Source organism: Macrosteles quadrilineatus, unplaced genomic scaffold (genome assembly GCF_028750875.1).
Source record: "Macrosteles quadrilineatus isolate MER2022 unplaced genomic scaffold, UCM_ALF_1.0 Scaffold_16__1_contigs__length_3527350, whole genome shotgun sequence".
NCBI lineage: Eukaryota > Metazoa > Arthropoda > Insecta > Hemiptera > Cicadellidae > Macrosteles > Macrosteles quadrilineatus.
In genome coordinates this window covers 150,058-294,236 of record NW_026542609.1, presented here as the reverse complement: position 1 = coordinate 294,236, position 144,179 = coordinate 150,058, and the positions used below count along the sequence as shown (strand labels likewise).

Sequence of the window (144,179 nt, the reverse complement as noted above, 5' to 3'; positions counted from 1 at the left end):
GAGTTCAGTTTAAATTGTGTAGCCCATTGTATGCGATACGGATATGTTTCTGCATGTCAATATCAATGTACGAGAGAGAGAAAGAGTATATTGCAAAATTCCCACGAAACAATAAAACAACCAAATTTAAAAATAAAAACATTCTGGTTCCAAGTGCATTGCTTTTTTCGTAATATAGTTTCTTTGTTTAGCATCGTTCATTTCTCTCTCCTTTTTTTTACTTGTTTAATTTACCTTGTCCTTTTTTGTGCATTTAATAAACCCCTTTAAATTTGATTCAAAATTCTGTGTACTGTACTAAAACGTGAGAACATTTGGACATTCATAAAAAATATCTTCTTGACGGGACAACATTCTACCAGATCTTCCAAGGCTTGTAGATCGTCATTTCGGTAATAGTGCTAAAATTAAACCAAAAGTCCATCATTATTCTTTTTTAATCAAAATTAAATTATTCATCCCTTATAAATCAGTCCCCTTTTTAGCGAATTTCCCATATAGGAAATAAGCTATTACCGTAGTACTCATGGTAAGACCTGGACCCGGGACCGATTTTTTTTTCGTTTTGAGGTCCCTAGAGGCCAAAAACACCATCCGTTCAAATTCATATATATATATATATAAATCTATATATATATAAATATAAATTTGAACAAATGGTGTTTTTGGCCTCTGGGGACATCAAAATGAAAAAGTAAATCGGTCCCGGGTCTAAGTCTTACCGTGCCACCTACGGTAATAGCTACTTCCCTAGAGGGAAATTCGCTAATACAGGCTATAAATACAAGCTATAAATACGTCAAGCAATAACAGGCAATACAAGGCTATAATGAGAGTTATAAATAACAGGCTATAATACGAGCTATAAATACGGAAAGCAATAACAGGCAATAAAATACATGCAAAAAATAACAGACAATAAAAATACAGAAGCAATAGAACAACAGGCAATAAAATACAGAGGCAATAGAATAACAGGCAATAAAAAAACGCTCAATAGAATTCAGACAATAACATGCAATAAATAAATACGGACAATAATACAGGCAGTGGATGCAGTTAACGATGGTGTCTTTTCAGATTTATGTAGATTTTTTGGGGTCATAACTGAGATGTTCCAAAGGTCGACGTGAGGGGACAGGAGGTTCCCAATCCTATGGAGACGGGGGATCACACTGTTGTGCTCATAATTGTTGGCATAGGCTTGAAAAGCGAAGAGGTTCCTTGAGCGAGTTCCTCCCGGAACTCGAAAGTTGATCCGACCAAGTAGCTCAAGGCATACAACATCACCATTTAGAAGATTTACGAGAAAAGAAACATCAGCTAATTCTCTTCTCAAATGTAGAGATTGTAGTCCCAATTGAATTTCGATGTCGCTGATGGGAATTGTTGCGTAGTTATAACCCATCTTGAGTCCAACAACTCGAAGAAACCTTCTTTGGATTTGTCCAAGTGCATATGGAGCCCACACAATGCTGCAATATTCAAGTACTGAGCGAACAAGGCAGATGAAGAGATACCTCAGCGCTGTGATGCTGAGACCATGTCTAGAGGTTCGAATAATAAAGCCCAGTGCCCTTGATGCCTTGCCACAAACCAACTCCATATGGTCAAGAAATGTAAGGTTTGATGAGAACACCACCCCGAGGTCACGAACTGAGGTCCTCCTAGGAATATCACTGCCATTGATGGTATAGTTGAAGATAATAGGCCTCTTGCTACGGCTAAAGGTGATTGCAATACATTTCTTGATGTTGAGACTCATATCGTTTGAAACACACCAGTCGCATATCCTCCTGAAGCAGTTCTGGAGTGTTGTACAGTCTTCAATGGAAGAAATGGCCGTAAAAAACTTAATATCATCAGCAAATAACAGTTTATCTACATCAATGAGTTCTATGATGTCATTAAGATATAATGAGAACAGAAATGGACCCATGTGTGAGCCTTGAGGGACGCCAGATGTTGCAGTGAAGGGCATAGACATTGATTGTTGAAACTTAACAATAAGTTCCCGGTTATTCAAGTATGAGCGGAACCATTTCAAGAGTTGTCCAGTGACTCCATAACCAGCCATTTTGGAAAGTAGTATCTGGTGGTTAACACGATCAAAAGCCTTCTGGAAATCCAAGTAAATGCTGTCAACCTGAAGTCCCATCGACACATTGGAAACCAGGAAATTCTGGTAGATTACTAGGTTGGACGAGGTTGACCTGCCAGTCGAGAACCCATGCTGGTGAGTTGAGAGGAGGTTGTCAAAAAGGGCTTTATTTGGTCTAAAACGAGACTCTCAAATACCTTCCCCAAGGTGGGTTGAATGACAATCGGCCTGAAGTCACTTACATCGGAAGAGTTTTGGACTTTAAGAATGGGGACGACAAAGCTGGTTTTTAATGTATCCGGAAAGATTCCTTCTTGAAGTAAAAGATTGAAGATGTGCGTCAATTGAGGAGCCAGTAGCATATTACAGTACTTCAGTACAGATGGAGGTATTAGGTCAGGCCCCGTTCCCTTGTAAGGATCGAGAGATGCCAGCTTCTTTTGAACATCATTACAACTTAGTCTGCAGGAGTTCAAATTCAGTTGAGTTTTGGAATCGTAAACTGGAGGAGTCACTGCTGGCTGCTGGTAAACTGATGAAAAGTAAATTCCAAAAAGGTTGGAAATATCTTCAGGACGTTCGGCCTTCTCATCGTGGTAGTTGAAACAATCAAAGCTGCTAATATTTGATTTAAGGCTGTTTACAAAGCCAAAAAAGACCTTATGTTAAGTGGAATAGAGTTATTAACTCGATCAATGTATTGTGCATAGCAATCTCTGCTTAAGGTCTTACAAAGGCGACGAACACGGGAAAACTCTTCGTAGTCATGCAGTGATTGAGAGGCTTTAAATTTGGAATGCATGGCCTTCTTCATGATTGTGAGCTGTTTCAATTGGCTATCGAACCAGCAAGGAAATTTTGATGGACAAAGTATCTTCATAGGTGTATGCCTTAGGATGATTTCACGGATAGTGGAGACAAATGAGTCAAAGAAGCTGTTTATATCAATAATATTGTAGTAAGTGGTTCCAAGCTCTCTACTGAGTTCAATGTAGACAGCCTCGACATCACACCGCCTGAAGTCCGGGACGAAACCAGAAACATTGTGAGTACTATCCATGCATTTGTTGACTACAAAAGTAAAAGGAGGGTGAGCCTCTTCAACAGGAAGTAAAATGTCTTGCGCAGCCTCAACAGTTGAGTTGGACGACGAGGTGAACACCAAATCAAGCAGCACGCCCCTGGAGTTCAGGATGGTATTAGTTTGTTTCAGCTGATAAGATGTCATAAGATCTATGAGTTATTGCTGGGATCTGCTAGGATTAACAATTGAACCCTCCGGGGACCATTTGGCATCCGGAAGGTTCAAGTCGCCCATAAGGTGTAGAGAAGAGAGATCGTTGGAGACAGATAGCATGACTTCCTCAACTGCCTCGCAAAATCCCAGGTAAAAGATCTTTTAACGATTCGTATCGAAATATAATAGAAATAGCCCAAGAAATTCAAGGATGTTTATTCGAACCACAATGATTGGCTCGAAGTGATCTACTCAACAACCGATAGTTATGAATGAACCGAAGCTATGCATGTGCAACAAGGTGAAAGAAATATTTGAGGTTATGAAGACACAGAACGTTAATTTTACTTTTGTTTTGATTTAAACCTTAAGCTTTTTGGCAGTATGACGGAAAATATCACTTGGATCAAAAGTGTCTTTTATACTGACTGATTTACCAGCCTCAGCTTCGCCTCAGCAGTTAAACTGGAGCTCGTATTAAATAGCTTATTTCGAAAATGGAAAATACGCTAAAAGATCCACTTTTGATATTAGTGATAAAATGTACTACCTATTATATTATTATGAAAGAAAAAATACTGAAAAACAAGACAACCTAAAATAACTTAACATCATCTCTACTAAAAGTAGTAAGAACAGCGGTTCATAATAAGTCATACTAAAAATTGCATAAACTAGTTTTGGACCCAAATTGGTTGGTGTGTCGCCGTCCTAAAATCATCCCTCCCTGCCAATAAATATCAAATATAGAATAAGTTTAAGTGTTATCTAAGCTAAAGGATGCTGTGTACGGAATATTATACCCATGAGGCTGTCCGAGCAGATATTCTGAGTGCATTTAAAGTGTTTTTGATCAGGGTTGAGAGCTTCCTCAATAATGCATAAACGTCTTCGAGTCTTCTACCACAATATTTGAGTCAATATATTACAGAAAAGGTGATGTCTCAATATAACTTGACATCTTGTGATAAATATTGGTACCATGGGATTATTTTATTGTCTTTAATAAAAAGGGCTAATATTAAGGTACTTAATAGTTTTCCATTTTCTGGTTGTAATTAATTACCAATAGTTATTTAAGATGTCAAGTTCAAGTTGACCAAGTTGGCAGCCGGCACTTTCGTTGGCCAATGGGATATTAGTAGGGATGCCATAATAAGTTATTGTCATTCAATTATCGGATCAATTGATGATTGGAGTGTCTATAGTCCTCGCTACCCTAACTTGAGGCAGCCCAAGGCTGCACGCCGTATATCTAGTGCAGCCTTGGGCTGCCTCAAGTTATTTACCGTCTTTTAAATGTATTTACCATCTTGTGAGTTAAGTCTTGTAAGTATTAATACGTTTCAAGAGTGTCATTAAACGAATTTTAGTTACTTTCTTTTTAAGTTCTCATCAAACCAATTCACATAAATAATTATTTAATACAAACGGTTACAAAATGTCTTCTTTTTTAATGGCTCAACTAGATAGTGCCCAAACTGAAACCTAGTGAAAGATGTTTTCCTAGAATGATTATATACACAATGATACCTCAACTTGAATTAATTAAAAGTCACCATAATAGTATTTCATAGGTATTTGAGTTCAAAATAGATGTACTCTTTAGCAATTTAGAATATTACGAGATTTCCAAGCTGAAACAAATCTTTCCATGAATAATTAATATAGAAAAAGAGAGAAGTATTTGATTTAAAAAAAAAATTATTTAAATGCGTAATCGTTTCTGTGACTTAATGTATCCGTTTGGGTTTTCATTAATCACAGCAGCTGACTGTTTTCTACAAACAACTCAACATTGAGTAGGTAATGTGGAATTTCTTGGTGGATCTTTAATTCCTAAATAATTTTAAATTTATGTCTTTGTCTCGTACTCAGTATTCTTCTATGAATTTTCAGTTGATCAATTATTGAGGTGGGGATGCCTAGGTGTACTTTCTAACCCGAACATGAGTGAAGGATGCGTGTAGAATGTTGTGAGATGATCTGTGTAGCTCTGTTACTGACTTAAGATTGAGTGGTTTCATCAGTCCGGATCATTTATTCAAAGTCCAATGATCAGGAATAGCTGGGTCCAGTTATGAACCATCAAAAAGCTACTGAACTTTCACTGGACTGAACCAGTGACCTTGTAATTGTTTGGCGAGCACTAAAACCACTCAACTACTCAAATTTCTTTTTATGAAATCTTTTTTTCATACAGAGTGTTAAGTAGTTAGTGTCAAAGACGTTTGGAAATTGCTACAAACTGCGGTAAAAAATACGCAATTTGAAGTAAAATTAAGGGTTATTTATTCAAACAGGCAATGTTAGGGCCACATGGTCCTTTCTTACTCATAGCCTGTACGTAAATGTGATACAAACAAAACAAACGGCATTTTTCAATAAGGTCTTCAGTAACACTTTTCAACTTCAGACCCCAGTGAACATATGGTATATGTTGTTTGTCTCACAACACATTCTATAAATGTATAGTTAGTTTGGGGAACCATTACTTCTATAATAGTTCAAGATTCTGGATTTGTTCATTTCAGATGACTTGACCTAACTATAACTTATATCAACACTGCATTAAAAAAATGACAGAAAACAAAGGACACAGATGCAATTACTTCTTTGAAGAACAATATTGGAAAAGCAATTTTCAAGGACCTCGGACGAATGGAAATTCACCCTTCGTATAACACGTGTAGGGCCGAGCACCCTCGCTACCTGGTAAATTAAAAATACGTGCTTTAGCGTTCGGAGTTTGTTGTTTTATCAAATAAACACAATATATATATAGTGGAAATCACAGGTAAATGTTTAAGATTAAACATGATTAAAAATAAAAACTAGTTTTCAATGGTAAACTTCACAGACAGCATTTATGCGTTAAACATAATAGTCGTAAATTTTAACATGATTTTTATGATATATCAAGAAATGCTTAGTGAAATATGTGGGCTTAATCTATTCCACAGTGAGCGTAAAAAACTAACTTGAGTATTGAAAATACTAACAGTAAAACCCTTATCTATATATATATATAAAATCCAATGTATGTTTGTTAGTATTTGTGTTTGTTTGTATGTATGTTTGTTTGTTTGTCCTTTATGGACTCCGAAACCGCTTGACAGATTGTAATGAAACTTTCAGGCATTATTAAGCATTATTCAAGGATGGTTTGTGTGAAGTTTGGTGCAGATCCGTCAAAAGGGCTCTGCCCCAGTGGCTCTGAAGTTTCCCATGTTAACCTTTTGAGTACTCATAATTAAATGTAATTTAAGAATCTTAACAGCTGGTTCAATTAATCAATTTGATTCTGTGATGTTCAATAGCATTAAAAAGTTAATAGGTTTACCAACAGGGTGCAGCACTATTATTTTTTTTTATTTATGACAACAGCTAATTTGCAACCAAAAGGTGAGTGAGCGTAGCGAACGAACTTCAACCTGGAGGCGAGTTAGCGTAGCGAACGAGCTCCAAACTAAAGGTGAGTGAGCGTAGCAAACTAACTTCAACCAGGACGTGATTGAGCCATGCGAATGAGCTCATCTTGAAAATGAACGAGCTTTTGACATAAAACCACATTAAGACAGGACGACGTCTGACGGGCCAGCTAGTACTTAATACAAGTAACATCCTCTGTAACATCCTTTTTCATCTGTTCTACTTAACTGATTTTTACGATTGTGATGTCATTTGCAAGCTTATCCCAGCGCACCTGCGAATGGTAATGAAAAATGTAATTTCCTTAAGGACTTCCTCCCCTTGCTTTTGAAATTATTTCTAGAGTTTATTTTCAAAGATCCCGTGTTGCTGACAAACGTTCTGACGGGATAAATATGAGTTGTAATCTAACAGCTGATCCTTTAGTTGGGTGCAACACAGATTGTATCCTATTGCAGATAATAATACATGAATGCAATACTAGACACCGTAGTCCGGCAGTAGTGTCTTTTAACGTTAAGCCAGAACTTTTTGTTTTGAGAACAGGTGTCGCTATGTATTCTTTCGGTCACCACTTGCTTACGCTCCTTTTTCATTTCTCAGTAATGAGTCACCCACTTTCTTAGTAGTAGACATACTGTAAAACTATGAATAATATTGTATACAAACCTATATAGAGTTTCTGAACAAGATCAAATTCATATGGTACGGTCTAAATATATTTTTAATTGGATTGAAAGTTGGTATATTTGAACTCAATCACTTGTAGGTCCGGACAATGTTGAATCCTCCTCGTAAATAATACATGAATATCTCCAACTCTGTCCCTCGCTGAATTACAAATGCGTTCTAGGAGATTGATTACATCTCAAATGTTTTCACAGATCCGCACACTCCAGCGCCTTTTCATCGACTTGGTTTGAAATATTAAATAAAAACGTTTACAACCGTGCTAAAACAATCAAGAGATCCGATTTCAGATCCCAAAACGCCGTCAAAAAATTGGTTTTTATTTATCATTATAAAAAATGTCCTCATCAATCCCTGAAATACCATCCACCCTCCATTACCAAAAATGACTTCGCACAATGATTTTGACTGGACCAATTAAAATTGTTGCCGTATTAGCTCACTTTATTAGACTGACTGCAATTTTAAAGGATAAAATATACCCTAACTTGTTTTATAAATTAGAACAAAAATTATGCTTGAATAAGGCAGCTGGTACTTTAGTTAAGCCCTATCGTCCATAAAATCTTGACCTGATATGAAGATTATTTATTATTATTTTTTATTTATGTGTCTTTCAGGACAAAAGTTTAGCTTGATTTGATTAGTTGCAAAACTATGATTAAAACGGAAATTTGGTTACTTACTGTAATGTAATAACTAGTGTAGAGATCCAGAAACTATGTAGATCTGTTTGTTGCGCTCCCTTGGTTGTTGTAACTTTGAAGTTTGTATGACCGTCTTGGGAAGTAACTGAAGGTATCTTTAGTGGGGTAGGTTTAACTTACCTTAATCAATCAAGTACTTTTTATATTTATAGGGATCAATTTTACACAATAAAAATAAGAGGTAATAATGTATTTTAAGTACTTATGACATAAATTAGGCATTGGTACCTTGGACACTAAAATGACGAGTGTTACCCCCCCCCCCAAATTATTTCATGAATACTGCAAAATGTCACCTAATTTTAGATAAAATGTTTCCTTTACTTGCGGTACAATTGCTTATATGAGCTTTCAACGTATTTTTTTCTATTTAACAAAGTATTTAAAAGTTGAATGAAAGTGTTTCCACTTTAAAACTTATAAGGATCCGTATAGAGACACCATATTGGACTAAGACGTATACAATTCAAAGGATAACTTATTTTATGGCTTTGTATCTTACTAGGTTTGCGTTATATTTTCATATATCGCTGGAGAAAGAAATTAATTCAAAAAAACAAATCATAAAAGAATTCAGTAATTTGAATAACAGCGTTGTTATAAATGACCTGTAAAACCACGCCATTAATAATTTTCACTGCGGAATTCTAATTCCAATATTTCAACATTATTGCACCAACTCATTAAAGGCAAATCGTTTATCCTCATCCTGATTCGTTACTAATTGCATTCAGGAGTTTCATAAAACAATTTTATCTATATTATTTAACCATCAAAGTTAAACTAAGCGATATTTTTTTCAAGAAGGGCATAACTTAAAGGTTTTTTCCTCTTTAAAATCAATGACTGTATGATATTAATTTGCTGTCACTAAAGTTTGGCAGTTACTATTTTAATGGTATATGATTATATAAAAGCTGTCATGCAAATTGGTTAATATGAAGTGTGGTAGTTTTATTTCATTTTACCATAATGTTTTGCTATTAAGTTCACTAAACATACTGATTTGTTCAATAAAGGTTTGCCAAAATACATTTACTACTGAAAGGGATCTTTAGAATATACAATTTTTAACAACCCCTAAAACTAATCCCATGCTCTTGTTTATATGAAACTACAATATCAAAACCCTGGTAATATAATAAAATGCTGTTGAAAATATAATTGTTTATGTTTTATTTGGCAAAAATTTGTTTCGTATTGTGCGAAAAAATAAACTTTTGCATTCAAAACTTAAACTACTAATGAATCGTATTAAAAGCAATAAAAAGTTTACACTTTCAAGAGTAAGTAAAATCATTTAAACCACGCAAAACAAAGAATTTAAAGACTTTTTTATAACAATCTTTAATAGGTTTTCATGGAACAAAATAAAAAATTACGTTTAGCTTAATTAATTAGTTACCAAAGTTTTATTAATGTTTTACCTAAGCCACTAAGATAAAAAGAAAATACGACTTTTAATGGGAAAAATCCACGACTTACGCTTAGTAGGCTTACATTATATACTGTTAATAAACTATTTCATTATAATACTACTTAAGAAAGCTGTAGCGTAGATTTTAAAATTGAACATTTACTAATAAGAAGATTCGTATTCAGGAAGGGAACGGTTCTTTCGATGTTTAAAGAGAACAAAGTCATGCCTACTTTGTTTCAGTGATAATGTTTGAACTTTTCTCAGACAATTTGAATTTCCAATTGGAATTCAAATTCCCGTAAGATAAAACTTGTTTATACAATTTTTTTTTTCTAAGCTATTAGTTCAAAGCTAATATACAATTCGTTTTTTTAATGTTAGCAAGCAAAATGTCGGATATATTGTGGTTATTTTTCATGTTTTATTTTGATCCATTAAGCCGATTGCCGAATTTTTTTACTTATTTCTGTTCTTACTTACGCGTACACCGTACCTCTACTTTATCGATAGAAACAACAAATAGGTTACATTTTCCCCTAAACAAAGCAAACCTTTAAAACAGAAAAAACTTCATATACAGAGTTTAGTTTTAAATTTATTTCCATACATTTATTTATTTGTACATTTATATATCATATAGCCTGCTTATTCTATTTTTATTTCTACAAGTTCTATGATTCTTCTATCAATAGATCGCTTTACTGCTTATAAAAAAAGCATACCATTCAATCGACGAACCCGTTTTGTTTTAATGTTCATGAAATCAATAAGTGACGAGCAGTTCTAAATGCTACACGAAGAACACCAAATTATCCCTAATACAATGACGTTTTTTTTATAAAAGTCGTAAAATAAGAGCTCATACACACGAGAGGATTGTCAATACGCAGTGGAAAGAAGATATTTTATGGGAGAGGGTATCCAAAATAAATGGAGTTGTCGAAGTGTATAGGGCAAGTCAATTTCTTATCTTCTTCTGCAGCTCGCTTTCCACGACTTCACCTCAATATCCAGACGTGTAAGTCTACCTTAACATTCTAAAAGCGTATGTTAAGTTTTACAAAGAGTATAAAAGCAAATGGGGCTTACCTTGGTTATACCTAATCGCTCATCATAAAAATAACATGTTTCTCTCGGTTTTTTAAGGCATAAAATGTTATGCAATTTCTTTCAAATACTGATATTACTTTCTTATACGTACGACGTACGATGATTAAGCAACTTTTGCTAAAACAAAGCAATACAGTACAATGTGCGAGATATAAAATAAATACTTGTAATATAGAATTGAGTTGTTTGTTTTGTTGATAGTTATTAATTCATTGAATTGAATACACTTAATTATTTTCTAAATTATAACATTTTAACGCTTTCTAAAAAACTAATTTTCAAGGGGATATCTAAATTTAACGAATTTAATTCTGATTTGAAATAGTATTTTGACTACCTGAAACAAGTAAATATGAATTTTTGAAAATTAGTAAAAAATAGTTCTCTGTAGCTTTGGTATGGTTACACATTTCATCAATAAATACAGGAAATTAAGTCTTATCATATGCTCCAAAGAAACTGAATCATAACATATGATTTTTGGAAATCCATAAACGAATTTTAGGTCATTCGTCCAGAACTCTCATTTAATAGATACGTCAAGTTATCTCGTCTGGCTTATATGACGTCATAAACCAAAGACGTGATGTTTGGCCCATACCTTAGCATCAACATGGCTGAAGTCTGTGTTCGTGTTAGTATTAAAAATATGAATTCTATCCACCATGACTTCCCCTATCTTAAGACTCAATTATAAAAATGTAATACAATTTATTGCTTTTTATTACAAAATACATAAGATATTCATAGAATTAATTGATTACAAAAACACTACTAACAGCCAGTTATTGGTTTTACCTACTCCTTTAAAACAAATCGTCGAACGTTAGTTGTTTTGAAAAGAGATTTAGTAATAGACTTTAGCAAAAAGGATGATTGGATGAAAGTGTACAGTTAAAAAAGTGAAATTTAACCTAGTAAGTTATTGTCATTGACAACTGAATACTGAAGTATACATCCTATCTATAAGGACCAGCTGTCACCAAGTTTTATTGAATAAGGACAGAGTTGTGTGAGTCAGCCACAGAATGCACTATTGTCTGAAATTCGATTTTGTATCTTTTATTTTGTTCTTGACGTAGTTGGTGAGTCATAACAGTTGCTTTTGCTAACAAGAGTTGCTCCACCTTTCCGACTTGGTAAACAGGTTTTTGTATTCAAAATATATTAAGTAATTTTAGATCAGTGCAATCTGTCTGTGGCTCACGCAAACTACATGAACTACGATTTTGATCAAAACAACTGCCAACAACTTTAATATGAGGATGGGACGTCCAGTATTGTAGTATCAATACTCGAAAGTACTACCTACACAGGTATTTGATCATTGAATGTCTAAAACTCCAACTCAAATGTCAAAGGTCTTGAAAAGTTTATTTTCATGCAGTAATCGTTATAAAAGATTCAGCAAAACATTTTGTCGAACAAATAGCTTTTAATCTGTAATGTTTAAAATATTACTTTGTTTGTTGTGCGAAACACTTTTCTCGCACTGGAAAAAAATATTAAAAGTGCAGTCGCAACGTTTGCCGAGGATAGCTCAGCCTACAATGGCTGGGTAAAGTTCCAGGGTCTGCGATAAGGTCAGGGAAACCACTAGGCCAAAAGCCGAGTCTAACCGGTATAGGACTGGCTCATAAACGGGCACTGTGAGCAAGTCGAAAACAAGTCAACAAAACAAACGTGCAATAATCACTACCAGGCCTACGCCGATACTCCTCGTTGCTAACTACGCAACTCGGGCTTCATCCTAACTATCCAATAGTTAAGCCCAGAGTGCCTAAAACAATATGAGTTACACCAATGAAAACCTCAACACGAGTTATCACCAGGCAGGATCCACTCCGCCACTATAATCCAATACACAACTCTAATGCCCAAGCTAACAATCAACCAGTTCACTCGTCAGTAGTAATAGGCCTACTATATAATTTTTTTTTTCTTAGAACGCTAGGCACGAGCCTGGGATTGTTTTTCACATTACTTCAGGCTAGACCTAGGGGTTGCGGCACTATCACTTCGATAAAATCCATTGGTGACTTGGCGGGGATCGAACCCGGGATCTGTCCCGCTCTTTAGCCACTACGCCAGCTCGCTCCCCACTATATAACAATACAGGTATACTATAGGCAGAGTGACTAAACCTCTAGTAGCTGGTCTCTAAAGACCAAACCAAAAAAAACAAAACTAAATGCCAATCATCCCACTATTAAATTATTGAGCTACTTGGTAGAGGTGAAATAAAATAAATACAAATTCTTTCCAAGCACTAGATAAATATATCTGATAGCCGGTACTACGATATCCAAGCTACCAAGATAACGTGTTGGATCAACAACCAAGGTGTTCAGGTTAAAATGATTAACCAATAAAAACCCTACTGCTACTACTACTACTGCTAATATCAATGTTATATTAGTAAGCCGGGCTTCTGTTAATAGGCTAATAGAATATCTACCAATATCTACAAGCCTGGTGGCCGCATGTTTCTAACTACGCACGCCAAAGCCTGTAGCCTAGGTTTGTCAGGCCTCAGAGTTATTAGTAAAATAGTCAACTCTTGGACAACGCAAAATAATATTTAACAAATCCAATATATATATATATATATATTATTTGCGCATTAGCGCCTGCCCAGAACTGTCAGGAATATACTATAGTATTATTCCTGACACCTGTAAACCCTAGCCACCGTCAGGCTTTGACCAGCACGGTTACAACTCAACCAATAAAATCAGCGATGAATATTATCCAAATATTAAATCAACTTTTAAACCAAAATGTAAGGAACGTCATCACTCACCACAAGCGGGTATGTACCCAACTTAACACCAACACTCGGCACGATCACACCACCAACGTACTCCGACACCACTGTCACTGTCACTCCTCTCGCACTCGACGGCGGCTCTACCAGACACACTCACTCTTCCAAATCCACGACTCGAATGTCGTCCTAGGCTATCCTGTAGTTCCCGGATACCCAAGCTTATCCAAACTGATAAGCCGGGTCAAAGGGAGCTAGCTAGCTTCGCCGCCGCCGCGCCGCTTGCTTACCTCAACAATCGTGCGGCCAAATAACGAATATATAGCCCCCTAGGAAAATAAATCGTTACAGTTGTTTGAGAATTTATTGTGAACACCTTTCATCACTGATTAGTGAAAATAAAATTGAAGAGAGTTAGGAAACGTTCGCAATCAAATTTTGAGAATTTATTGTGTACACCTTTCATTACTGATTAGTGAAAATAAAATTAAAGAGAGTTAGGAAACGTTCGCATTCAAATTTTGAGAATTTATTGTGTACACCTTTCATTACTGATTAAAATTGAAAAGAGTTAGGAAACGTTCGCAATCAAATTTTGAGAATTTATTGTGTACACCTTTCATTACTGATTAGTGAAAATAAAATTGAAGAGAGTTAGGAAACGTTCGCAATCAAATTTTGAGAATTTATTGTGTACACCTTTCAAATAAAATTGAAGAGAGTTAGGAAATGTTCGCAATCAAATTTTGAGAATTTTATTGTGTACACCTTTCATTACTGATAAGTGAAAATAAAATTGAAGAGAGTTAGGAAACGTTCGCAATCAAATTTTGAGAATTTATCGTGTACACCTTTCATTACTGACTGGTGAAAATAAAATTGAAGAGAGTTAGGAAACGTTCGCAATCAAATTTTAAGTGATGCAATCATCTCCAACAATTCAAAATAAAGAAATCTGTATTTAAACGAATGAGAGTATTAATTCTTCCACCAAATTGATTTATTTATTATACAGTAGGTATGCTACAGATTAGTTAATTAATTTATATATTCATTTCTCTCGTTTTGCTTAAAACATACAGTGATATAGAGCATGTCAGAAAACATTATAACAACACTGAAAATGAATGTTAAAGAAACTGTTGTTATATTGAAGGATTGAGGAAATGCAACCATACATATTACGTATTATTTGTAAATTATTTGTTCTTTAAACTTCTCTTACCACTAAAAAAAAATAGAAATATAACTAACTTCGTAGACAAAGGTTCGTGTACTCTACAAAGGACCCAACGGATAAATTTACCCAAACCGTAAAAGTTTTTACAACCTGCTGAAACGAGTCCGGAAAACCGTTCTATATCTGTATTTTTTTAAGAATACAAAAAATATATACATGTTTTGACAAATACAGTTAATATGCACGTATGATACATTTTGACCAGAATACTGGCTACTGATCTCATTGAAGATTTTCAATAGTTTCCATTTGAAAATTGAAAAACTAATTTTTCGCTGTCCTACATAGCTAAATTTTTTACTGTCTTTAGTGAAGTCCCTGTCATTATTTAATATACAAGCTTATCATATATCGTTATAGTAATCTTTATCTATTACATATTGTAGGTTTTAGGCCACTTGTCCAAGGGTTTTATAAGTATTTATTGGTTTTTTTAGCGATCAAAGTAAATGTGGTAATAAATTCTAAATAACTAACCATCTAGGTACAATACGTGGTACTATTAGACATGTTGCCTTATCTAGCTAACTTGAAACACATTTGGATTGAAGGTATTGTGTAGATAACGAGTGCTCGAGTGCATCTTTGTGGAAAAAATAATTCCACATTGTATGAAAAGAGAAAAATCCTCTTAATATTATAGATTAGCTTTAATGTTGTTAAAACTGTATTGTGGTAATTAGGTTAGCTAATATAGCTTACATAATTTTCAGTGTTCCTTATATAGTTTGTGTGACTTAAATTGACCAATGAAGTAGTTATTTGTGTTGTTGATCGTTTTATTCCTACATGTAAATACTATTCCCGAAAACAATAGTATTTATATATTTGGTACTTTCTTTTTTACCTATGTGACAAATAAGAAAATGGGAAACACATTATGACATTTCATAACATTGATAAAGTAAAACTAGTGGCTTTTAGGGGCAATAGCCCCTATATAAATTATATATATTCTGTCTCATGGGTTGAACCTTGAACCATTGGGTTGATCTCCATTGGGTCAACTTGAATTATCGTTTAACATTTTTGTATATTATAATATGTATAATAATTATTACATTACCTTCATAATGCATTTTGTTGTCTGCTCTGTTTAAAATAAAAGTTCCAAAAGACTGTTAATGCGGTATTATAAAAACTTTCTAATTATAAATACAACCAAGGAACATTTTCAATTATAATCTTCATGACAATTAATTAAATATATATAAATCTCTTTGAATATAGACAAATTCACTTAGATTAAACACATAGAGATCCAGATTGTAATATGCTAATTACAATGACAGAAAAATATTGTATTTTATTTATAACAAAATCTCTCTGAAAACAACATCTGTTGTATGGTATCCATTTTGATCGATTCCTTCGTCTTTATTTGATTCTAGTACTATTTTAACATCATCTGGCCGCTTTACCTGGCTAAAAGCAACATAAAGTTAAAAGCAACATAAAGTTGACCATGGGTAAACACTGTTTTTTTCTTCTTCAAATAAATGCCAACTTTTGTTAAAATTTGGCCTTGTCCTTTGCTTTAATAATAAGTAATATTGAAAGCCAATCGCAATGGGAATTGAATACTTGTAAACTTAAACGGCATATCAGGATCTATAGATATTAGTTTAATTTTTGGCATGAAAAATAAGTTCCCTTTGCCTACTCCAGCTAACTTTACACTATGTTCAGACATACCTAACACAACCAATCGTACTCCATTAACTAATCCAGACCCTTAAAATTGGGAAAATGTCTTATAATAGCATGCATATTACAGTACATATTACATATCATATGCTTTAAATAAAGTTAAACCACATGTTTTAAAGTAAACAAAGCAGACATGACCTAGATTCCCGTGTTATTCAAATGTGAATTATTTTATTCCGTAACAACCTTTTGGCGCATAATTAAGATAAATGAATATTTTTCCCCAAAATTTCATGCCGAGACCTTTAAAATGAGACCTCTCCCAGCTTTCTACGTCCTCCTGTTCGCTCACAATTTCATTGTAAAATTTTGGGCTTACGGAATTAGATATATAGATTATTACAATACAGATTTTTTGTAAACATGTTTTTTTTTTTGCGAATTTCCCTATAGGGAAGTAGCTATTACCGTAGGTCTCATGGTAAGACTTAGGCCCGGGACCGATTTACTTTTTCATTTTAATGTCCCCAGAGGCCAAAAACACCATTTTTTCAAATTTTTATATATGTATATTATATATATATATATATAATATGTATATATATATGCATATATATATAGATTTATATATATATATATGTGTGTCCGTGAACACGATAACTTAAGTAATTTTTATCCGATTTTGATGAAATTTGGTTTGAAGGTGTAAGGCGGGATAAACTTGAATGAGTTCGCGATCCAGCATGATCGGACCATGGGAACAGGGTTTTATGGGGGGTTTTATGGGGTAAAAATTGGTTTTTCTCACTTCTTACCCTCAAAACACAAAATTTCCCAATTTTTCTCTAAACCTTATTAAAAAGCTTAAAAAAACAAACAATTCAGTATATCAAAGTGTTTTTGTTCGGTTATTGGTTACGGAGAAAACTAAAAAAATGGTAAATTTAAAATTCCCATGTTATTCTTATGGAGAATATTGTAAAATGTTGTAGTTTGCTTAATACTTTATTAGTTTCCTTGTAGCAGCAAACCTAGGTACTCGTTAAACCTAATGTTATTTAAATAGATCAATTGAAAATCAATTCGGCCAAATGGAAATTCGCTTAGACGGCAGGTTTGCTGCGGCGGGGGTATTTTGTTTTTTTTTTTGTATAAGATGGTGTACTTTATATCCACACAAATAAATTACTTAGTTGTTACAATTTTATATTTTGAATATCATGAACAAGAGCGCTCAAAAACCTTGTTCATGATAGATAAAAATCAAACTAAAACTCAACTTGGTAAATACATTTCGTATCGTTTGTCAATTTTTATTCATTATTCTAAGAGGAAACAAAATGTCACAGTTTTTGTTTTATTTATACCAAACCTTCAAATCACTGGCGCTAATGCCCAAACATTGAAAACCGATTAGGCAAATATAATCAGATTTTATGTGAAATCTGATATTGACAGCAAGCAAAAAGATTTGATGGTGCCAGGATTGTTTTGTATTTCGCTGATGACAGAAACTGATTTAAATTTTCAAAAGAAATAATGTGTGAAATAAAAAAGAATTATTTTTGCATGAATTTCATATACTATCTTAAATGTCAATGTAACTAAATGATCATACTTGAAGATTACACTATAAATAAATATATTTTTACGTAAATTTGTACAGTAATTCCTCTTGTTTTGCAAGAGATGTGTCGTGTGTGTATCAATATGCGCATATTTAGGGTAGGCATATAGCTCCCATGTGCTGCAGTGTATCTATTGAATATATGACACAGGCTGGCTTTGTTTTGTATTCATTTTCTGCCGAATATTCTGGATGGAATCATAAATAAGTCTTTGGTGGAAGTATATTATTCTAAGAATAAATTTCATTGTCAGCAAGTTGAATTTATGTTCCTTTTCTTTACCTAATGTTAGGTATTTAATTTATTATTTATTTTTATTTATTTTAATTTATTTATTTAGCTAGGTATTTATGTACACTTAGGATATTCCTAAGTGAAAACCATCAATTAATATTTGGTCTATTATTTGTTTATTATTTTAAACTTTTTTTTATCTTTATAATTAACAAAATTATATAATATTCATCAAAGGCTACATTAATCAAGTGAAGATAAGGAAATTTTATCTGTTTTCACAATAAATACGTTATTGTCGTAAAATGATTTCGTCATTGTTGATTTATTATTAAGATATATTGTTAAATACAGTAAATAAATTAAATTAAGTTTGTCCCAGAGTATTAAATCTTTGATTTTCATTTAGATAACATCCAGTTCTTAATTGAATAGGGGCTATAAGGTACAAAAGTTTGAACTAAAGGTCTTGATTCTCAAAATAACATCTTTCCTTTGTCCTTTAATCTGTTCAATGTTATTGTGCTTTGTACTCCTTTGTTGTGTCTACCCTGCATTTGCTTCTACTTTATTAAACAGTTTAAGCCTAATGAGATTTTTGAAGGTAATAGCTTATTCCCTATATGGGATATTCGCTAAGTCTGGGGCATAAGGAAAAATTTAGCGGGAGAACAGGAAGTTCTGGGGTAAAAGACCTGTTATTGTAAAATAAAACAAAGATAACGTAATATTCACATTCACCCATAAAATATTAAAAAAATGTATAGATGTGTATGAATGTATAGATTTGTATTTTGCAGAATAGTTTGTAAAAGCTACAATCTATATGTTTTTTTTTATCTATTCAAAACTTCGAAGATGTCCAAGAGGGTATATTTTTATATAAGTTAGTTTAACTGTGTTTTTCTAGTTTTATTTCGTGTATTAAAAGTAAACAATTTATTTTTTGGTTAACTAATATTTTTTTTATCATTCTGACTCTCAACTTTCCAGCTGTATCCCAAACGTTAAATATATGAGTCTATTTAATTACAATAGTAAATTTTTATCAGAAATAAAATATACATCAAAAATTTATCATATAAATTTATATTCCACCTGTTTGCCTGGAAATATCCACAAGTCTGAGTAGTATTTGTTACAAAATTTTAATTGCATATTATACATTTTACAAAACTCACACCATATATTTATAAACCTTACAAATTATAAGAAATATTAACATCCTTTTCAGTTCATATTGTAAGAATATTTTATACAAATTGAAAAATTGTATTTTCTTATAAAACATTCTTGGTGATAAATGGAATAAATGTTTAACTTTGTACCTTTAAAAGTCTAGACCAAAGCAATATTCTTGTTATTAAGAAGGTAAGGTCCAAACAAATTAAATTTCAATTCGGTAAAGTTAAGCCGACGACTACGATGTACAATTAAACATGTTCTATCCTCAGTATCATAGGCATGTATTGATTGAAAACATTACTCCCTAAAACAAAAAGGGAAATCAAAATTTATGGCAGAAGATGTCAAAGACCAGGAAATGTGTTGCCCCAACGTGGCGTGGGTCCATAAAAACGTGTTTATATCACATAAGTGAGTGTATTTAAATTGCAAACGGATTTAAATTGTAAAGCATATTTTTATCTGAGAACATAATATCATGTTAATTATTAATGTATAGCTTTCTTTTCCAGCGATCCTTTTAGGTAGGCACAATTTGAGTCTCTAAATTTGTAACAACCGAACATCTATATTACAGTTTTTTGTTTTTTTTTGTGTGCAGCAAATCGACCCTTTTTTTAGTCATGTTGGGTATAAATTTGAAGCTCTTATCCTCTAGATGTGCCTTTTGCGGGTTTAGATGATATCTCGTGAAAACCCTTCGTCCTATAGGCAATTTAAAATATCATAGTTTGAACTGAATTCTGTTCTAAATAATGGTGTAAATACCTGCATTTATGTGATCAATGTGTTGCTAAATTGCAACCAGATTCGACTCACAAAGGAGTCATCGTCGGGCCAGTACAGATGTCTTCTTGCTTCTTTCGAAGGTCGTCAATATAATAAATTCTGTTGTCAATCATCTGAACTTTTTCAATTTTACATTTGTTTACATCAAAACAGATGGCCATGATACGATTTTGTTCACATCCATACGAAAATTGGGTTATTTATAGTAGTTGGCGTTGTTTCAGGGAATTAAAGCTTTTATTAATACAACTGCAGTGTCTAATAGTCAACGATTCAAGTAAAATATTGTAATGTTATTTGTATTAAATGTAATGAAGAAAATTACATACGTTAGATATCGTGTTGTGAGAGGGTTTTGTGTTTTCTTAGTGTGTTTTATTGATCTTTTATTTTATTCACGTAAAATAATTTAACGTTATTTGTGTAAAGTCTAAAGAAGAAAATGACTTACGTTAGATTTTGTGTTTTCATTGTATGTTTAATTAGTATTTGTAATTTTTATAAGATGCCTCGAAGAGATCGCGCACGCAATGAAAATAATAGGTCTCGCATTGCAAATAATAGGGATATGATGTGACATAATAGTTTTCAACCTTATCAACTATATATCAAATATATAATGCATTTTGAAGTCATAAAGTGACACCGGTTTCTAGTTGATAATTAATGACAGAATGGACCTAAAAGGTAAGCTTGAACTGAAAATAAAAAAACTAAAAAAAACTTAAATCAAATCTTAAAGTGTGTTTCTAACTAATGCATAACCAACTCAAAATAATTGTTGATTACACAACAATCATTTTTATTTAAAGGAAGGTTATATGATCATAATATTTATCAATAAATCATTCAGTAAATTTGTTGATCGTACTTACACAGATTTACTACCCTACATTTTCTTATACAGTATACGTATGGTGACTATGTTGATATGCTTTATGCAACGTTATGTTGAGATAGAATTACTTGTATAGAGGGGTTTTATTCTTATTTTTGTTATTCAAGCCCTGCTTCTGGTTTAAGTGGAAATATGAGCTAGTTTGATATTTTAGGTGTAAGGTTTAAAAGTATAGTAATATTTATAACGAGAAATACTAGGCAATCTGAAATGGATATTACACTTGTACTGTTAATTACTAAACATAAGTTTTAATGTATTGTATAAACTTCAGGGGTTAATAGACTTATAAAATAGAGGCTTAGTCTTACCTAGGTATTATTAATTAATGCATTAGTAATATAGTATAATTATGATTAATAAAAAATATGTATTATAAATTATAATAAATACATTAATAATTAACAATTAATAAAACCAGCAAGTGAGTAATGACATGGAAAGGTAACTGAAAAAATATGTAGGCCTACTTTAATTAAGAAATCTTTATAAATAATTATCTAAAAAAAATCGGACGTGCCAATTTCAGAAAAGGTTTGAACATTTACCAATAGAGAGACTTGAGACAAATGTTCTCGGTCAGTAAAAAAATGTGTTTCCGGACAGACTTGGATTTACTTGAATAATACATAACGCTTTGCCCCTCTGTTGTCTACGATATTCCGAACCTAATTCATGTGTTTTACTTTGTCTCAGATTTCACCCCTGAATTATCCCCCCCCCCTATTATTTCAGATAGGGAATTCATCTAATTTTATTAATTGGATTCCTGGCATAGTATTGAAAATGTTATTTTGGTAAATGTAGAGTTCTGCTACATATTACGACCTGCGAAATTATAAAAATCCAAATACTAATCAATTTATGATTCACATATTTGACATTGACTAAGAAATGCATTGTAAAAGTGCAATACCTCCATAAATTTCTTGTATCTTTCTTTTTTCTTGTTTGATGCAAACCTTAATGTCCATAGTAGAACCTACGAATACTAGAACAGACCCAGTACATAAACCTAAACCAATGGTGTTACTGGCCCAAAATGAATATTACTGTATTTAACATCTGTTAAATGGTACTTTTAAACTACATTTTAATGCTACAGTATTGGTATAGGATTTGAGCCAGCAACATCATTTGTTTATGTTTATTCTCCTGTGGTAGCCTCTTATGAATGATAATTTTACCGTAATAATATATTCAATGTAATATACTAACAGAAATAGAAGTATTTATTTCCTTATGCAGCCTTTATATAATGTGCATTTAATGAGTTTTTTCACAATACCTAAATGTGAGGTACAACACGTTAGAATGAGTTTTTGCTACATTTGCATAACGTGATTGAGGTTTACTACCTTTGAGGCATTTTACAGTCCGGAAGAAATAATTTCGTAAGGTTGTGGTAGTCTCTTTACTGTCTTTAGTCAATGACAAATAAGTACTTTGCTTCAGTTTCAATTTGAAATTTCCTTACACTCTACTTGATATTTACTATAATTAACATTACATTAATTAGGTTTAAAAAAAACTTTTGCGTGAACAAACCTTAGAGTCTCCCAAAAGTTTTAACAAAAGTTAGACACATTAGTAGTTGTATGAACTAAGCTAATCGTGTGAGGAGTGCAAAACATTGTTAACACTACAAATCCTGACGTCACAACGTTGGTAATTAACGAGTAAACTCTACTCTCACGAACCATTTTTACTCTAATTGTTAAATATAAGGGCCTAAACCTTTATACAAGTAGTATTAAAATGAAATGACAGTTTTAAATTCCTCAATGTCGCAAATGAATTTATAGAACAACTTATAACATTCCCAAAGATAAATTAGCAGATTAGAAGATAGACTAGTGTACATGTTGCTCGAAATCGAGCAATTGCAAAGAAGTACAGGAGTTATCTATAAACAAATGATTTGTTTAAAAACTAATAAGAGTCATAATTTCCGATTATTTTAAAAGAGTCGACTAAAAGATTATTAACTAATTGAGATACTCACAATTTACATAACAGTCCCATTCCAGTTTAAATGGTTAATTTTTAACTATCAAACTGCCCATGGACGGGAAATGGTAAGCTTACAATTTAAGTCAACGTAAAAAGGCTGTCAGCTTTTATAATGTACCGTACCTAAGTTATTTAGCCAATTTGTAGACAATAAGGTGTAGGCTCCTTTAAACTCTACAGAACAGAGTTAGGCAAAAACTGGCAGAACTCTGAAATGAACATCCAAAACTATACCCATTTTTAATACATTAGATAATTTGCACATTGACTGTTTACAATTAACACATGTTCTTCTTCTCACTTTTAATGTTTGGTTCGCAACGGCAAAAATCTGTGTCATAATCATTGAAATAGATTTATAATAAATAATCCATCATAAAGTTTAAGATTAAATAAACCTACTACATAGTTGTTTTATTTTTTTTTTTTTATCAGCAGTCTGAAATTTTGAAATAGGCATTTGACCGGTGGGGCACACGGAAGATTTCTCAGGTGCCGTTTGACGTCCCTAACCGCTACGTCTGAAGAAACAGACAATTTTATAATTTTTCTATTATTAAATTAAACTGTCATAACCAAACCAAACTAACCAAACGTGCTGATAATGAAAAAATCGAATAAAGGTTTACTAATCTAAAAAATAGTTTTGTTCATAAAATAAAATTATAAATGCCTAAAATTCAACTTTATAATTTTTTAATTTAATTTGATTTAATTTTTAATTATAAAATTAAACCTTCATAACCTAACCAAACCAACCAAACTTGCTGATATGAAAAAAAAATTGACAAAAAGTTAATGTTACCAGCGGGATTCGAAACCGGCTTATTCGGATTATCGGCCCGACACGCTAGCCACTACACCACGGAGGCCGGTGGCTCAATTCCGTATCGTTGCGGTAATAGTGTTCCCTCGACTGACGTCAACAGTTAGTGACGTCAAACGGCACCTGAGGAATCTTCCGTGTGCCGTTTCGGGCATCTGACAGTTCTGGTTGTTTACATTTAAATGTCAAGGCAAATGTAAACATTGTGAATTTTCTTATGCTTCCATGGAGACCGATTTTTAATATTTAATTTCTGACAACAGCTGAAGTTTCAAAACAATGTTTGTTTCCCATGTTAATCTTATGGAGAAATACAAAACTTTAAAGGGCCCCAGGGCCTCACTCGCTAATTATTTCCCTAAAAAGAAAGTTTCCTGCACAACTTCACGTTACGCTCTTTCCAATGACACCAAAAACATGTCAATCGGTTCAGTAGTTTTAGAGGAGTAATTGTCACAAAAATCCTGCTTGCGTATTAAATAAGTAAAAATATATAGATTAGATAAATTACCTGGTAAATTAGGGACGGATCAAAATTACATTAAATGAAATAGTTACGTTTGGAGCTAAACTTTTACAATGTAAATCCGAACTTTAAGAAGTTACTTTATCATTAGAAGATCTAACAAACATATTGTACAAAATCCGATAGAAGAATTGTAAAAATTCAGTAAAAAGGTGATTCGTTTAAATATTAGACTAAGTACAAGTCTTAATTAGAAGATGATAAACATTATTTCACAAGGTTTTGTTTGAGCACTATAACGAAAATCTATTCTAAACATGACGTACTTAAAATTAAAATTTCTACGATACTGAGAACAATTATAAAATCCTGCTTTATAAAAAACGTTATATGCAAATATTTAAGCACTTAAGTGTTCCAAAAAATATATGTCTAAAGTGTTTTATTATGAATTTATATTCTAACAAAACATTCCTCGACTGGTACATTCAGGTTCTTTTATGTGGTCGTAAACGTAGAACATAAACCAACAGAGAGGAGATCGAAAACCTTAATGTTCTCTTTGTGGTTAAAGCCAACATTTCATTATAGAACTAAGTGAATTCATCATGAAGGTAGTATACGATGTACTATCAACCATATTCCCTGTTCATAAATAAATGTTTTCTAGGTGATAAACTATTTGAAGTTTATTAAATATCAAAATGCGTATAATAAATGCTGCACACCTATTATACAGGCATGATACCTCAATGGGCTTACATACATTGTACGTATGACCACTACTTCTATATTTTACAAATTGTTTGTCACTTGAATTTAATTTTTTGAAATACCTTAATATATTTGGAATTATTCATGCACTTGTTGCGAAACACGGTCTGTTAAAAAGTCTATAAAAATAGTAATACTATATTCATGTTAGCATTATAAAATTTTAACTAAAATTAAAGATGCTTTACTTCGGTAGTCACCTTTCGTTAGTGTATTATCAAAATTTACTATTACAATTGTTTGACCAAAAGTAAACACAATTTTCAGAAGATAAACTCAGCTTTGTTAAAGGACATCGGTGAAAATCCCTCAAATCTTTTTCCAGACCATAAATCGAACCTGGCACCACTCAAGCATAGTTTGTACGATGCAAGAAAAACAATTAGGTTTAGCCAACTAGTTGTCAAAAAAATTAAATATTCTCTTCATGAAAACACTAATGCTCATCTTTGTGCTTGATTTTATTTTAACGAGCCAAAAGATGTTTCATAAATTACTCTTTAAAAGGTACTTACACCCCTGCGTTAAGAAGTGACGACCATTTGACAAGATTAAAAGAAATTCGAATTAGTTTTTTTTATTGTTCACCACATTTTTGCTACTTAAGATTTTTGCCTTCATCAGTGTAGACACCTTTGGAAAAAACATTTCAATGAATAACGGTTTTCTGTAGACTACTTATTTATTGTATTGTTAGTTTAAATATCCGGTTAGAAAGTAACTTATTATTTTTTTGACTTCTACCAAACCCCGAAATATACGAAATTGTTAACTTATCAACTGATTAAGTTATTGAATACTAAAAAAGTGTGATTTAACCATATAAGTAAATTCGAAAAAGCTTTAGCGTTCGATGATAAAACTGTTTTTACCAAAACAACCTAACATAAAAACATATCCAAAACGGTATAGTATCATTTTGATCGTATTTTAATCACAAACTAGCTAAATGTGTTATCTAATTGAAAATTAACAAGCTGGCAGCAGACTGCCAAATTGCTCTTAGTTAAGCCTCCTCAGCGTGATCGTACCCTGGCTGGAACTGGAAACAAATTATAAACTTTAGGGTGGATAGTTCGACGAACTTTATTAGGGCTGTATGCCCCTTCGGTTTCATTTTACATTATGTAACCAAACATCTACCAACTACATGTTTTTTTAGATATTGTTTTCATAATAAAATATGATGTCATCTTTAAAATAGTACTGCTTTTGTTTTAAAAATTTAAGTAACATTTTGTGATGCTGGATTATTTAATTCTTTATAAATATCTTTCAAGCTCAACAGTATTGTTGAAGGCAATTTGATAAAAGTACTTTTTTAAACATGAATTATATTTTATATGCTTTTAAAATGAGTTTTTAGACCAAACTAATACATTTCTGTCAACTTAAAAAAATTTAAAAGTGGGTTTATTCAAAAATAACAAAAACTGATTAAATACTTCGACATTATTGACATTTTACATAAAGCAACGATGTTTAAATAATATTTATAATTAAATTTCAAACCTAACGTTTTCACTTTTACTTAATCTTTTCATGAAAAATAAAATTTTGGTTGAATATTTCTTGCTTACTACAGTTATTGGGCAATAAAATCGAAGAAACAAAAATAAATTACATAAATACATACCAACGTATTTAAGCAACCAAAAAACTATAAATCATCAACGCTTTCAAATTTCTATCGAAACTGAAACAAACTAGTTCTAAAACTCTACAAACACAAATATAATACCAAATAAATGACAGCCTAATATACGAGTACAATTTTACTAAAGCACACTAAATTACAAAATATTCATCTTTACAAAACTTTCAAGAAGCACTACAGGCTTGGTGAGAAAGTTACCCTCCGTTCCCTCCAAAAGTGTTTACGCGGCAACACACGCGTTCACCCTCTATCAGCTGACAGCGAGCACGTCTCACAGGTGACACGTGACCTGATAAGTATGACACGCAGCGGCCATCTTGGAATACTGATTACACCAAACCTAGAAGAGGGCTTTATCACACTCATTGCTGCCACTGCATGCGTTAATTAGTTTTTGGCTTTTTGACCAAATTTCGTCAGATTTGTCTAAAGTTTTTCGACTGACGAGTTAAGTATTTTATGTGGTTACTATTCTATTTGTAATTGATGTTTGGCCTTCTATAGATTCGTCATCTTTTTAATATGTTTTATTACTCGGTTTGGATAAATTAAGTAGCCTTGTCCAACTTGCTCTGTAAAATAGCATAAAAGTGTTATGCCGTGCTGATAACATTTTAAAATTCGCTGTTGAAGAATTTTTCAAAAGAGAAAATGTTTCTTAAGAAATCAACCATCTTGGAATTAATGTGATTTTGATAATTACCAGTAAACCTTCATCCAAAGAGTCTCTATTTCACTTCAATTAAATATAAGTACTATGTCTCAGCACGGATTTCTCCCAAATTTACATATCTCAAATACCAGTAGGGACATATAAATACAGTGATAGATTCGTATGTATTGTATTAACGACAAGTAAATTTATCATGACAAAACATGAAAAAAAAAACACTAATTGAACACATCCAGCGCAGCTGTAGGCCTCATGTTTACGCCTAATTACCTGCCTGTCGATGTGACTTTTTCATTCCAACCCTAATTAACACATGTGTAAAACGCCATGATTATTAAATTAAAATTTCCAAAAATCCAATACTATACGCTATTTATTTTTGAATTGATTACAAACTAACTAACTTCAAACATAGCAGTTGGTGTTTTGAACTATAATCCCTCCTTATACAGGTTTTAAAAAGTTCAATAATTATAAAGTACACTATAACACGTAACTTGAAGTTCAACCATTTAAAAAATATGAAGCAAATACCTTAAAACTGTACAAATACTTAAGTACATTTGTTATTATTGAAATATACATTTCTAACTCAGGGTATTATATATTTTAAAATGTTATTTTGAGGAAATATGCTACAAAACAGGACCTCTACTACATTATAGTAATGACTTTAAAATAATTTGCCTGAAAATAATCATTTAATTTATATTATTATATTATTATTATTTTCCATGTTTTGTGACATTTTTACACACGACGACATAATACATATTATTTTTCAAGTTACATTAGTATTTCACTTTTTTACTCGTTCTTTTCATCCACGTTATTTGTAACGGTAACCGCAATTACCTAACACTACGTGATCCATTTTGCTGGTTATACTTAGTGGAAGGGCCACATATAAAAATATAACTATTATTACGGAAACAATGTTTTTCAGGAGTAAAAAGTACCTGCATTTTTGTATTTTATACTTGTGCTGTAATGGCAAACAATTAATTCCAGCTCATATTACGACTTGATCAATATCACACAAATACCAATCACAGTGCTTGTACAATGTCACATAAGTAGGGAGACAATGCACGTTGATGAGGTTTACTGCTGAAGCGATGACGTAGCATACTGACTAACTTCCACCCGAGTGAATTGAGGGCTAGAAGTAACGGCAATTGTGTTAAATATTCCCGACAAATTTCCAATCGTTCCTAAAAATTTTAGACGTCTAAGTCTCATGAAGTATACTAAAATTTTTAGAGGTTTAGGATTTAATGTGATTGGATCCGGTTAAGGTTACCACTTTGCAGAGATTACAAGTGGGGAGGTTCCACTGCTATAAGAATTCAACAAAAACAATACATACAGCCATGGAATAACTGTATATTTGACGTTTCATTTTTATAATTGTTATTTAAATAGTAATGCCGTTGTTCCGAGATTGATTCAAAGACTAAAACAAGAAACTAAAAAAGAATGAGACATTAACTCGTTCTAATATACAATAACAACATATTACGGTAATTATAACCAGCACATTCGATTTTACCTAATAATACTTAGATATAGTACGCTAACCTAGCCTAGTCCGCTTAAATCAAGCAGAACCCGTTGTCAAGGACTTATTGCATGGAAATAACAGACAATCCCTTTCTGGTGTCACAAAAACAACAATTCCATAGTACTTTAGGCAAGCTAGTTATTTTACAAGTCTTTCCAAGACATAGCACAAACCGAGAGCCTCATTAATTTTTCCTCCCCATTTGTTTCCCTCTGCCTATTCTTGTTATATTAAGAGATGGGTTGATCATAAATAACATAAAATTTTATAACCATTGTTATAAATAATACAACAGTTAGGTATAATAGAGTAGAGACCTACATTATAAAATAAAAAAAATGTATTAAAAGACAAGTAAATCGTTTTAAGCGCAGTAGTAATATTTGTCAAATTGTGATAATTCATACTGCACCAAAATCCACCCCTTATTGTAACTGACCATCGAGTTTTTTTGGAAGAAATTAAATTAAACTGAGCAATTGATTTCCTTTTCTTAAAAAAATAATAGAAAGAGGGGTGACTCTGTTTTTTAACAATTATTTTTACATGGATTACAAACGATTTCTAAGGTCATAAGGTTATCATCTAGATCAACAGATTCTGTGATAGTCATCTTCTCTATTTCTAAAAAAAAACTGTTAAACAGATTTGCATGCCAGGTGGTGCATGGAATAATCAATCACATCGCAGATTATTTATGTTTGCACTTAATTTGTGTCAACATTGTAATTTACACCAATTAAATTGTTTTTCTTTTTTTAGTTTCTAACACAATACTTAAGAAAAGTTCCTTATTAGTTTACTGAACACGGAAGCATTAAGATGTTACTTGAAGAAATATAAAATTTGCAAATAAATCTTACTCAGATGGTAAAAGTAACATAATGTATAAAATAAGGAACGAGAATATTCAATCATAGCTGGAGTTTGGTGGATAACGTATTTAGTGTTATTGATATCATTTCGGTGAAAATAGTATGGAATATGTTCTCAACCGCTGTAAATTTGATTGAACAAAATGGTTTTATCGTCCAAAATGTTGTTTTACTGACATCGTACATTGATATAATGAAGTAACTATGAAAGCTACATTAAGCGAAAAACAAACTTGTTATATTAAAGTTTACCAATACCAATAAATAACTTTTAGCGATATACGGTACAGATATATATCTTTTGATGTCGATGGGAGGCAAACCACCACTAACAGAATCATTCTCTAACTTATCGCTGTTCTTCACGCTTAGCTCACATTAAACCTACACCTACACTTTCCCCGCCAAGTTTAAACGTCATAATTAATTTCAACGCCGTAAATCACGCCACCATCCGGTCGAGGATAAATTCTCGCTTATTTGTGCGGGAGCCGCAAATCATAATGGTATCTGCAGCAGAGCTGCGACCGCTCAGCCGTCGTGCATTGTAATTATTCAAGGGAGGCCTGAGGGTGGCTAGTGGGAGGTGGGAGGTGGGAGGTGGTGGGAAACAGTGAAAGGTGGGGGAAGCAGTACCAGTTGAGGGTGAATTTTCTCCGCGTAAAGTCGCGTGAGTCGATACAATGCCGCTGTGGTTCCAACTCACTTGATTTCCGTGGTGCAGTGTAGTGAATAGTGTTGGATAGTTTATGTGGTGAATTTTGGATATCGTAGCATAAGGAGTCTAATACAACCACCTGGTAAGAGTAAAGTGATATATTTGTTGTACCGGTATCTTGTAGAATTTGCTGCGGTCAAGCTGACTGAGTAAATAGTTAGAGATTTTGGTCAAGAGTTGTATTGACAGTTTATAGTTAACTTACGCAGAACAGAATAATTCCTGTGCCAGCCCGTTGTTGACACAGCTGCAATGGCGTGCATTTACAATACGGGTTGAATCGTTCATTTCATTGTAAGCAGTCCCATATTTGATAATGGGTAAAACATTAGGAAGAATGTTCGTGTATGTGTATTTACCTCCTCATTGCACTGTGTTAAAATACTAAACACTTAGTTGTGGTATGAAATCCCGCGTTCAATTTTCTGTTAGCTACATGATTTACCGGTTTCATCGGTTAACCTTAAATTAGCACCTTGCGATATTAATTACAGTTCCAAATGTATAAGTAAAAAAACATAATAATAATATTTGGCTACTTGTACATTAAGGGTGTATATAAAGACTGGTGGCCTACAATTATTTCCAATTTGTTATAAAACCAACAAGGGAATACTACGATATTATATTACATAAGTGTATGTTTCATGCTCCTAATGATCCGATTACCGTGATGCATATTATAAGTAGTTTATAATCGTATTTTACACAAACTTGTAAGACAGTACCGTTAATTTATCTGTTCCGCAAAATTAACGTATTACGTATTTCATGATAAACATTTTTTTAGGTTATTAAAAAATGTTAAACATACTTTAGTTGAATACAGATCACAAAAGTATCTGTTGAAGTGATTATTCTATTTTTATATTTAAATCAACACCAGCTGTAATATTTCTCACAGGTTTAAACAAATAATACTATAACATAGAGTGTCAGTCATAAGATTCGTAATATCTTATCAGATAAGTGAATAAATAATACGAGAATGTTTAATGCTGCACTTGTTTTCCATATAATTGATTAGAAAAAGACTAAAACCGAGAAAAAAAATACTTTAATACATCGTTTTCTTTATTAACTATTTAAATTTGCTACCCAAAAAAAAATCACGAGGAAACCATTGTATGAGATATTTTAATGTAGTCTGCCAAGTTTAAATAGATACCCAGCAGCCACAACTATTTATAAACAACCAGTTTTACAATACATTTCTTTTCAAACATTTTGACCAAAATTTAGTAGGCCCTATTACTTTTATATATAGATTTAAAAATACTAAAAGCAAAGACATCGGGTCGATGAGAGCTTGGCCACGTGGAGTTGAATGGTCTCGTATTGATCTAACTTCCACCCCCAACGCCCTACCGCATGACTCATACAACTGAGGGAAGTCATACAAAGATAAACTCATCAAACAACACTGACTGTAGGCTAAACCCTCTTTGGCATCATCTGATATAAACAACTAACATCGACCATCAGCGTCCTACCTCATGACTCATACAGCTGAGGGAAGTCATACAAAGATAAACTCATCAAACAACACTGACTGTAGGCTAAACACTCTTCGGCATCATCTGATATAAACAACAAACATCGACCATCAGCGTCCTACCGCATGACTCATACAACTGAGGGAAGTCATACAAAGATAAACTCATCAAACAACACTGACTGTAGGCTAAACACTCTTTGGCATCATCTGATATAAACAACAAACATCGACCATCAGCGTCCTACCGCATGACTCATACAACTGAGGGAAGTCATACAAAGATAAACTCATTAAACAACACTGACTGTAGGATACAACACTCTTTGGCATCATCTGATATAAACAACAAACATCGACCATCAGCGTCCTACCGCATGACTCATACAACTGAGGGAAGTGATACAAAGATAAACTCATCAAACAACACTGACTGTAGGCTAAACACTCTTTGGCATCATCTGATATAAACAACAAACATCGACCATCAGCGTCCTACCGCATGACTCATACAACTGAGGGAAGTCATACAAAGATAAACTCATCAAACATCACTGACTGTAGGCTAAACACTCTTTGACATCATCTGATATAAACAACAAACATCGAAAATCAGCGTCCTACCGCATGACTCATACAACTGAGGGAAGTCATACAAAGATAAACTCATCAAACAACACTGACTGTAGGATACAACACTCTTTGGCATCATCTGATATAAACAACAAACATCGACCATCAGCGTCCTACCTCATGACTCATACAGCTGAGGGAAGTCATACAAAGATAAACTCATCAAACAACACTGACTGTAGGCTAAACACTCTTCGGCATCATCTGATATAAACAACAAACATCGACCATCAGCGTCCTACCGCATGACTCATACAACTGAGGGAAGTCATACAAAGGTAAACTCATCAAACATCACTGACTGTAGGCTAAACACTCTTTGACATCATCTGATATAAACAACAAACATCGAAAATCAGCGTCCTACCGCATGACTCATACAACTGAGGGAAGTCATACAAAGATAAACTCATCAAACAACACTGACTGTAGGATACAACACTCTTTGGCATCATCTGATATAAACAACAAACATCGACCATCAGCGTCCTACCGCATGACTCATACAACTGAGGGAAGTCATACAAAGATAAACTCATCAAACAACACTGACTGTAGGCTAAACACTCTTTGGCATCATCTGATATAAACAACAAACATCGACCATCAGCGCCCTACCGCATGACTCATACAACTGAGGGAAGTCATACAAAGATAAACTGATCAAACAACACTGACTGTAGGCTAAACACTCTTTGGCATCATCTGATATAAACAACAAACATCGACCATCAGCGCCCTACCGCATGACTCATACAACTGAGGGAAGTGATACAAAGATAAACTCATCAAACAACACTGACTGTAGGCTGAACACTCTTTGGCATCATCTGATATAAACAACAAACATCGACCATCAGCGCCCTACCGCATGACTCATACAACTGAGGGAAGTGATACAAAGATAAACTCATCAAACAACACTGACTGTAGGCTGAACACTCTTTGGCATCATCTGATATAAACAACAAACATCGACCATCAGCGTCCTACCGCATTTAAAACACTTGAAGTAATATTAGATAATTAGTATTAGAATAAATTATTTCAAGATGGTGTTGTAATGAGTCTTGTATTGAGAACAATGTTTTGATAATTACAATAGTAAAAACATCAGGAATAATAAATGTATAAAATAACATATGAGCTGAGGGAAGTCATACAAAGATAAACTCATCAACCATCACTGACTGTGTCAAGCAAAACTTGTATTTTTCTTTCAATTTGAACATTAAAAACAGTAAAAAAGTTCCCTGTTTTCTAGTATTCAAACTACTAAAACAAACATAAGCATATCTAAACCTCAACAGTGTAGCATATGGTTGAAAAGCTTATAAAATGCCACATTTTTTAACATATTTGGACACCTTCTTGTATACAGGGTGTAAAAAAATGCAATGGACCAATGTTTTTAAATATTTATCGAAAGCCATATTTTTTTATCTATTTACAATGGAGTTCTATTCTATTGATCCTCCATCGTTTTCTATTATTCATATTCAAAGTTTAATTTAGAACGTGAAAATGACATTATCTACTCAAATCCATTTACAGGTAATTGAGAAATTGCTGTATTAAGTTTAAAAACGTGGTTATTTTAGGAAAAAATTAAAATAATTCTTTGGGAAGCCAATTTTTAGACTTGGGGCCTCTTATATGCATCATCACACTTCAATTACTTTTTACTTACACCAAAACAATTTTGTCACACTGAGTACCAATCACCTTTTATTTCATAATTTAATAGAATAAACAATGTGTAACATTGTATGTATGAACTATATTTGTCAACTACTGGTAGTTTTCAGCTTCGTTACTCAAACAACTGGCTTGCGGCATATTTAGATTACATCTCTGGCTGTAGAAAACCATTCTTTTCAGTAAAAGATTGTTTAGTTTCAAATACATTTCTTTAAGATTTAAATTGTCATTAAAAACATTAATTTTTTCAGTCTAGTGATAAATATAGCATTTTAGTACATTTTTAGCTCATACGCTATTGTATAGTTGTAGTTAGGTCTATAGTACGTAATTATATATAATTAATGTTCTTTAGAACTCTTAAATGCCTTTAAATTATATCCTCCTTGGATTTGTTTGTTCAACAAATACCGTATAATAATTATAATTTTAATTTTAAATATACTCTGGGTTTCGTACTTTTTGTGAATAAAAGTAGTAATTACTTTTACTTTGCTTGATTGTTATGAAGAATTGTACCAATTTTTGCAATGTTATAACAAACTTCTAAAGCTGTCGACTGGGATAAAATATTGACGGAACTGCTTTCTGATGGCAGGATGGTTACACTTTTATCCGTATTGACTGCGAAGTATCATCCTGTAGGCCATGATAATATTATATCAAAAGGAATGTAGAGTCTTTAAAGTGCATGCACTTACAAATAAAATGTTATCCATGAAAATAAAATACATAAATCGCTTTTATTACTCACTCAAAACTTAATACATGTTAAAAAAATTATAGTTAAACAAATTTTCCTTTTATCTTCAAAAGAGCTCCGCTTTACACGGACAAAGTTTGCTAGTCAGCCATCAACTAATCAAACATTTCATGCATAGGTAGATCCTTTGATACTTTGGCATCGATAAACTAAAAAGGACCCCCTTTAGTCACGCTAGAATCGTGTCGGTTCCCTTCAGATATTGATTCAGGGCATGGGAAGTAATTTATAATGTGTAGTAGTTCTCTTTAGTTTATGTGTTTTCCATTAATTAAACAAGCCTGAAGAGGAATTAGAGACAATTTATCACTGATGTAGGTTTTAAATGTATGACGGATATATAAGACAACTGTTTAGTAATTTATTACTATTGCCCTTATTATTTCAGAATATATGTGACAAAAATCGGCGATTGTTATTTTATTGTACTGGAACAAAACACACTAACTGTAATGTGGTGAATCCTGTATTATGCATGCTAACGTAAGTAAAAAAATATGAAACATTTAGATTTTAATCTAATATAAGTTTGAAGCTTCCTTAATTATGCACGTAGGTTCATAATTATATCCTCCCGTGGTCATTAAAACTTTGAGCTTCTATTTAAAACTTGTCATATCGTGTTTTGAGGGATCTCATCATTCAAACACAAGTTTATAAATTTACTTTTCTCACTCCGGCTATAAGTCTAAAAAGATTGTTATTATCTACAGTGTGTTAAATCTTAACTCAAGCTTTAAAAACTAATGTGTCCGTAACTTGTGGTTGTTTTAGGCATAAAAGTACACTACACACGTTTAGAAAGTCGTGTTCACTTAATTCAAAAGTAAGTTTTATATACTTGGTGATTCCATATATTTCAGTATCATGTGCTACGTTTCGTTCCTGTGATGTTCCAGTCCAGTTAGCTGAAACCCTACTGGACTGAGGATTTTTTGACGAACCATATAAGTCTCTGAATACGGTACATGGGATTGTTCTGGTTTGTTTTCCTTTGTCAATGACTCCAGTTCGGTGTTTATTTGAAACACATTATAAGAGTTGGACGTTTATAAGAGCAGTTACTCTTGAATTACCATGATTATCAATCAATTATGTTTATAATTACCATGTAATTATCATATACGACTTGTCATAGAGTTCATATAAATAATATAAATCATCGAGAAGATTGTACATCTCTTAGTTTTAAAAATAACTGCTTCAACAAAAATAAGGGCACAAATAAAACAAACTATATTTTGTATATATTAATTTGATATTCCGAGTTTAGATAATCATAGTGAATATAGCAGGACATTTTTCCAGGGTCCTCAGAATCAAATCCAGTTAATCACATATATCTTTTTAGTTTTATCAAGTAAAATTTACTTTTGGCGACCAAGTAGCTCACAAAAAGTAAAAATGTAGGATCATCCGTTTTTCTAAAAAAAAGAATAACTCCCAGGTAAAGCTCTCTTTTAAAGCAGGTCATCCTTCAATCAAATCTGGAAGATACATATTTACAGTTAATGCTTACAATTCAACAGATTTAACGCTAAACTCTTTTAATTAAAAGTAACATCAATTCCACATATCTCAAGCCTGTTAACAGTGATCCTATTGTATCCTATTGTTTCACCAAATACTATTCCCGAGTGGTACAACATTATCTCCTTTGTGATGACCGAGCGAATGAGATTGCCAGATCCAAACTACCCAAAGGCAGTGTTTGAGTTAGCCTTAGTGTATCTCAGTGAAGCCTGTGTTAGGTTGTAATCAACTACAAGTTGTTATAGTTAACAACAAAAATTAAAGCAGTAAATTAATAAAAACCAGTGATATTCGCAACAACAAATGTGACACTTAACCAGCAACAAAAATACGGTAGGTAAGAAGAATTTAAGACATTAATACATTCTGTGTCTGGCTTACACAACTGTTCTTTTTAGCGAATTCCCCTGCAGGGAAGTAGCTATTAAAATTGGAAATAGAAAACTAAAAAAAAGTAAATATAAAGTTCCCGTGTTATTCTTATAAGGAATATTCTAAAATGTTTCAGCTTGCTTGTTTATGGGAATATTTTGATAAAACTAACAAATTTATCGATTTGATACTAAGCTATAATTATTTTACTTAAAAACACACTTTATTAGTTTCCCTGTAGTGGCAAGCCTAGGTACTCGTTAAACCTAATGTTATTTAAATAGATTAATTGAAACTCGTTTCATTCAAATGGAAATTCGCTTATTTGTAGTCGAATATTGGTGAAGCTGGTACATAGGGACATCTACTTCATTATCAAACGGTCAAATGTCTTACAACAAATTCTATTTAATTTTTTTTCAATCATACTCGTGGCAGTGTAGGGTAAAAATGCATTTATTTTATCTTGCAGGATTTATGTAAACCAATCGATACTGTAATTATCCTAGGAGTAGTACGACTATCTTGGCCTTAGAAAGCCATTAAAAAGATTACTAAGCTTAGTACCGAAACAGGAGGGGAGCGAGCTGGCGTAGTGGTTAGAGCGCGGGACTTCAGTCCCTAAGGTCCCGGGTTCGATACCCGCCAAGTCACCAATGGATTTTATCCAAGTGATAATGCCGCAACCCCTAGGTATAGCCTGAAGTAATGTGAAAAACAATCCCAGGCTCGTGCCTAGCGTCCTAGGACAAAAAAAAAAAAAACAAAAAAAGTACCGAAACAGGATTTACAAGGATATCCTCCCAAGAAAATGTTGAACATAAAAAAATAAAGCAATCAGATGAAAAGTCTAGTAACGCATAGGTGACATACAGACAGTAAACGTTATTTCCTGTCATAAAATTTAGTAAACTTCTAAATTTTTTTTAAAAAATCATTCTACAAAAATGATTCCCCAGATATAAAATTTCCCCTTAACATTTGTTTTACCTTATGTTGTGCCTAATTTAAATATTATTTTATAGAATATTATTGTACAATATTATTTTAATATTATTTAATAATATTAAATTTAATCCCAAGAAAAATATAATGTATTCTAAAAGAAAAAGCTCACACAATTTACGTTATAAAGTCTTAAGTAGCAAAACATCTACATATCCCATACTTTCCCGAGTTATATTTAGATTTTCTTTGTAAAATCGTTAATTATGCCATGAGCAAACAAGATCAAAATTAAAATATATTCTCTTTCAACCTCAGTTGTGCAACCCGCATCTTTGATGTTGAAATTTACATTTAAAGCAGTTGACAAGTCCACCCCATTTCTGCTGCCAAGCGAAGGAGCAAATGTATTCATGTACGTAATAAGGCAGTGTCTTGGATGGGGGTATAATAGGCTCCTAATTAGGGCCAATCTCAAGGGAGCACCTGACGCAATGCCTCTTGAAATATGGCCTAAGTGGTTAAGCTTAGACATTATATGCTACGGTAATGAGCTAGTTAGAAAAACCAGACATAAATCACCTTTATACTTTAATAGAGTATAGTTGGGTATTTACTTTAAGTATTACTGATACAAATCACTGTGTTGTTTAACTATCGGTTAAGTCAATAAGGACCTTAATAGTTGAGAGGTACCTTTAAAAAGGTGATATAGGTCATTAAAAACTGAAACACGAGAAATATGTTTTTATAACAAAGTTTTTTTCTAAATTTCTTATGATTACTGTATTACTTTTAGACACAACTGACTACGTAAACGATTTAAACGTGTTTTCGCTACACCACTTTGAAATAATCTTTTTCCGTAATGTGTTTATTACCTAAAAAAATCAGCATTATATTGTTTACTACGCAAAAAGAATGTTTCCTATGCAAAAGAAATGTTTATTATTTTTAGGGGATTTTGCCGATGTAAACAATCAAAGCCATCTATTTGCTACAACCAAAAATATAACAACAACAATATAACAAAATGGCAGCCGTGTGAGTAACTAAGGACTCCCGGACAATATAAATATGATATTTAGGTATGTTTCTTACCCACGAACAATGCTCTAAAAAATTGGTAGAGAGTTCCGGGACACTCTTTATAGTGATATGAAAATAAAAGCTTAAAAAACCTTAATAAGTAAGAGTATCTTGAATATTTGGGAGAGTTACTTATTACTCCATACACTTTTTCGTTGGTTAATAGTAGTAAGAGGGAAAATGTAATCATAGATTCTCATTATTTTGTTTTCAGAATTTTTATTAAAAAAGATTTTCTGTGGCCAGATGTTCTTTGTGCTCCTGATTGTGTCTTACAAAAGATTGTGGTTTACAAAAACATTGTTCATTACAAGGCAATTACCTGGGGAAGACGGCCTCAACAATGATATTGGATTTTCATTTTCTTTTTCGTTTGGTAGCTTAAAACTACAAGAAAAAATCTTTAAAATATTTCACCTACGGCCGTTCTTTAAAGTAACTGTTTAAGTTCAGTTCTTAGAATTAAAAAGATTCACCTAACACTATCGTTTACTTACTTAACATCATTGTTGTTTTACTTCAAAACACGGGTAACAGACCAATGAGGTTCAAGGATTGAGTGAGAAGAAGTAAAATTGTATGCTTTAAACATCAACTAATCAGCTGTTCAGACAAATTTAATTGTTGTGATACAAGTAGTGTTGGTACAATGATTCGTGCTCTGTCGGTGGTAATGAGAGATTGTAAACGAAAACATAACCATTAGTTATGAGTAGTGATTGATAGTAAAAAAATTTCGTAGGTAAAACAGTGTACGAAACTCATGTATATATTCTTAACGACACCCATAGATTTTTTAAGGCACTCGCCAAGCCTTAAATTTGTACTCGTGTGGTTAACGCCATCTTTAAGGGATCTTTGCATAAACTACGATTATGTACATCATTAGATTCTTAGGTCCTCTAGTAAAACATTTAGCACTGGATATTTTGAAAATAGGTAAATAAAAATACTGTATGTTAGAGATTAGTGTTAGAGCTTAAATTTTAACCGATTTCATAAATAAAAAAAAATTCAGGTCAAAAAATCCAATTAAAAATTACCTTTGCAATGATAAAACTGTTATTTTAAATGTGGAAGTTAAACATAATATTGTTTAGTTTTTTTTCATACATGGATAATGGTTTTAAAAATAAGACCAACACTGAAAGCTCCCTAAAATATTCCATTAATACTGTCTTTTCTCTTCTTCAACTTAATTAGTCCCAACAAAGCACCCTCCCAATTTAATCATTGAAATTATTCACTGGTTTCGTTTACATTGGCAAGATGAATTACTGTGGTTTGCCAGTGACGTTTGCCTCTGAATTTGTCTTTCAACTTGAGATGTATGATAACAATTTTTATATTTAAAAATATTTTATTATTCTTGTGAACTTTACAATGGTTTAGTTGCAAAAAACTCATAGCTCTTGATTGGTTTCTAAAATCATTGTTGTCGGAATAAAAGGTTAAGTTATATTTTATTTGTTTGTTAATACTAGGCAATATATGAAATACCTTCACTGCAGCAAACCTGCAGACTGTGTGAATTTCTATTTACCCTGCTTGATTTATACTATAATATTCTCTAAAATTTTTCAGGTTTATCACCTATTTAAATAACATTAATTTTAGTGAGTACTCAGGTTTGCTGCTACGGGGAAGATATCGAGGTGTGTTTATTTAGTGAAATGTTGGTAGCTTTGTATGAAATAAACAAAATTGTTGAATATGGGAAATTCGCTAAAATATAAATATTTAGATTTGTATGAGTTAATTAAAAACATACACAGCTAATAGTGTTTATTAAAATGAATGCAATAAAGATGAATTTAAAAACGGTTCGCCTTGAAAACACAATATTGGCACTACTGTAATTCATTATTCCCATCGTGTAATTTTGGCATTTACGCTACATTATTCCTACCCTAGGGCTATTTTTGACCGTTTATGCCTGGTATAATATAAACTAAACAGCGCGTGATACTAATATCATCGATTGACACAGGTAAATACATAAATTCTTATAAATGTGAATGGCGTCCTAAACTAACATAGATTATCGCTTTCTTAATTCATTAAACGATATAATACAATAGGACATTTGGAATAATACCAAATTCCCTGAAACAAAATCAGTGTTGCAACTACAAAGAGTTGTATTTTGTTTAATTAAAGAAATTATTTTGTAGCTAAAAATATAAATTAATGTCTGTACACTTATCAGTAATATTTTTATAGGCATATAGGTATCAGAAAGATTTTTTTACACCCTAATAATACATTTCTGGTTGCTTCTTTGAATTCTCACTCAAACTGGCTTACAACATAATTTGCACTTGGAAACCCAGTCTAAAGTATACTTTTCATAACAAGTAATTGGTTATGTTTCCTACAGTGGAAAACAAACAACTCTTGTTTTGATATAATTTCAAAAGCCAACACGAAATAATTAAGCAACCTACAATGTTTTGTTACCTAGAGATCTATAAACAAGCAATGCACATAAATTATTGTGTGTACCTTTCCTAGAGAAACACTAGAGACGTACTTTATTCAGTATTTTTACAATCTAGGTAACAGTAACCCTTGTAGTACAGTAAATAGGTTTTAAGCTGATTTTAATGCAAACTAAAAATAATTAAAATAAAATAAGAGTTGGGTAAAAACGTACATGAAAATTATTAATTTAATAAATTGTTCAGTTATACAATGGAAATCTTGGGTTTATTCGTGCAACATTCAATTCATCAAGCTGTTTCCTACCTTGATAGAAACAACAAAAATCTAAACATGTCCAATTGCTCACAAAACAAATATTCAAATTTGTTTTTCCATTCTTTCGTTTTATTTCACCCCGACAAAGGGGTAGCTTTGTTGGTCTGATGCAATCACGCTGATTGCTCTCTGGTTATGTTTACATTGGAGGGGTGAGGTTCGGTTACATCTTCTCCCCCAAGCTGTATCGTCTGTTCCTCCTACTCGGATATATTTATCTCGGAAAACTGGAAATTTGGAAATTCTATATATAGTTTTTGGACCTAGATTAATTTACATGAGTTAGCTGAAATTGCCAAGTAATCTTTTGTTACGTTGGTTAATTCTTTAAACATATCGATGATCAATTTAGTTTTGAGACACCCCTAGGATGTTTCATATCAATTAAGGTGGTAAATACCTACGTACAATATAAACAAAATAATTATAAATCTACTTTATATCATATAAATTAATCACGCGTAAATGATACAAAATATTTTTGAAATCAAAATATTAACAATAATGCCTAAACTCTGACTTCCTTACTGGCTAACCTAGGCCCAATCTTTGTGAACAGATTGAAATATCAAATAAATTTAAATCAAGAAATGTTGACTCAAAAATATATTATACCCTTAATAAATGGGTTTCATTGATAAATGTCTCTAAAATTCAAATAGTTTATGTTAAACATTAACTATTCAGTCACATGTTATATAAGTTTTTTTGTAGATTTAATAATACTCTTTCATAAGGAGTGATTCATTTTGTTTAGAGTATTAACTTTTAACCTACTGTTAACATAATTATCTTAACATACTATCCAAAGATAAAACGTATATTCCCTTGCTTGTCTTTGAATTTCCGTTTTTTCTAATGCGATGCCTTCTTTATTCATTCTATCTTTCTTTTATTATGAACATTTATCAATAACAATTGTTAAATTACTTAAGAAAATCGAAACGTTAATGTTAATCTGATGCCAAAATATTTTAAGTCAACGAAATTAATAGACCTACAAGTTTAATTATAAAAAAAACCTTCAAAAAGTAAATAATGAACTTACTCATTTCCAAGAGGGATGCGTTAGGTTGATACAATGGGATGTTATTTTAAACCTGAAGGCTTTTGTCCTCCATTAAGCAATTGTAGATCGTGAAAGAGATATTTCCCCTCCATTCTCTCTTCTCCAAACCTCTCCCCTCTTCACAATCACCAGCTAAAGTAATTGTTGCGAGAAGCACCAGGCATCGATCCCACATTGGGTAAACAACTTCGGCGATGATCGGGTTTAATTATCTTTAATTTAATCAGTTTCGATGACGTTTTACATTATCGGTCTGAAAATTATACATTATATGCCAAAACTATAGGAAAATAAAGTGCATTACGTTTTGTGTTGGTAATAGGCCTAGATATAAGAAAATTGTAGTTCTTATCACTAGGAGCGAAAATGGCTCTTTTTATTATGCAATCGTGTTTAACTTTGAGCTAATGTTACCTTTACGTCAATGGCATCTGTTTATCATAGATCATTTATACATACAAGTTAACTATTGAATTAATTAGAATCGGTGAATGAATTGCGAGTTGAAAAGATATAGAAAACCCAGGAAACAGAGAGCCACGCCTCAGCATAAAGTCAATCCTCGATTGTGTGCGGGATATTTCATAGCTATGTGCAATAGTTTTGTTTATGTAAAGTCTATCACAATACTTGCAGCAACATACAAAATGCTAGCCTTTTTGTATGGGATTTCATTTACAAGTGTAAGAAATGTTTGCTATTTATACAATTAGGCCTACAGGTATGTTGGATCGAACTTCTTAAACTATAGGACAAAGACTACTAACATTTCATGTATAAATGAATAAACTCGTAGGGCTATGTGGTTATAAATACCTGTGGTGATTAAAAATATTTTTATTTTAAAAACAATTGTTAGGTACTTGTAATATTGTAATTAGTTATTACTATCAAGTGTGGTATGGGTTTAAAAATGTTCCCTTACATAATTTTTCGAAGAGCTCTACTTATAAGCTACAGTCTGAAAAATACAAATCTTAAAGCCTTTTACACATAATTTCATGCCTACAATTCATTATAAAGAGGTTCATAGGTATATTCTTTTCAATATATTATAGTACATATATTGGTCTAAAAAACAACGAGAAATTTTAAATAGTCAACAATTATGTTTATTAGGATTAATATTCCAGTGATTAATTAATTAAATTGTATGTGAATGATATACTACAGCACGAAAGAGTAAAGTAGATGCCTCATTTATGTGAATTATGAAACCGAAGGAGAAGCAATTTAGAGGGATGAATTAATGAGAACGGTTTATGCGGTAGGGAGAAAAACAAAACGATTTTCAGAAGAGATGGAGTTGAAAGGGAAAAGAAGGGAAGGAGAGGAGAAGTGGTGAAAGGGGGGCAAACAATCAGATGATAATGTTCTAATTTCCAGCCTCCCAAACAGTCTCTGATTTAGAGTGAAATATCACTCTCAGCTCTCTACAAAACGATCTTACTTCTCGTTGATTGTGAGGATAATTATTAATGGATGCAACGGTTAAAACTGCAAAACTAATTAATCTTAGGTAATAATTTGCTTACGCCAATGTTCATTCAGCTCACAGTTAAAAGCGTCACTCGCCTAACAGCAACAATGTAAATACACATTACTTTAATACATTATATAACCACTATTATAACCTATGTATTGAAAAACTTGGAAGTAGCAAGGCTCTCCGGTTTCTTCGAGTTTTTATTTCACCACTGTACCAAAGGATCTTTAATTAGTATTTAAGAATTGTTCGTACAAACTTCAATGTAAACAACATTTTTTTCATACGCTTCTTCACTAAGAAAGGTATCTAGAATTCATTTGAATAAACTGAAACTGAAATATTTTAACATTGGTGGTTGATCATATCTACTTGTTCAACTTAAGATGGTTGAAAACTAAAGTTATGCTCTAATGTGTGGCAAATTAAAGATAGTCTACTTTGCTACAGGAAAATTACGTTAGTAATCAACAAGTTAGTTAGACACAGAATTGCAATGGTATTAATTACAATGTATTTTAACAACTTATATAAATCTTATATTACATTCTATACAAATAACGACTATAAATAGCATAACCTTCTATTCTCTATACAGTTGCTTCTAAGTTCAACGATTTATGCATTACTGAAAGGTCAATGGAAAGGTCAGCAGTTTGCTCTTCATATCCCATTAGTTGATCAATGAACATCTCGTAGCTAACCTCTATATAAAGGTTATCTCACGATCAACGATGTATTGTTCATCTATTCAAGCGTTATTTACATGACAGAAGCGATTAATAATTTTCACTGGTTTGTATGTTTGTGTAAAAATAGAATTTTTATATTTATACCATTTCTACATGTTTAGATGAAATTATTATTGTAGCGTGTTAGTCTTGAATTCATATCTAAACAAGCTAAAAACCTCCAATAATTTTGTTCCAACATGTAGAAATTATATAACGATAAAATTTGAGTCGTTGCACAAATATACAAACCAATGAAAATTATCAATCACTTCAGTCATTTAATCTACGCTTAAATAGATATACAATACATTTGTGATATATCAACGGGCTATTATTTATATTTGTATTACTATACTTAAATGAGTATGATTATATGATTTCTTTATGATTTTGATTTCCTTATTCCGAGATTATTTTATAATGTTCACTGTGTGCTATACATAGGTAGTTTTAAAAGGAGTGTACAAGTACTATTGGTCAAAAAGCTTGCAGTTTGAGTGTTATTGTGCTATATACCGTTGAAATAATCGTTTATGATGTGCAGTATAAAATTAACACTTACAAAATTACATCAAAATACAAAGTTAAGTTAGTACAATCCCAGTGCATTAAACTTTATAAAAAAAAATTAAGGGATTACAAAAATAAATAAAAGCATAAAATAAATGCAGAACATAATAGATATATTTTACAGCTTATAATAATTAACGTTATGTTTTCTCATACAATTTAAAGTTGATGTACAAGACAATGAAAATGTTTGAAATGTGTTGGATGGTGAACATTGTGGAGATATATTTATCCAACACACTCAAGATTTGTCATTTTTACTTTTCTAAATAAGTCAAATAAAACTAAAGATTTTACAAACCAGACAATTTTTCCCCAGAATCAATATAGATTTATCCAACACCCTTAAGATATATCATATTTACTTTCATAAATAAGTCAAATAAGACTAAAGATTTTACAACCCAGAAAATGTTTCCCCAGAATCAATATATGTTGAAGCTTAGTAATGCAAATGTCAAACTCATTTCACAAAAGCCAAACGTTCCCCTGTTGAGTCGATAAAGGTCTGCCAAAGAGTAATGAGGCGTCGTATTGAAGAAGCGAAGCGTCCACCAGTCGAACCTGACCAGCCTTTGATGTTAAAGTCAACATTTGCATTAGAGAAGAGGTTCAAAGGTTTGATTAACACTCTTCCCTACATTTCACAAAACGCAGTCATTCAGAACGACCGTTGAGAGTTTATTCATCCATATTGGCAAACAGTATTTATTGGTTTTGGAATAGTGTATATTTCAGTAAATTTACTTTTCGTTTTTAAAGTTTATCTTCCATATTATGCTTAATTATATGTTGTAGAGATCACATCTTAAACTTAAAATTAAAGTTTTGTCCCACAAAAGGACTGAAAAAGAATAATTGAAGAGGATGTTGTTATCGATGATTCGATAATCAATACTTAAGTACTGTATTTGGTGATTGATTAGGTAGTAGATAATTGATCCATACTCATTATATTCTATTCTGTGTATTGAGGTACGCCCCTGGCATTCTTTCGTCAATGGGAACGTCGAGCTGTTGTAATAAAGCATAATTTCAATGACAAATGGAATCTTAGTTTTGACTTAGCTTAGAATCGAACCAGAAATCTCTAGATTTGAAAGTGAACACTATAACCTTTGGGCTACCCAGTTATTAAGGGTTTACATGCTCGAAAGATCTGTAGGATTAATATAATTTAGTACCCGCTCCTTAGAAAGAGCCAAGTATATAATATGTAATAACGTAACGTGTAATGCTATGTTTATGTAATAGCTGAGTACAGAGCTATGTACACAGAGAGTGTTGTGTATATACAGTGTGGGTTTGTGTAAACACAACTCCCACCAGTGTTCATAGACAGCGTTCACGGAGGTGTTTGTGTAATACAATTTACATGTTGTAACGTATTTGAGAGCTCCATTTGTCAGTACATTGAGTGATGTATAAAAACTAAGATCGATTCTACAACCTTTACAACGGAAATAAAGTTATAGAGAGTAAAATGTTGCATGTTTATGGTTAAATTGAAAGTGTTTGTGTACATAAAGGAAGTTGTAAAATATATTTTAGTACATGATATAATGCCACTTAATACTATAAATACTGCTTTAGCTATATTTAGCAAAGTAGACTAAATTTGTTCAATAGTATCAAAGTGTAAAAGGTGTAATTTGACTATTTTACAGTAATATTTGTGGACGCACATTTTCATTATGCCCTATGTCTTGACTTTGAATTTGTTTGAATACGTTTTGTTTTACGTTGTAAGACATTAAAAAAGGTATAACAATTAATGAAGCAATTAGATAATGTATGCACATAGTACATCTTATTATTAAATCGAGATAAAAAGTATATTTTTTAGTAAAATTCATCCACAAAACTGTATAATCTTTAAAAGGTTAAAGTAACAATATTATTGTTAAGTTTACGCATCAACTGAGATAAAATAACAAACAAACTCGTTGGTAAGAAGCAGAACAATTACGTAATTGCTTGGAATCATCCCCGGGCTTGGGATGATCCTTCTTTTCCATCACTAAAGGTTGCCAGAACACTGGCTTAAACTTTGAACTTAAAAACATTTACCAAAATTTAATCCATGTACTTAACTAATATCTGTGACTTTTTGAAGTTTCAGGGAACCACCATGTACACAAATTAACAATATATCCCTCATATATATGTATATATTGGCGGAGTTAATAAAATATGAACCTTTTTCAAATAGAATCTTTGCTGTTTTAGAATGTTATTTAAGAAGACATTAGTTTGATCCCTCATATCACTAATCAGTGTCACAAAATTTGTTTACCACTGTATAGTTAGGTAGTGACAAAGGTCTTTGGTTTATTCGATCAAAACTTAGCACTATATAAGCCATGCAAAACCTAGTATGCAAAAAATTGGATAAGGAGCTTTGTATGTGTCAAAATGTCTTTTTGCATGCGTAAAATATTTTATTTTATTTTATTATTAATCCTAGCAATTAAAAATAATATATTACCTATTCGTTTTATATTGGTACATGTAGACCGGTCGGTCTCGATTTCACATCCACCTCGTCAAAAACAATATGAATCATTCATCACAAAAACATATAAACCCTAAATTAATGTGTCTTAGTACAGACTAGGAATTTCAATCTAATGAAGGTAAATGGGAGGCTCACAGACTTCGAGTAATCTTAAATTATGACGTGAGAGATATTGTTTAACATCAAACAATGAGATTGAGAGAATCAATTTACATCTTTCCTTTCAGACGGTATCGGGAGATTATTTGCCTCAAACAGTTCGAATACCTCTACAATCAAATTATCTCTCCCCAACCAATGTTTAAATAATCTTGGCCATTTGTAATCAAATAATTCAAGGTTTTAGTTTTTCTTTCATATTTGTAAAGCTGATTAATATTTTAATTCAAACACTGAGAACATCAAAACACATGATTTACTTTGAAGGCATTTTGTAAAACTGCGACTTCATCAAACAAAAATGTCTTGTTGGTCTCTATAGTTTAATATTTGTTCGACTGTTTATAAAGTTATATAAATATAAGTTTATAAATATTTTTTTGAAGAATTATTCTACACATAAGCCTATCGTAGATTTTCCCAAGGTTTTTGTTTATAGAACAAATACATTCTAGCAAATATTTTGTGAAATACAAATCTTTTGACAAAATCTTTACTGTAGCTACTCTTATGACTATCAAAAATATCTTTAAATGACGGTTATTTCCAATTACGCAGTTTTACTGTAGAATCACTGCAATTCACGCAATTGCCACAGTTATTTTTTCCGTAACTCATTGATTGTGAAAACTTGAAAACACAATTTACATAAAGACTCTTATAATCATTTTTATTTACTATGAATTGTGGTTCAGAGAGAGGCACATATAATATGAAAATATGTTCCAATCATCATTTTTTTAATCCAAAACCTTAGAAAAAACCCGTTAAAGACCATTTAGAACATGTAAGGTTTACTGATTATTTAAAAATAATCCTCCCCTCATAAACAAATTACATTTCTTGCTATCGATTATTCAGAATTGTGGAGTTAAAAGTACAATACTTACATCATATCGCTTCGTATGGATTTGCGAGTAGTAGCCTAAGTTCTCTATGTGTCAGTTCACTTCCCTGAGAGAGGCCTATCTGTTTGATTTATACATAGTCCACTTCAAAATACAGCAATAACGAATAACCAAAAACCACAACTAAGTTACATTAGTTTTACACAAATGTAAAACTATATAATTGTAAACTTCAAGAAATGTATAACTGCAAAACGTTGAATGTTCTTCTATGAGTTCTGATTTTACATGATGTTATTTCTGTAAAATGATATAAAAATCGCTAAGGTCAGTGGACATGTTGGGCGGTAGCGTGGTAGTGAAGCGGGGAGTTGCTATGGAAGCGTTTGCCAAGTTATTGATAAGCTTCTGTGTGGTTTCGAGTGACTTTGTACATTTGTGTATAACACCAAACCCACGGTTTGCCTCTTTATACAACATTCAGTGTGTTAGGATACATGTAGCATTGCTTTTGTTGATGGGTCATTGTGGTGTGGTTGGTTCAAACAACAGAATCTTTCGTTTTATTTAAGCACTCTACTGCTTCACATGGAAATCGATGTTTGTCAGTGATCTGAAAGACTTCATTTGCCTACAAGTTTACGGAATCGCAATAAAGGTTTTAGAATGTGTTTTATACAAACGTTTATGCTCATTTCTGGAATGAACAAAAATAATTTATTAATAAAAATAAATACGTCTGCCTAAAAAAAGGTTGCCAGAGAAAAATGTACACTTAAAATATTAAATGATTATAACAGCTATAAGACTGATTAAATTTTATGTTTACCATGTAAATGATTTCTCTTTATAGTCAATGAACCCCTTAGTGCTTCATGCACACTAATTTTTGAAAAAGATCTGTCCAGTGTCCAAATCATATTATTTCTAAAATTTCACGAAACATTTTAATAATAAATTAGTCGTAGGTTTTGCTTATATGGTCTCCTTCATCCAAACCCTCACCCCATTAACTACATGTCTTCTCAATGTTTAAATACAAGCTGTGTACAATGCACTTGGTAGATCAGGTAAATACAAAATACAATCCTGAACCGGTGCTGTGACTATTTTGTAGTTGTTTAAATGACTACTTGATATGTATTTAATAAAAGTATAGCTTTCATGGATCGCTGGAAGTAGTTAACAAAGTGATCCAGTTTACAACACTGTAAACCTTTTCTGACATTTTATCACCCTTTAAAACCAAAAGATTATTTGAAAATGTTCAAAGTACACAAATATGAATTATCAATACAAACTGAGCATGTAGATTCCTACTGAGTTCAACAAAATTAAAAACAACCTTCAACAAATACATTTGAGGTTCGAAGACAAAATAATCACTACACATTTTTGTGAGACCCTGAATGAGTAGATGGGGCTACCGTGTCAGGTGCAAGGTAAGATGATACGGAACCACCTCGCATAGCACCTGTCTCACGGCCACCTTTGCCACCTGACGGTTAGGCGAAGCTCGGTGTCATGTGCAAGGATTGGTAATTTGATACCAATAATGCGATTCAATTTAAACCCTGATGCCTAAAACACGTTCGCTCCGACGTGGCCAACGGTGGCGCACGAATTAAATTTCAGTCCAAAGTAAATTTGTGTACAAATTACCATAGACTTACTATAAACTACCAAAATGAAAATGTGTTGATAGGAATAATTAGATATAGTTAATTATTCATCAAATTTACACTACCTGTACCATTTCGGTAACAAAATTAGGTGATAATTATGCTAATTAACCCGTGTACCACCCGTGGTACACAACTACCTGTTATCATTTCATTATGTTGAAAACTAGTACAATCCATGAACTTGAAAACATAATTTCAGTAGAAAAGTGACTTTTTAGTTCAATTGTTTATATTTAAAACTTGTTGAATTTTTTGTTGCAATGGAAAAAAACAAATTTTTTATAACACGGTGTTTTATTATTAATGTATCTGAATTTGTTTCGTGTACCACGTGTGGACTCATTTTATGTGGCTTCTACAAACACGAATACATAGTAAAAATACTCACAAAGACTCCAAATTGCCGTTTTGTTGCTTGTAATAGTGTCCACCGGTGGTACATGTCAGAGTTTTCAAAAACTTAATAAATTGGTAAACAAATTATCGGAACAAACGTGTTCTCAAATCACCTATAGTATCATCATAAAAGTAAGTTAAAAATAACATTGCTTCCTAACAGTAATGTACTGAATACGACAGTAATATTTTTTTTTTGTCCTAGGACGCTAGGCACGAGCCTGGGATTGTTTTTCACATTACTTCAGGCTAGACCTAGGGGTTCCGGCATTATCACTTAGATAAAATCCATTGGTGACATGGCGGGGATCGAACCCGGGACCTCAGGGAGTCCCGCGCTCTAACCACTACGCCAGCTCGCTCCCCAATAAACATAATAACATTAAATCATTAAATCATAATAATATTTTAATGCAATATTGCAATAATACGACCATATTAAGACTGTTGATATGAAACTTCGTGCAAAAGTTATATTTTTATGCATGTAGTTGGTTGTTAAATAAGTGTTTTATGAAATACCCTTAGGACACCTAAAAGGATTTTTAATAAATCTTTTTGTTGGTTTGAAATTATTCTAATATTTACCACAAATAAATCTGTCGTGGCTATAAACATTCAATTGCGAATTATATCAAAGGTTTTAGTTATTGGAATATATGGATGGTTTTTAATAACAACGCGTTTTAATAATGAACTAATTGTTACGTTCCAATAACAGGTTGTTTCAGGAAATAACGAGCTCGTTTTATAAAATAATATCGTTCTTTCTAAAAATATGAAAATCAATTTTGATAACGAAGGGTCAGTAAACAAACAAGATGAATGGAGTTTGCCGAATTTATTTCAAGTAAAATTGCAAGAAATAGGTGTTCAATTTAGTTCTGTATTTTCATTATTTAAGACAAAAAAAATCACAACTCGATTACGTAAATCTTCACTGATTGTGTGTTTCTAGAATCAAAGTCAAGAGGTACAACAATTGCAATAAGCTCTTTGTGCGGCATCGGGTAAATGTAGTGTTACATTTTCATGAACTTATCTCCTGAAAGAATTCTCTAAAACACACAGTTTGGAAGGATGTAGGAAAGATTATTACAATTTGTGAATTTAGCATAATCTTTTGCTTCTTTGGTTTTAAATTTTATCTTATTAGGTACGGTTTTTAGACACATTTTTTATGTTTTTATTACGTACCATAGGTTACGTTCTTTAGGCATTATGCACCTTAGATAGTGAAATATGATGTAAACAATTGTTAAATTTTATAAGGCAATTTTAATCTTTTGAACTTTTGGTCAACGCAAAATTTTCTCAATAAAATTGTACTAGAGTCTAAAGTTGAATGGGATGTAAACTTTTGTTTTGCTATATAAAAAATGTATTTTTCTTTTACATTTTTCAAATTCAAATCCATGATGTCACAAATTACTATAAACTATTTCATTAGCTCTACAGGATGATATATATTTCTGCTCTTAGAAAACCGATAAATTTGAAATATTAAAATAAAGTTTTCTGGTTACAAACACACGTGACCTTGAGTTGGCGTGGTTAATATTGATCATGCAAATATCTCTTTTATAGATATTTAATCTTTGCACTACAATAAACACGTTTCCGTTCATTTGAAACATGTTTACAAATAAACTCAAATGCAAATATAGTAATGCATTGTTGGTTGTCTATAAATCTTTAATCGAATTATTTGCCTTTCTCACTTTTAGTTAACATTTACAGAACAAAAAGACCAGACATATTAATCTATTACCCATCACAAATCTTTCTAAACAAAAATTAAATTGAATTGTAATTGAATTGCCTAACCAATATGCATCAAATACAAAACAATTACACAACTTTACATTCTAAAGTTTTAATCTATGTATTTAGTTAGTAATGTAAGCTTTACGTGCAAACAATATGTTCTTCTTTGACAGTAAAACTTGAATAATCTTTTATCCTCGTCGCGTTGAATAGAATTAAAGTAATTTTATTATGTAGGAAAACTCTTGAGTTTTATTCCGTCCAACAATAATATTTCCAATAACCTCACGTCTTTGTTTGTGCAGCTTGAGGCAATCAGCTTGGGGAAACAAAAACACAAGTTATGTTTCCCTAAAGTAAATAGCTTTGGGTTTGTCCCGGCCGTCCTGGTCCCGGCCACCGAGGAATTCTGTTTTTATTCCGTCAGATGTTTTTAAATTGTAGATTCCTGCTTCGTGAATTTGTTTTCGAAAGGAATTACATTAGTGAAGATGAAACAATGAAGGACTTGACTTGTATTTTGTTTTATTTTTGGCGGTGACAACTAGGAATACTTATATTTTGAAATGTTTGCGTTTTTGTAAGGAATTATTCAAACTATTGACTATAATGACGGTATTTGATCGAAAGCTCAACGTCAAAATGCATTAGTGTTTGGAATTTATCTCAATTAAATAGGTCAGTAAGAGATTTCAGTTGTATACTTCCTCGAAACAATTAGGCTAATCTCGATGATGTTATTCTAAAGTTGTTTCTTAACACTTCTTCACAGTTAAACGGATATCACATCTAATGTTACATCTATATTTCTCTACGCCTAAGAGATACATCTATACAAAAGTCATAATGAGAACTTAAGACTAAATAAGATAATTAATTAACATCCACTTATTGATTGGGGTTGAAAAAGTGGTATACTGTACGACTATTTATCATATTTAACCGACAAGTAAGTAAACAGGGATGTAAGTTGGTCTAGTTTTTAGTTCGGGGCTTTAGTCACACAGGTCCTAAGGTTCAAATCCCGCCAATTGCCTATAATGTACATAAGTGATAGTGCAGAAACCCTCTAGACGCCTATCCTAAAGTAATGTATAAGAGATTCTAAGATAGATCCTAGGTCCTAGGATGTGGAGGTGGGTTTAAAAAAGTTAAGTAAACAATATTTGTTATGTTTGGCATATGGTTTAATATTCAATCCTTAAACTTGTATTATTTTATGTTTCAGGTCCTGTAGAGTAGCGCCATGTTGCTGTGGAGATCTACCCTCGTAGTCACGGCGTGTGTCTTATCAATATCACAGGCTAAGGTGAGGGAAATTACAACAATTAATTGTAGTGATAAACCAAGATAGTACCATCAATTGACAGAATAACAAGTAATGAAGACGGATAAATAATTACGATACAAATGAATAAGTTAAATTATACAAACTAGTTCATTTGAAATCTTACAATATTATATAATTATGTTTATATGTGTTTTAAATGTTTCCTGGGTCAACCAATCCCAAGATGATAAAATATTATTTTAATCATTGAACATAGAGTTTAAACATGTATGAACATTTAATATAGTTATTATTTATATAAATAGCATGTTATATTTACGTCAATTACACATATTTTTTTAAATTGAAATGAATGATTATTGAAATATATAATTTTTTACTTATTTGGGAGAGGGCAGCTACAATTTTGTAATTGAAATATTTCCTAATATCTAATAACAGTAGAAATCCGAGATATGTATCATGTTCTTGCACCTTGTATGTATGTGCTACACTAATAACGTAGGTAGAGTAATTTACCATCATGACAGTAAAGATTTTTTCAAAGTCACATTTTGCTTATTAACAAAACGCCTACACCATGCGAGTCTTAATCTAATTCTTCTTCCTCGCTAAACTAATTTACTATATAAAATGTTTTTCATGGACTTTCTGAAATCTTATTAACATTATATTTTTGGAAAACAAGAGAAAAGGTCGGCACGAAACGAGTCTTAGGGGGAAAGTATCAACTTAAAGGGGTAATAAAGGCACAAGAGTTCACTTTCTTGTGACTGCTCAAATAAAGAAAGTAAAAGTGTGTTTTTACAACTCCAAGGCTTTTACAAATGTAACTTGAAAGAAAACAACTACATACTAAATGTTTTGGGGAAATTGTCCTGTATGTTAATGTAAACACTTATATTATGGTTATAGATAAATTCGAGTTTGTTTGCTACTGCAAAACAATGTAAGTGTTTCCATTCTGATTAAGTAAAAAAAAAATATTGTGAAACATATGATAAATGAATATAAAAAACGAAATAAAATATTTCAATGCAATTTGTAAACATTATTAATTGTATGATACAAGTAATTTAATATGTGAATGGTACGTTTATTTACGGTAATAATACGATGATAAAAATACTAAATTATCATATAAAATTACACTATACCAGAATATTGATTACAAAGATGGATATGTTCAACATTTGTTTGCAAATTTTTTAAGTGGTTTTGCAACAGAATGACCTAGGCCTCATCCTACGACAGAATCAAAAGCGGACTGAAAATGAACTTTCCTTTGTTACTAAACTTACCCTCAGGGCTATATGGGTTGCTTCTCTGTCCACAAAAGAACAAACTTGGCATTGTGGTAAAATACAACATGGCTGAATTCGCAACACTGCTTAAAACCTACAGTAAAAAATATAGGCTTTATTTAACTGCTGTAAGCTTAATGCTAATATATACATTTATAAATTTATTCAAACGCAGCTGGCAAATTATTTTAAGTCAATGGTATTAGGTTTCAACCCGTCTGTGTGGTTTGTTTTATGTAAAATTACTACAAGAAAATATAACTTTAAAATTAGGTTACAGTAGCCATTGGTGTATTAAGAGGGCAAAGTACGTCATTACAGCTCAAGAACTGTGCTGTAGATTGCCGCACGAAGCTTTGGCTGAGTGTCGCCGTACATTTTGAGAGCGGCAATGACTATTTGTGCTCGTAATACACGTAAGATTTTTCTTACCACCGTAACTAACTCCACATAGCACACAGATTAACTTTTTGAATGTATGTATATAACGTGTCATTTAGGTTATGTTTGCATTTATATGTTTTATTTGCTTACCTGTTTTAACGTACCTGGTCCGTGGCCGTGATTGGTGTAGAAACGACAACAGTGAAATCAGCTGACCAAGCAAATGAGGATTGCCCATTCTAGATCTAGAGCTAACAAGAACTAACCCTTAAATAAGCCATTTTGCATCCTGTTTACAGGTATGGCAATGTGATAATTTTGTAATGGATCGTTTGACACCTTTCCAAATGATCCTGCACTTTACTAAGTCTATACATTGATACATTCAGTGTGGTAGTAGGAAAAGCATATTTATACCTCATAATGCTACAAACAAAATCATATTCTTGTCTTCTATTGTGGGAATCTATATATTGTACATGGTGGACCAAATAAGGTACTCATCATTTCCAGACAATGAATTATTATTTATTAGCTGTACAAACCACAACAATATTCAAAAATAGTTGAAAACATGCAAAGACAAATGGAATATGTAATAAACAATGGTGGAAAACATGTAGACCACTTAGTTTTAAGAAAGAGTAAGTTTGTACAGCTTATAAATAATACAGTATTTAATTGGTGAGAAATGATGAGTACCTTTTATTTGGGCCACCCTGTAAATTCTACAGTTATGAATATAGAAGAGTTGGTATTTTTTCAACCAGTTTAATTGGGTTGGCACTGCTGTAAACTCTTCCCAAAAACATTTCATTAATTTCAAAAAAAATTTCACAATATAGTGTTGTCTTAGGTTGTTGAATCCGTTTTGGCTGGAATGCACCATTAAATTATATAAACTAAATTAGCAAAATAATTTATTCTAGAATGTAAAACCAACCACAATGTGAGAGAGGTATTGTTCTATCTTTATCTTGAACACGTAGAGATGCGAGGGGGATAACAGTGTTGTTCCAGTATTGATTGCTGCTGTGTCAGTCAAGGTGACACTATCAACACCTAATACCTACTCAATTTATCACGGATTCCAATCGGTAATCTATGCATAGTATTTCCTTAGCAGTATAAGATTAAAACCCTAATTGAAAACAATGTGATGGTGTTTGAATAACACTAGCTCAAATAAAGGTACTTTCTCTCTTGGTTTCAAACTTTATAAGGACCGTTATGTTTGATGATTACAAATTATGATTACAAATAAATAATAATATATCATCATTATATTATATTATATATTTTACTTCTGTAAAGTTTATTTGAGTAAAAACTAAAAAGATCACACTTGTGTTTTCAATGATGGATGTGAATCAATAAAAAATAACCAGTTTGTCTTGGCTACTGGCAATTTAAATGTGCATGCAAATCTATTTCATGACAATAAAAATTACCACTTTTCACAATATTTACAGCTGCTTTCCACGTAGACATATATTCTTTACCCTTTTCCTTGGTATTTGTCCTTCTTAGTTTTCCTTTACATATACATTTGTCTAGATGGCTAATTTATACTTTTATAAAATATTTACATAAATGCTAATGTTTACTAAATATATTACTTTGATGATCGAATTCAAACAGGCACACCAGATATCAACAGTCAAAGTTATAGATTGAGAGACTGAACTAAGACTGTAGGTTTGGTATTACTCTTAATCACAAGAATTGCTCGAAGAAAGTTTCAGATGCAAACTCCGAGAAGCTCCAGTGACATCAAAATAAGCTTATTAATTTATTAATTAAATAAAATTGAACAATGCCATAATAACTTTCTTCAAGAGTTTATTATATGCTTTATCCTGTAAACTGTATTATTTATATGAAAGCCCTTTTCGATAACTATTCGACATAGCTAAAGACCTAAGTGGGTTTTATATTTTCGTTTTTGAGTTAGCCATATTACCATTATAAAAGTATTTCTCGAGTTGATCCTTGGCGAACAGATTCAGCTAAAAGCATTACCTGGTTTCTCTTGAGGTAAATTGACTCTCCTCGGTATCCTCTCTCTTGTATTTAACCGTCTAGACTTGGCCAGACTATAACATAGCTTAACACATAGGCCTCTCTAAGACAACAATTGCAGTTTTCAAATAATGGCCACAGTGGCTCACTTATATAATATAACTAGGTTGTTAACTAAATTAGTGAATTAGGTTTTTTAACTATTGTGTTTAAACCGTAATTTTTTTTGAAGATAAAACTTAGTAAAATACGAGTTTTACATTTATCCATCCTTAGCTCTGAAAACACTTTTATTGACTTTTATTTTCTAATAGTTTATCTGAAAGTACTAAAATATGTCGAATAAAACTTAATATATTTAAGTTATATATTTAAGTTACTACAAAAAAATTAGTAATGTATTTACACACTTATACTGTTTACTCACAATACCGTAAATACATATAAAAATTTATTATTTTTGTATTACACATCTTGCTGCCTTGCGAGTAAACAGTATAAGTGTAAATACATTATTACAAGTGTTATTTGACGTATTTTTGTACTTTCAGGTAATTAAAAAACACGTACGATGCTAATCAAGAAATTGAATAGTTTGTCACTCAAGTTTAATTAAATTACAGTATTGAAAAAAAAAATTTATTAAAAAAAATATCTACCCAGTGATACCTAAAGTACAACCCTCAATTCATCCCCGGCCCCCTGTTTTAACCCCCGATTTACCGGTTATTCACCCCCTACTGTCACATGCGGATGATTGTGTTGGGTGGAAATTGTGTTTTCATCATAGAGGATTGCGGTCTGAACTATTAATCTCTGTAAACCAGACACAGCTGTGGATAATTCAACAACACCCCATCCCATAGTGCTTACATTGATTAACGTTTTACGTTTTTACGTCTAATAGTTAAGTAAGTAACCTTAACCTGCTACTGACTATTTTGCCCGTCTTACTTTTATATTCAACTTAAAAAATGATTTGGTATTTTGGTATTATATTGACCAAACCTCATAAATTGGGTTAGATTTGACACCTACGCTAAGTTAGGTTAGGATAAGATAACCGAAATATAACCTAACCTAGGTGTAGTAACCTAACCCAATTTAGGCGTGGTTGGTATAATACCAAAGCACCAAATATTTTCAAGATTGACTGTAAAAGAATGTTGTATGATAAATTATCAACATAGTTGTATTAGAAATGAGTTTTGTAGAGTGAAAACTTGACAAACGTAAAATAGAAAATTTCGGATAATTTTCGTTCCAATTGTGCACTACAACTCTAATGGTATTAAGGAAAAGACTCTATATGTGAACTATACTTTCGGTACACCTGATTTTGAATTTTGCCAACACAAACTTAAATTATAGTAAAACATTACGATACAAGTATCAGAATATAGTATAACCTGCTTTACTATGTTTTAAATATTACTTAGATTAAGAAAGAAACCCTTTAAAGTATGTGAAAAAAAACTTTACTGATCTCACGAATTGTGGTATTTTCCCAGTTAACGACAAGGAAATAATAAGAAATAAATTAGAAGTTTAGAATAAATATTGATGCTAAGGTTATAATATGTTTAATACCAATCTGAATATATATATTTATAATATGTAAATCAGTTTTAAATGTTATTAAAATAAAATCAAGTTCATTCTGATTATGTACAGTTTCCAAACCAACATTGTTACAAACAATGTAACATAGCAATCTACCACATTGGAAGTTTATTATAACTTGTACGATCCAATACAACGAAATCGGTGTCAAGTATTATATTGCTTCTAAAATACCCCTCAGTATCAGTTCAGTTGTTGCAACTGATACAAACACTCGGAGGGGCTTTGAAACATAAACACCGATCTGTCAAATTGTTCTGATAGCTTTCAATATATAGACTCAGTGAAGTGCAGGAACATTTCAAAAGTTGTCAAACACTCCATTACAGTGTACTCTTTTGAGTGGAAACATAATACCGAAACAGAATATTTGACATTACGAAAATTAAAAAAAATAACGTATAAATCATTTTTATTTTTATCGAAAGAAATTTTTAAACACAAGTCATTCGAATATAAACTTATAAGTTTATACCTGTATTCCATACAATTACATACCGTTTTTGTATGTAGGGTATTGACATTATCTACCTTCCAACTGTTGATTAATACGTAAATGATCAAAAACAAATCTTTATTCGAATACAATTGTAAGACCGATGACAAAACCCCTCCATACCATTACTCTACATAACTTCAATACTCATAAAGAAAAGAATTAAACAGATTAGAAAGAAAATCACGATTCAGTTACAAATTGATTAGGAAATGCAATAAATATAAGTTTTGATTTGTAAGTATTTTGTGCTGCTTTTAATAACTCTTTTTAACAGTTAACATAATCATTAATAAGCTACGGAAGATGTCGTAAACGGACCGACTAAATATTTCACTTATCCTACAAATGTTAAAAGATACTGTTCAATTCTATATTTGAAATAAAGCCTCTCTATACCCATATTTGTAAAATATTTTATTTCGTAGGCTGTGATAATAGAACTATTTCTTAAGATGTTACAACTCTTCAATAAAACAGTGTCTACTAAAAGCTCCTCAGACCTCTAAAGGTAAATTGACCATCCCTTGATATTCTCTGCCTCCCACATTTAGAGCCTGGGGCTCTATCTTGATTGGACACGACTATACTTTACCTTGAACTCGGTAAAGATGAAACTTATTTTATCAAAATTCTTTCTATAAACTTTAATATTTGTTTTTTCTTCATTCACTTATATTTTTACATAAAAAAATGTCTACAGACAGTCATGTTAAACTAAATAAACTTTTAAAATCTACAATAGATAATTTTTACAGGCTAAGCTGTTATAACTTAAACCTTAATACTTTAATACTTTTCTTTGAAATTGCAACCATACAAAGTAGGTATTTTAAGCCAAGTATGAATGGAGATGAGTGTAGGATGAGTGGCCCGATCTTGTAGTCTTGTTAGTGACTTGTTCCTTAGAAACAGCTGTTAACTAATAGTCCATACAGCTAATGGCAACTAAGGGAACTACAGTTTATAGTGGAACCTGAACCACATTTATGCCTTGGTATATACGAATTGGTCTATTTATCGGGACAGCACTGCGGATAGTCGTAGTACTCACTCGTGCGGACGTTAATCCACACCAGGGAATATTGCATCCACGGTGCATTCCTATAAATATCCACAATTCGTAACCTCCTAGTAGCTGGATTACAGGACGACGCCACCCGTCCCAGTTATGGTACAAGTATTAAAGACTTAACCTTTAATCCAATCAGTTAAACACACCCATGGCAGCATTTGTTATAGGGGTAGCGCGAAGCGTGAAAAGGGTAAACTGTAATGGATTACCCTGAAACTTTTACCCTTCCCTCCAATTTCACAGAGTCAATATGGCGAAAGCTCCAATGGCGGGATGTTTTGACTGATCGGTGTTTATGTTTCGAAGCACACCTGATATCAAATGTCAGTCGTACCAACTTGCTCTATGGGAAGTGTTGATTGTTGTGGGTGTTATACAACTTGACAGTTTGCTAATGGTTTTGCCGTATAGATTCCTGTGTTTTGCGCTCCTATATAATTAGTATATATTTAGAGTTTTTTCTTTGTATTCATTAAGCACAAATATAATTTAGTTTCCCACGTTTAGTTGTTTAAGTGAAAACTAATGAAAAGATCATGATATTAGTGTGCTTCAGTGATTTGTACAATACACTTTAAAACATTTAAGCTTCTTATAAGAACAAAATTACTTAACCAATGAAAACCAATAAAATTTGTAGGTAAACAGTGGATAAATCGAACAGTTGAACAGTGTAAATCAAATCAATTTTCACCTCAATATGATGTTTTTAGCTGTTTAATTGGTGGCTGAAAGTTACGTTTTGTTGGCCATGTCAGCTGTCATCGTCATTTGGGGACCGAGCAGGTTTTAACATCCTTCAAAGCAAAATCAACTGTTCCCTTATTTACTTTTACTGTATACTAGTTGTTACCCGGAATGGGCACACGGGAGGGACTAAGGCTAAGGTGTAGTGACGTCATTTCTCTAGTGGCTAATGTCTTCTCTTGAGGCAACACGATTACCGTAACGAAACGATGTGATTTCAGCGGCGTTCATGGCATAGTTGGTAGCGTTTCGGATTGATGATCAAGAGGTCCCGGGTTCGAATCCCGCTGGCAAGACAATTTTTTGTCAACAAATTTTCCATATCAGCAAGTTTGGTTGGATAGGTTAGGTTATAACAGTTTAATTTTATAATACTAAATTTTAAAATTAATTTTATAATTAATTAAAAATTAAAAGTACTGTAATCATTAATTAGATTTGTATCTTATATAGTTTTTGTTATTATCAGCAAGTATGGTTGGTTAGGTTATGTTATGACAGTTTAATTTTAAAAATTAAAAATTAATTTAATAATTTTAAAACAATATTTTATAGTTAAAAAGTTAATTTTATAACTAAAATTTAAAAAAAAATTTAAATTTTTTCAACTTAGCAGTTCTAGTGGCGAAGGCTGACACTACAAGATATGTTAGTCTCAGTCCCTCCCGTGTGCCCCACCGGTTGTTACCCACGGGCTTAACCCCGTTTGACTTCATAAGTATTACTAAAACTGTTGATTGGTTAGGTTAAGCTGAAATAAACAAAACAGAATACAGTAATACAAACAAATAACGACCTTATATAATCTCACCTTTAATAAGGTAATAAATTTAAAGAATAACAATTGAAATGAATACAGCTGAGGTATTTTTAACATTAGGTATATGGAAAGTTCCCTTTGGAAAGCAAATACGACCTTATAGGGTAATTTAAGAAATAATGGATAGTTTTGTGCAAGGTTTCTCGTCATGACGAACATTTTAAGTATACGGTTTATGGAGGTATGACTTGTAGTTTTCTCAAAAGTTCACGGGTACTTTTGGCTTTATATTCAAAAGTTCATGGGTACTTTTGGCTTTATATATAGATTAAATACACAATCAGTATCCATAGCATTGCAATAGACTTGTGTTATTGCACCGCTGCCTAGCAACTGTATGTATTATTAGTTTTGCTGACTTCTCAATTTATTTCTCCCCTTAACCTTTAAGTTGTAGTTGTGTTGACTGATACAGTAGTGTGCATTATTATTGTGGTGACTAGTGGTAATAGGGTATAGTGTGGTGAAAAAATGCGTTCGTACCACGGACCAAAATGGTTGTTTTAAAAGCTATCTCGAGCCGGCAACACCTCATTTTCGGCCCTAGGCACGAAACTATTATGTTTCGAAATTCGTTCTAATGGAAAACCAATTATTTTTAAAACTTGGTGACTTTTCTTTCTCATCCTAGTTTTTCTATTAATTGCTAAATACCTTAATCAGCAAATTGTCCCTATATTATTTTATAAGTTTATAACATATATTCAGCAACCAAATCCAAATTATTCCAAATTAAGGTTTAAGGTTCAAGGTTAAGGTTTGATTATTATTACAATTAAATCTTTATTATATGTTCTAGTTATATCTATTTTCCGAAAAACTTGTTTTTTTTACTCTTTCCTACTAATATATTTATATATATATATTTATATATATATATTTACATTATGAATATCGTGTAGATATCCTTATAAATATGGACACTTGTAACGCAAGTGAGCTGAGTGCCAAAAGGTCAGCTCGATAATCTGCATGAGATAACAATCTAGATACCACATTAACGTAAATGTAGAATGACACGTGAGCGTGCACATTGTGGTGCCAGAATTAGAAAACAGTCGTTATATTTTGTATTCATTGAGGGTGTTTGCTTGAGAAATGTTATTCAAAATAGAAATGTATATTACTACTTTACATAACCCTTTGTTGTGGCATGTTTTATAAGGTGTATAAATATTATAATAGAAAACTTGAAAAGCTTAAATGATCCCAATTTCTTACCTTGCCTCCATCATTCCGTTGTGATCTTAGTTTTAAAAATACAATTAACTAACATTGAAATCAAGAATGTTTAGAGGAATATCTAAGTAAACTTACAACATTTAGTTATTAAATAAAAGATATACGTATTAAAATTAAATATCCACAGTACTTTTTTTTCATATTTTCTATTTAAAACTTCGTTATTGCAAGTTCAAGTTCAATTAGAAATGTTTATTATAACTTTTAATTAACTAGCAAGCAGATATCAAGTTTCAAAACGGTTTAGTTATTGATAGTTCAATAGTTTGAAGATACTTTAGGTGTTGCGAGGTTTTGCTGATGACTTTACTATTACACTTTTACCCTTAATTAGTCCTGCTGCGTTTTCATTAAGTTAGCTAAGTTTTTTCCTTCGTGACAATTTGTTACATACTATTAATTAGTAATATTTGATCATTTTCTGGTAAAAGTTAATTAATTTGTTTAATAGTCATACAGAATGTTAATACATTTGTAATTGCTATCAAATGCTATTATTTTACCATAAATATCCACGTAGAATTTTAATGCCCCGTTTTGAATCTTACATTGTATAGTAAGAATCATAGTTTAGGTAGACATATTTTAGATTTTATTTTGACGTTTGAACTGCTGGGTTATGTTTTGTATTTTAAGTGCATGTCCTCAACCTACGAAATCCATCTTAAGAAGTGATACGGTAATACGCTTTAAGGTAGTCTTCGACTTTAAGCGGTACTTGGTGTACAATGGGGCTCTTAAAGCTCATTGTAACGGCATGTCTGAGACGTTTTTTAAACTTCTTTCATTCAAGTTTGTTGAACCAACTGATAAGTATGTTGCGCACATTGCGTGTCGAGAAATTGTAGTTCAATCTTTATTGTTAGCTGAAAATATAACAGACATTAAAACCGGTGTATGTTTTACGATTTGTTCCTGCTTGTTGTTTGACATTCACGCCGTGGTTCCAAAATCAGTACTATATTTTTAAGTTTAATGCCTAAAACCCCATCAAAAAATAAAAAATGCACTCAAATAATTAGAAAAATTTTATTTTATTAGCCGTCTGTGTGGCACATTGTAATAGTCGTGATTATTACTTAAGGAGTTTTTCATTTGATGACTATCTTGGTCCATTCAATTCATGTTAAAAGCTTGGTCAGTCCTCTAAGATAAATTGACCATCCCTTGCTATTCTCTCTAGAGCGGCTTATACACTTAACGGCCCAAGTCTCTATCTTGATAGGATATGACTTTACATTAGTTTGGACTCGATGGAGCACAAAATCTAAGCTTTTCTCTCGGATTTGGTCCTGAGTGTTTTTTTTATTATTTTTTTTTTTACAGTATGGACATTTTAAGAGTGATAAAGTATCATAAAATAAGAAGTAATTTAACTCTATGTATGGTGTTAGTAAGTTGTATTGCTTTAGCTTAGGATCAGTTATATTGTAAAAAGTTCACGTTAGGATATCTATAAAATGAAGGAAAGTGCTATTTGGTGTATTGAAACAACTTTATTGTTCTTATACGATCAAAAAGCTGGTGGAGGATAGAAAACACGTTTTAATAACAATGAATACATATATAAGTTTAAGTTTTAAGTAAATAAGTAGATAAATCAACCAGTTATTACTTGTTGATCAAGTAGTGAAATAACTCTATTAAGATGAAACATAAAACAATTAAAGTAAGATAGAAAATCAAGAAAATAAACTAAAAAAATTACATTAATTAACATACCAATTATATTTTACACTATAGAGAAAATAAATGTTGTAATGGATTTACACCTAACATAAACGGAACTAACTCGGTTCAGTTGGGAAGTTCAAAACACACTTACGAATCATCTGTTTATGATAGTTAACTAGTTTTCAGTTTGTTCAGCTCGTTGGAAAGTTTCAGAAATAACTTTGTTGTGTCAATATCATTCAAGTTGTCGTAGGTTGGATTGAAGTTTAGTTTAGTTATCTGCAGGTTGCAGTGTTACAAGTTTAAATCAATCCACAAAAACATTTTGTTGACAGAATTTAAATGCAATAGTCACCGGATATGATACGGTGTTTGTATGGGTTTTTTATCATTTCATCACAGAGTTGCTGAAACTGTATTTATTTATGTAAAATGAATGTACCAATAATACTGAAAAGAAAAATACTGACATTAATTTTTATGTCACAGATTTTCAAATTATTTTAAAAACTTGTTAGGTTCAGTATAATTCAGCTAAGTTTTGAGTCGTTATAACCTTATCACTGCAACTGACTTTTCAGTGTAAAACTTGCAATCTTTAGACAGTTAGTTTTTCGATAAACTGAATCACAATATAGACCAGTTTTATTTGTAAATAAAAAAAAGATTAAAACAATAAAATGAAAGTTTTATCGCATTTTTGCTCATTACAAATTTTCCACAAATTTTGTGTATCAACAGCAGAATTCTCATTGGACTTTAGAGATATGATAAGTTTTACTGTTAGTTTGTGCTGTAGCTGTCAGGTCAAGTTTGGTCGTTTGACAGCTCTTGACAGGCTCTAGTCACCAGGGATGTCCTTTCAGTGTACGTTACTTTAACTCCTAACTTATGTGAAATAAATGGGTTTGGAGATTAGAAAAATTAAAGAGGATAAGAGCACAAATAAACAACGTTGTTTTGGGGTAACAATCTATTAAAAGGGGTTTTGCTGTATGTATTACCATGAATGGTATTTTAAATAAATGAAAGTATTTTTTTCTAAATGTTTTGTGTATTTATATATAATAAAGACAGTTTTTTTATTTACTGTGTTAGGCAGATGTGTGGATATTTTCTCTTAATCTTGTAATTGGCTATACAAGAAATCATAAACTCTTCGTAACCCTTGTAGTCATTTTGTAATAGGTTGACACCTCTGGTTTCTACTTATTATCCTCCACCAAAGGGCCTTGAAAATAATACGTCACTTAATGGGGTTTTAAATTTTGTATGCTTCCCGAAAAAAAAACACACATTTCCACTTTGAGGTCCTGGTAAAACATAGATCCCATCCTCATATTTGCCTAAATCTCCAAATTATGGTACTAATCAATTGGTTTTGTTGAAAGAAATACTGATGTTAAAAAAATAGGAGCCAGTTGGCAGTATGATTTCGAGAAATATATGTATGTCACGGAACAGTATTCCTTATATTTTATTACACAGCAATGTGAGTGTACATAACTTAAAATAATTAAAAACACAATTTAGTACTTTAGAGCTTAAAATTTGGCAAAACCTTACATAATATGGTTATATTTATTTAATAAAATCATAATTAAATGTATAGATAAGTATCACATTTCCTCGTGCATCGTTAACATTTCAACCCCTCCTAACCCCAGATCGATAAAATACACCTACAGCCATTCCAAATCTACTTACCAATTATTCCTCAACGGTTTCAATAGGAGGGAGGTGATTTAACCCTGTAATCCCATTGAGATCATTATTCAAACAGTTGGCTGTGACACATTAATTACTTTTCAGCGGATTAAACAGTATTCAGTCTCGATAGAGTTGTGGCGGAGATTAAAGATGCCCTCGGGGGCGATGATCGATAAAACTCTTTCATTTATGACCATTTAGGGCTTCCCAGCTTTGGCTCTGATGAATGGCTTCACAATGGCCTTTGGTGATTACAGTCGTATTCCGGTGAAATAGGACGTGCTATGTTCACCGCCGAGCTGTAGATTTAACTGTGTAATGGTTTTGATGAGCAAGTGTTTGGTTTATAACATATTTTAAATACCAAAAATAACTTTTTAAAATTTACATTGACAAAATATATATCAGGAAAAACTACAACTAACGTTACTAGGTACAGATTTTTTAGAATATAATTTGACAAGGTAATATTTCTCAGCAAATCGTAATATTTGGTTTCGTCAATGATTGATTCATTACAATTAATTAATATAATTACAATAATTAGTTAAAAGAATTAAACAATGTGTATACATATTTTTTACTGAAAAACTTTTTCGCAAGAAAAGCAAATGGCATTTTTATTTTTTGAAATAGGTGTGTGGCTTACCTAAATTCATATAAAGCTGAAGAGAGAGGTACTAGCGAGGAATGTTTTCCATAAAATGCTACTGGTTGGAAAAGCAATAGTATTTAAGGTGATTGTTACGTTATCTCGACTTCGTCTCGAACTTAAAAACTATCTCGAACCGGCAAAACCTAATTTTCGGCCCTAGGTACGAACGCTATTTTTCACCACACTATACCCTATTACCACTATTCACCACAATTATAATGCACACTGATAGTCAACACAACTACAACTTTAAGGTTATTATGTGTGAAGAAGTAATTTGAGGAATCAGCAAAAATAAAAATAAATAGTTGCTAGGCAACGGTGACAATAACACAATTCTATTGCAATACTATGGATTTTGATTGTGGTAAGCGGACAGCTGATTTTGCGGCCCCGGCCTGTAAAAACCTGCTCGGTCACCAAATTACGATGACAGCTGGCATGGCCAACAAAACGTAACTTTCGGCCACCAATTAACGTATGTAATACAGCCAAAAACATCATACTGGGGTGAAAAATGCATTTTCACCACACTATGATGTTTTTGGCTGTATTACATACATTGGTGGCTGAAAGTTACGTTTTGCTGGCCATGCCAGCTGTCAACGTAATTTGGGGACCGAGCAGGTTTTTACAGGCCGGGGCCGCAAAATCAGCTGTCCGCTTACTTACTTAAAACATGAATGCATTTTAAATACACAATCAAAATCCGTAGCATTGCAATAGAATTGTGTTATTGTCACGTTGCCTAGCAACTATTTATTTTTATTTTTGCTGATTCCTCAAATTATTTCTTTACATAACCTTAAAGTTGTAGTTGTGTTGAATATCAGTGTGCATTATTATAGTGGTGAATAGTGGTAATAGGGTATAGTGTGGTGAAAAATAGCGTTCGTACCACGGACCGAAATGGTTTTGCAGCTCTCGATCGATTTAAGTTCTCGACTTCGTCTCGAACTTAAAAACTATCTCTAGCCGGCAAAACCTAATTTTCGGCCCTTGGTACGAAATATACTATTATGTTTTAAGTAAGTAAGCGGACAGCTGATTTTGCGGCCCCGGCCTGTAAAAACCTGCTCGGTCCCCAAATCACGATGACAGCTGGCATGGCCAGCAAAACGTAACTTTCAGCCACCAATTAACGTATGTAATACAGCCAAAAACATCATAGTGAGGTGAAAACAGATATATCTTCTGTGATTTAAATGAAGTAAAACAATTTCTCTGCCAGCGTTATATTTACATTTTTATTAATTATTCTAAATAGAAATTGTTCAAAGAAACAATAAAAATATATGTATCACATATGGAGTCATATTTTGGAAGGAAAACAACCTAAAACCAGATATTGCCAAGTGTCTTTTGAACAGTTTAAAAGTAATCCCACAAAGTAATGGACTCTCTAAACTTAAGACATGTGTAAGGGGAATGAAATCAAATAAAAAATGATTTGAGTTGTCTAGTAAACAATTTATCTTAACTGTTCATAATTTTTAGTTTAGTATGCAATTATACATGTCTAATTTTAAGAGACAGGTTTTCTGTTTATAATTAATTTCTTACATTACTTCGATATTTTACAGAGGTCGAGGCATCGAAAAGAAGCCTCTCCACCACCACTGCCAATAGTGACAACGGTAGTGCCAGAAGACTATGTAGACAGCGTAGACTCTCTCACAGAACAAAGTAAGTCACGATTCAATGAGTAATGGAAGCTGTAGAATAGTACGGTAATAAATATGTTGATTACAAGTACTGCGAGACACTATTTAAATGACACAACAAGCTCATACGTGTTTTATTTGTGTTTTCTTTACTTTGTTGCTGATGGCCTGAAATGCATTGTTGTAGTTGTCTGAGATTTAGTGTTATTGAACATTTCTTGTGAATAATATTCAACATGGTGTGTTTACAAGCTAAATTATTGTACGTTTAAGTTTGTTTTTACAGATCCGGTTTCTTAAATTTGGTAAGTCCGAAAATAGTGGTTTTACTTGAATATACCACATAAAAGCTATATTTCGAAAATTTCTTTGCATGATACCAATACAACAATACATTCTTTTTGAGCTTCTTAAAACACCAAGTTGGTTCTTATTCGCAGAAGTTCTCCCCCGTAAATGTAATAGCTATGCAACTTTGAATAACGGCTGATCAGCAAATAAATAAATAAATAAAACAGGTATACCAACATGTGAGTTTTTTTGTCGTTACTAAGTGTCTCACAGCAGTTCTAATATGTTTTGTGTAAAAAAAAAACACTCTATACCCTTTAATAAATAACATCTAGAAATATATCGCAAAGAAGATATTTATGGAGATAAATATCTTATATAAAAAATATTAAATTCACAGCAGGATAATGTAACGCCCAGGTATTCAGGAATGGAGCTAAACTGGGCTATTGTAGGAACAGCTGGGTTTAAGAGCTGCTTAATATGCTACTACGTCCCTTACTGTATTCCGTTCTCAATAAAGAAGCTTGAATGTTTATTTTACTAGCATGTTTTAGGATTGGTGTGAATTTCTCTCTACCTGTAGAAAATATTATTCTCATAAACTTACAGAAGTACGTGTATATTATTAATAAATGTTTGCACCTTTTAGGAATGGATGTACTGATCAAACATTTAATATCTAATTCGATAACGGATTAACTTATATTTATAATTTCAAACGTATAGAAACTGTTAATTATTTCCTGTAAAGGTATATCATGGAAGGTTTAAGATTAAAGAAATAGTTGAATAAACCAGATGAAGGTTTTTAGAAGGACTTTAATAAAAAATATATATAAAAATAATATATAAAATATTAGATAAAATGAAAAAAGGCATTGTGTAATGTCCTGTGACCTGTCATGTTTTATAAAAAAAAACATTAAGTAATAATATGTAATATTAAAATAAAATATTCAATAACTTACCTGATTTTGAATTGAAATGCAATTCATTAATCTTACCAAATATATGAACGAACGAAAGGGTTTGAAGACTTTAAATAAATTATGATGAATATGAAAAGGTACTAAATTAATGGGTTCACCAATGAAATAGACCTTATACGGCTTAATTAAAACTAATAATTGTCACGGCTTACGGTTATAAATAAACTTTAATTTAATTTAACAATGTTGTAATGGTTTTCACATTGTTCTACAAAGAGCCAATTTGTCCTGATCAGTATTTACAGCTAAACGAATGAGATATTGCAGTATATTTTTACAGTTTCAATTACATAGGTCAGGTTTAATGCCACAACATTCTCTTTCAAATCACCAAAAGAAATATGTATGTGATTGAATGGTCTTTTTTCAGTGTTTTTGAATTAATTAACAAAATCTTCTTAAAACAATTTATAAATTTAGATCAGTTACGTTTCATGACCAATATTTTGAAACTTTTATTCCTCCATCACAGAATTATATATGTTGAAATATTAATAGTTTTATAAATTAGTAATGTTATGCCAGGCCCTTTCTTTTTTTAAGGAGACCCTTAAAAGGTTCAGGGTTAACTATAATTAGGCCTTTATTGTATCTTTTTCTATTTGTATAAAAGAATAGAGGTCAGAAGCACATAAAAAAACTGTGTTTAAATCTGAATGTGTTCCCTGTGAACCATATACATGTACCTATTGTTTCAGACCCATGTCTAGTCCAGTATTGTGGCAAGGGCAGAGAGTGTCATGTAGTGAACGGTGTGGCACAGTGTGTGTGTCAAATGAGATGTAGTAAGCACCAGAAGGCTGTGTGTGGGTCTGATGGTAGACTATATCACAAGCACTGTGAACTAACAGATATTGTATTGTTTCGGACCCATGCCTAGTCCAGTATTGTGGCAAGGGCAGAGAGTGTCATGTAGTGAATGGTGTGGCACAGTGTGTGTGTCAAAGGAGATGTAGTAAGCACTAGAAGGCAGTGTGTGGGTCTGATGGTAGACTCTATCGCAAGCACTGTGGAACTAACAGATATTGTATTGTTTCAGACCCATGTCTAGTCCAGTATTGTGGCAAGGGCAGAGAGTGTCATGTAGTGAACGGTGTGGCACAGTGTGTGTGTCAAATGAGATGTAGTAAGCACCAGAAGGCTGTGTGTGGGTCTGATGGTAGACTATATCACAAGCACTGTGAACTAACAGATATTGTATTGTTTCGGACCCATGTCTAGTCCAGTATTGTGGCAAGGGCAGAGAGTGTCATGTAGTGAATGGTGTGGCACAGTGTGTGTGTCAAAGGAGATGTAGTAAGCACTAGAAGGCAGTGTGTGGGTCTGATGGTAGACTCTATCGCAAGCACTGTGGAACTAACAGATATTGTATTGTTTCAGACCCATGTCTAGTCCAGTATTGTGGCAAGGGCAGAGAGTGTCATGTAGTGAATGGTGTGGCACAGTGTGTGTGTCAAAGGAGATGTAGTAAGCACCAGAAGGCAGTGTGTGGGTTTGATGATAGACTCTATGGCAAGCACTGTGGAACTAACAGATATTGTATTGTTTCAGACCCATGTCTAGTCCAGTATTGTGGCAAGGGCAGAGAGTGTCATGTAGTGAACGGTGTGGCACAGTGTGTGTGTCAAAGGAGATGTAGTAAGCACCAGAAGGCAGTGTGTGGGTCTGATGATAGACTCTATGGCAAGCACTGTGGAACTAACAGATATTGTATTGTTTCAGACCCATGTCTAGTCCAGTATTGTGGCAAGGGCAGAGAGTGTCATGTAGTGAACGGTGTGGCACAGTGTGTGTGTCAAAGGAGATGTAGTAAGCACCAGAAGGCAGTGTGTGGGTCTGATGATAGACTCTATGGCAAGCACTGTGGAACTAACAGATATTGTATTGTTTCAGACCCATGTCTAGTCCAGTATTGTGGCAAGGGCAGAGAGTGCCATGTAGTGAACGGTGTGGCACAGTGTGTGTGTCAAAGGAGATGTAGTAAGCACCAGAAGGCAGTGTGTGGGTCTGATGGTAGACTCTACGACAACCACTGTGAACTACATAGAACGTCGTGTCTTACTAACTCCAATATCGTAGTGGACCACTCGTTCTCATGCATATCCCCAGGTGGGTGTAAAAGTGTAATAGTCTTTGAAAAATTACTGCTTGACTTTTTTCTTGAAGTTTCCCGTTTTTGTTGAAGATTTTATGTAGTATTTAGAACTTTGACATCATATCGTAGCCCATGTTTTGTCAGTGACTTACCCTTTCTTGAAAATTTTTTGGATAAGATATTTTGTGCAATTAATAATTTTTTCAGTACTAAATATTGTAACCAATGTTGGTGGAACACCACAGCAATCCCCGTAAAGGTTCACACTCCTATGTTGTATATACATTCACAGAACTTAAAACATTAAAAATATCTTGGTGAAATTTTACCACTAAAACCATGGTAAACGTAATGACAGGCTTATTTAAGCCGTAGTAAGTCAAAACTAAACACAGAACCCACAACTAAGCCCCATAGGTTTTTGGGTACGTGATCGTGTACGTAAGAGAGATTACTTTTTAGTGCTCCCAATTTGAATGACTGATCAACATTTTATAATCTTTCTTAGTCTATCGATGGAATTTCTTCTTCAAATCTTAATGTTTGTACAAATTTGTCAAGTTTGCCATTGAATATCAACCGGCTTTTTCTTACTTGCAGATGGGACTCCAATCAAGAAGGCTGAGAACATATCTCTAGTAGAGCTAGAAACAGTTTCATCTACCACATCTCCTGTAACAATTCCTGCTACCAACAGCAGCTTCCCTGATCTTCCCGATGGTAATCCTGAGGACAACGAGGCAGACGCAGACTTGTACTACGACAAAGAAGAGTGCTCTCTGCAGGAGTATGAAATACTTAAGGTAGTTTATATGGTTGTTGTACGTTTAAGGTTTATGCTATATGTATATGCAATGTGGAGGGATGGATAACAATAGAAAGAAATGCAAGTTATTACAACACGGTTGCCTTTCAAACATAGTAGGAGTGACAATTGTATAAAGTAGGGGGTAGAAAACTTACTTGTAATGACACAAAGATTAGCCTAAGGAGAAAACGAAGCCTTTGAAAAGGTCAAAAGGAAAAAGGTCATCAAAGTAAAGTTTATATGAGCTGTTTAGGCTCCATCTCAAAAGAAGTCAAATGGATTATGTAATTTCAATTAACATACTCTACTACCGTCACATTACAATTTGAATTAGTTTAAAGTTAAAATATGCGTTTTGAAACTCACACCTTTGGGTAGTTCACTGTAAGCTAACTTGACTCTGATCGTTTAATTGGGTGTATATAAGTTTAATGATGGTAAAAAGAGTATAAAGTTAACTTAGTTATCCTGTACATTAGCATTTTTTATATATCTATAAAAACTATTCTATTTTCACTTCATTTACTTAAAAAAGTCGATGTAACATTGTGTTTGATTATTTTTACTCCTATCGAAAGAGAAATTGTAGCAAATTTTATATATTTTTATTAACAAACAAACAATTTATTTTTCACTTCATTTACACAAAGATTCGATATAACCTTTTGTTTGATTATTTTTACTCATACCTCTAATGTATTCATATTTATATAACTTTAATAAAACATTTAGGAAACTGGAGCATCTTTTGAAAACATTCTATATGTATGGTTGTGGTTACCAATGTATTCTAAGACCGAACACACAATGAACGATTTTATATAATTTATGTAAATACATAATTCTTGCAGGACAATCTTCTTCTGTTCAACCACGCCAAGATGATGGGATCTGACCCGCGAGCCTCTGGCAAGGAGTATTTGGTTTCCAAGATGTTCCGAATGTACGACGAAAACAACAACGGTCTACTAGATACTGATGAACTGGACCTAGTGAGTTAACGATTATTGCATATAGATTGTAGAACACAGTTTTTAGCTTTAACCCTGTGATTGCTATTAATATTCTATCATTTCACGTCAGTTTAGCACATTCTATCACAGTTAGGATGGATTGACGATGTTTTTGTATAAAAAATTACACCAAATCCCGGAAATCCAAAAAAATATCTTAAATTAACAATAGAAATATAACATCAGCTTGAATATAAACCATACGAGTGAGGGAAGGGTAAAGTATTGTGTAGGTTTAAGCTGATAAGGGTAGTTTAGTAAAAGTAATAAATTAAATCATTGTCACCTGTGATTTCTTTCTTTCTGATTAAAAAGCTGCTGTATTTTTCAAAAATATAATAATCTTATGAGTAGTGGGCAATCAAAGTAACTAGCTGCCCAAATAATCAGAACTAACAAATAAGATATAAAGCAAATTTAGTTAATGGAGAAACGGTGTAGAAACCAACCTACTTTAATACTGCGATGATTTAGTCACTTGTATGAAAACATCCGTAGTTGTTTGACATTATCTTTTAATCTCGCATAGTTTCACATCCAATAGTCAATGGTTTCACCTTTGACTAATAATACAACAACAACTCCAATAGTCAATGGTTTCACTTTGATTATCATAATTTAAGATTTTAAAACCCCTTGTTGAACTCTTGCACAATATATTCGTCCCCAATTTGCAAATAATGTTACACTTTAAAAGCATCCTCATTCCATTTCCATTGGAGAATACACTTGTATCGTTCTAAGACACTAGCGTCAATCCTGGGATTATCTTTTGCATTATTTCAGGCTAGGCATAGGGGTTATGGCATTATACGTTGAAAACATCCATTGGTGATTTGGTGGTATTTGAACCCTGGACCTTAATGACTGAAGTCCCGCGCTCTACCAATATAAATTGTGGATGTTTATAGGCATGCACTGTGGATGCGGTACTCCCTGGGTGGATTAACGTCCACATTAGTGAGTACTACGACTATCCGCAGTATTATCCTGATAATTAAACAAATTCGTTAATTACAAGGAAAAAATGTGGTTCGGATTCCACTATGGCTGTATGGGCTCTTAATTTACAGCTGTGCCTAAGAAACATGTCGCCATGTCGGCCTTGGTCACTAACAAGACTATAAGATCGCACCATTCATACTTGGCTTAAAATACCTACATTCTTAAGGTTACCATTTTGGAATGAAATATTTGAAGTATTTAGACCAGCTCGCTTCCCCATTGGCGAAGAGACTATCAAAAAGGTTTGTTGATACTAAAAAATATTGTTTCCAACAGGTTGCAGAGCGAGAACAGTTGAGCCAGTTGTCCCAAATTTGCGCACTGAGAGACATGATAACATACGATGATGCAGACAAGGACAGTCAGCTTAGCAGGGCAGAGTTCTACGCTGCCTTCAGCAAACTGTACAGTAAGTGCAAAGTACACTACAACATAAACTGGGATAGGATAAGTTAGTGGTGTCCTAGTAAACTTCTATAAATAAATCCTCAAGTTGAGGAGATGATGCTTGTGATAGGTTGGTGGAGACAATAGAGGGATACTTGAACCAGGCATTTAGGGTTGCTATATTATTATTAATTGGTATTATTACTCCGATAAAATCTATGTTCAGTTTTATTGCTATTTTTTACATTAATATATTTCTCTGGTGAAATAGGCTTGGTCTTAACTTCCATAGAAGTTGTTTTTGGTTTGTGTTGGACTTTTAGTTTAACTCTCGAGGACTCTAAAGATTTTATAGGGTTAAGTAAACTAAATCACAATTTTTTGGTAGGAATGCATTTAGTATCCTACTTGTTTATTATAAAAGATAACATACTATGAGAATATGTTATGGTATGTTCACAATTCACAACTATACTCAGTATTTTGGAACCTTTATATTGACCTCCGACTACCTAGGACTGGCCCGGGTCTTAAACAATTTGCCACTTCCCAGTTATATGGAGAATCAGGTGTAGGGCACCCCCTGCGAAGTCATCTGGCTAAACCTACGGATGTATTTTGTAGAGGAGAAAAAGGATCAATACAAGCAAAGCATGACATATAAATAAGAAATTAGTTAGCTATTATTAGTTATTCTAGAGAATAAATTAGTTTAAAACAGCTTCCTTCTCAAAATGTATACGTAGTTTTAATCTTTTAACGCAAAAGTATTCTCTAGGTCACAAACACCTTAACCTTTTTCAGGCCTATCAGTGGTTTCGCTGGACAAAGCGCTTGAGGTGAACCACCTGAGTGCAAGGGTAGGGGACAACGTGGAGATCAAGTGTGACGTCAGTGGTACTCCTCCCCCTCCCATCGTCTGGAGGAGGAACACAGCTGATCTGTCGTCTCTGGGGGAGGACGAAGTGAGGGTGTTTACGGACGGTTCCCTCTACCTGACCAGGATACAGCTGGTGCATGCCGGGAACTACACGTGTCACGCCCAGAGGAACAGAGATGTTACTCAGACCCACGTGCTCACCGTGCATAGTGAGTAATAACTGCATGTTTGATTATAGTTAGCTTGTATAAATGTAATGTGATTAGTTGCTTTCGCATTACTACACCTATATTGGTAAAATGAAGCCCTTAAGTTAGGTTAGCTTAGAGTAGGAAGATTTTGTTATTTAAACTAATTAAAATCTTATTTGGGAAGTCGATTTATCTGTGGGCATGGTAAAATACGAAATTACCTGTTGGTTTGATCGTTTGCTATAAGTCAGTAGTTCGATTAATTACGTTATTGAAATTAGTTCCATTCTAGCTTTTAAAGGAAAACTATCCAGCACAATAATTGTTGATTAAAATAAGGTATTATCTTGAACTTAGTTGTATTTGTAGAAAGGAGTAATATAGAGGCTAGATTACCTTTTTGTACTTCTTTTGGAAAACTATGAACTAAACTCATATTTGTTCGTCTCAGTCCATTAAATACCACACAAGCCTAGTCGTAAAATGTGTTTGGTTCTATAAAAAGCTGAATGTAAAAGCACGACGACCTTTACGAAATTTTGATTTTATATTTCAGTAATATTTTCATAACGCCTCATTACTTTCTCTATTCGCCTAAATAGTACCTTAACAATACAACACCAAAATTTTACCATGACAGTTCATTGACATCCAAAAATGACTCCAAATATTCTTCCATACAATACACAATTACATACATTACATACTCAGACGATATGAGATCAATTCTGCAATTGGATACAAACATAATATATTAAAAATATATTATATGTAACAAAACGAAACAATGATCATTTCATTTTGTATTTAATTCAATCGTGTGATCATTTAATCGTATTGAAATAATCGATTACATATAGTTTTACATTTAAGTAAATTAAACTCAGTCTCCATTCCGATTGATGCTTTAATCTATTTACAGTTTGCCTCACAAACCCATTTAATTTATTTAGATTGGAACCTGTAAGCAACATGCTCTTGGCTATTAATATCTAGTAATATTGATATCATTTTTGTGTATTTACGTAACATTCGTTCATGCTGTAAATAAATATAAATTAGCGTTTCAGTAAATTAAACCCATGTAAATTAAACACAGCAACGTCAAAAAGACAGTTTTTGGTCGATTTCATAGTTTTATTTAATTATTGCAGGTTTTATCACAAACTAATATCATTTTAATTTGAATGTGTTAATGATAAGCTCATGACCGTCAATTAATACATCTCTTGTATTGAATGTTTTGTCTATTTGTAAAAAATATTTATTATGTTATAAATCAATCGTTATGCCTTTAGGGAGAGTATTTATTTAATTGTTTTTAAGACAATTTAGATTACTTTTTGATACCTTTTTTAAGGTGTCAAAACTCAATGTGAGCTTAACTATGACGTTAATTTCTTTACGAATTTAATCCTAAAATAGGTTATTATTTTAATACCTAGACAAATGTAAAATATTTTTCTATTCACAACCGTGTATTATTTTCAAACTTCTCTATTTTAGCTATACCTGATGTGAAGGTTACTCCCAGAATACAGTCTCGTCGACCAGGTGAAGAAGCGGCCATGTTTTGCCACGTAATTGGAGAACCATTCCCCAAAGTAAGATGGAATTTTTGTCAATTTTCTTTAAAAAAAAATCCATAAAAAATAAATATTTTGTTAAAATGAGTGGGATATAATTTTATAATTCATTATAAATACTGTTCAGATGTACGAGGTTCCACTTATAATGGGAAATATTTAGTAGTCCGAAATTTAGAATATTAAACTGTACAGTGAGTGTAAATGTTATTTTCTTAACAGATTTTACGATTTAGTTTATTTATTATGACCTTAAATATTTTTTGGCTACTCTCAAGATGCTTTTTAAATCTTTTGTCACACTATTTTAATAATTTGTTCGTCCTCATTTATTTTGTGAATAACGAATTATTTTTTAAAGATATAAAATAGGATACACGTTATTATCTTCTTACACAATTTATATTGATCCAAAATTTTCCTTGCATTTTTATGGCTTCTATTTTGATCAAGCTATTGTTTATAAGATATTGTTATCCCACGGTTAAACTTATTTTGTGATAAATCTATATTTATTAATTTTATGGTTTGATTACTTTAAAAAATGTGCCGATTCTTTTATCACTGTAGGGTATGTTCTACAAAGTGCTTTCCAAAATTTCAAAAAGATAATTTAATCAAATTTTCACAAATATTTTGATTCAAATCATGCACTTTACACTACTTGTTGCCATCTATAATTTTCTATTTGTAATTTATTGTAAATATTTATTATTGTTACTGTTTATTTGTGACTGTCCATTATTTGGCATTACTCATTTACTATTTATTTATTAGTTTATTTCTAGTTACAAATGTATTTTTACTGTAAAGTGGCTATGCTTTTGAAAAATAAAATAGATCAATAAATAAAAATCAACAATACATTTCCTCAGATATTAAGGTAACACTAAATTTAAGCAAATCATTAGTGAAAAATAACATCATTTTGCTCATACTTTAATCTGTTCTTATATAGGTTGAGTGGCTGAAAAACGACGAGCCTCTCAAGCTGGACTTTCCTCACAAGTACAGTATCATCGGCAACGGTACGGAGTTGAGGCTCCACAACATCGGCTACGCTGACACCGGAGCGTACATGTGTCAGGCGACCAACGTAGGAGGAGTCACCAGGGACATATCATCCCTCATCGTACAGGAGGAGCCGACCCCTAGTGAGTCATAGTGTAGCTTTAGTCCCACCTTCACGTCATAGAACGCTTAAACATTCTAGGCTTAGAAGGGTAAAGGTTCTTGGTTAAAATTGTGTAGCAGATTACTGCCTGTACCACTTTTTTCCGTGGTTTAAAGCTTGGAGGAGAGTGAAAGAGAGGATTTAGGGGAGGGAGAGTGCAACCTCCTCTCTCGCGGAACAAAAGAGATGTCCGCGGAACAAAATCGATGTTTAGGCCGGTCCCGAAATCTACCTGCTAACCCCCATAACAAAGGTGATATGAAGAAATTAGCCTTTAACCGTGGAACAAAAGTGACACACGCAGATTACTACAGACTAGACGAAGAGAATTGAGGTATTATCACCTAACTAAGTCATTAATGGTGGGATTTGAACCTGGCACCTTCGGGATTGAGGTCCTGCTACCTATCACCAGACCAGCTCGCCAAGTGAAAGCGAGACACTATATTGATACAATTAACGAAGTCAAATTGAGCAACAGCCAAGTTCTGACGTAAATGACTTAATTCTTTTAAAATTCGCAAACCGTTTATCAGACCAGACTGAATAGAATAATAACCATACACTTTCCTTTACTTATCATCAACTACATCAGTATCAAAGAAGAAGGTAAATTTTAGGCTCGAGCACACTCTGAGAATGGCTTGTCTAAATGTGTCCGTAGTGCATGAAAAATTGGCTACAGCCATGTCTAGTGTGTGTAGTGTGTACATCGGTATCAATAAGTGTATGATGGAGTCCGTCTTTCCTAAACTTTTATGTTTTTAAGATTTAAGGGGGGTTTACTATTTTTGGTTACGCACATAAAGACTTGAAGAAAACTATATTTAAAATATCACACCTATATGACTAACGGATCCTACGATTCAGTGAGAAGTTAGTGATTAAATTAGTTAGTCTGGGCGGTTATAATATAGAAAAATACATCCTCAGGCCATGCGTAATCTATTACAATACTCTATCGGTGTCCATATGGATGCCCTTGTCAATTCAACTCTCCATTTTGTTCTGTGTACATTATTTCACCCAATGAAATTAATTCTCTTACCACTCCTGTATAGAGGCAAGTCATTTTCAAGAAAGCTCTCTCTTGAAAGGCATATATAATAAATTTTATGGAATTATAATATCTTTATGAGCTCAATGAGAGTATCATGAATCGTGTTGAGCATGACTAAGTTTAACTATTTGATAACAATAAACCTTTGTTCTACTCGTGTTTGCCCCAGCTGCGCCCAATGAGGAGAGACGATTCTTCTCCTTCCATGACTGGGGAGTGTCTGTGTACGAGCCTACAGCCTGTAGACTTTACCATCAGATACAGTCTACTGATATCATACCCGGAACACAGGTCAGCACTTTGTTTATTCATTTTGTTTATTATATGTTAATTTACATTTGCATACCTATTTGTTTATCTTCATTAGATTTTTGTTTTAATTTCCCACCCTTATTTAAAATGTCATTAGTAAATGTAGAGGATGTTTATTTAACTTATTTTGTTTTGCCTTGTTATATTCTATCCTTTTACCTGTATTTCAATTATTTTATTTGTGTATTTTTTCACTAGTCTGTTTATTTAACAGATCTATTCATTCTGACATCCATTGTTTTTGCAAAGATTTAAATATATTATTTACAATTTTTTTTAGAATATACAGTGTAGCTTAGCCTTCTTTATTGAAATATGGACTTAGAAATAAGAATGTAACGTACCTATACGTTCCTGTAAATCCAGAAAATACACTTTGCTAGGTACAGTTTGTGTGACCTAAATTGGACTCATGGTTATATCTAATTAATTATATTGCATACATTTTTATAGATTTTGAAAAAAGGCATTGAGAAACATAATTTTTCAAGAATATGTCTTGTGTGAGTATAGTGGGTCTTTAAATATTAATGGGTAAAATATTATGCTAAAATAGACATTCTGGAAATATTTCAATCAAAATTAAAATTTATATTATTCATTTTAGATGAATAGTTTATTTTGTTTCTTTGCCTTCAGGAGTACGTATGCGGTGATAAGGGTGTCAACTGTAGCTGGGGTCAAGCAATCAACGTTGCCAACAGATACGTGTACGTCTCTCAACCTCTAAAGGACAGAGTCCTTGTAATCAGCAAGATACAGATGGTCGTAGTGGATGTAAGTGTACTAGAACCTTTTTAGCTGTGATTGGAGTAGCCCATAGTTAAATATGCCTGAGTTAATGTGTAATTAAATATTTGTATATTTTTAAATGGAAATATACAAACGATTGTTGAGTCAGGTGTATGCACAAGCAATAAATTGAATATGATTTTTCGTGTGGTTTTTTACGACGCTAGAATGTTTTTGCCAATAAATGGTCAAAACCCTAGTCTTACTAATAGCTTTGGCATTTTCTTTAATAGAAGAACCATTGATTGATAGCCCACTAAAAATTACACGTGGGTCAAAATCGTACAATCATTGATATGAACAAATTTGATCGTCAGTACACAGCAATATTTATAGTTTTATTTTCCCAGTATGAAGGTCACTTGTATAAGTCTAAGTGAATAAGTCCTAGACTTAGATGCCATTTGGTTTTTTGAGCTATCAATTATTTCATATAAACTTTTATCATCCATTTCTGGAGTGCTAATGGAAATATTACGTTAAATAAATAGTTCTCAAGTGCAGTGTTTGAACCATTCCAACAAGAGCGTAAATACATAAATAATTTAAAAACATGAAAATATTTCATAGTAAAAAAATACAGATCCAAACATCAACATCTTCCCTCCAGGTGGTTGTAACCGACAAGAACCCTGTGGCGCTGCACTACGTACCTCACATGGACCAAGTGTGGGTGCTCAACTGGCGCAGTGAGCGAGACCAAGGTGTAAAGACCATCCAGGTCATCAGAGACGCCGCGCAGAAGAGGAAACACCACACTGTACACCCGGAGCCGATAGATGGGCAGTTCGACTTGGTGCGGGACCTCTTCATGCCACCTATACAGGTGAACCAGTTGATTATATCACTGATTTATATGTTAGCCTGAAGTAAAAGCGTATCGTCAACAATAAATTTCAGCAATGTAGATAATAGTGTTAGAGCTCTAAGCTCTATACACATCTCTTGATTGGATATCTGTAATACAATTTGAAGATGATAGTGATATATAAAATGACATTTGGACAGTGTTCGTCAATTTAAAAGTGTGTATAATTGTTTTACCCATTTTAACTCATGGATTTCCCCCCAGGATATGTCCCACATGTTCAAGTACGGATATGTAAGCCACACCAACCAGAGAGGACTGTACAAGCTGGACCTAGCCAACATGAGATACATTCGTAGTCTGGACCTAACTCCGTACAACTGTGTACCTCGCTCCATGCAATTCTCAGCTTTATGTAAGTGTGTAGAATAATTGGATAAGTGACGCACTATTGAATAAGAAAAATACTAGCATCAACATTGATAAGGGTTTTTGAATAACAATTAGGAGTTAGTATAAAATGGTTAATCAGGCAGTAAATTTACTAATCAGTAGGATCAGAAAAAAGTTGTTTTTTAATGAAGATTTTATAGGTATTTTTACCTCCTCGTCATTTCCACTTGGAGTTTTTGAGGAAGTTTCTATTTAAACAAGCATAAGTCACTCATGCCCACGAAAAATACAACAGCTATATTATTTTAAATGGAACATTCGCTTGGTAATTTTAACGAAATACGACTTGAAACATTTGTCCCCAGCACAAATCATTTAAGGGGTTTTATTCTGACTTACATGGATAAAAAAATCTGTCAGCAGTAAAAATCTGGGTTTTATATGATGCGGGGTGACTCAGCATACAACTAGGTAAAACAATGAATCCTTTGTGTTTATGTTTATGGAGTGGTTTATGGAGTTAGTACAAAAGGTAATTACGTAAAAACTTGTATTTTTTAAAGCAAATCATGAGAAAGCATATTGTAAAATTTGTAATAGTAGACACCTTTCTACAGATGGTTTCGTGATAGTAGAGTGCGAAGAGCCGGTGACAGGTCGAGCTACCGGTCAGATCCTCTTGGACTACCTGACAGACGCTGTTATCAGCCAGAAGGTCGGACTGTCAGGTCGTCCCATGGTCTCTCCCAACTCTAGAACTGTGGTCACCCTGGACCGTGCCAGAGATGGAGTCACACTGGTAGTGCAGCAAGTCACTGGTATGTTTATATCATACTTTCAAATTGTCAGTACTAAAATAAATGTATCTTACAGCAGGACGACTATAACATAGCTGAGGTTAGGCCTTTTCCTTAAAAGATACAAAAAATATCAAATTTAGGTAAAATATTTAAGTACGACATAAAACTAGTACAAAAAAGGTACTTACAGAATAGAACATTTATAGATCAAAGTAGTAAGGTCGCCATTGGTTCCTCCCCTTCTCTGGTGTTGGCTGAATTGTCAACATGGCCTTGGTAAGAAGCTTAGGTAAATAAATGACGTTTATAAGGTAAAGCTTATGTTAATTAATACTTATTTTTTACATGAAACGCACTTGTAATTAAATGTTATAAAATCACACAGTATATAAAATACCCATTACGCCTTGATTACAGTTTATTACGATTGTCAATATTTAATATGACATAGCATCGTATTAATCACAACGAGTTTTTCCATGTAGCTTATGCATATTTCACGGTGGGAGTCATGATTAGACATTTCAATAAATATGTACGGTAAATTACATATGTACATAGGCTACAGAAAACTCTACTTGTAACAAAAACTATCTAAATAAGTATAACTGCATATTTTAATGTTACAGAGTCCGGACTGAAGTTTCTGTTCGACGTAAAGACGACGCTGAATGTCAGTGACATGACGTTCTACCCGTCCCAGACCACCCACGGATATGACCTGTACGCCAGCGCCGTGGACAAAGAGGATATACTGTTCCTCAATCTGGTCACAGGTAATGTAAAATTGTTGAAGCAGATCCTTGAGGGAAACATGTATACAAAGAAATGCTTAACAGTGTGTACAACACGTGTGCATGCCTTACTTAATGAAAACGTGTGTATCAATAATGAAAATGGAAGTAGGTCTATAACAATTTTCCAAACAATTGTACAAAACATCCATCTTCTATATACTTATTATATAAGGGGTTTCTTAGTATCATATAGTCACTAGATTAGACTAGATTCATAGACTAGATTCACCTATCCTACTTAACCGATTCATACGACTTAGGTGTCGTTTTAAAGCTTATATCCAGCTGAATGACGAATAGTAATTAAACAGGCAATTGCTGTTATGCCTTCTCCCACCCTAGCATTTGTTCTATTTCTGAAGATAGCTTTCGAATGACCATTGGTTGCTGGTAACTTAACCTTAATTTTCTCTCAAGTATAAACTTTCTTGTTTCCATTTTTGAATGGAAATTAATTGTAGATTATTAGCTGGCTGCCTTCAGTTGGTTGTTTAACAACAGTGACACTGTAATCAGCAGAAAAAAACTGTTAACATTGAAATCGCAGATAAAAAATCAAAAATATATAAGAACATTTTTCAAGTACCAAGACAATTTTTCAGGCTTAATGGTATAAGAAAATGTTACTGACTACAACAATCAATTAATCAATTAATTATCCACAGGCAAGGTGGAGATGATCACCGGTGTGGGGAAAGCGATGCACCCCTCCCTCTCCCAATGGGGCAACCCCAACAGACCAATCGCGGCCTCGGGCGTGTTCGGCCACTACATGGTCACTCCGGCCAACGAGGCGCTGTTCGTGGTCAACGGAGAGACTAGGACAGTCAACTGCGAGATCGGAGGCTTGGTGCATCCCCGGGCCGTCGTCTGGGTAACCATGCAGCTACAGTGAGGAACTCCACAGCCCACCCCGTGTACATTGTAAATAGCGTTGATTTTACCGTCACTTTTGATAATCACAGAGTCGTGTAGTTTCGTTGCCACGTTTAGTGTAGTACGATACGAGTGAAACAATCATTATTTCGCTGTCGCCGTGTGATATCGCTTTATTTGTTTGTGGTCGTTGTTGGCCTTCCGCTGGAGCGGTGGTGGACAGATTTATCACCGAGGCTGGTGACGCGCTATTCTTTCAACTATTCAGCTTGCAGCACGTGAGCTTTGTATGAATCAAGTTCCTAAATTGAAATCAGCTCTTTGTTTCGGTATGTTTAACGCTATTCGAAATCAGAATGTTGATTTTTGTCGTAGCCTATGGTGTTTTGAATACACCAAAATAGCCTGTGGTATTTTCTGTTATATCGATCACACTATAGGTTAGGTTAGGTTAGTCAGTTTATTTGTATAATTAAAAACATGTACTAATAAACCTTAATAATTCAATTTAACCTAAAGTTCTTGAAATCAAGGTGTGATTGGTGTAACAAACATTACCAAATTAATTCTGATGTTTATTGAGCTTAAATACAATTTTCAAGTAAATGCGGGTAACACGTGAAGAATTGAAAGATGTTTCGCTTGGTTACACAGTATTTCCTCTATAAATGTCTTTCCATTGTTCATATCTTTTATCTTCCTTTAATGTTTGTTGTTTCAATCAACACATTTTCAAGTCCAAATGATTATAAAAGGCACGGTACACATTCACTGTCCAAGTATTGAGATGCAGTGTTATTCGATAGAGTTAATTTAGTTTGGTATTTGGAGAAAAATATTTTTGATAGTCAGTAATAGCGTAAAATGTATAGTCGATTCATAGATATTCACAGACATAGTGCTAAAGCCTCGATTACGACGCTTCTAGTCCTCCTAAGGTGCTGATGTACTTCGCACTTTATAAATTAATCAATTTTGTTTTATAATTTAAAAAAATCTCACATTGTTAATAGTAACATTTCTAGTCATTTTATTATCAAGTATGAAACTGTACATGTAAGGAACATGCTTTATATTGTAATATAATGGTTGTAACAATAAATACTTGTATAATTTTATGTATATATGTGTTTTATTACCCTTAAAGCCTTTGGATGAATTTACAAATTAGTTAATTTGTCATGAAGATTATTTTTAGATAAGTTAGGATTACAGAGACAATATCGTGCGTTGTACTGCAGAAATGAAATATCATAGTAGTATATTGTGTACACGATATGTGACTACACTTGTTATAACTATTTATCAAATATATTTCCAATATGAACTCATTAAATGAAAAGTATTATAATCTTCAAAATATTAAATACTCATGCATTGAAAAAGAGAATTATATATCATCATTAAACATTGAATTTGTATTAACCAAACACGAAATCATATTTATTGAATACATAAAGATTGTATCAATAACTTGCCGATGTAAAGTCTGATTCAAAGTAGAAACGAGACTGCTTTCAGAGCAAGTAAAGATAACGACAAAACAAGAAACTGTTGCCGATATTCGATAAACTTGTCTAAAAAGAGCGTCGATAAGGGAAATAGGTTTTGTGAAGACACTTCAGTATTCTACGTACAAACGAAGCAAAGCTGGATTCAATGAACATTGGAGTGTTTGATATATCTAGGGTTTGATTTAGTTCCTTCCAGCTGAAACTCTGCCTCTTTGTGCAATCTAACTCCTGAAATCTTTTCTCTGCTGGATATAATGTCGTTTTAATAAAAAAGGACGTACAAGATCAATCAGTTTTCCAAGTGAATTTTTCTTTTACTTTAAATAAGTAACAACAACAAAATTATAAATAAAGCTAGTATATTTATAAATTATTTCTACTATACTTTTAAGGGGATCCGCCACCAAGATTTGGCCATTTTTTCAATTTTCATAAAAAAAATTGTTATTATACTTTTTTGTTCTACATATGTTTCTGAGTCTGTGGGAAAAATTTTAGACTTTTTTGATAATTTTTTTATTCTCAAAATGAAAAAATAAAAAGTTATTACAATTCGCGATTTTGCGAATTTTCAACAAAATCATTTCTTTTTCAGTAGTTCAGCTCGTTATGATTATAAAATTGTGTTTTTATGGAATAATGTTGTTAAACATGTATTTTGGATAAAAAAATATGTATATACATGTTACATATACCTTGTATATACATAGGTTCACTATAAGTTAGATACATAATGTTGGCTCAATGAAAGTTGATCCCAGCTGTTCCTATCAGCTGCAATATAATATAAGTTTGGTTATGTTTTGTTTAGGTTGAGTGTTTACTGTTTATGTTTATTTCAGTGCAGTAAATAGTATTTTTTACTTTGTGAGCTGTTATAATTTACAGGACATGTTATCTTAGACGTGTTTTCCAGTTTTATGCAGATTTTTACTGGAATTTTACCGTTAGTAGCTTAGTAAGCTGTTTGGTGTAAACAAAACTAGGCCTACAAACTGTTTGTATTAGTATGGGTAGAGCGAAAAACTGTAAACTGAAGAAATCAGTTCAGTTCAGAAAAAAGAAAAGGTTTCTAAAAGGTGGACTAGTCATAAGAGTAATGTTTTAGAACGTAGTGAAAATGAAGAGAGGCCTAGACCTAAAACGCTTCTCCCCGAAAGTTGACTTTTTCATGTAAGCTATAGACAAATGTTTGAATAAAATCTAAAGTATTAAACATAGGCTTTTGAAATGTTTACCACTTAATCTTAGTTATATTTAGAAGATTTTTGGGTATCAATATTACTCTAGCTTAAAAAATGTTAAATTAAAAAAATATTATATTTAAAAAAAAATTTTATTTTTTTTTGAAAAACTAAAAACGTTATAACTTTTTTTTTAAAGCAGTACATTAATGTTTATACCCAAAAAGTTAGTTTTTTTTATAGGCTACAAAATAATAAAAAAATTGTTCAAATAGGTTAAGAAACAAAAAAGTTATTCAAACATTAACACACCTCAAAAAATGTTTTAAAAAATCGAATTTTAGGGGTTTAAAAATACCCAAAAAGGTAAAGAAAATGTCTGACCACCCAAAACCTCTTTTTTAGTTGCATTAAACAAAATATAGCAAGGGTTAAAACCTAGAAATTAAAAAAAAGGGTCATCGTAGTGGCGGATCCCCGTTAAGAAGGCTCAACGTAGCACCTACATCGCACAGATATAACACTTACGACTTAGGATTATTTTTTATGGAAAGTAAATAAAAGAAACGTCTTATAACACTTAAAACATATATTTACGCTTATACTGTTACTCAGAAGACGGTAAATATACAAAAAAGAAGGTTTTTTTATATTTACCGTCTTGTGAGAAACAGTGTAAGCGTAAATATGTGTTTTAAGTGTTATAAGACGTTTCTTTTATTTACTTTCCGTAAATTTAATAGCACGTACAATGCTGATCAAGAAGTTATTTTTTTTTTATCACCCCATATTAACCTAAAACTCAACCCATTGTTGGAAGCTACATTTATCCATTATTCATGTACAGTAAGTTTTATCGAATGCGTGTAACAGCTATGTGTGTTATCTGTGTTGTGTAGTTTGTGTTTAAGTGTGCGTGTGTTTGTCACAGTATCGACATTCTGTCAGAACCAGATGACAGATGACTTTGTCACACAATAGTGATCTATATTGCATATCCTGTCATGCATAATACAAGTTGACAAAATATTATTTCAAATGCTTTTAGTGTCAATACTACAGTTTTAAATATTCCGTTTGACTGTTTGAATCCCATTCGATAGTTTCCAAATCTCAATACAATGATAATACTGTGTGTCAGGCCATGTATATTTTATAAGTAATTACTACTCACATTTTGAGTTCAGATACCACTTCTATGGTTAAATGTGCATGAGTTTGATTTTAAAAGTCTTGGAGCACTGCAACCAAACAAATGAAATGGGTTTAAATCAACGGGTTTTTTGTTATACTAATGGCAACTGTGGGTATGATATCGTGTTGTAAATATTAACATTCAAAACAGTATTAAACAAGGTCTACTCTTAAATAGAACTAGGTATTTTAAACTTTATACATCGTTTTCGTGACTAAAATTAAGAACGACCAGTGTTGTTTTATAATTGTACTTTCTTTTATATGCTTTAAATTTTTTATAGAGGTTTATAACCCAAGGTAGTTAACGGATTGACTTCATATGATCAAAATAAGAATCCTTTATCGATCAGTTAAGAATAAAACACGTAACTCTACATTGGTTGAAAACAATACGTATTTAAATCTAATGAATGTAAAAACCCCAAACGTTCATCAATAGACATTTTCCTCGTTTTGTTTGGTTTTAGAAGAAACTATTAGAAACATGTATTAATGTTTATATAAAATCCATGCGTCTCATCTTAAACTATTCTAGAATGTAACTTGATGCTATTTACATTGGTTGCCAAGTTTTTAATATATTAAAACTAGCTGACCCGGCGAACTTCGTATCGCCTAAGTTATAGGTTTCCCCTAAGACAGACCGATGGAAAGAAAGTACCGTTACGTTTAATATTCAAGATGATCTCGTTCGCATCGCTCAATCACGTCCTGGTTGAAGTTCGTTCGCTACGCTCACTCACCTTTGGGTTGGAGCTCGTTCGCTGCGCTCACTTGCCTTTAGGTTGGAGCTCGTTCGCTACGCTAACTCGCCTCCAGGTTAGCTCGTTCGCTACGCTCACTCGCCTCCAGGTTGATGTTCGTTCGCTACGCTCACTCACCTTTTGGTTGCAAATTAGCTGTTGTCATAAATGTAAAAGAAATAATAGTGCTGCACCCTGTTGGTAATCCTTGTAACTTTAATGCTATTGAACATCATAGAACAGAACCAACTTGTTTAATTGAAACAGCTGTTAAGATTCATTAATTCCATTTCTCATAAGGTTAACATGGGAAACTCCAGAGCCACTGGGGCGGAGCCCTTTTAAGAATTTCGAAACGGGAAATAGTTTACGTCCGATTCGCATACCTACAGAATTTACACACCAAATTTCATAACGATCGGTGAAGTCGTTCCGGAGGAGTTTGCAGACAAACACTGTGACACGAGAATTTTATATATTAGATAGAACAACGTTCATAATGGAAGACTTTTCAATGACGTAATATATTACTAGGCATCAGATCTATAACTATGGTATAGTGTAAAATATCATTAGAGCTAGAAAGATGTCTCCGGTCTGTGAGTCCAATGACGCGGTATTTAGAAGTACCTGCTCCCCCCGCTAGGGTGCAGGACTTGTGTCTCCTGCAGTCCTGCTACCTTCCTACCTCGAATCAGTCTTTACTTCGGTCCCCTACACCGAAGACATCTAAGGTGTGATTGGTCCATGAATAATAGTACTATATAATGTAATACTATATACAGGGTGACAAAATCAAGTGCATATCAACCTATGCTTACATTAAAGATTATGTACCTACTCCTCATGGGCCGTCCCCTGGTGAAGGTAAAAAAATGGCAATGCTTGCAAAATAGTATATTTCGTACCTAGGGCCGAAAATGAGGTTTTGCCGGCTCGAGATAGTTTTTAAGTTCGAGACGAAGTCGAAAACTTAAATTGATCGAGAGCTGCAAAACCATTTCGGTCCGTGGTACGAACGCTATTTTTCACCACAATTTACCCTATTGCCACTATTCACCACTATAATAATGCACAATGATAGTCAACACAACTACAACTTTAAGGTTATGTGAAGAAATAATTTGAGGAATCAGCAAAAATAAAAATAAATAGTTGCTAGGCAACGGTGACAATAACACAATTCTATTGCAATGCTATGGATTTTGATTGTGTATTTAAAATGCATTCATGCTTTAAGTAAGTAAGCGGACAGCTGATTTTGCGGCCCCGGCCTGTAAAAACCTGCTCGGTCCCCAAATTACGATGACAGCTGGCATGGCCAGCAAAACGTAACTTTCAGCCATAAATTAACGTATGTAATACAGCCAAAAACATCATAGTGTGGTGAAAAGTAGTTTTCATAAATATAAGTTAATGTGAAAGGTATGAATTTTCTAACGAAATTAGTTAAGAAGATATCAAGCCGTTTCCAGACTTTTTTGTCACCCTGTAAAATACTATAATGTAGGCCTAATACTATTATATAATGTAAAACAATATAACAGTAATCATTTTACATGGTTTATATGTTGTATTTTCATAGTTTAAAAACCTAGATAAAATATTTTAAAAATACGAAAACGGTCTCACAGACTTAAGACACCACAGACAATAAATCAAATAAATAATAAATAAATAATTAATCTGTGCTTTATGGCACAGGTGTAGGCTAATAAAAGTTAAAGTATTAATCTAGGGGTAAAAAATGCATTATTTGAAGTTTTAGTCAAACGTTATAAATTTACGGAATACTGATGGTTTATGTTTTTTTTTTTTTTTTTTTTTTTTACATAAACTAGTCCATAAACCTTCATAATACATCAGTAAAAGTTTAAAACCATCATTTTTAATAATGTTTTACTTTATCAACTTCTAATAAATGCATTAGGGTTCGTCAACAAATTTTTACCAACACTCAGAAGTGTTTTATTTTGCAATAAACCTCATAAGAATAAAAACAAACGTAGGAGTAATAATTTTACTTAGTTTTTTCTTTTATGATTTTTGTTGTATAAAAAAACCTGTGATAATAATCAAGATACCACTCTAGGGTTAAGACATTTACTTTTACTTTATATTTACGTTTTGGATGTCAATAGGTGCAGTATCAAAGTGATAGGATGCAGTATTGCGAACCTGTCATTAAATCATAAATCATTTCGGAAAACAATCTATGCTGTCATACGCAGTTAATGCGTGAACACAATGGGTTGTCAATTGTGGTAAAAAAGTTACAATCAATCAATTTACCAAAGACTTGGTGACTAAGTGTTTTATGGCCTTTGACAATTTATATTTAAAAAATATTTTAATACTGAGTTATTGTACTTGCTTCTGTTTGTTATAGTAATACAAAGGAATAGTAAAAGAGAAGTTCGTTGTGTTTAAAACTATCGTTTCCATACAATTTGAAAAAATAACACAATTAAATTAAAAACCAGGTTTGTGTGATTTATAAAAAAAAAATCCAACTTTATTCCATATACTTGTGTAAATATCGAGTTTATTGAAAAAGAATTTTGTTAAACTGTATGATGGAACTTGAATCTATACGTAGTAAGTAACACGAACTTTTTTAAGTGTCACACTTAGCCGCCGCGTACTTGATTGATGAGTCTTGATATGAAACAACCCAGGAAATATTTTTTGAATAATTCTCTCCTAAGGTCAGGAACCATGATTTCAGCTGTTACATATTTTTAAACTCCATAAGTGTGTTTAATTTGTTCGTGAGTAAAGATTTTAACATAGATTTATTACACGATGAAAACGTGTTTACTATGATGTGTAATAGGCTTACTTTAAGTTTTAAACATGTTGATTTTAAAATAAGGTTAATTGTTTACATATTAGTTGAGTTTATGTTACGCACTTTTAAAGCGCATAAATATGATAACGTGAAACAATAACTTAGTTTGGACGAAAACTTATGTATTTCTACAGAAATAAAATAGCTCATCTTTGGTGTTTCCCTCATGACAAGGGTATTCCTTATCGCCTTACTCCATTCTACATTGATCATGTATATTTAATATATAAAAAAACCTATCTAAGAGTGCGTTGCTGTCATAAAGAATTCATAATTACTAATAATTTGCATTTACATTTTATTGTTTATTTACACCAAGAACAATCGTCCATTGTTCCATATATTGTCCAGGAGTTGGATGAAAGGTTCTTCACCTAAGTAAATAGTTTTGAAGCATTCTATGTAAAGTGAACCACCAAACTGGATACTCCATCAACTAAAGCTCCCTTAGCTGTTAGTGTAAGATGGACTAAGAGGTCATTAAATGACAATTTCCTTGTGGACTGATTGCCAAAGGAATCTACATTGCTGAATCAATATACATTTTCAATATACAGAGTGTTCCGTACGTAAACAGGCAACCTCTAAATAAATCTTTTAAAGGCTACAATTAAGAGAAAATCACCAATAACATTTCCCTCAGAACGCCGTTTAAACCAGATGTACTTTCCAGGTGATATTTATGACTTGGTATGCATTTTGAGGTAAAAGAAACCTGTGTAAAAGATTGAGTTGATGCAGTTTGACTTTTCAAAATGTCAAGAACACCTTTAATTAACGTTTGACATGTCTTATTACACGATATCTAGTCCAAAAACTATGAATAACAAAATAGCTGAAATATCACTTTAGCTGTAAAATGAGGCAACGTAAGGCTCAGTCTAGCAAGTTAATACAACTAAAATCTTTATTCAACGAAAATATAAAAAATAAGATAAATAAAAAGTTGTGGCCATTTGGTTTTTGAAAAATATTATATTTTTTCTCTTTATTTCGACTAATATAACCTTTTTCTGAAGTTCAATCGTTTACGAAATACCTATATGGGTTTTTTAAAGTATATAAATCCAACTATAAACTTATTTTGGTGAATTTCCCAAAGGGAAGAAACTATTGCCGTGGTTGGCCGACATACACACTCCGTAGTAACTTACTCTTTCATCTTGATGTTCCATAATTTATGTAAATGTGTCCATGAACGTGATATAATGCAATTGTAGTCCCATTTTGATGAAATTTTGCAAGAATATTTAGGGCTGGATGAACTTGAGTTATTCTGTGGCTTAGTCGGTATTGTCACAGACTTCGGGCCCAAGGCAGCGATGTCGTGGGTACGGTTCCTGGTCACTGCCGCAATAATTTTATCAGTACCAACCAATCACATTTAAACTGTACCGACTCCCTCCCTGCTTTTCTGAATACGCACGGGCAGTTATTATGTTGGCGGGCAAGTAAATAGTTCTAAAAACAAAAGGTTTGATTTAAGGGGAGCATGCCGTGAGATGGGTAAAAAAAATTGATTTTTTGAAAACGCTTTAAACTTATTGCCCGTTTTATGCTGTTTAAGAAAATATATAACACTATATACATAACTTGTATATTTTCAGCTAAATAAAACAATTAAATAATGTTTACACATGTTTGGCGCTAGGCCTACTAGCGTGCTCTCCTGAGATGCTCATTGTTTTCACACAAATAGTAACCATCTATCTAAGTAAATTTAGTATATAATATAACTAGTAAACACTATAGTTATTTGTGTAACTAGTGGTGAAAGTGGCACTTTGCTGCACACGAGAGCAATGTTTACGCACGAGCCGCAGGCGAGTGCGGAATGATCTCGAGTGCAGCAAAGGCCTTTTTCACTCGTGTTACACATTATATTTTTCCTACAGTCACTATAAAACATAAATAATTAGTCTTTCAAACACTATACAACACGTTTTTAGGTTCAGCTAGCAACACAATTACACAAATGGTGCCCTGGAGAAAGTAGTACCCGTGGAAAAAACACTCCGCTATTTTTCCTCGGCAAGAAATGTGCTCCGTCTTTTGAGAATATAGTTCCGTATGTTTTTGTAATTTGAAGTGGTTTCCGCGCCTAAAAAAATGCTTTAAAGGTATTCTCTTGTTTATTAAGACCGTAGGAATGTTTTAAAAACGTTTAAAAGAAAAGTCCAGAAAGTTCAGAAATACCAAAACTATAAACACGAAATGACAGGTTAAATCGTAGTTATAATAGTCTATCAGCTGTTCATAGTATTATTATCTCTAAGTGTTGCCAACCTATTTCCAAGCGTACACGGATTACGTGCATAATAAAACCACGCTGTTTTGTGTTGTTTGGTTGGAATCCTGATGTGCGGCAAAGTATAAACCGTGCGGCAAAGTATAAACCGTACGGCAAAGTATAAATATGCAGCAATTAGCAGCTTTCTGTACTATAAACAGTACAGGGAAGCCAACTTTGTCGGGTGACTGTAGGAAAAGGAGTATTTCATTTGTGCTGTTGGTAGCACTGAATATTTACAGATTATCTGCTGGCCTTCTACTTTGTTTGTTTACCTAATGTTTACATCAAATTACATCTGTCGTCTATCCCAGTGATTGTTGATTGTTGTTGTTGTTGGGATTTTATTCATTTGGTGTTTAGTTTAGAGTTTTGTCGTTACTTTCAAGTAAATGAGGCCTAGTCTTTCATCAAAATGCCTATGATTAGAAAGTTTGGGAAACACAAGTTTAGAGGAAATAAATTGCTAAGGCAAATGTTTTGGAACGGGTAGGAATCAAACCAGGAAAGTTTACTATTATTATATAGTTTAGGCTTACAAAAATCGACCAAATCAGAATAAAAAAAGCTGACAGAGAAGTGCAGGAAGAAAATAAAAAGCAAAGAATAAGAAGAAGGTTAACAAAAAGGAAACTAGAAGACAGTCTCTGTGTAGAATTCTTGCCAGGAGGTTTTCTAGTGCACTAGTGACAGTAGGCCTATTCGTGTTCGTGTTTAAGTTCAATTTCCCGAAACTTCTGTTTTTTAGTGTTTAGGTACCGTTTCTATGGAAACCGTCATGAGTAGAGACTTGAAATTTTCACCAGTTGTTTCTGCTAGATTGTTGAGTAGAATGATGCAACTATGTAATATTATCTTCATTATAAATGGTATAAATATTTTTATTTTCATAAAAAAATAATAAAAAAATGTATGTAAAATTTTTTAAATAATATATTTTTCTAACTATTTGCCATAAATTAATTATTTTGCATGGTTATACTGTTTTATATGTATAGGAGCATCAAAAAAAATTTCAAATCAATATCTCATATATTTTTTGAGATATTGGTACCGATATAGAAGCTTGTTACCCCATATAATTAGCATTGTGGCCTAACTCACAGCGTGCTCCCCTTAACAAGTTTGTACAAGTACATAGGAGCGTTGTTGTACATCGAAAGATCACAGATAAAATTATAAAAAAACCACATTTGAAATGCTTATCCTTCAGGAGAGTAAATAAACTTTGTAATTTGCTGGTCTATAAACATACTTTGATCACATTCGGTAAATTTATTTATTACACACTTAATTAGCTATTAACATGAGAAAAAATCCTTCCCTGTAGCAAACCTTAGTACTCGTTAAATGTTATTTAAATATAACACATAAAGGAATAGTTTAGTTAAAATCAGCACACAAATGCAAATTTGTTAAGTCTGAATGTTTGTTGTAATGGTGCTATTTGGTTAAAATAACAACTGAAACAATAATGTTTACAAAACTTGTAGCCGCATGTAAATACGGATACAAACCACGTTGATACCTATCGTGTTCAGTGTTCATGAGCCGCTAGCGGTCGCGTTCATACGTCTTTGTCAGGTTAGGCGTTATCAACATGAATTATCAGCTGCACGCATTGCTTTTGAGTCACAAATCAGCTACAAAATATTAGGATAACCCTTTTCTAATTACGAAAGTAATAGAAACAAAGAGTGATTAGTCTGTCGGGCTATACTACTAATGAGTATTTGGGAAAGAACTCTGTTGTTGGTAAAAAAGAACAGAATAGAGTAATTTTTGATCAGTTGGATAAATTAGGAGAGACTATAAAATAAATACATAATTTTCAGGGTATCCACATAATACTCAATAGTTTTTATGCAGTATCACATTTCACTTATTGACTTCGGATTTTTTTTTATAAGTTAGTTCAACATCACTAATATTTTTGAAGAACTTTTTAATGATTTAATTGTAAGTAAGTATGACATGTACGTCAAGTTAAACATATTGTTTATTTTTTTATTCGAGAATTATTTCATTCAGAATCGTTTGATGGATCAAATATCTGTGCAATAAATCTATTTGCTGCACAACTGTAACTATGGCGTCAAATCAAATCAAATCGTTCATCGAGCCAAATTAAACTGTATTGGCTAGGTGATTAACCAAATAGAAGTCTGCTTACATATACTTGATGATACATATAATTGACTTATTAGATTCATAAATGAATCATTATCAAGTTGATATGTATAAATAAATGGCTTTAAAAAAAAAACTTAGGTGATTCAAAATACCAGCCTTTAATCCAGTTATTACTAACATAGTGACACAAGTACATAGTACTATAGTTCGGCCGCTTAGAAAACGACCTGCGCGCTAATGCTAAACCAATGCTGGAGGAGGTCGCTTTCTAAGCGGCCGAACTATAGTAGTAGTTTGTTAGTGCTTAACAAACTAATCAAATCAAATAAAAACCAAATCATTTAAGCAATTTTCTTTTGCCCAATTCAGTGTACACTTACAGCAAAAGTTTGTAATTTCATCGAACTTGTCTAGTCTTTTTTAAATAACTGCAATCCTTATTGTTACCATCATGCTAATAAAAATGTGATTTACTTGAATCACACAACATAACAAATTGGCCAAATATTATTATGCATACAACATTATGATTGAATAAATATTACATATTAATTATTTGCCTAGCAATTGATGTATTGAGCAGAATCGATTAAATTTTAATTTTTTTATTCAATGATTACGTTTTCAACAAGCAAAAAGAGGGTCCAATAATCTGCAAGGTCGTCTTTTTCAACCCCTGTGTAAAGCCACCCTCATCCCTACTCTCCTCTCACACATTAGCTGTGGTCAAAGCTGACCTCTCCTGTGGCATCACAAGCTCTGTGAGCAAGGTAATAAACAATGCATATCTTAGTTAAACTTAAATTAGATACTATTTTACTGATTCAATAAAGTTTTAGAAACCAAATATGCTGTTTTAATGCTGCTTTACACAAATTCATACACACTTTACCCACACCACTGGACGTCTAGGTCAACTAATGTGAACACGTAAAGCTGGCACACATGTAATGAAGATATTCTCTCAACGTGTAGGTCTAGTGTACTTTCTGTTTGACATTTAGTCTACAATCATTTAATCATTGAATGATAGTATGCACAACATATCATCATGGAATATAAACTTAGGTTTCTCGGTATACAATTAAAGATTACGGGAAATAAGCCTGTTATCTAATAACCAAATTTAAACAAATAAATATCTCTAAATATGTGCAGTTTATACATTGTTTTACTTGTCTGCTAAAATGTAAACAAAACTTTAATTAATGTTAATTGTCTTAGTTTATTAAATGCTTCAAGCGATCTTTAGCCATTGAGTGTTTCTAGCTTTGAAAGTAATTGATGATAAGGTATTACGTTTAATGACTTCAGTTTTCCTTTAATATAATATCTTTAAACCTCCATCTCTGCACTTTACAGTAGTTTGTTTTTGACCTACTTAGTTAATGGAGTAGTTCGAGATACCTCAATCTACTTCGAGTTTAGTGAAACAAATAACGTAGCAAATAAAAGTTTTAAAATTTCATTTCATAGCATTCTTCGTTGTCCTGTCCTATTTCCTAAGAATTCTGTGCGAGTAGCACTTAAAACCTATCTTTTTTTTGTGTTTTAGATGGAATGACCTTATCTTATCCCAAGGAACAAGTCCTCAAAATATGACCAGACAATTTGGAAACACCCTGTATATATTTATAGGAGAGCATGTTTCTTTAAAACCTTTTTACTCAGCTCGTGTGCATCGCAGGGAAAATCTATGCATACTGTTAGAAAAATATTTTCCTCTTGTTTTGCAGAATTCCTTTATAAATTAAAATAGGCAAAGAAATACACAAAAAAAGAATTTAAAACTTGAAAAATTAACATGAGCCTTAGGCGTTGCCATGCTGGTGACGAAATAAAAAAAAACACGAAAATAAAAATCAAAACAAATGAAAGAAATTCTAATCTCATGTTTTATTAACAGCGTTGCGTGAAAATAGAAAGGTCAAATTACATATTTTTGGTAGATGTTTCAACCACTGGACAACCGCTAGTTATAAAAAAAGGGATTTCAATATTGGGATCAAACCAGATAATCTTGGACTGGCAGGCTAGCTTAACACTCATAGAGTAGCGAATCTTTCGAAACTATACGATGGGTGTTTCTCAAAGCACATTAACTATTTGCTATTTGTCTCATCAACGAAGGGTTTGTTCCACATGTTATGATCATTGTTATACAAAACACCATTTCAAAACTATAATATGATCTATATTTCAATACATGCAATGTATACAGACCGATTTCCAAACAGTATAAGCTTCTAAGCCGATAATAAGATTATTACTAAGTGCCCGAAATACATGGCAAGTGTTTTGAGCTTAAAATCATGGAATGCATGGGTTGCTTATGCGCTTATATTGGGTATTCTTAGATACGCCTATGTCGGCTACAGATAAAAGCATTAGATCTTTTGTTTGGGTAAAAAATTCGAAGCTGAGTAGTCTTCTGTCATGAGTTCAAATCTTTCGAATAATGTTTTTTTAACAGACGAGCAGTCTTTTTATGGATGCAAATTACTCATGGTAAATTTTCAGAGACTTTGAAAGGGGGAAAAACTAAACATTAAGTGTTAAAGAGATAATCTTCTTTTTCAGTGTAGTTACGCTGTCTTGAAAAAAGTCGACATGCCTTGTCACTTTGTTGCCAGCTCCCTGGACACGAACCATCGTGCTGTTGACTGAGTAGCTAGTGCGGTGCTGTTGCTTAATAAACAGATCAGTCGACCTTGTGTTGGAAGGAGTCTTGAAATGGATTTGTCGGAGTATGTCAGGACAGTCGACTCTTCCGTTGATAATCTTGTGCAGGAGGACCGTGTCAGCAATGAGTCTACGTTCCTCCAGCGACTGAAGACCAAGTGCCATGGATATAGTGTCAATGGGCACCTGGTGGTATGGAAATCCCATCTTGAAGCCCACCATTCGAACAAATCTTCGTTGAATTTTCTCCAGCTAATTTATTAGTAACTTTTGATGAGGACTCCATATTGGTGAACCATATTCTAGAGTTTGCCTCACCAAGGCACCAAGGGACTTTGGAGCTTCTGAACCGCTGAGCTGCTTTGAGAAACGGAAGATGAAACCGAGCGTTCTGTTTGCTCTGCAGCATAAATCCAATACACGAGCTTGATAGTTCAATGAGGGCGTTAAGACCATGATCATGATAAATAATATATAGTAAATCTATAGGAATACGTCATAAAGACTAGTGAACCAATGATCTTTTTTTATTTAACTCAAAACGTAAAACTCCTTCGCCACAATTTTAAGTACATTGTATTGGAATAAAAATCTATGTAGGTTTTCTAGAGCTAGTTATGTATATTTCCTTTTACTTATGACATGAATTAACACTATTAATGTAAAAAATAATTAAACATAATTTGGTAAGTTAACATAAATAATATTGAAATATGTCTGAATACAAATCGGTTACATCGGTTAGGTAAATAGTATTTTCATTGACACTAATAGAAAAGATTTAAACCAAATAAAATATCAATTACACAATCTATTTATTAGCATGGCCAACGTACTAAGTTTTAAAATATTTTTTTGTATTATTTCTTTAAACTACCAACTTACATTAATTGAAACTGAAAGCATGGCACTATAATGCAATGAAAATACTTTTTTATTGAGGCGTACATTAGGACCACATGGTCCTTTCTTACAGTTAACCTCTTATGAACTAAATAAAAAATAAACAATGCATTTTTATAAAAATTTTTAAACTATAAAAAAATAATAAGTAAAAAAACAATATAATCAATGTCAACTATCACATTGGACTCAAGAGTGTTATAGGTAACAAAACTATATGAAGCACATAAGAACCCGTAGTTCATAAAATTATTCTATTCATCTGCACGCATGTTGAACACGTATACTGCGCGTTTAGTTTGGTTCAATACAACTTGCATTTATTAATTCCGAAATTCTTATTGAACCCGCTATATCATTTTACATATGTATGATTTCTAGAAACAAATAAACAAGAAGAGTCAAAGACAAACTCACAACGGTCGAGGAAACATATTGGGCTTTTGGGGTTTACAGCTTTGTCCGATTCAAGAGACCTGTATATCTTTTGTTCAAATGGGACACTTACAATTTTTCATATTTAAAATAGTAAGTACTACAATATGCAAATGTAAATTAAAGGCAATGTATCTGATAAGCAACGTTGTAATGTATAATGTACATTCTCCTTTAAAACAGTCAGCTAATGTAATCCATTTTAAATCTTACATATTATGTAATTTTTGTATTTATGTGGATTGGTGTTGAATCAGCACCAAAAGGACCTTTATACTTACAGTATAACTGAATTCTGGGTCAAAAATAAGTTACCTGAAAGTACAATTTCAAATAACACTTGTAATATTATATTTACACTTACAATGTTTACTCTCAAGATAATAAATACACATGGTCATATAAAAGATGGTAAGTGGTGATTGATTTCGATTGGACACTCCAATCATAAGCAGAACTAATGGGCCAAAAATAACTTATGGTATACCCAGGCAAAATCTATTATTGTCTTAATATGCATAGACACTTCCGAAAACTTATGGGTCTTATGGGATGCCATGTTTTCAAGAATAGGACAGTTTAACAAGAACGTAAAATAATGAATCGTAACATCAAATGTTTATGCTGAGCAAAAGAATTCTAATTAGTGATTGTAGTACAAAATTAATACAAAGTTATTTCCATACCAAGTGGTAAAATTAATGAGAAAATTAAACTGAATACTTTAACTTATATCTGTTTTTGGATTTATCAAGCAGCAGATTTGGGCTTTTATTTCAACTTAATCTGTTATAAAAAAAATTTAAAGCAACCGTAAAATAATAATTTTTATAATATGAAAAATTGCCAGCCCTGGTTGTCAAGTCAGCACCACATAGGCAGTACAAATTGGTTTACCTCGTTATCGTTAGCCAGGCACGTGACTGGGGTTGGGGTCAAATCAAGGTGAGTACTGGTGAATATGTTAGAATTACGTTAGTGAAAGATTCGTATAACATACTAGAAAGATAAACAAAACAGACTGGTGCAAAAAAGGTTGGTAGTTATTTTAAAACGATAAATAATGAGTTAAACAAAGTGATCGAACATATCGGATTATTTCTTACACTTATTACTTTGTGTTTTAACAACCGCTACCTTGGAACTGCTGTTATCTTTCCCCAAATACAAAGTCAAGACAATGTTTACAGAAACACGCAGCCTTGTTTTACATTGGACATGTGTCATTCCGACATTGGCTAAAGTCACGCTATGGACGAAACAAACTGTTATAATAAAATATACTGTAATCTTTTTTTGTGTTAGGAACAAAACGTTATTAATTTTAAATACTCTTGTAGTATAAAAAATGTTATTCTCTATAAAAGTCTTTGATAATTCAAATACAATTCATGTAATACCTAGTTAACAGATGTAAGGCCAACTCGTGTAGAAAATAATAATACAAATTGAAGGTATTTCTTTATTTTGTTATGTGTGTTCTCATTGGGATGAGGGTGTTAACTTTATCTCCAAACAAAATGGTATAGCACTGAAACATATAAAAATACAGTTTACAAATTATTTCAATTTTTGTAATCTACGTATAAAATTGCATAGTTACTCCCACCCCTTCCCTATGATAATTGTCGATGACAAGCTAATGAGAGAAAGTATGTGATAGTATTGGATGAATGTAGATGATGGGCTGATATTCAATATCTGGGCTCGAAGTACCAATGGATGGATTGCAGAGTTAGGACAAGACATTAGGTATCACGAACAAAATTGTTTTAAAGAAAATAAATGTATTGATTGAGAAAAGAGAATAAAATGAGAACCGGTAATGAGAAATAGTTCAAAGGACCTGATAGTAATGTTGAGAAATGGAAGCGTTGAAACGTAGCGTTATAACACATGTTACTGAGAAAGCTGTAAATATATATAACAAATGGTAAGTGGTGATCGATATCGATTGGACACTCCAATCATCATCAGACCCAATAGGCATATGACGTATCTCTAAATCGATCACCATTTGCACTCTTTTATGTATATTTACCGTCTTGTGAGTTAACAGTTTAAGTGTAAATATAGTTTATAAGTGTTATTAGACTCGTTTGTATCAGCAAACTGTACAAATACAACAGACGATGTAGAGTCGACGACAAATAGACATTGTTCAGAGGAAACACCAGTGAGAGTACAATGGGAAACCCTACCTTGTATTGTGACTCAGACAATATAGCTCTATAAGGCTGGACATACTGTAATTATGAAGCGTGTTATAATTTGAACGGATAGTACGAAGCTTGATAAATATTGTGGTATGACTGTGTTTAGATGATAGTTAAGTTGAAATTTATGAAACATAATTCAATAATTTACCATTTTGTTTTATTAAGAGTTTCTTACGTTTGAAGATCAGATGTTTACACCTATAGTAGTATTTTATCTACTCCCCATGAAGTATTTTGTGTCCCGTATATTCTAATATAAACATAACTAATAATATAAATTTATAATACATGTGAGGGTTTTTGCTGCATTGTAATTAATTGCTAAAAGTGCATTGACAGTCCCAGCAAATTGAGGCCTAAACATATCATACAAGTTAATGTTCGTTTGTTAAATCGACATAAATTCAAATCTTTAACGTCTAGAAGCTCTAACTGAAAGACGAAACGGCATAGTGAGTGATTGGAATAAAGTAGTGAAAGAAGAGTTTTTTTTTTTAAACTTAAGAGTTTTTTTTTATATATATTCAATAATGCTTTGAAATGTTTATTTTCGAACAGTAAAACCAATCGTACTTAAAGTGAACAAAAAGTAGTAGCGCCAAGTAAGTGTTTTATAGTTTTAATATTAAAAGATGTTCTCACCATTTTAATTATTTTAAATATACTGCCAACGAAACAACGCTAACACAACTTCGAATCCGTCACTTTTTACCGGTTGTTTACCAACCTGTAGTATGGAAAAACACATATTTTCCTACTAGAATGGTATATAAAACGGTCAGTATTCACTTTAGATTATTACCTAAAACCCAAGAGCTTACTTCTGACTACTAGTAAACGTGGTGTTCTTTGAACTGACTTTCCTTTCAAGCGAATATATAATTCATAATATATCCTGATCAGTAGAAGGTCAACAAAAACCACTGCAGAGAGTTTGTGTAAAATCCCGCAACCATCTCCGCATACCAGCGTGAATAAAGTATTCGTGGTAAATGAGCAACATGAATTGAGAATATATGTTATTAATTAATATCTATGAACTACATTGGTGTGCTTGATTTTAAAAGGATTTTTCATAAGATATTAATTAAAATAATTAGTTAGCCATTAAGCTCGCATAGAAATCATGTATTTATAGTACATTTACAGTACCATTAAAAGTACCAAAACATTGATATTGTTGTCACAAAAATACATAATGTTTTGTTTTTACACCCTATGAGCCTTGCAATTACCCAATTGACCTCAAGTGATTTTCATAAAATTCCTACCCAACTTATGCAATTTTTTTAATAAATTATTCTAGGACTTTTGATGAATTATAATATAGTAAGCAAATTTCATGGACGCATTTTGGTATCCGTTAAGTTATCAGAAGTGATTGTCATCTCCAAACTGTAATATTTTCTCAGTATGAAACCTTTATTTTAAATAATCTTAACGTTAAGGTATACAATATTAACACAGACTACACTAACAACGTCATCAGACCAGCCAACAAGTGTCTAATGTTGGGGACAAATACGTTATTTAAGTTAGCGTAATGAGGCCTGATGGGACACTTTATATCATAGTGGTTACACAAGGAAATATATACCATAGTTATAACTACTTATTATCTCTCAAACTATTAATCAGTTAAAATTACAAACAAACACGGTTTATTGTGAAAGTACTTGAAAACCATGGATGAGTTGTTAAAAGTTAATAAATTGTTGTCAGAATTATTTATTTTTTAATCCGTTATAGCAGTTTACGCAAAGGCGAGTGCCTTAAAAACTTCTACAAGTGTCGTTAACACTATTTACGCGAGTTACGTACACTACTTTACCTACGACAGTGTTTTAATTGATAAACATCACTAATCATAAATTCTAAGAGATGTTATGTTTTCGTTTATAACCTCTCATTACCACTGACAATGATGCAACGAAACATCGACACACATCACTTTAAAAAACGGTCGTAGGGAAAATGATTTGTTTAAGAGAAGTATACTTATGATTTTAATTGTTTTATTCACATAAAAGGAAGAAAATAATATCTGGGAAAATTTTATTTCCATATGATTTTATAGCTTCAAGATTTTTTTACTTAGTGTTTCATTTCGCTTTTACTTGCATTTTCATTATTACATATTACATTATTACATATACGGTGTAATTATTACATTATTACATGTATAATGTACAGCTACGTTGTACAATCCTCACCACACAATCTTGGCAAAGCAGCTGGAGTTTAGGAGGTATTAATAGTAATTACAGTGGTGGCTTATAATGGACAGTAATCAAGGCATAAGACCCCATATATTGCCTATTGATATAGTATTCTATGTGGCATCTGTATTGCACCATATATAGAAACACAAGGGAAAAATTGCATTCCTATTCTAGCTTGTCAATACAATACTTATTACTTGTATTATTAATATATATGATAAGAAAACTGACATCTGCCTCTTCTGTATTATTTAGTTAAACTCCATAACGCATTGTACATTTTCACACTTATTCACAAAAAAAAGATTATTTGGATAAAAACATTTTATACTTTATCAAAGGATTTCTATATTTGTTTACAAGCTCACAATGTACACTTGGTTTTCAAACAATCATTCAGTTCGATAACATTGAATGGATGTAAGTAAATATACAACATCACAAGAAAATGTTGAACGTTCTAATCATTTACGACTTATTACAAACCATTATATCCTGCATCAATAGGTTAATATAGTCAAGAGTCCAGTAGTAATTTCCCTAGGGGTAACTGTATGCCCAGACACGTGCCATATAACACCCTAGGGAGAACTCCTGTAACTTGCTTGTTGGCTCTACCATCTATAGAGTCAAAAGTCCCGTAGAATTCTTTATTGTAGTGCGAGTGAAATATAAGGTATATTGTTGATAACCTTTCTCCGTTTTATCTTACTGTTTTTGCTATTCGTTTTAGTACTACGTAACAGTAATACAGTATACCCTTAGCCAATCTTATTAATATTTTACTTTATTTAAAGTCTCTGACATTCATTTTTTGGCCTTGTCACCAGTCACTACTTTGTTTAAGGTTTCTGGATTAATTTTGTTTTAATTTCTTCTGTCTTTACTTCTGCCCTTTCATCTCGAAACGTTATTGCACAAAAATGTATTATTTTAAGGTGTTCTCATACAAAAAAAATATTTACAACATTTTATAACAAATAAGTATTGCATTTTTATTTAATAGACAATACACAGTAACCTAGTGCTTGTTTATTTAAAACAGTTTTCATTCCATTCCTAGTAAGGCTAGCTTCAATCTGTTAATTTTCATAGCTCTATATGCAGTTTCAAAATAGCTTACCATGTTCAAACATATATGTAACATTCATATTTGAGAGAGAATATAATCACCCTATTGAAAGATTTGTTGTAAACTTGCCTAAGCAAACATTGTGGTAAGTAAAGTATCCAGAAAAAACAATAATTTACTATTCTCAGAGGATCGCACCATTAACAGAAATTATATAGAACCTTTGATTTCACGTATAGACAACCATTTATAACACATTTTTAAAAAAGAGGAAACAAATATTTTTTTCCTTATTTGATAGGCCTTTGTGATAATAGTACAGAAAGGTCATTATGCACTTTCATGTAGTGAAATAGTACATCAAGTTGAAAATATATATAGATTAAACTATAGATTGCATGCTGCAACACTAAATTATGTAACTTTAGAAATTCATGTTGTAATAGAGCATTGTATTCAGTTTTTTTAATGTAATCCTATTTCCCATATATCCTTACTAGTAAATTAGTTTGGAGTTGGTTTCCAAGGTGTTAAGATTCTCTGAAATTTGTCTAGTTCTGCGTGAGGTAGGCCTATATTTTTTACATACAAATAACATGTGTAACTATAACATCATGACATTTAGAGATGTTATCACGTATGAAGATAAAATTAATGGCAAGTGCATTGCATCAAGTAAAACCAGGTCTCCCAAAAATAATTTATCAAAATTAAACGGTATAAACAGCGTTCACAATTTTACTAAACATAAAAATTTTATGTATAATCTTCCCTTAACGTCCTAAATTTTTCCTACCATGGTTTCACCACATAACTTCTATATGGTCTCCATTATTTTTTGGTCGAAGAAATTCAAGTCAGTCTTCCAGCTCTGACCATACATTGTGGCAGATTTCATTCGATATTTTTCCAAAGGCTTCCATTATGCTTTAAATTAATCTATGTTTGAGGTCGGCGAGGCGAGTGATACACTTGATCTTTCACAAACTCTTAGACAATAGTTATTTGTGCAACTAGTGAGCAAAGTGAGCAATTGACTCACTCGAGAGAAATACTTACTCACGAGCCGTAGGCGAGTGAGGAATGGTTTCTCCAGTGAGGCAATTGCACTTTGCACTCGAGTTGCGCATTATATTTTTCCTACAGATACCATAAAACAAATAAATTGGTAAAGAAACGTAATATATTTTTACACAGAAATGAACTTGTAATATGACATTTAATGATACAACAGTACAACAGCTGACCAGATGATTTACAGCCAGTGCTGCTAACGTATTTCGCGCGCATACGACCTTGTCTGCATGTTACGCGCTCACTATTTCGTGCCTTCACGTTGCAAATCTGGAGTGAGACAAAGAAATTAGAGTGAGACAATGTTAACATTGTCTCACTGATGAGCGAATTGGCCACTTTGCTTTCTCAAATCAGTGAGAGAACATGTACATTGTTAGGTAACTGTAGGAAAAATAATAACACAGATTTCGTCCCTATAAACCATTGAATACACAGTTTTTTCAACTACACCTCCATATTGCAACTGTATGTTATGAAAATTCAAATGTGCTAACAACAATGGAACAGCTGATTATTGTTAAAGGGTACTAAACAAAACTTAATGATGCAAGCTTTACAATTTAGCCATAAATGACTTAACTACGATCCTTGGTAACAAGAATATTAAGCTGTAGATTTTATCAATTTTTTTGTGACACAATGTAATGCATAATATAAATAAAAAAGTGTAATCATCTTGGTTGATTCAATTTTAGATTACCGTAGTCGACAATTATTTATTTAAATACTAAAAATCACGAGATTCAACTATCCCTGCATTAATCAGAATGGCATGGCATAAATTAAATCTTAAGTCGTTCCCTTGTACTCTGGGTTTAATATTTCCCAGCAAGGCTCACCAGTGATGTAGAAGTGAGATATTACAAGCAGATTATATCAGTTTAACCCCTAATTTCGTTATCTTGGCGCCCAAGCCTGTCACCCAACCAGATGTTATTGGATATTATACCGTCTACGAGCATCTCATATTATCATACGTCTTTTACCTGGTAATTTTACACAGGAAATTATATGAATAAAATTATTTTTGTGTTTCTGTACGAAATATTTCTCATTCTGATCGTTATCCGTTATTTAAAAAAGTATGATATGATAGCAGTAGATACGCTCAATACTTGGTAAAAATATATTATGAAAATTAGTACAAAATAGTGATAGTTAGTACAGAATAGTTATCAGAAATCTGACACGTATTTTGTCCTGTTAGCTTGAAAACAACACTTCAGGGGTAAGTAACTGGTAACTTGGTGGGGTAAGTAAGTGGTGGAAGTAACTGTGATATTTCAAAGGGGATATCCAACCGTTCCAGCATTGGAGATAATAGAATTTTGTTTATACTATAAGGACCATAAAATACTGAATTTAAATAAAATTTGTTCGAATAGCTTTTAGTTAAAATCTAGTTTTTCAACTTTCGTTAGTTATTGCGGGGAAATTACAAGCAAAAATCAAAAACATGAAAATAAGGATGTAGTCTGTAGCTCTGTACACATCCACATAGGCATCACTTCGAAAATTCTTTTGGACTTTCAAAACGGATATTTCCATCCAAAACTTGACCTGGAAAATGTTTACGAAAACAATACTTTCTGCATACTATTTACAGGAGTAAAACTTGAAAATCAACACGCTCGCTCGCTCCCATGGCCATTTATGCCCAAGGCGGGATTTGACCGCACCAACAACTGCTTTCCATCTCTCTCGATCTTCTGCCTCTTCCACTTCTGCCCCCACTTCTCTGACGTCCCTGGAAACACTATCCCACCATCTCTTCTTGGGCCTTCCTAATGGTCGTTTCCCTTCTGGCTTTCCTATACTTGCTTCTTTTAGTAGTGAACCTCGTTCTCTCCGTAGTGCGTGTCCTGCCCACCTTATTCTCCTTGCTTTCACGTGTGCTACTACATCATAATCATTGTACATATTCCTTATCTCCCTATTATGCCTTTTTCTCCATTCCCCATTTTCTTGTATTGGTCCATATACCATTCTTAAAATTTTGTTTTCAAAAACAATCATTTTGTTTTCTTCTTTTTTATTTAAAATCCAAGTTTCAGCTCCATATGTTAATACTGGTCGAATTATACTATGATATATTTTTATTTTCGTTTTATGTGAGAGAATCTTTGAAGTCAACAATTTCTTACAAGAATACATACATTTATTGGCCTGAGCAATCCTATAATTTATTTCCATTTCTTCACTATTGCTGCTTGATATAATTACCCCTAGATATTTAAATTGTTCAACAACTTCAAAAGTATGTCCATCTATACTAATTTCATTTGTCCTCACTTCATCTGGCTGTCTCGTGAAGTGTATATATTTTGTCTTCTCATCATTAATCTTTAGGCCCATTTTTTCTGATTTTTTTTATGAACAGTCTGGTTAGCTCCTCTAGGTCATTTCTGTTTTTGGACAGAATTACTACATCGTCCGCAAAAGCTAGGATGTTTATTTTTGTTCCCATTTCTAAACCTATATTTGTTTGTCTTACTTGTTGGAGGGCCTCTTCTAATGCTATGTTAAATAGTATAGGCGACATTCCATCACCTTGCCTTACGCCTGTTCTTACTTCAAAGCTTTCTGATAACTCTCCATCTACTTTTACTTTGCATTTTGATTCATTCAAGGACATTTCTACTAGTTTTATTAGTTTTCTGGGGATCCCAAACTTTTCCATCTGCTGATATATTCTTCCCCTGTCAAGGCTATCATAGGCCTTCGAAAAATCAATGAAAAGCCCATGTACTTCTTTATTGTATTCCCAGTGCTTACTAATAACTTGTTTAAGTATGTGAATCTGGTCCATTGTAGATCTCCCTTTTACAAATCCTGCCTGGTGATCCTCTATTATACTACTTGTGTATTCCTCGAGTCGCTTTTGAATAATCTTTGATAAAACTTTATATCCATGACTGAGCAAAGATATTCCTCTGTAATTTCCACATATTCCTTTGTCTCCTTTTTTATATATTGGCACTATTATAGATTCTTTCCATGTTTTTGGCATTTTTTCTTCGTTCCATACTCTACATATTATATCATGGAGTTTTTCTAGTGTAGTCCTGCCACCTTTTTTAAATAATTCTGCTACTATACCATCTTCTCCAGGAGATTTGTTATCCTTTAAGGAATTTAATGCTTGTTCTACTTCTTCAATACTTGGATTCTCAACAAGAGGTTGTACATCATGGTATATGGGGATTTCTTCATTATTGTCAATTTCTTCCCCATTTAGTAACTCCTCAAAGTGCTCTCTCCATCTGTTGGTCACTTCCTGTTTCTGTACTAAAATATTGCCCTCTTTGTCCTTAATGCCAAATGCATTTGCTGTATATCCACTTCTGAAGTGCCTAACACATTTAAAAAAGTCTCTGGCATTTTGTGCACTCTGATCTCTTTCTGCTTTTTCTAGTAATCCCTTCAAGTACTCTCTCTTTTTCTTACGCAGGGTTCTTGTGGTTTCTTTGTTTACTCTAAAATATTCTTCTCTATCTTCGTTAGACTTACTGTTCAACCACTTCTTTTTCCTCTCGCTTCTTTCCAGTATAGCTTGCTCACATTCTCCATCAAACCATGGATTCTTCCTTGCTCTCTTCTTTTTACCACAAACTTCTTTTGCTGTGTTAAGTATACTGTTTCTGAACGTTTCCCATTTATTTTCTATGTCTTCCATAATCTCTGTTTCTTCCGTGTCACCTAGAACTTGGAATCGGTTATGTAGTTTGATCCTAAATTCTTTAACTAATGTGGTTTGCTTTTTTAGTTTTTCTACTGCTAAAACTTCTGTAACTTGTTTGCTGTGGTTTATCTCCAGTGATATTCTTTGAGTGAGTTTGACAAGTATTAAATGATGGTCTGATCCACATTCAGCTTCTCTAATACTCCTAATATTTGACACACTACTCTTGTTTCTATTATCTACTAGCACATGATCGATTTGATTTCTGGTTCTCCCATCAGGAGACATCCAAGTCTCTTTATGTATATTCTTCCTTTGAAAGGACGTACTCATAATTCTGAGGTCTTTTGCCATTGCAAAGCTGCATAATCTTACTCCATTACTACTTGTTATATCATGTAGGCTCTCTTTACCTGCGACTTCTCTCCATATAGGTTCTTTTCCTATTTTCGCATTTGCATCTCCCATTATAATTTTCATATCGTAATTTGGTAACTTGTCTACCACTTGCTCCATCATTTCATAGAAGTCATCTTTCTCCTCTTCGTCCTTATCTTCAGTAGGTGCATAAAAAGTTACAATGGAAATATTCTTAAATTTACCCTTAATCCTAATATTGCACATTCGTTCATTCACAGCCTCAAAATAAATCACAGATTTAGCTAGTTTTTTACTCACAGCAAAACCAACTCCACCATAATATCTATCTTCATCACAGCCACTATAATATATACGATTATATTATCAACACGACTTTAATATAATAAAAGAATAAGCTGTATAGTTACATACACTTACTGCAAGTACATTTAGTTATTTACTCAACAAGCAGCCATTTGTTTAAACCCCTATTTCAATTACCGGACAAAACGAATTACGGTGAGTGACGTAACATTTGTCTCATGACGTCACAGAGCTCCAGGCAATTACTGGACTTGACATTGACTAATTACTGACTTGTCTTGTAACTACTCTGAGCTGAGGAATTTGTGTCACGGAATTAATTACTTTCTAAACGTCTACAAGATAAAGTCAGCAGAGGGACTTGTGTGTTTAAATACATACTGCGTAATAAGTATATTGCAATGTTCTTGCACAGATTTTAATTATTAAATCAATTGTATGGTACAAATATACGATCGTAAAGATAAACTATAAGTACCAATAAGTAGTCAATAATTATTAAACGCAATACATTTTGAATAAGGTAATAAAAAACCACACCACTAGCCAACTAGGAAAAACACACTTCAATATCAGAAAAATGTAATACTCTTGTTTTATTTATTGAAATGTTTCAAGATTATCGCTTACTCAGATTCTATGAAGAAAAGTTGCGTAGAAAGGAAACAGAAAAATTAACGCAATCAATTGTTTCTGTTACTGCTAAATCTATCTTTATTAATAATGAAATATCCTCTTGCAACAACCCTAACATATCCTGGACTAGTTAACTATATATTTCAATGTTGGTTCATACATTAAATGGTACGTAATTCCTATTTAAAGGAAACAAGAGTATTTAATAGATGGTCTGTCTGAATAATACCTCTCTTATACAAGCGAAAATGTTAATCCAAAAATTCATTACTCTGGTAACTGGAAAATTCAAATTCAAATTAAAAAAAATTAATAATTTAAATTTAAATATATTTATTTATGATAATACAACATCTAGGCCTTCCCAAGTTTACAAAATATGTCGGCAATGTCCAATTGATACACAAAAAGTAACAAACAATTTTTTTTCTATTTAACACAAATGTTTCTAGCTCAACCAATTCCATGGCGGTTTGTGGCAGGCACCTGTCTATACAGAATAATTTGCAGCAGAAATACAAAACTCTTAATATAGTTTGAAAAATTGCTGTACCATCTATCTGACTTATAATCTTTGCATTATTCCGTTGTCTTTGTTTTCCTGGTTCATAGACCAGTAGTTTCTAATTTATCCAATTTATCTATCCAATTTATTTATCTAATTTATCCTCTTATTAACAAAATAATTTAATAAGAGTAAGCTTTATTCAGACGAAGTCCTTTTACAAGACCAATACAGTTGTTATTGTTATAACGACTTTCAATGTAGTTTTCTTCCAACCATCAGCAGAACCACCAAAACATTACAAGACATTATGGAATCTCATATTTCTTCGGGTAGTCATTGGTTGTATTTACTACTTGCACTCCTGACAGTGTACATGGTCGATAAATCAACAGATTCCCTAACCTTCAACATGAGTGACAGTAATCTTAAGACAATAACTAACAGCTAACACTACTGATCTCGTATGCAACCATTACATCAGGTGTTAGTCATTCAGGTATGCGAGATTAGTTTATTCTTCAATAACTACGCAAAGGTAAGTTTACATAATTATCATGTTATAAAAACATGACATAATACTTTAATACTTTTCATTGAAATGGCAACCATACAACTCAGGTATTTTAAGCCAATTATGAATGGAGATGAGTGTAGAATGAGTGGCGCGATCATGTAGTCTTGTTAGTGACTAAGCCTGACATATTCCTTAGACACTGCTGTTAATTAGTAGCCCATGCAGCTAATGGCAACTAAGGGACCTACAGTTTATAGTGGAATTAGAACCACATTTTTGCCTCGGTATTAACGAATTTGTCTAATTATCAGGATAGTACTGCGGACTATAGTTTAAATCACATTATAGTTTTTAATCACTTAAGATTTTTTTTCAATTACATAAGTTTATAAAATATGGCATTGTTGGAGTTAGCAGTGGCTGTCATTAAAACTTCGTGATACCTTGAATACATTTTAATTCAAAAACAATGATTGATTTATTGATAATTGAATACAATAAAGCTCGTATATTCATTACATTGTTTGAACCGATCCTCTCAGTGGAATCCTCAACTTAACGATGCTGGGGACTTGAGGGAATTGACTACAGCTTTATACTTTCAATCTAATCATCTCCCTTGTTTACGAACTTGTTTAGCTGATTATTTTAAAACTGGTATGAGATGTAAACACATTAAGAATGTGATTAAATTTATTTATGAATCTATTTTATTATATTTAGTTCTTATGGTTAGTTTAGTAATTATGTTAGATCATATACTATACTTTTTACTTTAAATGCATTTTTAGGATATGAATGATTTTGTATGTACATTCTAAAATCGATGAATACAAAACCTATTAACACAATATAAAGTACAGAGACAGTGAGGATTATCGTTTAGATTATGTTAAGTATTTAGTTAGTGTTAACTTCTGTTTTATATTCTTACTTGTAAGGTTTTTTTTTGTTTTTTTTTTTAAATTGGGATTAAGTTAAATTACAAGTGAAGCAGACTTTTGACCCACATTTTCCTTTTTATTGAAACTGGTTTTAACGGTAAGGTGGCAGTAGCGAGTAATAAGACGATAATTTAAGTCTGCTTCTTTACAAAGGCTTAAAGATATTCTTCTCTTAAAGATCTTTTTCTTTTAAAACATAGTCTTTTATACACGTTGTATACGTGTCTAAGGCGACCGGTGGAAGGAAATACGTCAAAATGTCCAAAACAAAACAACTGATCATAAAAATGCCTCTAGTTAGGTACATGTACTAAAGAACAATAGTAAATTATATGATTTGTTATTAAATAGCAACAGACAAAAATTAACCAAAGGATCACAAAAATAAATCTTTCTAAATATTTTGTTAGTTTATTGTATTTGTGTGGTGTAAGATGGATGAGTCCACGATGACGAGATAAGATTGAATGGTTCCACGACCCAAGAGATTAATGGTACAGATGTGGCTGTGGTAGTTTGAGGTAGGAAAGTAAGACATTATACTAGAGATTTAGGTAGTGTTTTGTAAATACAATAAGTTGATTACATGTATTGTCTAATTAACATCATCTTTATTTTAAAAATAAACTTAATACGATTTTAACACCTTTGGTCAAATTTAACACGTTCCCGATCACATTCCCCTATATCTGAGAGATGAGTAGTATGGTGGATAATGTATTAATAATTGTTATTTCTACGCGTGTTTAGTTCAGATGTCTTTATTTAACTAATGTGCTTTTTCAATTATTAGTTATTTCTAGATCTTATTGTCCATACCGGGTTTTAATTTAAATATTCATGTATTTACCTAAAGATATTACATTCGGAGGCAACGAACGTATTTCAATCTAATCAGGTTAATGTTTAGTTTCATTTACACAGTTTATGTACAAGCCAAACAAATGTAACAAAAACAGTATATATGGTGCAGTTATTTTTACCCAAATAATTATTTTTTACAATTTATATACATTCACATAGTTATAAGGACATAAGAAAAATCTTGTATAATAGCTTAAAGGGTTTACAGGAATGTGTTCTACTAACTAAGACCTTTAATTTGACACCAAACTCGACGTATGGTGCCGTTTAAAACTTTTGACTGACTCCTTGTGGGCCGTCCCTCTGGATAAAAAAATATAATAGACCTTATAAAAAAGGGACAAAAAAGGGAAAAAATAGACCAAAAAAGGGTAGACATTTATGGCTATTATTAGTATACCGAGTCTAATTTCTTAATCTATTGTGGTAAGAAATATATTACACCGTTCCAGGACTTTTCAATCACACTGTATAGCTTATGTAATGGACGAAAAGAAGCTTTCAATTTGTTTGGCTCTCCAACATTTTGTTGGACTATAAACACAATAAATAATTTTCGTTTTTATTTGAGTATTGGATAATATAAAAAAAATTAGATGTTGTTAACACGTCAGAAATTGTTTTAATATGCAAATTTGGCATAAACAAGTCTTGATAACCTTTAGAAAGCTATTCATGTGTGTAATAAACTTCGATGGTTTTACTATTCAAATTTATAAAGTAAATTGAGTTTGTTTTCTAAGACATGTTCTTTATTAAGCGTACAGTATGCATGTTAATATCCCACCTAGAAAACCCAAGGTTCCAAGGAACTCACGTTGTTGGTTTCACCACAATCAGTCAAGTAATCAGTCAGTGTCCGGATCAGTAATTGTCTAGCATGTAGTAGCACTGATGTATCTGACGTTATAGAGGTTATGTTAGTAAGTTAGTATTAACAGCAATAACTGTTGTAACTCAGATTTTAATATACAGGTTGTTTCCAAATTGTCTGGACATATTTTGTTGACTTGTTCCTTGGGCTAAGACAAACATGAAATGCCGTATAAGTATGGGTCTAAAATCCCTGGATTCTGTTTGTCGGCCTGTTTGTGATATTTAAGAGTTACTTTATATCTTAAGCATTTTTCGAGATAGAAATTTCAAAATTGGTATAAATGTGTGTTTTAGTAGGTAAAAAGAGCATACAAACTTTCGTTCTAATATCTCAAGCCGTTTTAATATGACGGCCATTTAAAATCTGTAATACCAAATTTCATCAAAACACCGTAAATATTAAGAAAATAAATGTTGTTCGGATCAAAAAGGTAGAACATTTAAGTCCAAATCAAATGAGACCTTGTTTGTCAAAATCGGATGACAAACAACTGAGTTATCAGTTTTTTCCTACATTCAGTTACGCAATTTGATAAGACTACCATAGGTACTTCTTTGTAAAATAACAAATAAACAATACGGAAGTCCTATTAAATAATCCACCAAAGGTATTCAATGGTAGAGCTTATTGGATAATGTTTTTTTATGTCAACAGGTAAACTTCAAAGTCACAAGAAATTGATTCACATACAATTTCCAATATTAAGCAGATTGAAAGATTAAATATTTCAACCTTTGCAGACCATGAAGTTCTGCCGTAAAATTGTTACAGGATGTTAGATCCAGTAGCTATATGATATGTATAAGATAATATTTAACGAAACACCTTTCAGCAAAGAGCCTTGACACCGTTGGACCAATATATCAGGATCAAGATTGAAAGCCTAAATACCTTAAAGGACGTTGGATTACTGTCACTCTAGCCGAGGCTTACAGGAGATTCTGAGGCTGAGCTTGATGTGTCTCTTAGAGGTCCTACTTGTGTTTGAATGGACCAAGTATTAACATACTGTACTACACTACAGATCGCTATGAACACATGGTTAGCATAAAATATGACTACAATTATCAGTTATATGAGTGTTGTAAGCATTACTGCATGAAGTGAAATAACACTTCTCTTAATTCGACAAGTAAACGTATTCATTATTTATGTCTCTTTGAAATATTTCAAACTTAATAGGGATTCAGACAAGACTGTTCAAACTTAACCATTTTTTGTTTAAGGTAATCGGTTTTTGCCTTGGTTACATAGGAAGCTAACTTATGTCCACAAACCATCGCAACATTTAGAGTATCGCCTAAGCTAAAATTTGTATACTAAATTTACATATATACTTATGCTGTTTTGATTAAAAGAAATCTTAAAGAAAATGTTAAGTCATTTCTTTCCAGTTGTGAGGTTTTATATAATTTAATATAAATATATTATTTTATATAAGTTTAATATAATTTAAATCTACAATGCTTAGCATTACATCATCCGGTGTTTAGATCACTACTTACAGTTATGGTTAGTAAATGGAACAAGAGACTTTTATTACTATTTTCAATATCATCATTTATAACTATATCATTAATCTATGTTTGAACATTTCAAAATAAATACATTAAACGATTTGTGCAAGTTTTTAGAATATTTAATGAAAAGTGATTACTGATCATCAAGTACTCATTTTATCTACTATATTTTATACTCCTGTAGGTTTCACCGATTCTCAAAGTTAGTTCTGTTCAGCAACCACGTAATATGTAGAACCACAATGTTGTGGTTTGTGATTAAAGCAGACCAGAGACTACCAGAACCTCCCTTGTAGACTGTGATCACAATTTGGCTACATAAGTGGTCAGAAACAAACTGCAGCTAAAAATAAACTATACATATATAATTGATGAATAAGTAGTAATATGACTACATCAAATATAAGACTATATGGCTTGAAATTCTGGAGACGGCTACGGAAAACGAGAAGTGTTCTAAAAAGTAATAAGTCGTACAATCAGAAGGACCTTGAAATAGAATAAATATAAAATAAAACTACTCAACAGATAAACAACTATGTAATAGAAATGCAGCGCAGTAGTAAATATCCCAACTGGATTACAGTTTTTCAAATAGTGTCATAAGCAAATCGATTCTTATCTGTCCGGTTGGGATGTTTTCTGAATGTACATATGCATTCAAACTGTTCACATACAAATAAAAAAAACGCTGCAAATAAATTTTAAAATAACAAATGTGTGTAGATGTAGGCTACTGTGTTTATACGTAAATTTGTGGAACAGAATCTATCTTTCCCTCAATGGCAAATGTCATCATTTAATCTTTTATGGATTTCAAACATTTCAGCCAGAACGCTTTAGGCTATAATATAGCCTAAAAGCGTTCTGGCTGTTATGATTATTCAGCCAGGATATTATCCTGGCTGAATAATCATAACATATCAAACATATCATATAATATGTTATATGATATAAATGTTATATAAATGTGATATATATGTGTAAATGTTATATTAAACATTTTATATAACATATAAAATCTATATTTCCTGAAGCTCAGAAAAACTCTTACTTCTTGTTAAGTGCATTTATATTAGTTTTGGTATAAAACTAACACTTAAATAAGCTTCAAATCAAATAAGCTTAAATAAGCTTTCAAATTTTAAAATAGCTGTAATTTCAGTTAGGAATGTGATAATAACCTCCAATTGTACTGCTTAATTTATCTTGATACACCCTTTAAAATCACTTGATAGGGGTTTACTTATGAAAATTTGGGCCTGCCCCCGGAATACCCCATTTTGGGGGCAAAAGCTGTAACCGTGATGAAAAAGTGCAGCTTTTTATTTTGTAAACATGTGCCAAGTTTGGTTTTCCTACTGCAGACTTTTACCTAACCCTATATGTCATGAGTGTTTTAAAAATTTGTATTCATGTGGTGTTTGGATCATTTACATAACATTTTATAATTACTTGAACATGAACACTTGTACATCAAAAATATGTCTATGTATATAGGTAATCTGCAATGAGCAGAAGTTCAGGTTTTGATGAGAATTCCACATCTGATGAAAATTCCTGCATAATTCCCAGGGTGGAATGTAATAGCTCTGTCTGTACAGTAGCATTGTAGTAGTGAAAGTGAGGAATACATTTAAATCAAAATGAATACATTTACTCTACATATAGTAGTGTGTTACTAGAACACTAACAAATTTATTGAAGTATTTAGGTATAAATTATTTTCAGCGTATTGATACACTAACAAATGAAGTTTTCAATTTTAATTTTAAAGAAATATGATTACTACTGAGACTTCCTTCATTAAACTTTTACAATAGTTTATTGTAATACATTTCAGATCTTTTAAGTTGATTTAACCCAGTTAACATTTTATCAGTGATGTGTATACTAAAACTAATAATATAATAGTATAAGAACAGAGCGTTAAAAATTTCAAAGATAACAACGTCTAAAAATATTAAAATTGATATTTTTGTAAAGGCTAATTCTAATATCTATGCACTATAAGTTAATGTATTGTGTCACAAAAATACCATCGAATTATATTTGTTAATACAACCTTTACATTTTAGGAATCTTTTTACACTAAAATAGGTCAATACAATCTGCATCTTTTAATTCATACCATTATTTAGCATGATGGTTTATAATTGTAGCACGGATCGAATACTGATCTGTTATAATTATTTTAGAAAACCTTTACCAAGATGAACGATTTACCAGAGCTAAATGCATAATTTTTAATTAGCTCTGATCTTGTTTGACAAAGCTTTGTTTTTTTTTCTTTATTTATACTCCATGCCTGTCTGTAATAGTTTTCAAATACATAAAAGAACAATCTTTTAAGGCTATTTGGTTAAAATACATGGTTTTCATGAAATGATGGTGGATTTTTAACTGTCTGTAAAACTATTGTAAGACAAATTTAATATTTTATATTGATACCCCTTGATCCGGTAGCAGGTTTGTTTACCTACATTAATTGAACCAGATGTATTGATTTAATACTTTATTGGTTGTTGTGCTAATCGACAACCTACTTATTCTTTTAAATAAACTTCAAGTTGTATATTCTTATAAACATGTTTTCCGTCAATAAAAGGCTAAGTGTGTAACTATGTGAACTAAATTCAGTGACTCTAATATAACGGCTATTTTGGATGTCAAAAACATAGTTTATTCTAAAAAAAACTAGAGATTTTTGCCTATTTACTGGAATGAACCAGAGATGCAGTCCCTTCATGTGTCGGCTGAAATAGATCATTTCCTGGACGTCTATATAGCAAGCTATCGTTTTCAAGGTGAAGCTTATTAGCTGCGTATAAAACCTTTTACATGTCAGGAATTTAACAAAGTAGACCTTTTTTATATTTTCTTGTTTTCTTTTTAATTCATAACTATACCCCACCATTATTTTATGAAACCCCTGGACTTTGTAATTTCATTTACATTAGATGTATTTTAAAAGCTCAATTATAAAAATGATACACATATGCTGCTAAATATCATTTTATGATGGAAGAATTAAGTTTCGAAATAAAACACACACAATTTCCATTAGTTATGGATTATAGCGTGATAAAATATTACCTGAACTATTACATAACGGTACATTTAACAAGGTAAAACACATATATATTTTATCTGTTAACAAACCATTTCTGCTAAGACAATGAACAACAGAATATTATCCTCATTTAATTTTTAACAATTATTCAATGCAAACTCAACTAGTGTCAACACTTGAGCCGTTTTCAAATATATAATGTATTGGTGCTTGCACGTCACTGTTAATGTTTAACATGAGTACTTTGATAAATCTTTGTTAGACGTTAAGGGGACACATTAGTTTTGACACAGCTCTTTGAAAAATATATAAATCCAGTCACAAAAATAGACCACGTTGGAAAATCGTGTATGCCAAATACTATAATCCTCAGTCTTAATCGCCAAGTAGACAAAGTATTAAAAGCTTATGCAGTAACCTCCAGCTCAGAAGCCAATATGTATGATAATGACGTCATGACAATGATGGAGAGGCTTGGTAGGTCTACCGTGTAGCGAGTGAATACTTAATATTGTGGTTGACTATTTAGACGAAATATCCAAATGGAAATAATATTTCGGTACCCAGAATATGACGTCAAATTGTAAACAACAGATTAACTCAATTAATTGATATTTGATGGAAAAAGTAGGTAGTCCAACAACGAAAATTCTGTTATTACCTATTTTAACACTACGTATGTCATTTGTTGTATCAGCTTATAAGTCAACTATCTAAATATTTAGTCAGCTGTTTTATGCTCATAGCGATAGAGCTTTAAATATTTCTTAGCTAATTGGTTGTAGCCAAGGACCGTTTTGTAAAATATTTTAACTTTAGTAATGAGTTTATGTCTCTATAGGGTAATTAACCAAACGTGAAAGCTGCCAAAACCAAAATAATAAACAGTTTAAACTGGTATATTTTCGGAAATGCATTACCTTTGTTTGTTGTGTTAAAGTTAGATGTAATATGATACTTTATAAAGGCAATCAATTAATCCCAATTCCGCTCGTGTATAACCTGTAAAATGTATAACCTCTTGTAATTTTGTAGGATAATTATTTCAACTAATTGAAAATATAAAAGATAACAACTTTAAATATGTTTTAAGTAAATGAACCTGTTGTGCTGGCTCAAATGCTGCCAGACAAAACGTAACTTTTAACTTGTAAGAAAAATATACAGCTCATCTTTTGCTTTAAAAATATAGAATAGAATGTTTTAACGCTCCAAGTATTGTTTTCAGGGCGGAAAAAAGTCCTGGGACGGTTGAATATTCCCAAAAGTGATGAAGATATAACCTCAAAACTCGGTACACAATTCCTGGGCATTAAAATATTTATAACACATTATTCAGCGATGCGCTACCTTCTCAGTGAGACGGTAGGAGTCAGAGGAAAATCTTAAACGTTTAAAGGCCTTTACTAGTTGAATACAATGTCGCAAACTTCAGCTCAAACAGTCAAGTTAAAAATTGCAACCGTTTAAACATTTCTTTAATCTGCCATTTCGAATCTTTAAACGGGGCCTATCAATTTTACTCATTATTTCTTTTAAACTCAATTTTGCGGCATTGTATTCTACTTGTAAAGACCTTTAATTCGATGTGCATATTGACCTGTGCATACGTTTATGATTTACTTCCGACTTCTAGCGGTTGCCTCCCCGAGGAGGTGGCGTATAACAGCAATGCAAATTCAATGCATCTTTGAATAGCTGTAATTTTTTACTCGGTAGTCCGATCGTGTTCAAGTTTACGGCATTGTATTTTAATAACAAATACCTATTAATTTGCGAAATATTTAACCGTCCCGGGACTTTTCCACCCTGTATTAACAACACTACTATTCTCCCATAGCCATAGCCCATCTCCTCTCACAAGCCTAGTGTAGTTGATTAAAGCAGACCTCTAAACTACAGACACAACCTAAGGATAAGGCTTATTCATACCACCTAGTCATGATTAATTATAATATACTGTTAATAGTAACACTTTCAAATGTTTCTTGATGCTTTGGAACATAAGGTTCAACAATTCACAATAAAAGATGTTAATATTTTTTCCTACAGTTACCTAACAATGTACATGTTCTCTCACTGATTTGAGAAAGCAAAGTGGCCAAATCGCTCATCAGTGAGACAATGTTAACATTGTCTCACTCTAATTACTTTCTCTCACTCCAGATTTGCAACGTGAAGGCACGAAATAGTGAGCGCGTAACATGCAGGCAACGTCGTATGCGCGCGAAATACGTTGGCAGCACTGGCTGTAAATCAGCTGGTCAGCTGTTGTACTGTTGTATTTGTCACTTCAAATTAAATGTTATATTAAAAGTTCACTTCTGTGTAAAAATAGGTTATGTTTCTTCACAAATTGATTTGTTTTATGGTAACTGTAGGAAAAGTATAATGTGCAACTCGAGTTCAAAGTACAATTGCCTCACTCGAGAACCATTCCTCACTCGCCTACGGCTCGTGAGTAAGGATTTCTCTCGAGTGAGTCAATTGCTCACTTTTCTCACTAGTTGCACAAATAACTATATTTTCATTTGCTATAACTTTTTGTCCGTCTTTTGATAAAGGTTGATGTATGTAAATTTAACCGTTTTCTATATTCAAATAAATAATTCTGTAACAAATAAACCTAAATATCTTGTTGCTATAACAGTTACTACTTAATTGTCCTCAACGATATAATATATTTGCGTTTGAAGGTAACATACATCCACAAAGAATTATATTCATTCATTGAATTGAGAATGAACTGAGGATTACATAGATACTAGAGGTCGTCCATCGGTCGAAAACTCGACTTTCAAAGTTAAAATCGAAAAACCTATAATGAAAACATTTTCGATTTATCTTTGTATGTAGGATGTGGTTATGTATAGCCAGTTCAAAATTTGTGTGACTCCCTGTATGGATTGTCATTTTTCCAATAAAAAAATTTTACAGTTTTTATGTAAATTTAAATAATAAAGTAACGTGGTCTGACTGTTAAATTTAGCCAATTGTAAAATATATCAAACAACTTGGTGCTGGCAGCTGAGCATCAGTGCTTAGTAAAACATTCATTGCTTCTTTGAATACCATTTGAAGCCTTCAAGCCATACTAAGCTTTGTTGTAAATTTAGAGGTGCTAACTTTCTATAATAAAAATTAGAAAACAACTTTAATTCTATATCCACATCTTTTATAATATTTTTTGTTTTGGATATTACTTTATAAGTTATAAAATCAAATTTTAAAATTTCAAGTTATGGCGCATAAAAATATACATTTAGAAGTCACAAGTTTAATACGTTTTTCGCACATACAACATTTTTCATTGATTTTATGTTAATTACATGTTTAATATTGATCTTGTAATATATTTTCATTGTGCTGTATAGGCAACCACATGTACATTGTACATCACCACCTCATAACACCAAAACACAATCATAATCAGATAGCTAGAAATTGAATATCAGCAAGATTTTAAGGAAGATAAAATTTTACGTATTGTATTCTAATTTAGCTGTCATAGTTTTGTGTTTGACATATTTATGAAGTAAAAAAATAAATGCTTTAAAAATATTCTATCTAGAAAGTGCAAGACCTTTATGTAGATATTAGTTTCAATACTATCCATAGGTATTATTTTAACATAAAAACTTTACGGACTCAACGACTTAGATATTGATGCATAGGAGCTCCTTGAATACAGTTTTATGTGTTTCGAGTTGGAATTGTAGGTCACATAAAATACATTTGAGTACTCTTTCCTTTTTTATCCGTTTTATGGTCTTTGGTCACTTTATTACAACCAATATAGTCTAAAAGCCCAAACAAATACATTTAAATTACATTCTAATCTGGGTAGGCGACGTCAAACAATCCCCATAGTTTTCTATTTTCATCTTGATTTTAATAGTTCTTTTAAAACAGACATAATACACAAAATCTATAAGTGTTTCTTGTAGGAAAATATTATTGGTAGGGAATTTTTTAAATAGCTTTAAAGTTGTATTTGACTAAGTTTACCTACTAATAATTAATTTTTTGTCCTTGTCTACGCTGTTGGCATTTGTAAGATTAGATAAAAAAAGAGAGTTATGTTTAAACGCTTGTTGGAAAAGCGGTACAAAGTCATAAGCTTTATGGGTATGCCGGAAATCGAACCCGGCCCGCCCCTCCCACACCGAGACGCTAACCAAAAGTCTAGCAACACATCCAATTTGGTTTGTATTTTGTAAGTTAATACAAGTAATCTTTATGGGTTATAAAACGTACTAACATAGCGTATAATATCAGGAACGTGCTGCAACAACCACTTGTGATATTGAACATTTTGGTTCCGGATAAACGTTATAGGTTACTGTTATGATCCATATCACTTAGAGGGACCCAATATCTCTAGAGGCTTATATGAGAGGTTTGGTAAACTGGGAAATGGACTGAACTGAACCGTAGAAAGATGGGGAACTGTAGCACTTGGGAAAAATAAATACTGCAATGTGTAATGTACAGTATAGAAACTGTAATTAATTTTTAAATATACTGATAAAAGGATTATTTACATGAATCAATAACAGAATAAATTTAAATAACTTATTTCAAAAACAAACTTATGAACTAAGATCGACGAACATAATGTATTTTATAAAAATAATTATAGAATTCATTCATGTTAAGTCTGAAAATTCTGTATACAATACATTATGTGTTAAATTTACATATCTTAAAGTAGTGCGATGGGAAAACTAGTTTAGACCACCAAACGTCAACTTAAAACTTGAAGTGAAATCCTTGAATCGATATTAGGATCTAATTTAGTATTCAAAATAGCTCATGGGCCTTGAAATTGTTATAGATGATTGTTTTGTATAAGTATAAAAAATGCACTGTATTTCAACTTATGCTTCTGCACGTTTAAGTAAGATTGAGTTTAAGTAAGATTGATTAAGTTTAAGATTGCACAAGTCCAATTACAAGTACACTATCACGAAATGTTTGGTGGAATTTATATCTGCTAAAAATGAAAAACTAAAAATGAATTTTGCAATAACTTGATTGATATGTCTTATGAGCTCAAGACTTTTAATTGAAGTATAAAGACCCAAAACACCTTGAGAAAATTAATTTTGAGCGTCACTCAGAATAACTTTACAGGTGCTTCACAACAAGGCTTGGCAAATCTATAATAAATTCTATAAATTATGCGAAGAGCGAAATTACAATTTAAACAATATCCTATATAATTAATTGATATTATAAAGAACGACTAAGTCTAATAAGAATTGTTAATCTAACTAAGTGAAAATTAGTTGAATTTTGTCATAGTGTTACTATAAAAAATGGACGAGCCTAACAACGAACACCACCCGCCACTGATATAAGCCTCTTTTCCAAAATCAGTAAACCTCTCTAAGCTGATTCATTTTACAAGAAAACGTCAAAATCCACTTAAGCAAAATATTGTAAAAATACAACGGAATTTGTGAATTAGTCAAACATAGAGTTTAAGTAAGAGTGCGATAAAATATAGCGTCTATAGTTATTTATGTAACTAGTGTGCGAAGTGGCAGCAAAGGCTCTTTGCACTCGTATTACACATTATATTTTTCCTACAGTTACTATAAAGCATATAAATAATAATTAGTCTTTCAAACACTATACAACACGTTTTTCGGTTAGATTAAATCCAAACATTGAAAGGAATGGTAAACGCTGCACAAGCTGATTACGATCAGCTTCAATATAGAAATCGTCATAACTTTTAACTTGTAAGAAAAATATATAGCTCATCTTTTGATTTAAAAATATAGAATAAAATGTTTCTAGAAATATAGACATGAAATATAGATATAGATATGAAATATAGACATATTTATTTAGGGTGGGTACGTCGACTACGGTCGTAGTATCTTGAAGTGTTGCCAAATCATTTTCAAGCGTACACAAAACTACGAAAAGCACACTGTTTTGTGTTGTTTTGTTGAAATACTGGAGTGTGGCAAATGTAAAATGAGTGGGAAAAATATGTAAATGAAGCAATTAGCCACTTGGCGTACTATACTCAGTGCAAGGAAGGTCACATTGTCAGGTAACTGGACGGTTGTCAGGTACGGGATTTCAATATTTTTATTTTTAATAGTTTTAATATAATAATATCATTTATAAATACATAAAAACTACTGACTTATAGGTATACAGTAGGCCTACATTGCTTTTATTTGGTAGTATTACCTCCTCCGATCCCTGCGCTGGTATTTACATTTGGCAACCTTTTAGCCGTGGGTTGAATATACAACAGTGGATTTGGTTAACGGATATATGGAGCTGCGTTGTTGTTTTAGGGAATTAACCTGGAAATAGACTAACACTGGAAGGGATTATGAGTGAAACAATCAAACAATCTAAATGTTTGTTTGCTTGGTGGGTACGTCGTTTATTTTAGACTGCATTACCTTTTTACCGTCTTAATAAAATAAGGAAATATTATTGTTGGTTAAATTTGTTATGTTTATGCTAACAAAGTGTAATACAAATTGGAGAGTCATGAAAACTGTATTTTTTACTAATTGATATAGAAAATGTTAAAAACATATTCTAAATAGGAGGGAGGTTTTTAAGCTCCAAATATGCCTTCTAAAAACAGTGGTATTTATTTATAAAGGCATTGCTAGAATTAACACGAACAAATAAAAAGAACTATAAAGTAAACTTGAAGCTATAATTAGTTTTTGGGATTGCTAGTTATGACCGCAATGTAGCCTACTTGTAAAAACACCTAGAGTGTATGTCGCAAAAAAGTTCATCAACCTAAGACAGAATGTATTGGGATAAAGACATATTCAGACTACTATAAGTGCTATTTGGGTGTTTCAACAATTTTTTTTAATGTTTATGGTGTGCATCCAGTGTGGATGAAAATAAATAAAACGTCCACATCAATGCTAGCAAAAATAATAATGCAATTAGGTTTGTATGCACTTGGTATACTTAGTATTGTTTCCCGAGTATGAGTTCCAAACTTAGCAATAGCGTTAATTTCTTTCGTTAATTCACCGATCTCTCAACGCTACTTCCAGTCATGGACTTCTTTCTTAAAATCATCTCATACGGTTGCATACTATACTTTCTTAATAATTATTTGAAAACAATAATTTTCTTAATAATGAATACAATTTAAAATTAAACTTATGGAATTCTGAAATAAAACCTTCTAAAGTGTTATTAACCGTCGCAAATCATATATTAAAAAAATTGACCTACATATTAAGTTTACTAATTTTTAAAATAAAATAAATTTAAAAGACTTTTCTAACAAATTTAAAGTCCTTTATTGCGTTACAAAGTCACACACTAGAATCTCGGACGTTCATTGACTTTTACTCAGTATCTCTTGATAGAATATAAGGTGAATGTACTTTTTTGTTTTTTTTTTCCACATAAAAGATTTGCTTACTCCTTTCACAATGTGAGATTGCCGAGGTTATAGAAATAACCGGAAAGCCTTAATGGCACAATCATTGTTGGTAAAATTGGTTACTTTTATTTACTATTCATTATAATGACAACGATGTTTAACTTCTTGATATTAATTTTTCATTACGTATTGTTGGTACTCAGTATATAAAAACACGAGCTCTTATAAAACACTTAAAATCACATTTGAACTATTACATAATCAAAACATATAAAAATTATACCTTTTATCACCATACTACAAACATTTGTTATAACAATACAAGCAAATAAATAATCAATCAATAAATAAACCTTATATCCAACTTAATGTACAAAATGTCAAAAACACAAGGGGAGAAGAAGAAAGTATACAAATCCTGATGTCAGCTATAATAGACAACAAAGAATTGGGAAGCGACTGCTACAACGCCTCCACCAACGCATTCCGCCATCTTAATTTGATGTATCAGTCGATCTGAAGTTGGCAACTTAGATTGTCGAATCATTTCTGGAAAGATACAATATAAATACTAACAATATCCACACATTCTTTGTACATTTTTGTACAATGTAAATATGAAAAAGGTCTATGACAGAAATCATTGATTTAATTAGTGAACAACGTTTACTGATCACACTGCTCGTCCCTACTCTACGTAGCAGCTTGTAGCCAATCAGCTGCATATTCTGACTCAGTGGCTCGTGTCACAATCATAGTTATACAGCTTTCAGTAACAAACAATGTAATTTTGAACACTGAGGACTTTTAAGGCATTATTGCAATTCAAATTAAGTGCAGTCGTCATAGTAAGGAAATTGGTAATATGCGTTAGAATATATTCTAAATGTGTGTATCACAAAGTAATTTAATGCAATCTTGGTGATATCAATTATACGACCTTTCAAACGTTTTGAAAATGTTATATTTAACCTAGACTGTGCTTCAAAGATGTTACTTTTACCACATTGTTGCAAATCCTTGACATCTTGGGGATGTTTGTTCATTGCTTCATAAAACATTCATCTCTTCTTTGAATTTAGCTTCAAGCCTTTCAGCCCCGTTGTGAATCCGAGGTTTAAAGGATTTACTGGGTTATTATTTATATACAAACTACATCCTATGGGAATCATTTACATGTGCAAAACTTGTTTCAGGTACACAATGGTACACAATAATTTTCCTAAATTCTATTGTTTTATTTTTCAAACCCTAAAATTTATCTAGCTTAGCTTAGCTATATCCTAAAATTTATTATAGCTATTCAAGTTGTAGGATTACGTAACATGTAGCAGTTTTCATAGTACGGGTAACATTTTTTAAAGTGTTTTCAGTATTAAATATAAAATATATTGTTTATAATTGGAACAATATAATTGGAAATTCGAAGCGAGCGAAGCTCTTATACGTCGACTCTTATGCATTTCGTAATACGCAAACTCCTCCTAGACGGCTGAATCAATCGTTTTCAAATTTTGCATGGTGATTAAGACCATATTGGTGAGTGCCAACATCTATATGGCGTTAAAAAAGTCTCTCAGGAATCCGCCCCACTGGGTCTCAAAGTTTCAATGTAATCCTTATGGAAGCAGTATTTGACACATAAACAAAGACATATGATCAGCTGTTGACTTTTGAATGCAGTAGATAAAGAAATAGCTAATAGCATTATTCCACAGATATTAGAACAGAAACTGTATGGATCATAAACATAATCAAATGACGACACTAGCTTCAGGTACGTGACGTATAAAGCGGCGAAGGAATTAGTAGAGGTGAGCAGTCTGGAGTGTGGAAACTGTTAATGACGATTAAATTAAGGTATCTGCATTCCTAAAGTTCTATGGGAGGGAGGAAAACAGGTCTGCGACGTAGGAAGTGGTGCAGGAATTAGTAAAGGTGAGGAGTCTGGAGTGTGGAAACTGTTTATGACGATTACATTAAGGTATCTGCATTCCTAAAATTCTATGGGAAGGGAGGAAAACAGGTCCGTGACGTAGGAAGTGGTGAAGGAAGTAGTAAAGGCGAGCAGTCTGGAGTGTGGAAACTGTTTATGACGATTAGATTAAGGTATCTGCATTCCTAAAATCCTAAGGGAAGGGAGAAAAACAGGTCCGCGACGTAGGAAGTGGTGAAGGAAGTAGTAAAGGTGAGCAGTCTAGAGTGTGGAAACTTTTTGTGACGATTAGATAAGGTATCTGCATTCCTAAAGTTCTAAAGTTCTAAAGTTAAGTTGACCGCAGGGGGCTCACGCTTGCGTGGGTTCGTGGCCTGGGCGACCACGCGGACCCTAGCTCTCCCAGAGGGGAGGTAATTGCCCGGTGTTGGAACCGGCACTTCAGGTAGACCACAAGTTATGGACGACTGGACAAGCCAGCCTCTTTGGGTTTACCCAAAGTGAGAGTACCCAGTGACATTCCCTCCATTCAGGGTGGTGGGGGTGTTCAGCTCTGCTAGTGTTGATTAAGTTCATAGATCTTTCACCTGCCTGTAGCTTGTGGTTGTGACTGAGTCCTACCTGTCGTGTACGACTGACATTTTGTGAGGCATATCCTCGACTTTGGAAGTAGCCTCGTCCTGGGAGGTGAAATACCTAGCCCCCAGAGGGGAGGTAAATGCTCCGTGTTGGTATCGGCATTTTCAAGTTGGCCACAGACATGGTCGACTGGGCATCGGGTCCCAGTGACATTCCTTTATCCAGGATGGAGGGGTGTTTAGCTCTAGGAGAGATGGAAGTACATCATAATCTCTAACCTACCTGTGTCTGTGGTTCTTTGGGCTTCGGCCTGCTTGTTGTGTGCGACCAGCATTCAGTGGGCAAATCCTCGACTTTGGAAGTAACCTTTCCTGGAGGTGAAAACGGGCAAGTACCCGCAGCTCACGGGGACACTCAAGGGCAACGTAACTTTCCGCAGTGTGAGGGCAACGGTTTGTAGGTACTTATGCAAACCAATCCCTGTCTCTGAGCACGGACGGTATGGTTATCTTGAGTGTGGGGGGTTCTTCCCGGAACCTCAATTGAGTCAAGGGTGTCGCCACCTCTGGTGGATAGGTTCATCCGGGTGGGTCCCACTTCTATACCTGCCTCCTTTTGGGAAACCCTGATGGCCTGGCAGTGATGTTGGGTCTGACGGGCAAACGAAGTAGATCGGGTGCTGGGTCCGAGCCCGCCAGGGGTATCTGGGGATCTATCGCTCTGGTTATCTCTGGTTTCCCAGCAATGGGTAAGGCCTCGATCGGGCAGCGGTGTAAATGGGAGGTTGGGGTTCCCCCTGTCAGCGTGCTGATGGTCCCCTTCCTCCTGGCTATTGATGGCGGGTTCTGCCTGTCAGGGATTAGATAGGTCCCGAGTGTTGCTTGCACTAAATGCGTCGGGGCGCTCTACTCTGGACCTCTAGGTTCCGACCTAGTGGAACCCAGGTGGAGTGACGCTTAAACAAGCAGCCGGAATCCCTGGTTAGGATTGAGGGGCAACCCTCTTTCCGAAGGGTCTGCTTCGGCAGCCGGCGAGCCTGATGACCTTAAGTCATCCGCCCATGATGTGATAAAGGTTGATGCGTAAGCTTCGGCCTACATCATGGGGCCCGGGTATGTCCTGAAGGATAGGTACCGGGTAAGCAGTCAGGGGGCTTCGGCTCTCTTGACAACAAAATATAATAATATAATAATATATTCCTAAAGTTCTATGGGAGGGAGGAAAACAGGTCTGCGACGTAGGAAGTGGTGAAGGAAGTAGTAAAGGCGAGCAGTCTGGAGTGTGGAAACTGTTTATGACGATTAGATTAAGGTATCTGCATTCCTAAAATTCTATGGGAAGGGAGAAAAACAGGCCCGCGACGTAAAAAGTGGTGAAGGAAGTAGTAAAGGTGAAAAACGTTTTATGACGATTAGATAAGGTATCTGCATTCCTAAAATTCTATGGGGAAAGAAGAAAACAGGTCCGCGGCGTAGGAAGTAGTGAAGAAAGTAGTAAAGGCGAGCAGTCTAGAGTGTGGAAACTGTATATGACTATTATATTAAGTTAGCTGCATTCCTAAAATTCTATGGGAAGGGAGGAAAACAGGTCCGCGACGTAAGAAGTGGTGAAGGAAGTAGTCAATGCGAGCAGTATAAAATGTGGAAACCGTTTATGACGATTAGATTAAGGTATCTGCATTCCTAAAATTCTATGGGAAGGGAGGAAAACAGGTCTGCGACGAAGGAAGTGGTGAAGGAAGTAGTAAAGGCGAGCAGTCTGGAGTGTGGAAACTGTTTATGACGATTAGATTAAGGTATCTGCATTCCTAAAATTCTATGGGAAGGGAGAAAAACAGGTCCGCGACGTAAGAAGTGGTGAAGGAAGTAGTAAAGGTGAAAAACTTTTTATGACGATTAGATAAGGTATCTGCATTCCTAAAATTCTATGGGGAAGGAGGAAAACAGGTCCGCGGCGTAGGAAGTAGTGAAGAAAGTAGTAAAGGCGAGCAGTCTAGAGTGTGGAAACTGTATATGACTATTATATTAAGTTAGCTGCATTCCTAAAATTCTATGGGAAGGGAGGAAAACAGGTCCGCGACGTAAGAAGTGGTAAAGGAAGTAGTAAAGGTGAGCAGTCTAGAGTGTGGAAACTTTTTATGACGATTAGATTAAGGTATCTGCATTCCTAAAATTCTATGGTAAGGGAGGAAACAGGTCCACGACGTAGGAAGTGGTGAAGGAAGTAGTCAATGCGAGCTGTCTAGAGTGTGGAAACTTTTTATGACGATTAGATTAAGGTATCTGCAATCCTAAAATTATATTGGAAATTGGAATGGAAGGAAACAGGTCCGCGACGTAGGAAGTGGGAAAGGAAGTAGTAAAGGCGAGCTGTTCGGGTTGTGGGATCTGTTTGTGATCATTAGATTAAGGTATTTGCAATCCTATGATGCTATGGGAAGGGAAGGAAACAGGTCCGTGACATAGGAAGCGGTGAAGGAAGTAGTAAAGGCAAGCAGTCCGGACTGTGGGAACTGTTTTTGACCATTAGATTAAGGTATCTGCAATCCTATGATAGTGTGGGAAGGGAGGGAAACAGGTCTGTGACGTAGGAAGTGGTGAAGGAAGTAGTAAAGGCAAGCAGTCCGGACTGTGGGAACTGTTTTTGACCATTAGATTAAAGTATCTGCAATCATAAAATGCTATGGGTAGGGAGGAAAACAGGTCCATGACGTAGGAAGTGGTGAAGGAAGTAGTCAAGGCAAGCAGTCCGGACTGTGGGAACTGTTTGTGACGATTAGATTAGCGAATCTGCAATCCTAAAATGCTACGGAAAGGGAGGGAAACAGGTCCGCGATGTAGGAAGTGGTGAAGGAAGTAGTAAAGACGAGTTGTTCGGAGTGTGGGATCTGCTTATGACGATTAGATTTAGGTATCAACAAACTTAAAATGCTATGGGAAGAGAGGGAAACAGATCCACGACGTAGGAAGAGGTGAAAGAAGTAGTAAAGACTAGCAGTACGGAGTGTGGGAATGTTTGTGGCAATTAGATTAACGTATCTAAAATACTAAAATGCTATGGAAAGTGATGAATACAGGTCCACGACGTAGGAATTGGCTTAGGAAGTAGTAAAGTATGAGCATCAGCATAGTGTGAGATCCGTCTTTGGCAGTTAGATTAATGTCAATACTAAAATGCTATGAGAAGGGAAGGAAACAGGTCTATGACGTAGTAAATGGTGAAGGAAGTAGTACGGCTAGCAGTGCAGAGTGTGGGAACTGTCTTTGGCAATTACATTAATGTATCTGCAATCCTAAAGTGCTATGGGAAGAGAGGGAAACAGGTCCACGACGTAGGGTGTGGTGAATGAAGTAGTAAAGGTGAGCAGTGTTGAGTTTGGGAATGGATTGATGTATCTGCAATGCTAAAATGCTACGGGAAGAGACTGTAGACTGTATGTTAAAGTGATTACGAAGCACGAATCGATACATATTTTCGATACATGCAATCGTTTACAATCGAAATTTATAACTGAGTTGACAACAGCTGGTTTTTACTCCATAGAGGCTAATTACGATTTTTACTCCCTAAATATTAAAAATGCTACTTTAGACCAGCAACGCTTGCATTAAAAATTACTGTTTTTACTGCAGTATGACAAAAACAATATAATATAAACCCTTGAAGGCTCCGCTCAATTCTGTGGACGCCTCTGCGAACGCTGCCTAGTTTAAAATTATTGACAAGGAAGCTACACGTTCAATATTCAATATATTTTGCTTTGGATTTTTTTGTTTTGCTAACTGGGTTTTAGTACCTAATGATTTTTTTAATTAGGTTTGAATAGCCAATTATTCAACGTAATTGAATACGCCTCGCCTTAAATGATTTCAACATTTATCATAGTTTATGGCAAAATAGTGTTTACATCCGGGTGAAAAGGTTTCGCAGTTCTAGACTACGTGTCGAAATTTAATCATTATTTTCGATGACTGGTAATAAATCTACGACTGCTGTTTTATGAGTAAAATATTTGTATCATACTCCATATCTATAAATAGTGAACAAAAGCAGCCTTAATCCAATATGATATCTCCGATATTGAATATCAGCAGAATTCGGAAAATGCTAGACCTTATATTTAGCTGGAAGATAAATATGTTTTTCACAAAAGAGAAAAGACAAAATATACTTGTATATAAAAACTGAATGTTATTAGCTATGTTTTTTGCAAATATAAATAGTATGGTTTTATTGTTTTTGCACCTTACCAATGTAATAAAACAAATTTGGTCTTCAAGCAATCACGAATCAAAACAGAACTAGCAAATTAATTGGTGCTCTTCTGTTTTACCAATGACACATGTTTTTTTTGTTTTATCCACCATACCAGAGGGGATAAGTTAGGTAAGATTATTTGTGTATTTAAAACATATTTACTTTCATTTGAAATGTTTGGTTACTTAACCTATCCTTAGCTTTATGTTATAACAGAAGAAAAACTATTTATTTCTTCTATTTGTTTTATTGTTTTTTTTTTTTTTTTTTTTTTGCAAACTAAAGATAAAATATAGAACAAATTTCACCAACAACTTTATTGCTAACACATAGTAAAACTATACTCTTTTCAAGGATTGAAATTCTGATAAGTAAAGAACACAATTCCAATACAAATTCCACGACAATTTTTAATTTTGTCCTAAATTGACTTGATGTGGTTGGATAGTTGTCTAAAGCAAATTGATTAAAACTATCCGTTGAGTTGTGGTGACCTCTTATCTGATTTAATCACAAACCACAAAATTGTGATTCAACATATTACGTTACTCCTGCATCTCAATGTGGTAGTCAATAAACTGGACATTCTTTGTAGAGTAATTCGATATAAAATAAAGAGTCAATAAAACAATAAAATTCTTCTTCATTCATGACCTACTCCTAAAAAAAAAACTCATATATTTAGAAAAAAAAGAAGTTGTCTTACTTAATAATAGGGTTACATACTTGTACATTATATTATAAGCATCGAAGTGATAATGAATATTGTAAATGCGCATACTTGGTTAGTCCAATGTTTGTGTTAGGGATTATTTCGTCTTTCTTACATTAAGTTCGTTTTTACCACTTCTTGACAGTAATTCTGGTAAACGTAGATAGAGGTTTTTAGCTCTATACTCCCAGTTTCATCTTATTTAAACAGGATAAAAGCTTCCTCCTGGTGTTTCCAAAAAAGAATAAGAAAGCAAAGTAGATACAAGCAGATACAATTAAAGTAAACACAGTATTATATCAGTGGCACTTTATCATCTTATACTTTCACTTGAATTTTTTTTTCCAATTTTTGTTTACTTTATATTGCATGGAATGCGTGGACAATTGTACCAAATAGTCTAAAGTCAGTAGTAAAAATAAAAAAAACTAGAAAAAAAATATGTTTCCATAAAGGTCTGAAAGCTGCAAAAACACATAATTAAAATATTGTAATTCAAATTCAACCGAGCATTGGGTCAATTATTGCACTACAATTACTGAATCTTTTCTAGTGTTTGGAATCCATTTACTTGGTTCTGCAAATTGCAACGTTTATGGTTAAACTATATAATTAAAAATACTTTGCAAAATGAAATAATTCCACCACAATGTTTTTCTATTACGGACTTAATACAGCGTTGGTTTAATTTAATGGTTTAGCCAGACTTGGGTTTGTTGGGTTATTAAATTCCTTGTTCCAGTGATTGTGTTTGTAAATTACTAATCAACCCTCCCCAACAATTACAACCAACAACTAATCCGCCCTGATTGTTGGACGTCATCTGATTGGTCAACTACAATCATGAGGTTACGTAATGCTCTTTGTTGTAATATTCCCACCAATTATTATGTAGCATTGTTTATATAAAACATTTTCTCGGTGATATTGTATGAATTGCCTATATGTTTATGATTAACTAAATGTTTAAAACTTGTAATCACTAGTGATAACTAAGTAGCTTAGGACTTCAGGGGCCCCGGGCAAATTTTCCAATGGGGCCCTAGGATTTCCGTGAGGGGGGCCTCCGGGGGGATTGGGGGGTATGGAATACCCTAAAAATTTCTAAATTTAGGCTTCAAATAGAGCAATTTAAGGCCAAATAAGCAATAAGTTCTATATCAAAAATCGTTCTTAATACATAACTATTTTAACATATTTTTATATACAGCATCTTTTAATTTTATACACAAAAAATAAAAATGTTTGAAACCTAATCTCTTGCATTCACTATTTAAACAAACTCTGACCAAATGTTTCAATTATTGCTTTGTAGTACCAGTGACGGCATATTTGGTATGGTAGCATGGTAGGCTACCATAATATATTTGGAATAGAAGCATTGATATATTTTTGTTTATTACGTATTTAAATTATCGATTATTGCCGTCGATTTGTATGATTTTTCAATATTACTACATATAGGTGTGATTATTTTTTTTCATAATGGTTTTGGTACCTATGACATTCTCGTTTTTATAATAATATGTTAAAGTCCTAGCATGAAAAGTACCATTGAGGACTTTCAAGTTTGAGTTTTTTATTGACGAGCAAAATCTTGCAATGTCTAATAAACACTCACAAGCAAATATATTTATATAAGTAACTGAAAGAAGTCTAAATGGATCCAATATCAATTAATACAACACAAACATAGCATTGAATACAACATTACTCACTTCAGCTTTGTTTTTGTACTGTTAGTTTGCAGAATTACAATAAAATAACTCAAAAGTAAGACAATTTCAACCAACTTGACGTGACCACTAGTCAGTCTCAAAGGACAAACTATGGGAGTAAAGTGATTTAAATTGTTTTGGATAGGCGATAAGGCATTTTATGTGTGTGTATGCGCGTGCGTGAGACAGACAGGACTAGACAGGATCCCTTATCAGCTCATTATCATTGATTGTTGCAGCTGCTTCTGCTTATCGCTTGTTTACGATTTCAGTCGACAACGCTCGCCCACTCCCAATAAATGTAATTTTTTGTTAACATCAGACGACTCTAGTTGTTTTAAAGTGTCTATATAGATTTAAAAAATCTTACTGGCGCAGTATGATTTTGACTCCAAAGACTAAATTGGAGGTCAACATTTCGACGCATAACTTAATTAATTACTATTTTACATTGAACGGATAATATACTTCTACCCCTTAAAATCCTGATTGGTATATACTTAGAGGTAAAAGAAAAGAATAACATTTAATAAAACATAAACGGAGCAATGTTTTAATTTTTTTTAAGTATTTGAACTCCAGTGAATCTCCATTTAACACAACAAAAGTTACGTTCTACGTTGGGACAAGAGTTTTCATATTTATTGTATTTTTGCCCCAAGCGCGGGGCCCCCTTCAACTCATTCGCCGCGGCCGTACGTTCGGGCGAGCGGCTTCATTGAAACTGAAACTTGTCCATCACAGCCTAGCACATGTTCGTGTAAACCAGGCCTAAGCGTGGGGCCCTGTGAAACTCTGAGGAAAAGTCCCTTAGGATCAAGAATTTCGCTCCTAGTAATGCCTTAAAATGTACCTAACAATAACTTTAAATATAGGATAACGAAAATAACAATAAAGTTGTTACAAAAGAAGGCCATTTGGTAAGTGTCTGATCAATTTTCGAAGTTATTAATAAAAACTACTGTGCAAGGGGGCCCCTGTCGGGGCCCCCCTTGGCCCGGGGGCCCCGGGCGATCGCCCCTTCCGCCCATAGGTAAGTCCGGCCCTGTTGTTGGACGTCATCTGATTGGTCAACTACAATCATGGGTTACGTAATGCTCTTTGTTGTAATATTCCCACCAATTATTATGTAGCATTGTTTATATAAAACATTTTCTCGGTGATATTGTATGAATTGCCTATATGTTTATGATTAACTAAATGTTTAAAACTTGTAATCACTAGTGATAACTAAGTAGCTTAACTCTATATGGCATTTAAAACTGGCGCAAAGTGGTAAAAATATACTTTCAAGTGGCGCAGATAGATGCACCGGAAAGGAATTATTGTTATTACAACAATACATGCTTAAAAAACATGACGAATCCCTCCATACAAGACGAAATATAGCGAACATTACTAATTGAATGTTATAGTAGTTTAAATCAACCAAATGATTTTAGTGACAATGAAACATAGACAAATTAATTTTATATCCTTGAAGTTTGAATATAGATGTACGCATTTCTTAAAACCACAATTTATTTTAACATAAAATGGAATATAAAATATAACGGTTGGTGCAGTGTGGTAAAATGGACAATCTTGAGTTTATTTTTCCTTATCAACTTGACAAGATGGACAGGTGTCAATCTTAAGGCACTTTCATCTTTTCATGTCTACTTCTGAAGCACTAAAGGATATTCTAAGACTTGTGTATCGTGATGCACGCAACTTTGTAATATTATCAATACACTACTCCTTTATATTCAGTTAAAAATACAACTACCACTTACATTTTTGTGGAGCCCCTGATGGACAAACTAACAACCTTATTTTCAAGAATTGCCGGCAATAATAACATTTATTTATACAAAACATATGTACGATAATGATAAATAGAATATGAGAATTAAATAAAAAATATGTCTTATAATACTTAAAACATACATTTTTACTTATACTGTTGCGACATAGTTCAGTCCACACTCTATAGGTAATTAAAATTAACATATTGGCTGCTAGATGTTTCGGGCAAGAGGTTTCTGTATTACATGGAATAGTTTACAACCAAAATCGACATTACAAGTTTTATTGGTTCGGCTATAGCAGTTCAAATAAAATATTTCTTTCATGATACTTGCAAAAGTTAACACAAAATATTAATAAACACAAAATAAGTGACAGTTTAAAGACTAAGAATTACAATGATCATTTCTAAACTTGGTGGGAAAAACCAATTAAAGAGAATACTTGACTTATTTCAATGAAAATATGTTTATAATAATGGAGAGAAAGGTTTTTGTTTGGGAAGGTACAGAGTTTGTTAGAAAAGAAATACCCTTTTAGGAAGTGGATTTAGAAGAGGCGTATTTTCAAAGACCCTTCAGCGGTTAATGAGAAAAACGACACACATACTCAGTGTTTGCAAACTTGACAGTCTTTTCCATTTCGTTTCAAATAAAATTTAATGATAACTGTTGTATATGAAGATTGATTTTATTTCAGCTTAGAACAAAATTATAATTTTAATAGATTTATTATACATGAAAAATAAATGAGTTATATATTCGCATAAAAAATGATTGAAATGAAACGAGCATACCTGTGAAATATTAATGTGATTTAACTTTTTCAAAATAATTTTGGAGATTAAAAAAATTGTAGGGATAATTTGACCATAAACATGTTATTTCAATTATATGAGTAATATTCATTCACTCTGTTATTACTCATCGTTGGTATTAAACTCATCCATAACAAAATTCGTTAACTAAAATTGAATGTCTGCGTCGCTGTAAATGAATACTTATTTTTATCCTTTTGATTGAAAATGAGATACATCACTAATACATTTTTTTTCTTGTTTTATTATCTTCTAATGACCAGTAACATTAAACCGTCCCAGTAGTAAATGTACAACTGGCATGTAACAAATACAGTATTGACAGTTTTATTTTACTGAGATTCTGGGTAGTCTGTATATATCTACCATTTTGGATGTAGCCAATGTTAGCATTCATACAGTTAGGATCGCGTAGCACATCCTGATATTACATTTACATACATATTTGAGTCTGAGGCATCAATGTTTTGTCTTAACGTTCACATCGTTGACTGAATGTTGTGGTCTGCTTAGACGGATACAATTTCATCCTAATTTTATCGACACTTTATTGGCACGTAGCTTATTATTCTATGGTTACAGCTGAAACACAACAGTATCATTATGTAGAAGGCTAAATCTGTAGGGTTTTCTTTGTTACAAACTATGAAATTCAATACTTAGATATTTAACCTTATTGTGCTGATCAGTATAAGGGGTTAAGTAATGCAGTACTACATTATTAGGTAAGATGAAAGTTTTCATATTGTAAAAATTATGTGCTTGCCATTAGACATTGTTTGGACAAAGGTGGTTAATACGGTTTGTTATGAAGAGTAAAACCCTAATGTAGAACTTCAGAAAGATTTACCAATATAAGAATATTTAGAGTATCTTCGCTGTTTTAATTATTGTTGCGTACGATGATAAAACATAACATATAGTAAAACTAGTAACAGGAATTACATTGAGATTTGTATATTTGTCTACGAAAACCATACATTAATAAAATTTTTGTGCCTATGAGGATAAAAAACTAACAACTAAATTCAATAAACTGTGGAGGACTGACAGGTTTGCGATGGAGGGAGATGTAATCCTTTGTTGCTGTGTAAAGTCTGATTTATAACTCTCTCATACAAGTGAAGCATTTCAACCCACAATATTTTAACAAAGAGAAAACAACAATGATTGTAATTCTACCTATGATAATATTTGATATACATGCAAATAAATAGGGAAAAAACACTCTACACCCTCAGCAAAACAAAATAGAAACAGTTCCGGTGTTAAAAGATGATTTTTTTATTCAAAATGGTTTTGTTCTCCTGTTTACTATTGACCATAGGAATAATAATTGCGCATCTTTGTTCTCTTACTAAATTAGATTTGATCAATCTATTATTATATTTTTCTCAATCAGTTTATGTTTCGACTAAACATAGTATACTGAGTGTCCGATAAGCAAAGGATGAACGGATCAAAATAAAACAAAAATGTAGAATTTGTTATGAATCGTAAGCAAGATTTCAACCATTTATTAACCATTTATTATATAACATTTATTTATAATTAGATTTTGGTGTAGTGCAAAAACACAACATATTTTTTTTACATTAAACAATTATTAGCATGAACGGCATTGTAAAACCTTAATATACATCATAATTATGTATGATCCCGTTAATATTCAAACTAATCTAAGAACAATAATTCTTTGTAGTAATAGCAATATATTTTATACTTCGTAAATAAATTACAATAGGTCCTCATACAACTTATCTCGTGACCAAGTAAGCGAGTGGAAGCCGCTCAGATCATTAAATAAGAGTTTAAACAGACGGAATTTCCCACGGGGATGCCTTCAGTAATCTGAGCTGGTAGTATCTACTTGGCTTAACTCGTATTACAGTCATATAATTATTTGGAAATCATACTTTTTGTATTGTATGAATTGTTTTTTAATATTTAGAACGATGAAGGGTTTTTAAATTACACGTATCAAGGAAGAAATGTTATATTTTTTCACTAATGCATCTTTATCAATAAAAAGACACTCGTACAACATTTTAGTTGAATTATTAAGCGTTGTACTGAATATTTGGAAATGTATCTCCTCACATATGATACAGAATAAAGATAAATAAATACTGTAGCAAGAAAAAGAAAACAGTAAATTCTTTTAAACTACAAATTAATGAAAATTAAAAGTGTAAAAAAGGTTAAAAAACAACTTCCTCAGAACTTTAAATGTTACCTTATGGAGCAAATACTTGTGTTATTTAGTCGAATCATCTCAACTTCAGAAGATCGAAAGATATAATAAAACGCTTGATTAAGTAATTCGAGTTTAGTTTATTCTTACTGGACGTACTAAGTCAAAAAAGGTAAAACGAGAGACACACCTTAACTTGAAATAAGTTTTAAGTAAATCTAAAGTTAAATTCTCCTATAGTGCTTAATCTATACTGCATATATTTAAAATGAAAAAATGTGTTCAATAATTTCCAGGAAAAGGGTTTTAGTTGCAGATATGATAGCAAGGGAATTTAGTTGGTAAAATGTTACAGAAAGGGAAGACGGGAATGAGACAAATTGTAGCCTAAGGATACGATTTACCTTCGATGATCGAACCGATCAGAAACCTCAAGTGGGACATTTAGAAAGCTTATTATAAGCTCTTCTGATATCATATTCATCAACCTATAACTGTGATTTATTTCGAAAGTAATTATCTCAACAATTAAAATATAGCCAACGTATGTAGAAATGGATTGAATAAATGTGAAGGTAGGTTTTATTCGTTCACTACATTTAGCTAATAAAATAATATGCCCATATATGCTTACCATCATATTGTAGTTTGAATTTTAGCAGTTATTTTAAAAACATGTTATTAATATACTTTTTTATCTATTTTTGTATCTATCTGTTATTTTATTAACAGGAATCTATTTTCATAAATAAATGATCAGTTGTTAAAATTGATGATAAAATCATGATTGGTTGTTAAAAAAGAAAATGTTAAT

The 144,179-nt window shown here is 32.7% G+C and overlaps 2 protein-coding genes across 2 annotated transcripts; one reads left to right on the top strand and one right to left on the bottom strand.

Moving 5' to 3' along the window:
* The first annotated feature begins 30,587 nt into the window (after positions 1 to 30,587).
* On the top strand, positions 30,588 to 87,225 carry LOC129005149 (follistatin-related protein 5-like). The gene is made up of 17 exons (XM_054433967.1): positions 30,588 to 30,736; positions 54,406 to 54,486; positions 69,804 to 69,906; positions 73,061 to 73,276; positions 73,863 to 74,065; positions 74,922 to 75,062; positions 76,365 to 76,497; positions 77,280 to 77,564; positions 79,053 to 79,150; positions 80,091 to 80,286; positions 81,536 to 81,657; positions 82,318 to 82,455; positions 83,081 to 83,296; positions 83,543 to 83,693; positions 84,289 to 84,489; positions 85,101 to 85,247; positions 85,934 to 87,225. Exons 2-17 carry the CDS (start codon positions 54,424 to 54,426, stop codon positions 86,161 to 86,163), a joined length of 2,643 nt encoding a protein of 880 aa, XP_054289942.1. The 5' UTR covers positions 30,588 to 30,736; positions 54,406 to 54,423; the 3' UTR covers positions 86,164 to 87,225.
* A 23,037-nt stretch (positions 87,226 to 110,262) lies between these two features.
* Positions 110,263 to 112,972, bottom strand: LOC129005133 (uncharacterized). The gene is made up of 2 exons (XM_054433950.1): positions 111,766 to 112,972; positions 110,263 to 110,561 (listed from the first exon to the last, which is right to left on the bottom strand). Exons 1-2 carry the CDS (start codon positions 112,970 to 112,972, stop codon positions 110,263 to 110,265), a joined length of 1,506 nt encoding a protein of 501 aa, XP_054289925.1.
* Between the last annotated feature and the right edge of the window lie 31,207 nt (positions 112,973 to 144,179).

Bases quoted from the DNA above. Each gene is read 5' to 3' on its own strand.
- LOC129005149 (XM_054433967.1), top strand. From the start codon at position 54,424: ATGTTGCTGTGGAGATCTACCCTCGTAGTCACGGCGTGTGTCTTATCA. The intron at 81,658-82,317 runs GTCAGCACTTTG...CTTTGCCTTCAG, and splicing joins ATATCATACCCGGAACACAG to GAGTACGTATGCGGTGATAA. The intron at 83,694-84,288 runs GTAAGTGTGTAG...ACCTTTCTACAG, and splicing joins CATGCAATTCTCAGCTTTAT to ATGGTTTCGTGATAGTAGAG.
- LOC129005133 (XM_054433950.1), bottom strand. From the start codon at position 112,972: ATGTGCAATATTAGGATTAAGGGTAAATTTAAGAATATTTCCATTGTA. The intron at 110,562-111,765 runs GTATAGTAGCAG...ATGATGTAGTAG, and splicing joins CAAATCTCCTGGAGAAGATG to CACACGTGAAAGCAAGGAGA.